We start from the raw sequence: 144,179 nt of genomic DNA, 5'->3' as shown, positions 1-144,179 counted from the left end.
TCATTCACCATTTGCATGAAATGTATCGTAGTTCAATTGAAACAGGCTCCCTCCCCCCTTCATTTCATGAGGCAATAATAATCCTGATACATAAAGATGGGAAAGATCCAGAATATTGCGACTCGTACAGGCCAATATCTCTGATTAATATTTGATGCCAAGATCTTTGCTAAGATCCTAGCGACATGGCTAGCCAAGGTGATTACCTCCATCATTCATCCAAACCAATCAGGATTCATGCCCGCAAAATCCACCTCAAGCGATCTCAGGCAGGTGTATACGCACCTGCAGACTCAGCATGAGAATGTTGTCTTTAGGATAATGGTCTCAAAAGCCTTTGATTCGGTGGAGTGGCAGTAACTCTGGGCGACTTTGAGACAATTTGGCTTTGGGCCCCATTTCATCAGCTGGGTTCAACTACTCTACCAAAGACCCACAGCACAGATTAAGATCAATGGGTCTCTCTCTCCCTCTTTTCCTCTGACGCGTGGAACCAGGCAGGGCTGCCCACTGTCGTCATTGCTCTTTGCCATTGCCATTGAGCCACTGGCATTATGCATTCGACAATCTCCCATCATACAAGGCTTCAGATTTGGAGGGTTGGAGGACAAACTTGCACTTTATGCCAACGATCTTCTGTTATTCTTGGCTGACTAACAAGACTTCTTGCTGGCCGCCTGTAACGGTCGGCACCCAACACCAGAACAAACACCAGGCACCCTGGTCTCGGCTCGTGCTTCACCAGTAGTGTGACCGCCTTTGGGCCTCCGGAGGAGCCCTCGGCTTACTTGGATGCCACCTGGACTTAAACAAGAGGTGCAAGAAGGTTCTGGATAGGCAAAGGGGCACGACTGTAGAGCAAAGTCTTTGGACAGAAGGTCGTAGTACAAGGCGTTAGGCAATAGAGTAGTCAGATCAGGCCGGGTCGAGGCAGGCAGAAAGTCAGCGTAAACAATTCAGGCTGGGTCTGGGCAGGCAGTGTTCAAAGCGAGGTCAGGCAGGCAAGGGTCAAACCGGGAGATCAATCAGAGGGATACGGCAGAAGAGGTAGTCGAAATTCAGGCAATGGATCAGGATACAGAGGTCAGAATCGTCAGGAACAGGCTGGGGTCACAACAGGTAGTCAGAATCAAATACAGAATCAGAATAGCAACAGCTAAAGGCACCAGGAACAACCTATAACAGGCAATGAAACGAGTAAGATGGCCATTAAATATTAGAATTTTCGCGCCGTTGCGCGCTGAGGTCATTGCGCCAGCGCGCATGCGCCAACAAAACAGCAGGAGTGCGCAGCGCGTGCCCCTAGTTACCGGTGCCTAGGAGGGAAGAAGAACGCGGCGGGAGTCCCCGCCGAGGGGGCGGCAGGCTTCCCTGCCGTCCCCCCACTAGACCACCAGGGTAAGTTCTTACACCGCTCTTGATGTACTCCAAAGATTTGGGACTTACTCGGGCCTCACTATAAATGAGGGGAAATCAGTCATAATGCCACTAGATCCAGTCCCTAATCAACCAACAACTATCCAAGCCTTAAATGGGTCACTAAATTTAAATATCTTGGAGTGCTCCTAACAGCTGACCTCACTACTTATATTGAAGATAACATTGAACCCACTATAGGCCAACTTCGGTCCACAACAACAATCTGGTCTAACTTACCACTCACACTCTGGGGTAGAGTGAATATCTTTAAAATGGTTTACTTGCCAAAATTCTTATACAAACTTCACAATTCCCCTGTGTGGATACCGAGGGCAGTGTTTCGCAAGGTAAACTCAATCTTTATCCCTTTCCTTTGGGCTAACAAAGTTCCCCGTCTATCGTGGAACCTGCTTACAGCTCCAATAGCAGATGAGGGTCTCGCACTTCCTCATCTGTACTACTACTTTCTGGCCAGCCAAATACACCACATTCATGGCTTACAGGAGACTATCTGACTAAACCCTGTTCCCTGCAACAATTACAACCCCCTACAAAGCTTGGACAACCCCCTGCAAAGCTCTGGGACACCCCCAGTCTATATTGTCCCCCTTTCTGCCTCTATGGAAAAACTCCCGCCTACAGCATCTCAAAGGACTCCAAGACTTTCACTACTGGCCTTTAATGGGAATTAAACTACTGGGTGGCCTTCTTGTAGATAATACCTTCCCCTCCTTCATAGAAGTGCGAGCTAAAGTTGGAGACCACCCTGTACAACTGTACCGTTATTTACAAATGAGGCACCCCTTTCAGGCTCAATTCGGCTCACTTAACTTAGAATATAAAACTCCCTCAATAGAACTTATTCTGCGTGATCCGCAAACCACAAAGCTAACATCTCGTCTGTACAAGGCCCTTCTTGACTCTATCCCCTCCCCGTATGCCAGAGCAAAGGCCAAATGGCAACATACTCTTCCAACACTTGCAGATGAAAATTGGGAAGAAGTCACGGATACAGCATACAGTGACCTAATTTCTATTAGGGACAACATGGTCCAATTTAAATTCACCCATCAGACCTACATCACTCCTCTGAAACTTCAAAAGATGGAAGGCAGTCCAGCAGCCAATTGCCCAAAATGTCAAACACCTAATGCTTCCTTTCTTCATTTGGCCTGGGAATGTCCCTCAATACAAAGCCATTGGAGGAATATAACTGAATATCTTGAAGATAATCTAGAATTTCCGAATGTATGCACTCCAGAGATGTGCCTTTTGGGGATGATAGAAGATCGATTCCCTATGAACAAAACTAGATCTTTAGCCCGGGTCTTGCTATTCTATACAAAAAAAACTGATAGTCATGCACTGGATGGGGGGCCCAATGGGTTAACCTGGTCAATACACTCTTGCCTGCAATTAGATTAACCTACGAAGGGAGGGGTTGCCCATCGAAATTTGAAAAGATACGGACCCCTTGGTTGGATATCCATGCAATTGAGGCCTCTAAATCATTAAGTTATTAATGCAATTAACCTGCTGATCATTATGCAAGGTGTTAGTACTGTGATGTTAACCTTAACTCTTGCAAGATAAGAAACTCTGAATGCTTGTAAGGCCTTATCTACTGTCATATAACATATCTCTGACCAGTATGCTGTATATCATCAAGGTATAATGTACACCTTTCTCCCTCTCTTTCTTCCTTCTTTTTCTTTTCCTACTGTCTTGTTATTGCAAAATAAAATAAAAAAAAAAACGTAAAAAAAAAAAAAAAAAGTGTGTGCTTACCTATAATCTACTCACTGTGCAGGTGCGTAACTATAGAGGAAGAAGACCTTGCGGCAGGGGGCCCAGAAGGTATAGGGGACCACTAGAGGCCCTAATTAATGAGCAATTTCAACAATATTGATAAAACAGGACAACATCGAGATATGCTGGGATCCTTTAATTAATTATCTGTGGCGCCCATCTAGGGATGTCACTGTCACTGTGATTTCCATTGCTGTCAATAGAAGGTGACTTGCAGTGCGTGACATGCATTTTGACTGCAGCTACAAGTATGAATGGTCAGTACTCAGTAAAGCTCTAAATAGAATATTACTGTATATAAATTCCATTCATAATTACTAGTAGAACAACAAAAAGTTACCAAGTCTTTTTTAAGAGCACATTCTTGTATATTTAAGAAGCAAGCACCACTTTCTTTGTTTTGTGAGTTCCCTTTCTAAAGTAGGATTAGGAAAGGTCACTCATCTTTTTTCTTATGTAATAGGCGTGCGGTAACCTTCAGCCATGTGATGTGCATGATGGCAGGAAAAAGAGGCCACTTCCTGTGTGTCCACTTAGCTTCTGATAAATAGAGATAAGAATTTGAATTTCTGAAACAATAGTGATGCCAGTAAACTCTGGTAGATATCTTTCATCAGTACAGTTCACAAGTATTTCATCAGCAAGGAACCACTGTTTTATTATAAAGGATATATATATATATCCTGCTAATAGTGGGGATTTTATTGTTCCATGTAAAGATAAAATATACACTGTTTGACTATAAATATTCATTAAAATATATTAGGGCTAATTTATCAATGATATACATTTGCAGAATTGCAAAAAAAGGAAGGAATCAAATGCCTTTGGGTAATGGGCAGGAATTGTGCACTGGCCCTTAGTTGATTTTATTCTTCTTATAATTCTTTTTTCTGAGGTTCTGTCATACTCCAGAGGCTGGCAGATATATTTATAGCTCTGTGTGAAACTAAAATGGAATGCAAACGTCTATATTTTGCTTTTTATTACAATATACTGTTTACTCTTGGGGAATTAAATCATTAAAACGATCAAGATACACGTCATAATATGGAGCAATATGCTGGTATGCGTTATGTCATGCGTAAAGCTCTGAATTACGGGAATGCCGTCTCCCATTGACTCAATTTTAAACAAAAAACAAATTTAAATTTTTAAAAATGTTTTCCTTTTTCTCGGTAAAAATAAAACAGTGCCTTGTACTTTATCCCAGCTAAGATATAATTAATCCTTATTGGAGGCAAAGCAATCCTATTTGGATTTATTTAATGTTATAATGATTTTCTAGTTGATTTTTAAAGTATGTTGATCCACATTAGAGAAAGACCCCTCATCTGGAAAACCACAGGTCCAGACCATTTTGGATAATATGTCCCATACCTATATAAATTAATATTTATATAGGTACTACAGAAGGCCCAGGTTTCCCACAGCCCGTGCAGTCATCATTTTTTTTGTTTTTGCTGTTATGGTTTAAAAATGAAGACTTTGGGTTTTGCTTCTAAGTAATCTTATCATTTTCTATCATTTTAAATGCATGAAAATACTGTTTTGAAATCTCAGTTTGCCTCAGAAAGGGATTTGAAAGTGTCTTCTAAACAGCCGACTGTCTTTACGTCAAAAAGTTGATTGATATTATTTCCTGTTGCTGTTGTGTATGACAGTGGCACTGTGTTTAAAATGACTGTCTTGCAGCACTGGGGTCCTACATTCGATTCTAGCCAGATTCAATATCTTACACATGACACAAGCCCTGTACATTTAACTCATAATGAACACAGGTATATATTACTGTATATAGTATAGCTGCTAACATCAGTCATATTTCCTATTTTTTCTGTTCACCATTTGCATTGGTCTTTGTTTCATTGAATAAAAGGGGCATTTTCATGATGCAGCCAAATAAAAATCACTTATAACGATGAGACAATTAATTTTATCCCAAATCTCCTCCTCTTTTGGGGAACATCATAACAAGCTGTGCCAGATTTTCTTGTGTTACACAACTGACTGCAACACGTTGAATTTTGTTGACGAGTGGATGTTATTTTCAGTCATATTCACAGCCTCTGTTGGTGGAAAAAGAACGCTCAGACAGGAAGAGTACTAAGCTGAGCTGGCTTTGTTTTCTTAATAACAACCACATAAATAAGTCTAACAAGACTAAATAGAGAAAAGTTGGTAGGCAAGGCCGGTCCCATTATGTAAATGTATATGTTGTTAATAACCAAAATATACCAGATACACTTAAATGTAAAAAAGCTGATCCACGCTCAAATTACCTTTTATATTTCACATGAAACTTGTTTACAACCTGGGTGCTGTGTGCAAAGCACAATTTTTGGATGAAAATTGGCATGTTTTTTACCTGTTGCAATTACACAATGAAAGCTATTGTGTGTGTTCTTGTGTTCAAAAAAATTGGGTGAAAGTTGCAGAAAACATCTTTACTATAAGGACTTTTGTCACTTCTAATATGTAGATTTAAAACTTTTGGGCAGATTTTCTTAAGGGTGAATTGTCGCCAGCCACCGCTTCGCACACATAGCACCACTTCGGCAGGGGCAAATTCGCAACCACTACGCTAATTCACTAATATACAAAGTTGTACCTGGGCAACGAATGCTGGTGGCATTTCACTAGTGTTATGGTCCTGTTCTCTAGCGAATTGGCAACTGTTAGTGAATTAGTTGATGTCCCTACAGGGTGGCAACGCTGGCGCAAAGTCGCTAGCGTTAGCCACTTCGCTCTTTAGTAAATCTGCCCCTTCACATTATGCCCTGAATTTTAGTGGTGTTAGAGGTTTTTGATACCACGACTAAACTCACTTTCTCTAAAACCACAAATGTCATAACATTTATTAAAAGATATGAATAAAGCAAGTAAGAACAGAAAATTATGATGAACGAATAATACAAATACCTCTAAACCCTAAATTTGAGGTTTTTGGCCAAATACTAGTGAAAAATAATCTGAAAACCTCTAAAAGTCCGAATTGATTTTAAAAAGTCCAATAGGATCAGCGAAGCTCGCATTGATGTCTATAGGATCTCGATAACTTTTACCTGGCAAAATTTTGTATTAGAGGTTTTTGTGGTTTTACACAAATTTTTATAGCTTTTAAAAATAAATTGTTAGAACAGAAACCAAATTTGATTGTTAGTAAATCAGCCCCTTAAGCTCCCCATAGACGCGACGATTCTTCTTGCCGAATGACCGATTTTAGGGAAGTCCGACCAATCCTTGAAATTATCGTGCGGTTAGTGGGATTTGAACGATGGTACATCTTACGATTTTTCGGCCGACATCTGTCAGGAAATTGAATCGAGCAGGTCAAAAAATCTTTGTCGGCCCCAGTGCAATCTATCTATGTTTGCAGGGCCATGATGAGGATCGGATCTTTTAAAAATCTCAACATCTATGGCCAGCTTTAGAGTGGCAGTAGTTCCAGGGTTCCCCAGTGTCAATAGCTGCAACTATGAGGAAGATCAAGGAGTGCTTTCAGGCCCCAGCAACTTCAACTAATTGCATTAATACATGCAATAATTGCATTCATATTAGCACAACTGCTCACATTCTGACATATCAATACATTTAGCTGCTTTGATAAATGTGTCACACAGCAATTTATTGACCATCAAGAACAGTCAGAAAAGTGTTAAGTAAACGGGATAGTATTCAGACTGCTGGGAACCCTGGCACGTGGGAAACTGACCCATAATTCCAAGACTGGTATCCATACTTAATAATAATAACCTTAATAAAGATACAGATTGGGTTCTCTACTTTAGATAGATCAATGAAACAGTGCATGAGTTACAACAGTGCAGCATGGGCATCAAATGTGAAATTTTAGCCCATTCCCCCATACAGAACAACTCAGGGCTGTTGGATTTCCTTGCATTAACTGCTCTCTTCAGGTCATTCATTGGATTAAGGTCAGGACTTTGACCTTGCTTCTCCTTAAACCATTCTTTGGTAGATTGACTTGTGTGTGTTTAGGGTTGTTAGGTTTCTTCATGACACACACCCTCAAGCAGAATTTGCTGCTACAATTCAGAATTCATAGTTCCATCTGTGATTGCAAGTTGTCATGGTGCAGAGGCAGAAAAGCAGGTCCAAACCTTAATACACGATACATCATGTTAACCAATACCATGTTTCACCGATGGGATAAGGTTCTAATGCTGGAATGCAGTGTTTGCCTTTCCCCAGATTTAAATAATTTAATTCAATTCAAAAAGTTCTATTTTGGTATTATCGGTCCACAGAACATTCTTTCAACAGCCTTGTGACTTATCCATGCATTTGATGAGTAAACTGTAGATGCGGAGCAATATTCATTTTGGATAGTAGTGGATTTCTCTTCGCAACCCTGCCATGCACACTATTGTTGTTTAGTGTTCTCCTAATGGTGGACTCATGAATATCAATGCCAATGCAATTAGTTCCTTAGACATTAGTCTGATGACTCCAGGAGTTGGAGTTGACCACTCATGGGGAGGGTAACATTGGTGTTGACTTACCCCCATATGTACATGATATTGCCTGACAGTAGACTGGTGGTGTCCAAACTCTTCAGAAATTGTTATAGCATAGTAATAGCATTTCACTGGACAACTCTGTGTCATATGTAATGGGATAGCCCCCCCATCCCAGTGCTCCCATCAGAAGGACCCTCCCCATAGCTTTAAAAGCCCAACCCCACCCCCCAATCCGGTGTCTTTTTTTTCTTCTGCTTCAGTTTATTTTTTGCTCCTGTTAGAAGCAGTTCTCTTTTTAACCTTGGGGAAGCATTAGGGCTTGCTGGAAAGCGTCCTAGGGACTTGGGATTTGGTCTTTGTGATCTTTTTCCCCCTAAGCACTTTACCTCATGTATGAAATCTTCTTCATCATCTGGATCAGGTAGGCACAGTATTACTGTGGCTTATTTCACTGGTTTGTCCTTGATCCACGTGCATTCCCGGCCTGATTATAACCTGTCCGGCGGCAAGTGCTATGTCCCCCCATCCGTGTGCCTACCTGGGCATGTCTAAAATGCGTCTAGCGGCATTGGGGTGTATGGCCCCTACACCCCTTATGATTTTTACATATGGGAGAGGGATGTGGCAGTTAGATAAGGTTAATCTGTTGGAATCCCAGGTTTGTCTTGGGGAGTGGGGTTAGCAGAATGTTTAGTTAGCGGCTTGATCCTCATGTCCTCCTTTTCCTTTTCCCCTATACTGTGGTATTATTTTCTTTTCTTTTTTTCTGGAGGAATTTCAGTTTCAGATCCAGCTGCCTCCCTCACAAGTCTTTCCCAAGGTTGAGGTAATAAAAAAAAATTAAAAAAAAAAAAAAAAAAAAAACAAACCCTGGGGCCTTTGTTCTGCTAGCAGTTACGAACTAGGCTTAGCTGGGAATGCCATCCTGATGCTGGAATCTCATCCTGATGCTGGAATCTAATCCTGATGCTGGAATCTCATCCTGATGCTGGAATCTCTTAACTCTTAAGAATGGATGGGCCAGATAGGCCATTGGGGGAACGGTGGCTGTTCTGTACGTTCTATGAGCAATTCTAATGTAATGCTGTGTTAATGCAATGCTTTGCATGTTCTATACTGATCTGTATGTTCTTAGAGCAGACAAGGTGGGTCTGCAGGTTCTGTAAACAGCAGCTGTAGGTAATTAGATAATTACTCTGGAGGTCAGTGTCAGGTTAAGTTAATGAGCAAGTAGATTCCCCTCCCACTCCTTCACTTAGCAGTCAGAGTGATTTTCAGAAGCATCAGGTAAGATTCTGTGTTATAACATTTACTTCTTTTATATTGCTTTCTCAGTCTAACTAGCGTAGTAGCTAAGGCAATGCTGTAAGGGGCAGGTGCGTGCGTGCGTGCCTCTTGACTCTTTGGGGCAAATTCACTAAGCGCCGAAGTGCCGAACGCTAGCGTTAATTCGCTAGCGTTTGGCATTTTCGTTACTTCGCAAATTCACTAACGAACGCTGGCGTACATTCGCTAGTGTTACTTCGCACCCTTACGCCTAGCGAATTTTCGCTGCGGACGTAACTACGCAAATTCACTAACATGCGCAGTGTACTGAACGCTACCTTTTACGCTAGACTTCCTTCGCCACCAGGCGAAGCGCAATAGAGTAGATAGGGATTGCTTCAAAAAAAGTCAACATTTTTTCTAAGTCCCAAAAAACGCTGGCGTGTTTTCTACATTATGGGTGATAGGTTGAAAAAGATCGAAAAAATTTTTGGGGCTCCCCTCCTTCCCCCTACATTTCCTGACTCATGGCAACTTACCTATACAGTGGGCACATGTGTAGGGCAAAATAAAATTTTAATTTGATGTTTTGAAGGTTTTCTAGCCATTTGTAGTGCTGATACGTATTCCTCCATTGAAATTTGAATTTGGCGCCGTATGCAAATTAGCCTTCGCTAGCGTAACTTCGCTTCACTTAGAGAATCAACGCTAGCGCAACTTCGCAATCTTACGCTACCCCTGTGCGCAACTTCGGATTTTAGTGAATTTGCGGAGCGCTGGCGAAACTACGCCTGGCGAAGTGTGGCGAAGTGTGGCGAAGCGCGGCGAATTTGCGCCTGGTGCAACTACGAATGTTAGTGAATAAGTTTGGCTCTCAAGAGAGTGCTCTCAGTCTGCATAATGGAAGAATGCACAGGTTTTACATTTCTTTGGTCCTGCTACTGTTTAATACTACAACCAAGCTGAATGTATATGTGGAAACATTTAAGTGGTTCCAGAGCTGGCTTTAATATAGTGAATAAAGTACCCCCTCTTGTAAAATATAAGGATATTATAAGTTACCGAGGAGTTTCATGACCATATAAAAACACGAGGCCGAAGGCCAGGTCATGGAACGCCGAGGTAACTTCTAATATCCTCATATTTTACAACTGGGGGTACTTTATTTATTATAATACACAAATTTTAGTGAGTCATGTGACAGAAATGACATCACTACTCACCGTTTATAACTGATGACATCACTACTCACCGTTTATAAGGATATAATTTACAGGTTATTCATGTCTTTTGTGTATTATATCCAAATATAAATGTACGTGTTCTACATTTCTTGGTCATGACACTGCTTAATATTACAATCAAACTGAATGTTGGAGGAAACATTTCAGTGGTTCTGGAACTGGCGTAATAACCAAATATATAAATGTACATGTTATACATTTCTTTGGTCATGCTACTGTTCAATATTACAACCAAACTGTATGTATTTGTGGAAACATTTCAGTGGTTCTGGAGCTGACTTTAATATTCAAATATAAATGGACATGTTATACACTTTTTGGTCCGGCCACTGCTTACTATTTCAACCAAACTGTATGTATATGTGGAAACATTTCAGTGGTTCTGGGGCTGGCTGTAATAACCAGATATGAATGTACAAGTTATACATTTCTGTGGCCCTGCTACTGTTCAATATTACAACCAAACTGTATGTATATGTGGAACCATTACAGTAGTTTTGGACCTGGCTTTAGTATCCAAATATAAATGGACATATTATACATTTCGTTGTTCCTGCCACTGTTTAATATTACAACCATTGTATATGCTTCCAGTGGCTTTGGGTCTGACTAAGACAATAACCAAATGTAAATGTACATGTTATACATTTCTCTGGTTTAGACACCAAATAATATAACAACCAAACTTAGGGAATGGGTTAAACGGCTCAGTGATTGGTGTGAGAAGGATTAAGGCACTTTCCGGAGGGTGCCTATACAGCCTCCAGGTTGGTATGTAAGCATGGTAACATAGGTCACTGTTCCAGTGGCCCCGTGTCATGTTTGTTTTATATAATATTTGAGTCAAATTATAAGCATGGATTACTCTTGCAAGCAATCCATTTCAGTATCATACACTTCATCAATGTAGGAACTAAGACTGGCTTAAATGCGGGATCCAAGGGAGGCCAATTCTGACTTGTACAAAGGCTATGTAGTATATAGGATTATATACCTGTGAAGCACAAAGATCAATATAGGTATGTGTATACACTGGTTTGAGAGTAGTGGCCAGTTCTGGTTAAATGCAAACTACTATATGGCACCTGTGCGCTAATGCAGCAGTCGAGCAGCATGTTATACAATTGCAGTATTATAACAGCTGACTTGCAGGCCACAACCATTGATGTATATGTGGTCCATAGTTCTTACATTCAGACCTGTTGAGTAGAATAAGTGGTCTATGACTGGACTTTATGCGTGCTTATTTTGAAAAGGAGTGATATACTGTTTCCAGCCTTCTGCAATAGGTGCTTGTATATGTGTGTGTGTGTATATAAGTGTGTATTTTTTATATATATATATATATATATATATATATATATATATTTTTTTTTTTTAAAAAAAAATCCCGGTGTGCATCCATTTATCCACATTCTTGTATGAAAGCACGTTTGGATAGCACCTGGGTTGGACTAACTTTTTCCTGAATGGTGTGCTGAGATCCAACTGGACATTATATATATATATATATATATATATATATATATATATATATATATATATATATATATATATATATATATATATATATATCCTCTATCTGTGTGTAGGTATATCTGTGTGTATATTTATGTATGCATATATATTAGATATGGATATGTATATGTGTGTGTGTGTGTGTGTGTGTATATATATATATATATATATATATATATAGAACAAGAAGGATCAGCACTCACTGTATTGATGTGAAGAAAAATTTGCTTTTATTTATTTACATCATAATCCGACGTTTCGGTCCCACCTGGGAAAGGTCCCCAGGTGGGACCGAAACGTCGGATTATGATGTAAATAAATAAAAGCAAATTTTTCTTCACATCAATACAGTGAGTGCTGATCCTTCTTGTTCTATATATCCTGTATTTGATCGTGCACCACGAGCCTGTTTAAAGATCGGAGTGCTGGTACTGCCGGACTACATATATATATATATATATATATATATATATATATATATATATATATATATATATATATAGAATCTGGATATTATTGTGAATGTATATATGGATATGGATTCTGCAAGGATTCCAATACTGCCACAGATTCTTGGCCAGATAACTTATTACTCCTTGGGAGCGGTAAAGGATCCGTATGTTCTGATGATAAACCAAGGTCTATTCACGTAACTGGTATGATATTCATCAGGATCTCTTACTTTGGCTATGGGGGTTAAACTCATTATCTGACCTCAGTCCAGAAGACAGTGGGCACAGCAGTCAGTGCAAATTGAGTTACTTTGTATGCACTGGGTTCTCTACGGTCTGTGTTTTAGAGCCTTGCTAGGAGATATACCATAGCACAGACCTATCCAGCTTGCCTCAAGCACAATAGAGGACCAATCAGCTCACTGAGGGTATACTCATGGTCCATATTATATTAATGGTTGCCATATAGAGCTGGCTGTAAAATTAGGTACACACCATCAATGTGGCTGTAAAAAACAAAAAACAAACCCCGGTTTTCATCCAGGTTATTATTCACAGGTCATTATTACAAATTATTCTTTTGGTCATGATAACCCTTATTGATGACAGGAGGCATGCAATCATGGCATGCAGGATTTTTTCTTTTTAAGAGTCTATGCTACTTTGTGACTTGCCTTTCAGACTGCCATAGACTGGCCTGGCTAGTTAGGGTTGGCATCCTATAGGTTACCATCAGGACAGGATGTTTACAAAAGTTGTCTAATTGAAATTATACTTTCTGTACCACGTCAGCAGTGTCTGCCTTTAGGAATGGCCCTGGTTATGGCATGTCTAACTATAGTCTTGGATATTCTAGTATAGGTGGTAGGGGTGTTCCATTCCAGAATAATTGGTGGATACATATCCCCATACCTAGATTAATTCTGATCTTGGATACTTAAGAATAGTCTCATTAGAAATTAATCTTTAGCAGTATTGTATTGGTTAATTATACTTCCTGGAATCAGTCAATTTCTTCCTATTTAATAGACTCATTGGAGCATGCCAAACAGATTTTGGTTCTAGGCCAAATTTATGGGATATTATAACTTCAATTATGTCCAGGTCACATCCTTGAAGGCTCAAGAGAACTGTATCCTGGCAAGGTTATGCATACCTGCATGTATTTCTGTTACAATGTCTACTCCATAGGGCATGCAAATCTTTAATATCCAGACTTGTTTGGCAGAGGATCATGAGCTAATGATAAGAACAATTTCAACCCGCACAGGAAGATTCCCTAGGCTGCTGTATGCTCCTAGATACCTCACATGGCAGGTAAGGTATGCCCGTAGTGGTGGCAGTCCGTCTCCACAAGTCACTCTATGGACCTTTCATTGATAGGGTACATGGGTTATGGTCCAGGACAAATACAGGTTTCTTATGTGCCCTGTAGACTTTAGTATCGAAGAGACAGGAACTGCACTAGTCGATGCTATTTGTCTGTAGTGTTCAACATATCTGTAGAATACTAGTGATGGAATGTTTCTTTCCCCTACTAAGTCATCTTTTGCAGGTACCATGCTTTTGAGCTGTTTGAGCTTCTGAGCACTCTTGTGTTTGGTACACGGTTGGCCCAGCTGTGCTGGTAAGTAGTGGGAGTGTGAATCTGGAGAAGTGTTACTTTGGGTTTCTATCCACTTCTTTTTCAACTTCTCTTTCAGTGGAGGTTGTTGTCTCCTTTCAGGTGGAAATGTCATGCTGGCTTCACACTCCGTATCATTACTTTGGTGTGGGTTCTGCCTCTAAAGAGTCCTGTTTCTTCTTTTTCTCTGGCAGTCCATTTCCTCTGAAGAAGGAGTTCACAGGTTTTCTACAAGGTGTTTCTCTGTTCAACTGTAGAGGTTTCGTACTTCTGAGTTTTATCTGGAACAGATTACACTTGGCTAGGTTTATGTTACTACTTACCATTATGTATGACATGGAGTTGTCCAGTGAAAAGGGAAAATTGTATCATACTTACCATAATGTCATAGTTCCCATCCGTTTTTTCGCTAGTTTTAGAAGCTTATTACGAGACACCGTATTAGGGGGTGGGGTTGGTCTTTTAAAGCTTTGGGGAGGGTCCTTCTGATGGGAGCACTGGGGCGGGGGCTATCTCATTACGTATGAAATGGAGTTGTCCATGAAAAGAAAATTACGGTAAGTATGACACAATTTTACCTTTTCCAGCCTAGTGAGCATCAATAACTGATTTACGTATATCCTTTTTATATGCCATGATTCACTTCCACAAACCTGAGTTGTTAAGATAAGACTTGGATAGAAAAGACCCAGACTTCTGTTCTATAAAAAGGCAGGCCCCCCACAGTCATGCTAGAATATCATACTGTTGACTGAAACACCTGACTCATTTCCCCTTCAAATTAATTGAGAATATCACATACTTTTTCCACATGCAAATATGTTGTTTTGAATTCTTTTCCTCGATAAATAAATGAAGAAGCATTATGTTTTTGATTCATTTGTTTAATTGGGTTCTCAATATTTAGTCTTAGGACTTGCATGAAGAACAGAAGATGTTTTAGGTTATATTTATCAGAAATACTCAAAAGGCTTCACAAGATTTCAAGCCCTACTTTAATTGGATTGAAAAGTAATGGTGTTTTTTAAACTACAATAATACCACACACAGACAACTAGTACTAGAATATCTTTGCAGAGCAGCACAGACTGCAGTTGGACCAGTTTTCTACATGAGTGGTAAACTTAGCATTGGACAAATTTGCATCAATGCGGGAAAATTAGGTTACCGCAAGGTACAAATTTGCCCTTTCTTAAAAAATTAACCAGGTATATGCAATTCCAGATTCTCCAGCAAGGATTTGGCACAAAACAATTTACTGGGCCAATTTGTGGGCTAAGGGTTATTTTATATATTTTCCTTTATATAGTAACTGAATACCATTGAGCAAGAAAATACCTCAGCAGCACTCCGATTATGGTGAAAAAATTGTTACTTTATTCGTGCCTCAAGCTAAGTGATGTTTCGAGCTTTTCCAGCTGACTGACTACCACTGAGCAGCACTTTTACAATCCCTGCCCAAGTGGAGCTGATAATAGAAGGTACTTACAGTCAAAGGCAGATTGATGCACAGGCTTCCCTAGGCTGTAACCTAGGGCCCAGGATGATTTAGGGCAGGCAAATAATTTTGTGCTGGCAGATCAATGCACATATGGATGCAAACATGTAAACTATACCCTGATATCTGAATAATACTACAGTATGTATTCTTAATGATCTATGAACTTGTACAAGGAAATATTTTACTTAACATTCTATTCTACCTCTCTCCAGGCAGGAACCAATGAATCCAGATTCTATACATTTGTTATTTTTTTTTTAATTATTTACAAACAGGAAGAATAGTACAGTCAGTTAACAAGGGTGTAAGGGAGGGAAAGCAATACAGACCATTAACTTCCTGAGCCGTGTCTTTATACTAGGTACAGGTATATCTTATCATTTTACATTAATTACAAATGTTGTATTAAATATGTTCAGCAGTAATAGGAAGATCATTGTTGTTTTTAGTGACATACACCAGGCTACCCCTTTCATGATATTGTGTCTCTTGTTATATTCCCCAGTTCCCATATATATTGTCCATGTAGCTACATATTGAATCTGCGTACCACATGCTGAGGATAATAATTCCTTCTTTCTCATGATGGTACCTATTTCCCCAATCCACTCTGTCACAGAGGGAAGTTGTGTTGATTCCAATGTCTGGAGATGACTGCCCTGGCCTCCTGTAGTGCAAATCTGGCAAACTCTTTTTTGGTGGCACTGATGGTGCTGGGTAGCACTGATAATAAGAGCACCTCTGTGTCTCCATGCAGTTCTATACCCAGGGCCTGTTTTAAATGTTCAAGTACCTTTTCCCAGAATGGTTTGATACTGGTACATGCCCACCAAATATGGGTTGGGTGCCTATTTCTTTAAGGCACCTCCAACCTGTATCTAAGGAAGTAGGATATATTCTTCTTAGTATAGTCTGCATATGTACCATCTCATGAGAATTTTAAAATTTTGTTTCTTGTGCTTTGGGTTTATTTATGTTGGTATGAATGGTTTTTGTCAGACTGCCTCGGGGAACATCTTTCCCAGTTCATTTTCCCAATTAAAAGCATATGAGGGTTTAGACTTTACCTGCGGTGATTTATGGTTCTGACCCCCAGTGAGAGTTGGGGGCCTGTGTGCTGTCACTGGGTCCATTTTTACTTTGCCTCTCGGACTTTTGGTACCAAAGGCATAGTTGGGCCTTTTTTGAACTGCTCTGATGGTGGCATGATCGAATTCAGGGGGAGCAGTAAATGTAAATATTTCATGCAGTCTCATGCATTTGCCTTTTAAAAAAGTTTAGCTTCAGAAGGCCTGGGTTGAACTGTGCGTTTCCTGTCACTGGCATCATCAGGCCCTCTGAGCACATAATAGGCTGGAACTCTGTGTTTATCTGGTCCCACTGTTTCAATGTTGTCTTTATTATCAGAAGATCTTTTTCTTGGGCAGGGTCGGTCGTTTTTGCTTAACCATGGCAGAGCAGACAGTGGGACTTTAATGAGATTTTGCTCTATGTGCACCCAGTCCTCATTGTTGTGTTGATACTGCCAGTCTAATATACAGTGAAATAGCTTGGGTATATGACTTAATGTCTGGCATCCTAAACCCCCCCCCCCTGTTTTAACGTCTCACCAGGACTAACCTGGAGATCCTGCTAATTTCCGGCCCCCAAAGAATTTTGTGAATAAAAACATTTAGGTACTTGGCATGGTATGCCATGTAAAACATATAGCAGTCTGGGGAGTATGTTTAAATATCTTGTGCGCTAATTCCCATTGCTCCGGTTCCAATGATGAAAATTTGAGCAAATAATAGGGAGGGGACGGTGGCAATGCATGTCAGGGGGCCTAGTGGTGCCCGCTATGTAAATCCAGCTTTGGATCTTTGTGTAAGATTCTGGTGTCCCATGCAAAGTCTGTATGCAAATCTCATAGAATTTTATATCTACATTTAGTAGAGATATTGGCCTGTAGCTTGTGCAGAACATTGGGTCTTTTCTGGGCTTATGGAGTACCGTAATATGGGCTTTGAGAAATGTAGGGGGTGCGTTTGTTTCTGGACCAATGTCATTAAATGATTGTAGCATGAATGGCTGGAGTACATGTTTTAGTTTTTTGTAAAATAAAGCGTTATAGCCATTTGGGGCAGGTATTTTCCCTACAGGGGTTGTTTTGATTGCCATTTCTTTTTCTTGTGTCGTGATTGGGAGATCTAGAGATTTTATTTCGTTAGTAGTGAAAGGCTTTTATGCAGGGTATGTGGGTTAGCCCCTGCCATGCTTTGAGAGCTCTGGTTAGCAGCTTTCCACTTTTATTTCCAAATTCGTAAAACTGTTTCCTGCATAGAGTAAGCAGTTGTTGTCTTAAGTTAAATATATCTCCCAATATGTTTTTGTCTAGGGACTGTTCATGTTGCTGTTCTAAATCTAAGGATTTTGGCCAGTAATCCACTAATTCTGAAGGCTTTATCTTTTTTTAATCTACGCTCCCCTTAGCACGCATTTAAGTGCTTCCCATTGGACCAGCAGAGATATGGTGTCTGTGGCATGTGCAGAGGGGTATTCCTTTATAGTATCTGTTAGTTCTTTGAGACATATTGGATCAGCTAGGAGTGATTCATTTAGTTTCCATGTCCAGTTTTGCCGGGTCAAGTTTGGTGTTTCTATTGTGAGGAAGATTAGGGCATGATCAGAAATGGCTATGTTTCCTATGGAAGAATTGTTGCTTGTTCAAGATGGTGGTGGCAGTACCGTAACTAGAGGGGGCGGGCCCTGGTGCGTGATGCCCCCGCCCCCCTCCGTACGGCCCGAATATCAGGGATTTTAGTGGCGCGCGGCACTGCCGGGGGGCCCTGAGGGGGTGCGGGCCCTGGCCCGCTCGCACCCTCTGCTCCCCCGGTAGTTCCGCCACTGGGTGGTGGGATATCAGCAAGTAGTCTATTCTGCTATAGGTGTCATGTACATTTGAATAGAATGTGTAGTCTTTGGTGGAGAAATGGTGGATAAGCCAATGATCAGTTGAGCTCAGTTTTTTATTTTTTTTAATTTTTTTTCAGGGTCTTGTGAAGGTGGTACGGTATTGCTGATTTACCAGTGGAATAGTCCACCAAAAACAATTGTGCCTTCCCCCATTTTGTGACTATGTCTTATACTTTTGTTATAAACAAGGTCTGTTGGAGATTTGGGCTATAAATATATTAGCTGGTGTTCGCAAATGGCCTTGTATATTCAGTTTTGCTAGGACATATCTGCCATGTGACTCTGTTTTGCTCTCCACAATCAAGAATGTAATTTTGCAACTCGTTAGCTATTGCAACACCTTTTGACTTCCCTTATCACTAAATAGGCAGGTGTTGTAGTATTTGCTCTTGATAACTGGTCTATGTGATGTTTTAACCCTTTAAGTGCCACAGAACGTAGAATCTACGTTCTGTGGATCAAAGGACCAAAGTGCCACAGATCGTAGATTCTACGTTCTGCAGCACTTCCGGGTTTGCGAGCGGAGGAGCGGCTGTTAGAGCCGCTCGCTCCGCTCCTTCACGATCCCCTGCCCCTAGACAACGAGCAGAGCAGGGGATCGTGTGGCCCCTGGGGCGCGATCGCCCAGGGGCCCCAAAGCAGCAGCAGGGACGCGTTTCCTATGCGTCCTGCTGCTGCCTGCGCTGCACTTCCGCCCAGCTCCGCCCCCACATGGCTGATGACCGTTGGAGCTGCAGATCTGCTGCGTGGAGCCCTCTCTCATCGATCTGAGGCATCTACCCCAGGTAAGTGTAACATTTGCACACACAAAAACACACAAACACACCAACACACACTTATTACAGTAATATACACTTACATTCACACTTACACACACTCACACATAGATTTTTGGGGATTGGGGGGGTCACACACACTCACAGCACCCATGTACACTTGCACACGCGCACACGCGCAAATAACATGCAATTTACCCGTTGTGCACACGAATATGTACATATATGGCTTTGTGGCTTTTTTTTTTTTTTTCTTATCGCATCGTCTCTTTTTGGGCTAAAAAAATGTTTTATTGCCGTTCCGAATAGCGTATTCGCTAACCGTACTGTGCAATAGCATTTGTATGTTATTTTGGTGGTTATATTGCAATTTTGGGTATTTTGGTGAATTTTTAGCCATTTTATTGAATTTTTAGCCATTTTATTGCATTTTCAGCTCTGCATTTGTGTTGTTCACTTGTTTCTGTCCGTATAATCGATTTGGCCCAGCTAAAATATTCAAACGGTAATTTTGGTGGCCGATTACACTAGTGTGAAAAAAAAGCATTGATTTTTGTGGTTTTATTAGTTTCTGGTGATTTATTTGCATTTCACACTGTTCTGTGTTATTTTGTTTTGCCTATGTAAATTTTATCTACTATATATCCATTTGTGGGTCTCTGTGCGCCACATAGTTTGGTATATCTATGCATATTGGGCATCAAAGTGTTCAGTAGACCCCTGTCGTTCATATTTAGGATGTTTTATGCTGATACGTTACGAAATGTGGGGCACATAATGGGGTAAAATTCAAGCTTTGTGACGATTTTCAGAAATTTGATAAAAACCGTTATGTTCAGCATTGCTTTGCAGTTTGGCAGTTTGCAGTAGAAACACTTATTTACCCATTTTGGATTCGTCAGAATGTGTACTTTCTGAAAATATATGGTTTTCTGGGGTCTCTGTACTGTTAGGGGGGTCTAATGTCGCATATTACACACACCAGGTGCTTATATTGCAGCAGCCAGCGCGTCAGCTGTGAAAATGTCTATACATATTGTCATTTGGGGGTCTCTGTGCGCCACATAGTTTGGTATATCTATGCATATTGGGCATCAAAGTGTTCAGTACACCCCATGCGCTCATATTTAGGATGTTTTATGCTGATAAGTTACGAAATGTGGGGCATATAATGGGGTAAAATTCAAGCTTTGTGACGATGTTCAGAAATTTGATAAAAACCGTTACGTTCAGCATTGCTTTGCAGTTTGACAGTTTGCAGTAGGAACACATATTTACCCATATTGGATTCGTCAAAATGTGTACTTTCTGAAAATATATGGTTTTCTGGGGTCTCTGTACTGTTAGGGGGGTCTAATGTCGCATATTACACACACCAGGTGCTTGTATTGCAGCAGCCAGCACGCATCAGCCGTGAAAATGTATACACTATTGTCATTTGGGGGTCTCTGTGCGCCACATAGTTTGGTATATCTATGCATATTGGGCATCAAAGTGTTTAGTAGACCCCTGGCGTTCATATTCAGGATGTTTTATGCTGATAAGTTACGAAATGTGGGGCATATAATGGGGTAAAATTCAAGCTTTGTGACGATTTTCAGAAATTTGATAAAAACCGTTACGTTCAGCATTGCTTTGCAGTTTGACAGTTTGCAGTAGGAACACATATTTACCCATATTGGATTCGTCAGAATGTGTACTTTCCGAAAATATATGGTTTTCTGGGGTCTCTGTACTGTTAGGGGGGTCTAATGTCGCATATTACACACACCAGGTGCTTATATTGCAGCAGCCAGCGCGCGTCAGCCGTGAAAATGTATACACTATTGTCATTTGGGGGTCTCTGTGCGCCACATAGTTTGGTATATCTATGCATATTGGGCATCAAAGTGTTTAGTAGACCCCTGGCGTTCATATTCAGGATGTTTTATGCTGATAAGTTACGAAATGTGGGGCATATAATGGGGTAAAATTCAAGCTTTGTGACGATTTTCAGAAATTTGATAAAAACCGTTATGTTCAGCATTGCTTTGCAGTTTGGCAGTTTGCAGTAGAAACACTTATTTACCCATATTGGATTCGTCAGAATGTGTACTTTGTGAAAATATATGGTTTTCTGGGGTCTCTGTACTGTTAGGTGGTCTAATGTCGCATAATACACACACACCGGGTGGTTATATTGCTGCAGCCAGCGTGTCAGCCGTGAAAATGTCTATACATATTGTCATTTGGGGGTCTCTGTGCGCCACATAGTTTGGTATATCTATGCATTTTGGGCATCAAAGTGTTCAGTAGACCCCTGGCGCTCATATTTAGGATGTTTTATGCTGATAAGTTACGAAATGTGGGGCATATAATGGGATAAAATTCAAGCTTTGTGACGATTTTCAGAAATTTGATAAAAACTGTTACGTTCAGCATTGCTTTGCAGTTTGACAGTTTGCAGTAGGAACACATATTTACCCATATTCGATTCGTCAGAATGTATACTTTCTGAAAATATATGGTTTTCTGGGGTCTCTGTACTGTTAGGGGGGTCTAATGTCGCATATTACACACACCGGGTGCTTATATTGCAGCAGCCAGCGTGCGTCAGCCGTGAAAATGTATATACACTATTGTCATTTGGGGGTCTCTGTGCACCACATAGTTTGGTATATCTATGCATATTGGGCATCAAAGTGTTTAGTAGACCCCTGGCGTTCATATTCAGGATGATTTATGCTGATAAGTTACGAAATGTGGGGCATATAATGGGGTAAAATTCAAGCTTTGTGACGATTTTCAGAAATTTGATAAAAACCGTTACGTTCAGCATTGCTTTGCAGTTTGACAGTTTGCAGTAGGAACACATATTTACCCATATTGGATTCGTCAGAATGTGTACTTTCCGAAAATATATGGTTTTCTGGGGTCTCTGTACTGTTAGGGGGGTCTAATGTCGCATATTACACACACCGGGTGCTTATATTGCAGCAGCCAGCGCGCGTCAGCCGTGAAAATGTATACACTATTGTCATTTGGGGGTCTCTGTGCGCCACATAGTTTGGTATATCTATGCATATTGGGCATCAAAGTGTTTAGTAGACCCCTGGCGTTCATATTCAGGATGTTTTAGGCTGATAAGTTACGAAATGTGGGGCATATAATGGGGTAAAATTCAAGCTTTGTGACGATTTTCAGAAATTTGATAAAAACCGTTATGTTCAGCATTGCTTTGCAGTTTGCCAGTTTGCAGTAGAAACGCTTATTTACCCATATTGGATTCGTCAGAATGTGTACTTTCTGAAAATATATGGTTTTCTGGGGTCTCTGTACTGTTAGGTGGTCTAATGTCGCATAATACACACACTGGGTGGTTATATTGCAGCAGCCAGCGCGTCAGCCGTGAAAATGTCTATACATATTGTCATTTGGGGGTCTCTGTGCCCCACATAGTTTGGTATATCTATGCACATTGGGCATCAAACTGTTTAGTAGACCCCTATGTTTATATTTAGGATGCTTTATGCTGGTAATGATACATGGACAATACGATGCTGGAAAGTTGAAGCTTTGAGGCAATTTTCAGAATATTTTACCAAAACCGCCAAATTTGGCAAAGCCTTGCGACTCAGTAGTTTGGGGCAGAAAGGCATGGGTACCCATTTTAGATTCTGTATAATGTGTACTTTCCAAAGATATATGGGTTTGGGGGGTAAACATATATTTCTGTGATTTTACCCCACAAAAATGCAGTCAATGTGTTGATTTTTCATTAGCTGAAGTTACGCACAGGACTATTTGTATGCGCTAACTTCATTTTGGGGCCTCTAACTGCCATATACTTTGGTAAACCTATGCACAGTGGGCACCAAACTGTTTGGAGGACCCCTGGCAATCATATTTAGGGTGTTTTTTTTTGGTGCGTAACGATACATGGGTGATATGGTGCTGAGAAGTTGAAGCTTTGAGGCAATTTTCAGATATTTCACCAAAACCGACAATTGTGGGAAAGCCTTGCGACTCAGTAGTTTGGAGCAGAAAGGCATGGGTACCCATTTTAGATTCTGTAGAATGTGTACTTTCCAAAAATATATGGGTTTGGGGGGTAAACATATATTTCTGTGTTTTTACCCCACAAAAATGCAGTCAATGTGTTGATTTTTCATTAGATGAAGTTACCCACAGGACTATTTGTATGCGCTAACTTCATTTTGAGGCCTCTAAATGCCAGATACTTTGGTAAACCTATGAACAATGGCCACCAAACTGTTTGGAGGAACCCTGGCAATCATATTTAGGGTGCTTTTTCTTGGTGCGTAACGATACATGGGTGATATGGGGCTGAGAAGTTGAAGCTTTGAGGCAATTTTCAGATATTTCACCAAAACCGACAATTGTGGGAAAGCCTTGCGACTCAGTAGTTTGGAGCAGAAAGGCATGGGTATCCATTTTAGATCCGGTAGAATGTGTACTTTCCAAAAATATATGGGTTTTGGGGGGTAAACATATATTTCTGTGTTTTTACCCCACAAAAATGCAGTCAATGTGTTGATTTTTCATTAGCTGAAGTTACCCACTGGACTTTTTGTATGCACTAACTTCATTTTGGGGCCTCTAACTGCCATATACTTTGGTAAACCTATGCACAGTAGGCACCAAACTGTTTGGAGGACCCCTGGCAATCATATTTAGGGTGTTTTTTTTTTGGTGCGTAACGATACATGGGTGATATGGTGCTGAGAAGTTGAAGCTTTGAGGCAATTTTCAGATATTTCACCAAAACCGACAATTGTGGGAAAGCCTTGCGACTCAGTAGTTTGGAGCAGAAAGGCATGGGTATCCATTTTAGATTCTGTAGAATGTGTACTTTCCAAAAATATATGGGTTTGGGGGGTAAACATATATTTCTGTGTTTTTACCCCACAAAAATGCAGTCAATGTGTTGATTTTTCATTAGATGAAGTTACCCACAGGACTATTTGTATGCGCTAACTTCATTTTGAGGCCTCTAACTGCCAGATACTTTGGTAAACCTATGAACAATGGCCACCAAACTGTTTAGAGGAACCCTGGCAATCATATTTAGGGTGTTTTTTCTTGATGCGTAACGATACATGGGTGATATGGTGGTGAGAAGTTGAAGCTTTGAGGCAATTTTCAGATATTTCACCAAAACCGACAATTGTGGGAAAGCCTTGCGACTCAGTAGTTTGGAGCAGAAAGGCATGGGTACCCATTTTAGATTCGGTAGAATGTGTACTTTCCAAAAATATATGGGTTTTGGGGGGTAAACATATATTTCTGTGTTTTTACCCCACAAAAATGCAGTCAATGTGTTGATTTTTCATTAGCTGAAGTTACCCACGGGACTGTTTGTATGCGCTAACTTCATTTTGGGGCCTCTAAATGCCAGATACTTTGGTAAACTTATGAACAATGGCCACCAAAATGTTCAGAGGAACCCTGGCAATCATATTTAGGGTGCTTTTTCTTAGTACGTAATGATACATGGGTGATATGGTGCTGGGAAGTTGAAGCTTTGAGGCAATTTTCAGATATTTCACCAAAACCGACAATTGTGGGAAAGCCTTGCGACTCAGTAGTTTGGAGCAGAAAGGCATGGGTACCCATTTTAGATTCTGTAGAATGTGTTCTTTCCAAAAATATATGGGTTTGGGGGGTAAACATATATTTCTGTGTTTTTACCCCACAAAAATGCAGTCAATGTGTTGATTTCTCATTAGATGAAGTTACCCACAGGACTATTTGTATGCGCTAACTTCATTTTGAGGCCTCTAACTGCCAGATACTTTGGTAAACCTATGAACAATGGCTACCAAACTGTTTGGAGGAACCCTGGCAATCATATTTAGGGTGTTTTTTCTTGGTGCGTAACGATACATGGGTGATATGGTGCTGAGAAGTTGAAGCTTTGAGGCAATTTTCAGATATTTCACCAAAACCGACAATTGTGGGAAGGCCTTGCGACTCAGTAGTTTGGAGCAGAAAGGCATGGGTACCCATTTTAGATTCGGTAGAATGTGTACTTTCCAAAAATATATGGTTTTTGGGGGGTAAACATATATTTCTGTGTTTTTACCCCACAAAAATGCAGTCAATGTGTTGATTTTTCATTAGCTGAAGTTACTCACGGGACTGTTTGTATGCGCTAACTTCATTTTGGGGCCTCTAAATGCCAGATACTTTGGTAAACTTATGAACAATCGCCACCAAAATGTTCAGAGGAACCCTGGCAATCATATTTAGGGTGCTTTTTCTTAGTACGTAATGATACATGGGTGATATGGTGCTGGGAAGTTGAAGCTTTGAGGCAATTTTCAGATATTTCACCAAAACTGACAATTTTGGGAAAGCCTTGTGACTCAGTAGTTTGGAGCAGAAAGGCATGGGTACCCATTTTAGATTCTGTAGAATGTGTTCTTTCCAAAAATATATGGGTTTGGGGGGTAAACATATATTTCTGTGTTTTTACCCCACAAAGAATGCAGTCAATGTTTTGATTTCTCAGTAGCTGAAGTAAAGTCCTGAACAATTTGGATGCGCTAACTTCATATTTGTGTCTCTAAATGCCAGATACTTTGGTAAACCTATGCATAATGGGTATCAAACTGTTCAGTGGACCCCTGGCAATCATATTTCAGGTGCTTTTTCTTGGTACGTAATATAGTTTGGGATATGCGGAGCAGCAAAATAAAACCTTTGAAATGATTTTTCAAAATTTTGAATTTTATTTTGAAAAACCGCTATGTTCAGACAAGCTTTTCTGTTTGGTAGTTGGGAGTAGAGAGACATAGTTACCCATTTTGTAATCGGCAGAATGTGTACTTTTCAAAAATGTATGGTTTTCTGGGGTAAACCTATGGTTTTAGGATTTTTTGCCTTGGAATCTAAAGCATGCCGTTTTCTGCCTTAGTGCTTTCAAAATTCAGTAATATACTGCCGGGAGTTTTTGCTGTACAGAAATCTTAAATCTCCCTAAAACTATACATATCTGGTATTGGCACGTTCGAGAGACATAAGGCTTTCCAAATACGTTGGATTTTCATCTGTAAAATGAAATATTTTTCTGGTATAAATTGATATACGATGAAAAATGGTAATTTTTCATTTTTTTTTGTTATTTAGCACTATAAATTTTTTTGCACAGGTGGAAATACATGAAAACTCAGGCAGATTTAGAAAGCTCAGTTTCTACCGAAAAAAACAATGTATAATTTTCCTAGGTAAACTATAGGTTTCCCCTCAGAAAATGCCCCTAAAGTGAGAGAGCACAAAATGCTTAAAAACGGCTGGCATTTCGCGTAACCAAAATGTGAAATTCTGCTGGCACTTAAAGGGTTAAAGTGTGTCTCTTAATAATAACAATAATAATAATAAAGCTATTTCAACCTTCTTGGCCTGTAGTTTATGCAATATTTGTGATCTCTTTTGAGAGCTATTTAACCCTTCACGTTGTATGAGCAAATATTTAGTGACATTGTTAGTTTGTGCAAGGGTTAATAAGCTTCACAATAAGGCTGTACCTATATATAGGTCTGTTGGGTATTCTTTGTGTAAGATGGGACTAGCATTGGGAAAAGGACAATAGAAACATATAGTAGTGGAATAGGTATAAACAATTTTAAATACTGTAAGTATAGAACTGGAGACTCAGCTAGTCCGAGGTACCTATAAGAATAGAGCTGCTGTACACTGCAGGAGCATGGTAGGGTCAGTGGGATTGGGCAATGGTGATCAGCCCCTTGAGTCATGCCCATCCCTTGATGTGTTGACTATTATGCTGGGTGGCTATTTGCTACCAGAGAAACATTTTATATATATATATATATATATATATATATATATATATATATATATATATATATATATATATATATATATATATATATATATATATATATATTTGTAAAAGTGAACCTATCAATGATTATAACATAACTCCAACACTAGTTATCCACCTTAAAGTTGAAAAAATACTAACTGACTTTAACAAGAAAAATTTTACCCATTGACCTTGAGCTATGATCATCATAATGTAGCAGGTTAGCATCAAAATATATTTCCATTGTCTTAGTGTATGTACCAAGTAATTCGCCGGTAATGTCAGAGACTCCCCCAGTTCGGAGTTCCTGTATTTCGGCCAAGTTCTTGTATACGGATCAGTTGATTGAACTGGAGTACCTGGAGCTGCATTATTTGTCTGATGTAATTGAGTTGTGGTGTGGTCTTCTCTTTGTCTTTTCTTGACCACTGGGGGAATGGGGGCAAGAGTTCTGATGAATACCAGCCCAGTATGTTGACCTTTCTAATGTTCAGGTTTTTTTTTAAGAACTTGGGAAGGTCTGCTGGGGCATCACTGTTTTCCCATCTTTAGTTGTGATCCTACCTATATGGGATATTTTAAATACGTTCTGTGAGTGGTTTTAAGATGCATCTTTGTTGAAGAGTTGCCTTGGAAAGGTCTGGGAAGGTTTGTAGTTTGGCCCCATCGAAAACCAACTCCTTAGATTTGTGGGCTGCTTTCATTATTGCCTCTTTAACCTTGTAGTAGTGAATTCTGCATGTGACGTCTCTGGGTCTGTTGTCATTTTGGCCCGAGGTTCCCTGTGTTTGCGATCTATTTCAATATGGAGGTCACAATTGTTGCCCAATATCATGTTGAATATGCCAGTCACCATGGGATCTAGATCTCTAGGACATGTTTCTTCAGGGAGACCCTTTATTGTTGTTCCTCTGGTTGCGGTTCTCTATATCAAGAACCCGGTTATGGGTGTCTCTGAGATGTGTGTCTTGGCCAATTACCACCATGTGTAGTGCAGCAACAGTGTCTAATGTGGTATCAATCATTTATTCCACGTTTGCCACACATTCTCCTAGCCCTGCCAGGAGTGCTGATATTTTGTTTAACGGTGGCCTCTAACTTTATAACCATTCTGTCCAGGTCCCTTTTATCTGGGATTGATAGAATGTGTTGCTTGATTTCCAGGTCTATAAGGACCTGACTGTGCTGGGAGTTGCCTGGATTGCCCCCTTTTGCAGGGTGTGATGCATTGGGGAATGCATGGGACTGTGGAAGTCTGTGTGGGATTGCATTTAGCAGCTTTAGCTTGATGTGCTAGCACCATTGAGAAGGTCCACTTACCTTGTGAGGTAGAGATCTCACTTTGGGTGGTATGTATCTTTGCTGAGCTTGTGCCACTGACCAGTCGTGCTCCTCCATCTCATTCGTGTCTCTGGGGCTAATGGCTCTCCTTGTTCACTCTTTGTCCATTACTCGCCACTTTGCCATGCCGGGGAGATCGCCGCTCTGTTTATCTCCAGTTCCAGGGTCTGTTGCATCGCAACTGCTGTCTTTTTTGGAGTTGCTGTTGTATGCGCTAAAGATGGCGGCTGCTCCTCTGGCTAGTTTCCATAACTGATTTCAGTTGCAATGCTGTAAAGTAAGCACTTGCTATATCTTTGGCTAAAGGCATACTAGTCTCTGGCTGTCTCTCTTTCGTTTTGAGCTTCCCTGTGTTATGTTTATGCAGCAACTCTGCTCAAGGAGCAGTTCAGACTGCTGGAGCTCTATCAGGCACGTACTCTCTGCCATAGCTAGGCCACGCCCCCATAAATATCCAAATTTAATATACAAACTGTGACTGTAAAGTAGGACCTTATCAACCAGATACTTGTATGGGACCAGTTGTCTAGAATACTCAGGACCTGGGGTGTTCTGGATAAGGGATCTTTCCATAATATGGATCTCAATACCGTAAGCCTACTAAAAAAATAATCTAAACATTAAATAAACCCAAGAGAATTGTTTTGCCTCTGATAAGGATTAATTATATCCGAGTTGGGATCAAGTACAAGATACTGTTTTATTATTACATAAAAAAAGAAATACAGGTATGAAATCTGTTATCCAAAATGCTTGACCTGGGGGTTTCCGGATAAGAGGTCTTTCCATAATTTGAATCTTCATGTCTTTCAAGTCTACTAAAAAATAATGTTAATAATAAATAAACCCAATAGGCTGAGTTTGCTTCCAATAAGGATTAATTATATCTTAGTTTGGATCAGGTACAAGGTACTATTTTATTACAGGAAAAAAAGTAAATCATTTTAAACATTTTGTATTATTTGATTATAGTGGAGTCTATGAGAGATAACCTTTCCATAATTCAGAGCTTTCTGGATAACGGGTTTCTGGATAACAGATCCTGTATCTGTTGTAATTCAAGGTCAAGACCAAATTTTGATTAAAGTGAAGTCTATGGCCTCTCCGTAATTCTGAACTTTATGGATAACAGGTTTCCTGATAACAGGTCCCATATCTGTTTTAATTCAAGGTCAAGATCTGCAGAAACATTAGAGTTAGAAATTAGTGACGACTTGCAAAGCATCGTACCATTCCAGTGTCAATATCACTACACCACTAATATTTTTAGAAAGGAACAGTTAGAACCAAAACAACCCAGTGTTTATCTTGAAGATAGAAATAACTATTGGTTACAACTATTCTGGAAAAAAATGTTTTTAGCAAACTGAATTACTGTTTACAATACTCCATATTAGACTCTAAAAACTGCTGCTGTTTTGTGTTGCATGAAGAGCAGTTTGTTTGAATGATCCCATGTCCAGCACGTACCATTTATTTTCGTTTCGGTATTCCATTTGATTTCCTACTACAAGACATGGTGAACTTGACAACAATTACGATTATAATGATGAAGGCCGTGCATTGGGTTAAAGAAATTTCTTTAATTCTATTGTGATGTAAAGCTTATTAACCGACAAAACACTGGCACTGGAGCATCTTACAAATAAACATAACAAGGTTGGTCTTAATAAGAAACTGTGGGATCATATGTATAGAACTGCTTTGGATAGAAAGACAGAACATGACAACTTCAGAAAGAATACCGATTGGCTCAATTCAAGGTTAAATCTTTTTCAATTTCAACAAATGTAATCAAATATATATACTTCCACTTATACGCACTCAGAGACCATAAAGGAGTTTATTCTATTTAACATTTTATAGGGATACCTAGTTTATGCAAGTTGACCATATTTTGATCAGTGACCAGTTTGATTCCTCAGCATGCAGAATTGCTTCATACGGGTTCAAGTAGCAGTTCACTAAACTATTGCATCTGTGGTCCATTAGCAGCATGTAAGATGGTCCAGATTGTTTCAAGCAGCACAGTTGCAGCTGTTTGCCACTTTGGCATTGTAATTGTATATATAGTTGTACATGACACCCCCACCCCCATGTAAAGTCAACTGATCCCCTTTTAAAAGGGGGTGGCATTTTTGGTACCCTTTCTTGCACAAAATATCTTGGCGGCAGATCTGTTATCCATTAATCATTGAGTTCGTTCTTGAATTTTTTTTCAAAAATAGAAGAAAAAAGCAATTGCGAATAAAACCATAATGCACAGGGGAAAATGACAGTAAAGGAGGATGTAAAAATCTTAGAATGCAACACCTCTGATGCCTAAACTGAAGCTACTCGTTTTTTTCCTCTGTTTTTTACACCCATCCAGTTGTGTAAATAGAGTATTAAATAGAAAATAATAACTTATATAAATACAATGGCCCTCCTCAAGGTGAAATGTACACACTAAGGGAGTTATTTACTAAACCTCTAATTTTTCTGTTCAAGCTTTTTTTGCCAAAAAAGCTAATTTTTCATGGAAAAAAACTCAGATGCTGCAAAAAGCCCAAACCCGTCGAGGTCCTGTTTAAGTCAATGGAAGAGACGCCTATCAAAATTTGAAGTTATCATGGTCTGTGCTGGGTTTAGCCCAAAAATCCTACTTTTCAAGGGTTTTCAGGCAAAAACTCGAAAAAATCAAGCGATTTGGGAAAAAAGCTTAAGAAATTCATACAATTCGAGTTTCCGCTTGATTTTATTGAGTTTTTTCACAATCCGATTAAAATTAGGTTTTTTTTTTATTAATAAATAAGCTATAATTGGGCATGGGAGTTTGGCTAAGCTTTTTTTACTAATATTATGAGATAAATTTTTAGTAAATAACCCCCAAAATAGTTGGCAAATGGCCAAGCAGCAGCATATTATTATGATGTATTTATAAAGCACACACATATTCCACAGCACTGTACAATAAATGGGTTTTAACACTGAGGGGCAGGTTTATCAAGGGTCGAAATTCGAGGGTTGATAAACCCTCGAATTTGACCCTCGAAGTAAAATCCTTCGAATTCGAATATCTAATTCAAAGGATTTAGTGCAAATGCTTTGATCGAATAAAAATTGTTCGATCGAAATGCTGGGGAAGGTCCCCATATGCTAACATTGCAGCTCGGTAGGTTTAAAGTGGCGAAGTATGAAGTAAAAGTACTTTTGAGAATTTAAGAATTTTACCCATTTGATGGTTGAAGTACCCAAAAAAATACTTTGAAATTCGAATATGTTTTTTCATTTGAATTCTTCACTCGAGCTTAGTAAATCTGCCCCTGAGTATACAGAGTGATATACAAAGCAACCGATAAGTGATACAAGAGTTGCAGAAGGCCGACAGTCTAAAAGAGAGTATTACAATTTTATTGATTGTGATAATTATGATTTTTAAAATTATTAGCCAAGTGAATTATTTATAAATAATTCAATCCAAATCCAAAATCTAAATAGCTAGAATATAATGAAGCCTTATTTAGACATATTTTGGGTTTGCTCAACACAACCCTAACACACTAAAGACCCTCATATTTAGCTTGCTTTAACTGCATCTTATAAGGCCTTAATCTAAAGATGGGTGATGTACTGGAGACCCTTGCAACAAAGCTTCAGGCAAAGTTGACCCTGGATTACTGCTCAGGGAAAAGCATAACTTCATGTGCATTGAGAGCAATTGGAATGCCTAAACACTTTGAATATACTTTGAGGTACAGCCAACTGCTCCAAACCTTCTGCTTGCAAGTTACTTCAGAAAAAGACAGTTGGTGACAGTTTTTTTACTAATAATGCAGTGTCTTTCCAGTTGTGCAACAAACTGCATGCCATTTTAAATGTTGGCTTAAATTAGCACCCACATTGCTAATTTACAGGCATCACACCCATCAGTTTATAGTGCTGCTCCAGCAGAATTCTGCTCTGAAATCCATTTTTCAAAAAGCAAACAGATTTTCTAATATTTAATTTTGAAATCTGACATGGGGCTAGATTTGTTGTGGTGCCCTCAGTCATGTGACTTGTGCTCTTATGAACTTCAGTTGCTCTTTGCTGCTGCACTGCAAGTTGATATCACCCATCCCTTCAGCCCCAGCAGCATATCCAGGGAACAATGGGAATGTAACCATATAGAAGAGGGGGATGGCGGATAGCACAGCTTTTCCAAATGGTATGCATCCAATTCCTAATACTGCTGGAGTTCTTCTTCCTTCTCCTATACTTGGATCGAATGTAACCATATAACAGCTCTCTGTCACAAGATAACATATAGTAGATGTGAGAATAGGACTCAATAGTAAAAATCCAAGTCCAACTGTAACTTATTAAGTTACATTGAGTAGGAGAAACAATAGCCTATTTGAAAGCAGTTTCAACATCAAGTGCTGGCTCTTTCTGAAAGCACATGGCCAGGCAAAATGACCTGAGATGGCTGCCTACACACTAATATTAAAACTAAAAATATATACACTTGTTGGTTCAGGAATTTTATATGGTAGAGTGAATTATTTGCAGTGTAAACAGTGTAATTTAGAACTAAAAACTACACCATAAAATCATGACAGAATCCCTTTAAATACTGCAATCATTACCCCAAGTTTTAGCCAGACTGCACTTCAGGTTGGGGACATAAAAGCACTACACTGAATTGCTATACAAGGGCAAACACACAGCTTGGGAACCACTTGTCTGTGGAAATAAACAAGGCAGGCTGAGAAAAAGAGCAAAAATGTTGGTACATTTGTTCTTATGAGTTCTTATCAGAATGATTTAATTTTCCCATGAAACAGAGTGAGGTCAAACACCCATGTTCATAACTTCTTGCTACATCTCTATTTCACAAGATCTTGAGAAAGGCCTGTTGTCTGGTCTGAAAGAAATACATAAACCACACAAAACCTTGATTTATTAAAGTAGGTGCTGACCTTAAATGAACTTTTAATATAATGCATAATGGTGCTTTATAAACTAATATATTAATAGAATTACAATAAATACTCGTCTATTCCTATCATATAATACAGTGGCTGAACTTTTAGCTGATCATGCCTTCAGCCCGGCTGCTAGAATCACTGACCCTAGCACCAGAGCTGCGGTAATTCAACAGAAACATAAGGAATAAAACAATAATCACAAATCAAATTGTTCTATGTGGATAGAGATATGGCTGAAGGATAGATTACAAATTGTGGTGGTAAATGGAACATTTTCTAATTGGACCAGTGTTGTTAGTGGAGTACAGCAGGCGTCTATACTAGGTCCTTTGCTTTTTTAACTTGTTTATTAATAACCTGGAGGTGGGCATTGAAAGTACTGTTTCTATTTTTGCAGATGATACTAAATTGTGCAGAACTATAAGTTCCATGCAGGAAGCTGCCACTTTGCAGGGTCATTTGACTAATTTAGAAAACTGTGCAGAAGACGAGGTTCAAGGTTGCTAAATGCAAGGTTATGCACTTTGGCAGAAATAACATAGGGTTTATAATGACCTATGTAGTGGGCAAAGCAGGCCCAGATTTGTTGCAAGGCCACAAAGGCCCGGGCCTAGGATGGCTCCCCAGCGCTCAGGTGCAGACGCATGTGCGTTCACACCGGAGGGGGTTAGGAGCGCGCGGCCTTGGGGCACCCACCCACTAAATCCGGCCCTGGTGCAAATCGATAAAATCTCATTCTGCTATTTTTTTGCACATTGTCTACTGTGTGGAGCATTGTGCAAATATCTGAAAACCTCTGCGTTTTGTTTCGGAGTTTCAGTAATAACGCTGTTCCCTGATTTGCCTGCTTTTGTAAGGGGAGGGGGTTTTTGTGTATTTTGGTAAACACATTGATAAACACATTTTCTACATAGAATCCTTCAAAGTATCCCAGAGCAAATACTATGTATAATATTACAAAGCACACAGTAGAATAAACGCAGTGCTAATTTTATATAAAATACTTCCCAGGACACATGACATGATAAATACAGCACCTGGAACATATGGTAGGATAAATACAGTGTCAATGTATGCATAATACCTACAGAACTCACTGTAGGATTAATCAAATTGCAGATTTTTAACATAACACCTTCCAGAATTCATGGCAGGATAAATGCAATGCCAACTCCATCTGTAATACCTCCCTTTTCTGTTTGTTGTAGGTGCAGGTCTGGGGCTTAGCTTCTCTATGCCTTCATTAAAAAGCCATCTGTCACTGCATGTTGCGATCCCTGTGAGCACATCATTCATGACATTGTATGCTCCAGAGCACCCAGATTTCTGTGCCTTATTTACAAAATGGTTGACATGTTTGCACCTGGATTGACATATGTGACATTAGTTTGCAGTGCAGGCAGTTATGAAGGAATGCTGGGTATGAGCAATGCTGTATAAAACACACAGTACTGGATGCCCTTTTTTTCCTTCTTTGTTTTAGTAAATGAGTCATCAAGTTGTTTACTAAGACAGTGCAGGTAAAACTGAATTAATTTCTGGCTCATTTCCATGTTTGAGGTGCTGGCAGTAATAGTCATCCAGTCATAAGATGCTGAAAACAGATTTGAGTCTCAAGGAGATATATTTAGTGGGTTTGGATGTTCATGTAGATCTCTTGAGTCGTGAACTATTTAGGCTACAATTTATTACACCATATTAAGTTGCAGATTAAGTATATTGCATTAGTTTGACAGGGTTACTAAGTAACATTAAACAGGAATGTGATATGCATCAGACACACTATAACATGCTAGCTGTAGTTTTGCAGTGGCTGGGTATGAGCTGCTATGGAACCCTTTCATCAGCACTAGCACCAGAGGGCATAGAGCACTATTTAGAGAACTATTATAGGCTAGCATTAATGCCACAAGGTGTGAAACCGAGGGCACTCCAGGAGAAGTCCGCAAATGTGAAAGTCATAAGACAAGCAGGAGTTTAGAGAACGAAACTCTGCACTCTGTTATGTAAATGGGACAGATGTCTAGGATGGCAGGTGACAAGTAATGGCCAGGTAGCAAGGTCAGAATATATTATAGGGATATTATTTACAATGTTAGCATCCAGACAGAAACAAAATTAAGGAATATATGCATTTGCAACTAGTATGATCATAAAAAACAATGCCAATTTTTTTTTTTTCCACCACATGATCCTGTAAGGACACAGCTGATGAATGCATCCTACAGTGTTACTATGCAGCGCGTGGCTATGACCATTTTATTAGAGGATCCTTTGTATGCAAATGAATGATTGACTACAAATTTACAAGATTAACACATAAACGGTTTTTTTTTCCAGTTAATAAATGACCAGTTCTAGTCTTCCACTACTAGCAAAGTCTACTGCAGATCCTGCCAGGCCACATTAGAGCTAGGAAGCTGTACACCAAAAAACAAAAGGAAACAAGTACAACACAATGTATATTACAGTATGTTTTGTTTATCCTTTTATGTTAACTATGTAATCCATATAAATCAAAAGCGCTCCACACATGGGCCAATTTCTGATGGAGTTACATGATCATTAGTATATTTGTGTGGTTCCCACTAACAATAATTGTGTCCAAAATTCCCATTCATTTTAACCAGCATTGTGCTGCCAGTGTGAATATAATAATAATGATAGTAAATAATAATCTGAAACACTCATCAGGGATCATAAATTAACTGTAATTTCTATGGATACCTACTTTGACTCAGTAATCCAACCAGGGTTGGACTCGTCTGCAAGAGTACCACCCATAAAAAAAAAAAAAAAAAAAAATATATATATATATATATATACACAGAGTTTAAGTGCCAGGTGGTGAAAGAGACCTCTGCCCCGTGGGTGGATAACATACAGGTACAAATTGCATTACATCAGTAGTGGCTAGGGTTGCCACCTTTTCCAGAAAAAAAATACCAGCCTTCCTATACATTTAGGGGCCGATTCATTAACTTCGAGTGAAGGATTCGAAGGTTAAAAGCTTCGAATTTCGAAGTTTTTTTGGGCTACTTCGACCATCGAATGGGCTACTTCGACCTTCGAAGTACTGTCTCTTTAAAAAAAAATTCGACCCCCTAGTTCGGCAGCTAAAAGCTACCGAAGTCAATGTTAGCCTATGGGGAAGGTCCCCATAGGCTTTCCTAAGTTTTTTTTATCGAAGGATATTCCTTCGATCGTTGGATTTAAATCCTTCGGATCGTTCGATTAGAAGGATTTAATCGTTCGATCGAAGGAATAATCCTTCGATCGTACTATCTGCGCTAAATCCTTCGACTTCGATATTCGAAGTCGAAGGATTTTAGTTCCTAGTCGAATATCAAGGGTTAATTAACCCTCGATATTCGACCCTTGATGAATCGGCCCCTTATCTTTTTTCCTCATTAATAACATTGAAATCAACCATCATTTTTACCGGCCAGGCCAGTAAAATACCAGCCATATGGCAACCCTAGTAGTGGCCATTCATTTCCCACAGATGACCAGCTAAATGTATGCTGCACTTTTTTCACCTATTGTGGAATGTGAGCATACAGGAAACTTTGATATGATTGCTTGTAAAGTGATATTGGAGACAGCCAGATACTTTTATTTTTTTTTTATCATTCTGGGGTTGTGTTTGTCTAATCTAGTGGCAACTGGTTGACAGGGAAGGATTGTTTGAATGAATATGTGCTTGCTTTTTTCTGAAGGCTACAGCATACATACCATTTTGTTGCTGCTGTTTTTCTTGTGGAAACAATGTAGAAATTAAACTTCCAGCATTGTAGATCATGTACTCTTAGGGGCAGATTTATCAATGGTCGAAATGAAAATTCAAATTTTTCAATTTGGAGTTGTTTGTAGCCTTCCTGAAAATCGAATTTGATTCGGGTTTGCGGGGCGATCCCATTCACTCGAGTTTAACATTTTTTTAAATTTTTTGCTGAATTTCGATTGATCGTTTTTAACTCCCATGAACTCAAAATTTGACCCTTGATAAATCTGCCCCTTATAGTCAGCCATAATTTATGATACCACTGTTGGAACATTTTTATTCTTTGGAATTATGTATGTATTCTATATGAGCCCAACTGAATGCGCTCATGTCAAAAGGGGGGGTTGTATTTTTTCCCGTTGCATTTGGTATTTGTTTCTCTAGTTTACTCAGCTGTGTCTCTACCTATAACAAGCTGGTGCCACCTGGAGACAACTCACTGAACATTTAAATTGACTGAATTCTCACTGACTTTCCCATGGAAATTGAACTAGAATTTTTACAGTGTGATCTTGGCATATAACTAAGCATGGACATAGTTTCAGTTTACAAGAACCAGAATCAAAACTTAGTAAAGAGGCAATGGTACATTATTTTTTAATTACTTTAATGCCCTTTAATGTCATTTTTTAATGTTTCTGTTCCTTTATACAGTCATCTCTCTCAGAGACTTTGGGAATAATTTTCAAAGATAACATAATCTCAACCTCAACACCGAGGAACCTGTCTTACAACAAGGGTCACAGTAGATAATGCTAAAATGTAGTATTGCTGTAAATAGTTTTTGTTTATGTTTTGTCTTACGGGTCATATCATTACATGTGCACTCTCTGGGTAATATGATGTCCTCTTTGTCAGAAGTTCCTCTCTTCTCTCCCCCAAACAATCAAAATGAAATAAACTAGAATAGGGCAGTTTACCTCCTCCACAACCTACAATGTCCTCCAGCAGACATCACAGCCCACAGCATTACGCATTATCCATAATAATGGCCCACATTAAAGGGGAACTCCGGTTTTCCAAACCAAAATTTGATAAAGAGGCCCACATAACACAGAAACCCCTAATATACACATCACAGTTACCTGTTTCTTCAAAAAGTATAAATAAATGCCATTTTCTATGCTGAAATCCAGCTGTTTAACAGTTCTTCTCTTCTGCATCATTTGAAATCCTGGCAGGGACTAAACACTGCTGTTACAAATTGTAACTTCTCCACAGCTTACAGACAGCATGCAGATACTACATAACCCACAATGCGTGTGCAGGGAGTTGCTGGGTTTGGAGGATGTAGGCTGAGGACAGCTGGCTGTTGATACATAATAACAGTAGTCAGCCAGCTCAGCAAAGTAGTGGGGAAGAGCAGGGGGCTAGGCTTAGAGAACTGTTCCAAACCATTAAAAATCATGAAAAGTCATGAAAAAAAATATTTTTTAATTTATGTGTATTACAAAGTTGCTTGAAATTATGTTTACTTTTCAAAAAGTTATGTTTGGTTGGAGTTTCCCTTTAAGTATTGGGCCAATGGTTAGACCCAACAGGCCGATATGTAATAGTGACGGCAAAAATACACCAACAAATTTATGCAATAGCAAGTATTTAAACTCTCAACCAGGATCAAACTCATTTTGAACATCAAATTCAGCGTAAAGGTCAACAAACTAACCAATAACACACCTCCAATTTACAATGCCTCCGTATACTACAAACCCTCGGTGATGCCTTGCATGTAGTCCATAAAATGGAAAGGGACTATACATATTTCTTACACTCACATAAGTGATATCTACACATTTTTAATGGACAAGAACACCCTAAAACAAATACAATATATAAAGATTGATGTCAGGACATGGTCCAATCATGCCACACTAACAGCTACTCCAAAATTCAATGAAAGCCAATGGGCCATAATAAAGAAATAGTTGCTAAATGTACAAAATCATAACAGACTACTTCCTAACAAATTATATCCACCACCATATGTTTTGTCCATGCGGCTGTAATTCGGCCCATATTCATAAGTGAAGAAGATACAGCCAAATGACATAGCAGACAGATAATGTATAAAATAATCAGAGCTCTACTTTATAAGGAAATCAAAACTAAATAAAATCCAACCATTCCGAGAACTGATCAAATTCAAGATTCAAAGTATAAACTACAAGCATATGAGCCTGAGAAATTCGAATGGCACCTCAAACGATTAGGACTAGTAAGATACATTAACAGCAACAAGGCCGACCAATAGGCAACTAGCAAGATTTCTCAAACATAGGCAAGCCACCTCTGCAATAATCTATATCCAAAATAAGGGAGAACATATTTTAGACACTACGGAATTAGAAGATGTCAATAGCAGACATTTTTACAGATTATTACTCAGATCTCTATAATATGAAACAAGACAAAATGACCCACCAGCCTTTACAAATTGTTGCATTCATACAAAGAGCAAACCTGCCTAAAAGATAAATGGAGTTGCAAAAAGTAATTAATGCAACCTCCCCAGGCCCAGGATCTGACTGACTCCCAATCCTATACTATTTCAATGCTTATCACCCAATATCACTGCTAAACTGTGACTAAAACTCTATGCCAAAACCATAGCCGACAGACTAATGGACATATTGGTATAGAGACTAAGCAGGGTTCTCAAAAGGCAGACAAAGCCCCTGCAGCACCAATATTGGTACTTTAGCACCAACCAAAAGCCCAGGTAATTAATATAGGCTTTATATCCAAGGAATTCCACATATGACCACTGCCTCTGCTGATTTTCAACATATCAATAGAGCCTTGAAAGAAGGACAGGAGTAGAACAAATCAATCTATTATATAATCTTAACATTCACACAACCTGGCATATCCCTGCCAAAAGTACTAAATCTTATTCAAGAATTCAGTGAGTTGTCTACAAATTGAACATGACCAAAACACAAATTCTACCAATAGAAATTCCAGGACCCATATTGCCCCATCAAAATGATGTCTGCACATGTGTTAGTAAGTGTGTGCATGTAATTCGGAACAGGAGGTGGAACAGACATGCTGGGGCCAACCACAACTAATGAATGAATGGCATCAAGGCACAAAATAAATGCTTCCACTTTTGTGGGCCTGCAACTGCCTCTAATATATATTTAGATGCTCACCTCAATATTTCCCACAATTTATCTCTTGCCGTATCGCCGGCATAGATATACCACTATAACAACGTATGTCTTGACATGGTTTTGCAGTGGCCTGCAACTAAGAGCATCCCCTAGAAGTTGCAACCGTTGAGTTCATAACACTGATTAAGGGGCACAGCTTGAAAACCCCTTGGGGCAAATGCTTATCTGCCATGCTAGCTACTGTACTCCTTAAAACTATAACAGGGTTATTGTAACAATTATCTTTGTATATGTTTGTGACCTTGGTGCAAGCTAAGAGGGCCTCAACACAAAAGAAGAGCAAGGAGCTAAAGAAGTAGGTAAATCATTGCATTATATTACATCTGTAGGCAGCAGGCCCAGACTGGCAATCTGCGGGTTCTGGCAAATGCCAGAGGGTCTGGTATAAGGTCCCATAGAAAGTCAGTATTAAGTGGGCTTCTTGGGCCTCTATGTGGGCTGATCCTCTGTGTACCTGAAATGCAGGGCCTATTTTAATTCTCAGTCCGGACCTGGTAGGCAGTCACCTTATCACTTTCCTGGCAGACACATGTGCAGTGGCACTATGTGTAATATTTACATGCTGGGCGATTTGCCTCATCATATGAATCTTATGTGTAATTATATGCACCCACACACATTGCTTTGCTTCATACTATTTTTCTTCCTATTCCCAGGAACACAGTATATGTATCTATAACATCTGCTGGGGAGGAGACAGATGACAATTTTGCACACCTAACATTTAAGAGAACAACAGCAATACTAAAGTAAACAAAGAAACTGTATACACTCACGAAACTTGGTTACAATGTATGGTGACTTAACAGCTCAGCGTCTCCTCCAGTCACGTGACCCGACGTGATATATCCAAGTAACAATAAAGATGAGGATGCGATGCTGTGTTGAAATGGTGTGCCAAAAGGCACCTCCAAAATTTTTATTTGTGCGGAATATGGCCCAGACGTTTCAGGAGCTACCTGCTCACTTACCCACTGAAGAAAGGAGCAGGTAGCTCCTGAAACGTCTGGGCCATATTCCACACAAATAAAAATTTTGGAGGTGCCTTTTGGCACACCATTTCAACACAGCATCGCATCCTCATCTTTATTGTTACAACAGCAATACTAGGCTATAAACAAATAAGTACTATATGTATGTATTTTTCAGCAAATAGTTTTGGTTATGTTTGTGTTTTTCACCCTCAGGGAATTTATTGCAACATATCCTTGTCAGTTTCTTCTCTTCGCTCTCCAGCCTAGATTGTGCTAGCAAATATCTCATACAAATCTTACCAAATAACTATCCCTGCAGGCAAAGCCTGCTCTGTAACAGGGCTGAATCTGTTAAAGGCCAAGGAAAGTCCACTGAACATATATTCTCTTTAATACCTTGAGCAGCGCTCTGTAATAACCTCCAAATGCAGGCATTGTCATGTAGCACTAACATGATTAGAAGAATACTCTTCTGAATCTCCCATAATCCTGTAAACCAAGATCGCAATTCTGTACATTTGATACTGTCAGGGGAGTGGAGAATGTGCAGAACAGCACCTCTATCTCTAGACCCTCCCCTGAATGCTTGCCTTGTCAAACACAGCAGCCAATAGCAACCTTTGTATCTGGCTGGCATAGCAATGTGACGATTTTCATTACAGAACTTCACCTAACTGCAAGCTGTATGTTAGTTTTCTCCTGCACAGATTGTTGATAGTTTTTTCTTTGCCTCCCTAATTGCCAATTACTCATTGCCACAACACTACAGCAACCAGTGGCGTAACTATAGAGAAAGCAGACCCCACAGTCGCAAGGGGGCCCTGGGAAAAGGGGGGCTGGTCTGCTACTCTGCTTCCTCTATAGCCAACAAGAACCACTCTCTTACCTGCGACAGGGAAGCAGAGTGCGTCGCCATGGGTGGATAGTGGGTGGAGTCTGTGCGGAGAGTCGGCGGATTTCATGCGGGAAGTGGGTGGGAGGATGGGGATCGAAGTGAGCTGGGCCCCTCTGAAGATGTTTTTGCAGGGGAGCCTGGTGCACTCTAGTTACTGACAGCAACAAGAGAAATAGGGGCAAATTCACTAAGAATCGTAGTTGCGCCAGGCACAAATTCGCCAGCGCTCCGCAAACTCACTTAAAATCCAAAATTGCGCACAGGGGTAGCGTAAGTTTGAGAAGTTGCGCTAGCGTTAATTCGCCAAGCGAAGTGAAGTTTCGCTAGCGATGGTTAATTTGCATATGGCGCCAAATTCAAATTTCAATGGAGGAATACGTATCAGCACTACAAATGCCTAGAAAACATTCAAAACATCAAATAAAAATTTTATTTTGCCCTACACGTGCCCACTGTATAGTTAAGTTGCCATGAGTTAGGAAATGTAGGGGGGAAGGAGGGGAGCCCCAAAAAATGTTTCGATCTTTTTCAGCCTATCACCCATAATATAGAAAACATGCCAGTGTTTTTTGGGACTTAGAAAAAATTTTCACTTTTTTTGAAGCAATCCCTATCTACTCTATTGCGCTTCGCCTGGTCTGAAGTGGCGGAGGATGTCTAGCGTAAAATGTGGCGTTCAGAACACTGCGCGCGTTAGTGAATTTGCATAGTTTCGTTCATTGTGCAAATTCGCCAGGCGTAAGGGTGCGAAGTTACACTAGCGAAATTACGCCAGCGTCCGTTCGTGAATTTGCGAAGTAACGAAAATGCCCGACACTAGCGAATTGACGCTAGCGTTCGGCGCTTAGTGAATTTGCCCCATAGTGTTATTGCAGGGTCAGGGGACAGATTTTGATGGTGCAAGCACAGATACTGCACATCCACCATTCTGAGCATGTAAGCAAAGACATTATTCAATGTGGGTTATACTTGCAAAGACAGTATTTATTCATCTGAAAAAAGGATTTAATGTACAGCATTTAACCCATATATGCTATTTTTGCATTAAGGCTCCCTCAGGGTCCTGCCTAGCTGTTTCTGTCATGTGGCCAGACATGCCCCTCCTTTTTACCTCCATAGTGTGTAATTGGCTATAGCAAATCTCCCAGAGCTGTAGCAAAAGTTAATACATGAAACAACAGCTGCAAATAAAAGATTATACCCTTTCCACTATGCCACACCTTGTTTGTGAAGAAGAAGGCCACATAACACCACCCAGGAAGGTAATCTGTGTCTGAGTGACCTCCCACTGTCATGATGACCACTTAAACGATAGCCTCCAGTGCTTCCTGAAGCTGATTGTTAAACAGGTTTAACCCTATGTCTGGCAGGTGGCAGGCCTACTCTTCTCATGCGGAGAATAACTAGCAATAAAAAAGTTTAAGGAGTTTTTTGTTTCAGAGTTACAAGGAGAGAATGATAATGTTAAGATCAACTGTAAATTGTTCTAAAATACCTTTTAAAAATTAAAGATTTTCAGTGACTAATTGCCTGTGGCTGCTGCTACTATGGTGGAGCCAATTCCGAAATGTGGAGGAGGTGTCGGGCCTCCTGTCTAGATGTTTGCTATAGGAACCCTTTGGATGCAGTTTTTAGCATGGAGGTTATTAAATTGCTGCACGTTTCCTCACTATTAGAGCCATCAAACAGAAAGCCAAAAAGGTAGAATACCAATACAGCATACTACTAAAAATTTGAAAGTAGGAACATGAAAATGAGCAGCCCATGGGGAGACCTTTATCAACTAAATATTTGTTTTGGATTTTGCAACCCAAGTATTCAAAATTATCATGGTGCAAAGGGAAAAAATGGAAATCTGAGTCCATATCTAAATTTGCAAAGTTTATTAAGATGCCCTCTGGGTTGGGTCTGGAATTTGTCAAAAAGGGGTTTGTATAATGGTCTAGCCATCCTCCTTAACAATATTTACCTAGAGAGTTTGGGTCTGGGTATAAGTTATCAGATTTGCAATATCTACACCTGGGAACATGCCTCAGAGACTGGGAATGCAAAACTGGATAGAAACTTGGCAGAATAATGTCCTAGCCACAGTGCTACTTCTGACTGCACCTTTGCTAACACTGAGCCACAAGGAAGCTTTCATTTTTTAAAATCACTGGCTGTTTCTCATTGTGTTCCTTGGCTGGATGTCCATTCCTATAGAATAAATATGCATGTCTGTATTTCATGTGTATCCTCTAGAGAAGTGTCAGTCCTTGTATCCTCTCTTTCTAGGCTTGTCCCCTTTAAATTGGTGGTTCACTTTCAAACAACTAGTTGTTTTCAGATAGTTCACCAGAAATAACGACTTTTTCCAATGACTTTCTATTTTCTATGTGTGACCATTTTTCAAATTTTGAAGTATAAAGTGTAATTTTTCACCTTCTGAAGCGGCTGTGGGGGGGGGGGTCATCGACCCTGTAAACTGTTCTAAATGGATACATTTAGTTGATACATTTCTTATCTTTGTCCCTGCTGAACAGAATCACTGAGTTTCATTACAGGCAGCTGTTAGAATTGATACAATCGTTGCTAATACTCCAGAGATGCTCCAGAGATGCCACTGAGAAATGTATCAACTTAATGTTGAGAAATTGTAACAGTTTGGAGTCTGCGCCTGAATTACTGGGCTACTTTAAACTTAGATTTTGGAAAAACAGTAAAAAAATATTGGAAAGTAATTGAAATACGTCTTTATTTCTGGGTGAAAATCAAAAAACAAATGAATTGTTTAGAAGGTGAAGAACCCCTTGAAACTTTGTAATCCTCTGGTGATGATGTATCCACTGTACCACAGATATACAAATATCAACATTCTTGTAGCAAAATTATAGGACCTTGTTGGCTACAAGCTTCTTTCTGAATGTTCTGTTGTATTCTGCCCAAGTGGTGCCTCCTTGGTTTGTGTGATACATAATTTCAACATATGTATCTATGCTGAGACAAAAGGTTTGCACTAGGAGGGCATTACTGTATGCTAGGAAGCCATCATTGAAGGACCTAAACATCTCAGATCCTTTTTAGTCCTTGTTTGCCCATTCCTTTTGCTGTAAATTGTCTCTGGTTAACATGTGTATATATCTACAAATTTGCCAACTTGCATCTGTTTTGAATTCCTCTTTTGGGATATTTGCACGAGTTCAAAAATAAGTTTCTCCTGCACCCAAAGGTTTTATGCCTTTCGGTTCATTTTAATGATAATAAGCCCTCGGTGTTGCTTGTGCTACATTTAGAATTCTTAGCTAACCCTTTGAAATCCATTTTATCCAGTCTGAATGTCTTGCCCCATTCTTGGAATCTGAATGACTAGATAAGACTGACTGGTCTTAACTAAAGAATTGTGTGCAACAGGGGTGACTAATATGATCCTGCAGACAGTCCTCTGGTTGGTAAGAGTGTTCTGATGTTGATTGGCATCATTGGTGACGTATGGTTGTTTGCTGTTGTAAGTATTCTTTGTGGTGTTCTGTTCTGCTTCCCTTTTTAATTACCTTTAGCTTCAGACCTAATTTCCCTGTGTGGCTCTTGTGTAAAAACAAACAAGCAATAAAACATATATTAGAAGTCTCAGCTCTGTGCAATTTTTAGAAATGGAGGGAAAAACCACAAAATCCTTTTAAGTAGGTAACACAGCATGATAACTTGCCTATGGATGCCCAGTTCTCTCTGTAAGGAGTAGAATATGGTGAAACTTACACATGTTGCGGAAGCTGAGCCTGGCATGCTTTTTATACTGTTTGTGGGGGGCCCTTTACTAGACTTGGAGGGCCCAAACTATGGATTTGTGTGAGAGAAACTGTGCCAATAGTAATTCTGGCTGATGGCCTGGGGAGTAAGAACTGCGTAAAACCTCCACACTGTTCATGGACAGATTTGGCTCAATGTACTGCCTGACCCTCTACAAACCCTACCTGTCTACTGACCATGTCTCTGGTGCTCTGTTGGTCCAATTTCCTTTTTTGAGTAAAAACAAATGTGATGTCAGAGAAGGGGAAAGTTAGAAAGTTAGTAACAATGACAGCAGTGCCCAGAAGATGATGGAGACAGGGACCTGAAGCATGAATAATCAGACTGTGAAAGCGTTTTGCTATAAACTAAATAGTAGGAGTGGGTGCTGCACAAAGAGTATAACATTGCAAAATACAAATCTTTGTTGCTATTTAAGGTTTTTTTGTTGTTGACTTTTATTGCATCCCCCCCATTGGCATATCATGGCAAGGCTTTCTCCCTGCTCCTTACTCGCGGTCAGGAGTTCCTGGCACTATCTTTAAAGCAGGGGTGCCCAAAAGGTATATCGTGATCTACCAGTAGACCTTTAGGGTAAGGGCACACCTGGCGTTTCGGGAAGATTTAGACACCAGGCAACTAAATCTCCCCAAATCGCCAGGTGTGCCCTTACCCTTAGCTGGTGATCAGTAGATCTCAATACACTGTCAACAAACAACTTGTTTAAATAACCTTACTGTTTCATGCTTTTCATTCAGATATTTATTTTGTTATGGTTACATAGAAATAGTTTTGTTAAATATAGCAATATAAATTCTCTCATACAATAATATATTATAAAATAATATTATATTAAAATATTTTAGTAATATTTTCCATGGAACAGAATGCTAACAATGCTTTTATGGATATAGATCATAATGGGACAACAACACTAAAAGTATTCCTCACATTAGTAAAGCATGGGCACTCCTTCTGTATGATTTTTATGATGTAGTTTTAATTTCTAAATTACACTGTTTACACTGCAAGTAATTAACTCTATAATATAAAGTTTCATTCCTGAACCAACACATATATTTTTTTTAGTTGTAATATTGGTAGGTAGGCAGCCATCTCAGGTCAATTTGCCTGGTCATGTGCTTTCAGAAAGAGCCAGCACTTTAGGATAGAACTGCTTTCTGGCAGGCTGTTGTTTCTCCAACTCAATGTAACTGAATGTGTCACAGTGGGACATGGATTTTACTAGAGTGCTGTTCTTATATCTACCAGGCAGCTGTTATCTTGTGTAAGGGAGCTGCTTTCTGGTTATCTGTCCATTGTTCTGTGAGGGGGGAGGGGGTGATGGGGTGATATCACTCCAACTTGCATTAAAGAGAGACTAGGGTTGTCACCTTTAAATAAATGGGCTGTGACGTCAAATAGGGTGGGGCGTGATGACAAACTGGGTGGAGCCACGGTACACGATTGGATGGGGCGGAGCCACAGCGTGTGAACCTGGCGAAAAGGCAAGTTTACCAGACTGGGGGCAGGCCATGGGCTTTTGTTAGGTGTATTACAAACTTACCGGCAGCTACATTGCCGGTAAATTTGTAATACCAACCCCGGCCTTGGTAGGTGTTTTACCGGCTAGGCCGGTAAAACACCGGCCGGGTGGCAACCCTAAGAGTGACTGAAGTTTATCAGAGCACAAGTCACATGACTGGGGGCAGCTGGGAAACTGACAATATGTCTAGCCCCGTCTTGAGAAACCAATTTCTGCTAGATCATCACTAATAACTGTGCATTTTGATTTTTTCCCCCTATGACAGTATCCTTTTAAAGGGGAACTATTTTCACGCTGTATCTGTTGGATGGATTGTGACTGTTGGCGGGTGGCTGCTTTCCTGCTTTAGCTGAGGACTTCCTTTGTGTCTCTGATGCAGGCTGCTGCAGTTAGGGCCTGTCCGTGTTCAGTCTCCATTGATTTGCAGAGCCTGTAGTAACAACAAAACAAAAGGTTAGATGTGATTCAAGCAGGCAACACAGCAGTTTATAACCCACTCCTATATTTGTCACTTCCCTAGCTAACACAAACCCTGCCTTCCTTTGTTCATGGCTTGTGGCCGGGGGTGGGTAGACTGCTGCCTAACCCCCCTCCCCCAGCAGTCATGCCCTCCCTCCCCTCCTTCAGCACGCCTGACTCCCTGCCCCTTTCCCACAGCAGCTCATTGCTATTTGCCTGTGCCTCATATCCCCCCCCCCCTTACAGGAACACTGGTGAGAATGCAGCATCCTCTGCAGTATCAGCCAGCAGCATTCACAGACAAGACTACAAGCCCCACAATCCCCTGCATGTGACCTGAGCACTGGCTGATATTAAGAAGCCCAGGGAGGGAGAAGGCAGCAGTGAGTACTCAGTGGCTGTCAGACTTATACTTTGGCTGGGTCTCTTTATTCTCATCAACTTGCTGACTGCACCGCCCTCCTTGCATTTCTAATCTCACTGCTTCATTTGTGCCTATTTATAATCTGGGGAGAGTGAAGAGAGAGCACTGGAAGACTTTTTTCTTCTTCAATGTTTAAACCTCCACCCTATATTTTCACGCACGTCGTCACTTTTGCTATTTAAAAACTGCACTCTTTTTTTTATTTTTTTTAAAAATTAGTATTTGTCGCAAAGCAGTCTTCATAAAATTGAGATTTCTTTTGTATTTTTACGAAGACATTTCCCCCCCATTTGCACGGTTCCCGATGCCGAGGAGATGGATAGAGATGGGAAGATGGTAGAGAGGAAGCAGCAGCAGGGGGGTGAGGATGGTGCAGGGGGGAAGAGCAGCCTGTCGGCCCAACAGCAGTGCGAGCTCATCCAGAACATGATCGACATCTCCCTGTCCAACCTGCGGGGGCTCCGCACACAGTGCGCCGCCTCCAACGACCTGACACAGCAGGAGATCCGGACCCTGGAGGTGGGTGACGCCAAGGGCTGGGGAGGGAAGGGATGACTCTCAGGCACACACACACTTGGTATGTTGGGCATGATGCAGAATATTTGCTAATTATTTGTTTGCATAGTCACACATTATCTAGCTTGAACGGAGGTTTCTTCTGCTTGTGACTGACAGAATGTTATTATACATTACTTTATGGGCCTCTATGGGCCAGCACAGGTGTATGCTCTGTATCCCTGTCTTGCCTTTGCTCCCCTTCCCACACTGCAGTCACAATACTATATTTCACTGTTTTATTTAACATTCCAAGTTGATCTATTATCCAGAATCCCATTATTCAGAAAGCTCAAAAATAAAGCATAGTGTCCTATTTAAACAATCAATTCTTCATTTTTTTTAAATGAATTAATAAGACCAAGTCCATGGAAACTAAGCATATACCCATATTGATTGCCAAATAATCCTATTTAGGTATTTAAATGTGTGGAGTAGCTTAAGGGGTGCTTCATCCATAAAAAAGAAGATATACAGCTATGGGACCTGTTATCCAGAATGCTCAGGACCTGGGGTTTCTGGATAACGGATCTTTCCATAATTTGGATCTTCATACCTTAAGTCTACTAGAAAATCATTTAAACATTAAATAAACCCAATAGGCTGGTTTTGCTTCCAATAAGGATTAATTATATCTTAGATTGGATCAAGTACACAGTACTGTTTTATTATTACAGAGAAAAATAATAATTTTGATTATAATGGAGTCTATGGGAGACGGCCTTTCCGTAATTCAGAGCTTTCTGGATAATGGGTTTCCAGATAATGGATCCCATACCTGTAGTTCTAATCAACTTTCCAACACACACAGATTACACATTTGTAGTGGTTTTAAAGTTATAAATATATTTGCAATTGAAAGTAGTGTCCCTTCTGTTCCCTTCTTCTGGTTCTTTAAACAATGTAACAAGTACATTCTAGATTTTCTTTTTAATCAGCTGTCTTATAAATTATTTCAGGGTCAGAGCCAGGAGGTAAAAGAATTTAGATGGAAAGAAATATTTTTTTAAAATAGCAATTACATTTTCAGATAATAAGCAAGTGAGCTGTTTTAAATGATGTATCCTTGAAAGTTTTTTTTTTTCCCATTTTGCAATAAAGGTATTTAATGATGTTGTTCTTTACATTATGGAAAGATCCCTTTAAATGTACATGACACTATTTCTGCTGAATCAAACTAAAATGACTATATTCCTAATCAGGCATATATATGGTGGATGCTGGGAATGGCAGTTCAATAACCGTGGTAGTGCAGGTTGTATATCCCTGTAAAGTAGTCCTTGAGCTTAGTTACTTTCATAGTACTGAATGGTTTTATTTATAACTGTGATTACTTAAGACAAGTGGCAGCAGCCCTTGATTATTGTCATTATCCTCATCATTATTATTGTTAGAGAGGCAATTAGTGTCTGAAAAGTACATTTTTCAGTCCAAAGGGGTCCTCCACCCAAAAACTGATTTTTGAAGAATGAAAGCGAATGTAAATCTAAGCAACATTCCAGTAAACATTAATTAAAAGGTTTTAAAGATATTTGTAAATGTAATTGCAGTTGAAAGCAATGTTTGTTTATCCCTTTCTGTGCTCGGAGTCTGACTCTAGAAGCAATACAACAGGAGTCGGTTATCTTAGGTGTTTGAAATCATTTAAAATGTTTAATTAATGCATATTAGAAGCTTGCTTAGAATTGCAAGTTTTCACTAGGAAAAATTGTGTTTGGGACCAGTTTAGAATCCTCTATGTCCATCTCCGTCCTTTGCAGGGCAATCATATTGTGTAGTTTATCACTGTAAAAAAAATCTACTTTGCTAAACCAGTGTTTTTTTAAACAATATAACCATTTGTATCTTTGTGTCTGTTTATGGTTACTTTTTTCATCATAATCTTTATAGGTATATCTGCAGTGTGTACAATATGGGAAAGATAAAAGGCGGTTGACTAACATTGATACAAATCAAGAGAAGGTCATAGGGCCCTGTTTCTGGAAGCTTGCAGCCTAGAGTCGATTTTGAACTATATGACCTTTAAAAAGAAAACCAAACTAGTAATCACACAAACTACTTTTCCCCCTTAGAATTATACAGCAGTGTTGTGGCTTTCTAGCACAGCTGGGGCTTTGCGTTTCATTCTGATCCAAATACTCTGCTGTAGTTTGTATGTTGAGTCTGTGTGGGTTTCCTCTGGCTATTCTAGTTTCATCCTACACTCCCAAAGGAGTTTGTTTCTGAAATTGACCCTAATTGTGTGAATGTAATAAGGACCTTAGATTGTAAGCTCCTTTGGGGGCAAAATCTGAGGCAAATGGAGGAAATGTCTGAAAGGTGTAACATTAATGCTGTGGAAAAGATGAGGATTCATAGTGCAAGATACACGTGATATGCATGTTGTGGGTCCTGTGAGTAGATGATGTAGTACTGTTAAGGGCTGTACTAATGCTTGGCATAACTACTGAATCTAGGAAGCTTTTTGACATACAACAACATACATTAGCAATATATACTACATGACTCATTTTCACAATGTGATCATGTACTATAACTAATAGGCAACATACAATTAAATTTCAGGTGCATATTGGTGCTACCCTAGGTACTGTAAGTTAACAAAAGGTTTTACTTTAAATACGCCTTGCACGCAGTCTTGAGTACAGGCTCTGTCTGTCAGTGTATATACAGGTTTAATTTTGTTGTAAAAACTGCTCACTGCTGTGTATTTGCACCCAAATCTGCCTGGTGTATGCAGTGACAAGCAGATGCCAGCCATGCCTTTCGGTACATACAGTATTTAGAAATGCTTATACTCATAACAGCTCAGTACTGTATATGTAGCTGAAGGCATATACATGCAAACAGGCAAAGTATGATGTTATTTACAGACTAATAAAACCTTTCGGTTGTGAAAAAAATCACAAAAACACAAGAAAGGAAAAATACTAGCTACCAAAGCTATTTGTATTCCATGTCAAAAATTATGAGAAAACTTGGGGCCACAAGCATTCAGTTAGAAGCTAGAAGTCTGCAATCAGTGCAGTAATTTGTGTCCCTGATTTTTCAGTTGATGTAACAATCTAATTTTTTCTATATTTCTATTATCTGCTAAACAAAGATGAACTCTGCAGCTCTCTTGAAACTTGAATGGCAGCCTTTAGGCAAATAGCAGTGGCATAACTATAGAGGAAGCAGACCCTGTGGTTGCAGGGGGGCCTGGACCACAGGGTCTGCTTCCTCTATAGTCAAGAAAATCCAACCTCCCCCTGCTCTCTTACCTACCCCAACACGAGCAGCTGGGGGATAGGGGATGCAATCGAACAGGCGGATGGGTGGAGGGAGGGCCAAGTAGGAGCTGCAGTATGCCAGACCCTTCTAAAGGTATTTTGCAGGGGGCCCGAAGTGGTGTTATTACGCCAATGGATAATGCAACACAAGAACAGCCCCAACACGGACAGCTGGCAGACAGCTCTCTTTTTAAAGGAATTGTTCAGTATAAAAATAAAAACTGGGTAAATAGGCTGTGCATTATTGATGTAGGGAAGCCCATCAGAGTGGCCCATATACTGCCCAACTAACTGCTGACTTTTCTGTCGGCAGTTTATATTCCGTGTATGGCCACCGTTAGACATTGATTGTGTAACCTCAGTATTTAGGAAAAATGGGGTTGTAGCCAGTACGTAATAAGTTTCTAGAATGGAGGAATCATTGATTCTGTTGTACTACTCATTCAGTCTTTGTGCTTACTGATACAGGTACCAAACAATTCTGTTGCTTTAATATGCGTGTGAGCAGAGCATATACTTTCGGCTTGTCTGGTGCTTTCAGACTGACATTTCACCATGGCCACAACATTCTCTTTTAGGATTGGGGAAGTTGATATTGAAATTTCTGTGTCTACTGAATCGGTTACACTCATTCCCACAGAACTTTGTACCTTAGTGGAAGGTGTTTTATATATGCCAATAATATTGTTTGTCATTGTAATGCTCCCCAAACTGATCTGAGATTATTATTATTATTATTATTATTAATAACATGTATCTTTTAGAGTTCCAACATATTCCACAGCACTGTATAATAAATGGGTTTATACAAGGAACACACAGAACTACATAGTGTCAAGCAACCAATACAAAAGGTGAAGAGGGCCCTGTCCATAAGAGCTTACAATCTAATCTTTGCCCCTTCCCTACCAATTATCATGAGATTTTCTACAGAAGCCAAATTTCCAATTTTGCAAAGTCCCCATTGTTGCCATCCATTCTGTTGATCAATTTGATTCCCTTTTTAGTTCATGTTTTATTTCTTTAAATAGTTTTTGTATTGCATAATATTCTGGAAGTGCTTTCCCACAGTGTTCCATTTGTTCACATAAACAACTTAATAGTTCAGCTAACTATTGGAAGAGGTTTAGAAACATGCTCCCATTTTTAAGGAGAAAAATCTGATCTCTTTAGTATCTCTCTGTAGTGGAATGCAAAAAGTTGTGATAACATCATTGTAGGATGGCCATCTGATGTAAATACTATCTACAAACTACTGTATAAAGTACACCATATGGTAGTGGTACTCATCATTTTTGGCAGAGCAAATTCTGACAAGGGGAGCTTCAAGGCAATTTAAAGCTCTTTGCCTTTGCACAACCTACTTTCTTTACCAAAAAAAGAGTTTATTATTGGAGAGCCCCCCACTACACCAGTTTTATTAAAAAATAAAGCAGATATCTGAACCGACCATTCATATCAAGACCAAATTAGGACAAAATTAAAATATGACCGCAGAATTCACTTCTAGAAGCCTATTTGTCAAAATTCAGATCTGTAGTTTTAGAGGTTTTTGTCAACCACAACTAAACTCACATTTTAAAAAAGCATGAATGTCTACTTTATTTATTTTTTACATAACATTGTTTATGATTTAGAGTAATTATTTAAATACATGATTTATAGCGATAAAAGATTTGATATGGGGAAACAAAAATAATACTAAAGTTAGCAAATTGCACCCCTCATCCATGCACCATGTAAGGTCTATCTGGAATACCACCTAACACAATGCAGCTAGCACATTGATACCAAGGCTTTTAAGAAGCCTGATTGGGCCGAAGAGGAGGGCCCAAAATATTGTTTTTGGTGTAGGATTTGCAAGGTTTTGCTGAAATTGACCTAATTTACAATCCATTCAATTGTATTGTATGGCAATAAAGCTTTGTAAGTCTATGAATCTTGCATAGAACCTCAGAGTAAGTGAGTAAGTTCAGGTGCAGTGAGTAGCTGAAATCGGCTGGCTAGATGATGATCAGCTTTTGTTGCTTCTTGTTTGGAGACTGTCATTTCTCATGCACACTTAGGAAAGATTTTTGCTGAATTAAGCAAAAAAGATAGAAGATACCAAGGACTTCTGTATACTGATTGTTCGCATATATAACTTGTTAAGGATGTTTTTTTATATGAACTATAGAAAACTATAAATCAGACGTCCCATGTATAATTTACCTAATTTGCATAATGTCTTTGAATAACATTTTTAGGAGGTTATGTAATAAAATGTGAAATTAGTTGCAATCATCTATAGCAGTCAGTCGGCATATTTTTGATTTAACTGGTTATAAGCAAACATCTTATCAGTTGCTATGGGTTACTGCATCTGGGCACTACTGTGTGCCTTTCATTACATGGGGGGGTTATTGCTTTAAGCAAAGGTTATTATTTTTGCACCATTTATTGGAATTATATATAGGAACAATATGAAAGAAACGGTTTAGAGGCAATTGTTGTATTACTCTTGTGCTTAAGCGGTACTCTGCATATTTAAACTCAGAATTTAAGAAACCATTATGTAGTAGCAGCAGCATTACAATTATTACATGTTACAGGTGGTTACAAGAGAGAAATGTACACTCTGCCTTTCATACTGCTTCTTTAGATGATGCATTACAATACGAGTCACTTCAGATGCCTGCTATCATTTTACTGCACCATTCAGTAGCGTAACTAGATATAACTGGGCCCCACAGGCAGGAGAGGTGAGGACCAGGGCCTTAGTGCTGATTTTAAGTTTACAAATGTCTACACCCCCAAATATCATAGCAAGTGTTTCAAATGCTACTCAACCAGAAGGCTGCATTTATGCTGTGCACACTACAGAGCATATCTTCAGACATTTACACAGTGCTTAAATATCCTGTCTGTCCTTTGCCTTATGTCATACAGGAGGATTAGTAGCTATTAATAGGGTTAATTATATATAAGGAAAGTAGCTGGTTATGCACCCAGAGGAAACCATGAAACATATACTGTATTGTAGCCTATTACAGGTAGCAGCTACTAATCTCCCTTTGTAATATACATCTTTGGGAACATTTTCATGACATTAAATAGAAAACCACATAATATAATCTTGGCTAACCGTATCACGCTGGCTGACTTGGTTGTCTGTCTGTTCCCACGATTGACTTAAATTGTATCCTCCTGGACCATGCCGGTGCATTTGTAGGTCAGCAGATCATCACTTGGAAATGCTCACTGCTGCCAATGACTCAGCCTTGCTGTTTGTCAGAAATTTCCTGCATATTGCTGGCTCATGATAGAATCTGTCAGACTCACAATGTGAGTGTATTGCTTGCTGTCAGAAAAAGGATATTGGGTTTAGAAACCCAAAACTAAAATCATTAGATACATAAACTATAAAAAAAAAATTGTGAAACAGGAGAAAAGTGCACTACAGTTTAGGGAATATTCCTTTTTAATGATTTTCACTTCTCAAAACAGTGTACACATGACAGAAAAAAATAATTGTTCCTGCTCAGTTGATACATTTAAAGCTGGCCATAGATGCAAAAATAAAGTCATACAAATCTTTTGTTTCGTATGATTTTCCAACATTTTTGTACCATGGTGATCAGTCGACCGGACAGCTTAGAAGATTCCTGTCGGCCAATGATAATTTCTTTGCATGTATTGCCTACCTAACAATATCCATGGGTGACTGTCACTACTATTTGTCGGATATAACTTTTGTACGATTTCTGTCTTGTCAATTCATGGCCAGACCGTCATATGATTTGTTATTTTACTACTCTACTGCTTTATTTAATCGGAATGGTTAGTGGTAAATTGGGAGATTGCAAAGCACAATCGTTCGCCTGACATAAGGATATATCTGCATGTCTATGCCCAGTTTAACTCTGTACACACATGCACATATGTGGACAATCCCTGTGTCCAAGTAACAGTAGCAGCACCCTAAAAGCAATATGCACATTTTTACATCAGAAAAATCACACAGGGATATTTGTTGGCAGTCCCTGTTTCCAAATTATAATAGTTCCTTGTTTTTTTTTCTGTAAATAAATTGTCGATAATAAGATGTACTTCAAATGCAGTTTGGATAATTTTGTGCTTTACAATTATATAATAAATGTACAATTACTTAATTTTTGCCACCAGCTCATCTCCACTAACTGCAACCGCCGCAAATAGCCAAGATATTTTTTTTACAAACACTGGTTAAAATGTAATGCTTTGTTTAAAGGGTCTCCCTATCTAAACAATATTTCAGTATTAATTAATGAAATTTTTTCAGTTTTTAAATTTATTTGTAAATGTTACTGTTAAAAGCAGTGTCTGTATGGCTATTTAAAGTCTCTGTACTAATGGCTCTGAGTCCTGAAACAATGTTTGGAACTGTCTTATTAACAGACCTGGAGAACTGTCTTCGTCTACATTGTTTTAAATCATACCCAGAGAACAGAAAGGAATAAACAGACCCTGCTATTATTTGCAATTATTATTATTATTTTTTTTAGAAATAACTTGAAAGTGTTTAATATTTAAAAAACTTAAAAATATAGACTGCCTGCATGCTGAAATAAATTGGATAAAGACTAGTATAAGTCATTTTGTGATTCAAAGAAAATGAACTTTCTTTCAATTTAACTAGGCAGGTTGGACAATGAAATTAGCTGGGGTCTGGTGAGTCCTTTTATTAAGCTGGGTGCAGGGTAGTTGGACAGGTTTCCCATGTTTTTATGTTATGCTTAGTAATCCTGCAATGGTTGCAGTTAAGAAAAGGAAACGGATAATTAAAGGGCCGTTTAGTTTGTGGTTAGGGTGGAATTTAAGGCTAAACCAGCCAAGCCACACATCTAACCTTAAAAGATGTTTTAATGTGTCTTCATTCAGAACCTGTGCGTCATGAGTCTGGAGGCCATGTACATTGTAAACGCTTCAAAAATCTCAGTGCTTTGGCCTGTTAACAAGTTTTTTTTTCCTCATAATTTTGGCAACTTCAACACTAACCTATTAAAATTGATGGTTAATGGAGTAATTGTTTAAAGCATACACTATGAAGAAGTTATATGCCAGGTCTTGCTTGTTTTTTATTAAATTTTTCACGTGTATTATGACTTGAGTGTTGTAATACTGCTTGTGCTTTTCACTAGAAATTGTTCTTATGTGTGTAATATGCAAAATGAATTGTTTTCTGCGGTTAGATGTTTGATGCAAGGTTCTGTAAGTGCTATACGCACGGGAGCACATATATAAAGATCCAAAGTTCAGTTGCCCAGTGCATAACTTTGTAAAAGGCACTGCAGGTGCTTCCAATGTCGCTGCTTTACTATACAAATTCCACTGGATTTTGTTTCCAGTTATTTATGTGAATAAATTGATAATACATGTTGATTGACTGAGGGTTGTTCACCTTTGAGTTAACTTTTAGTATGATGTAGAGCCAGGGGCGTTTTGGTAAGTAACGACGATGTTTGCAATGCCGGCCACCTGTCGCCCGTCACGCTTACCTTAATAGCCGACGGAGGGGTCCAGTACAGGCCGCATTGATAGCGCAGAGAGCGAAATTGCGCTCTCTGCACAAGAAAAGCCGAATTTTCCAAAAAACGGAAATTCAGCTCTTTAAGTTACCGGGAGCGGCTTTTTGCCGCCCCTGGTAACGTCTGCGGAGCTGCCGTCTGAGGCAAGGTGCTCAGTTATTTAGCGTTTTACTCAGCAGCTCCTCAGTTTAAAATTTCAGCAATCTGGTTGCTAAGGTCAAAATTTTCCTAGCAATCATGCGTTGATTTGAATAAGATACTGGACCATGAATAGGAGAGGATCTGAATAGAAAATAAGTAATACAAAGTAGCAATAAAAATTATTTTATAGCCTTAGAGCATTTGTTTTTAGATGGGACCCCCATTTCAAAGTTGGAAAAAGTCAGAAGAAGAAGGCAAATCATTAAAAACCGATAAATAAATAATGAAGACCATTTGAAAAGTTGCTTAGAATGAACCGTACAAAACGTTAAATAAAGGTGAACCATCCCTTTAAGTGTGCATGTGTGAAAGCATTAGAATCAATTCTCCTTGGAATCTGCAAAAAATGTGAGTTGTTTCCAATCACAACTAAACCAAAGATGTGCATGATGCCTCAATTCTTCATCATAAACAGTTGTCCTCTCCAATGTTTTTGGCCTGCAGAGCTGTGAAATAATTTGGGAGCTATGAAAAGTTTTGAAATTGCATGTAAGAAAGAAAAGCATTATGCAACTTTCCAGTATACAATACAATCATAAAAAGTTTCAGTGGTTATTTGTAAATGTAACAACTGAAAGCAGTGTCTGTCTGACCCTCTCTGCACTGCTGGTTCTGTCTTTTGAAACAATGTAAGAGAGGTAAACCTTGCATGCTTTTTCACAAGCTTGCACTTCTTTATGTGTTCCCATGAGGTGGTTTAAAATTACAACCAGGCTAAATTATATTTTGTGGTATTCCATTCACTTTTAAAGCTATTGTGTATTAGAATAAACGGAAAGTGAAAGTAGAGTTTTTGGTGTTTCTCTGATTTGTTTCACAAGGCAGCAACAAAGTATCACTCAGTTCAGCAAACAACTGGTACAAATGGCTCTAGGTTTCCCACTTTCTGCATGTACAGAGCTCCTGGCAGACTGCAGTTCTGTGCGATAAATGAGGCAAATTTTTTTGTTGAGTGGGTTGTTGATACCATGGAGAATTCGTGCTGTTGCTAAAAATGTTTGGAATATGAGCTTGAGTGGGTGGAGCAGAGACAATGCTACACAGAATAAAATGTATTGAGAATTACTGTGGTTAAAGGAGAAGGAAAGCTACGGATGCATTTTATTGCCAATCGATTAGCCACAATAGTGCAAGCTAGAATGCTATATTTATTCTGTAGAATGTTTTACCATACCTGAGTAAAAAGCTCTAGAAACTCTCTGTTTGTTTAGGGTAGGAGCTGCAGTATTAACATGGTGTGACATCACTTCCTGCCTGAGTCTCTCCCTGCTCTGGGCTCAGATTACAGTAGAGAAGGGAGGGGGGGGGGAAGAGGAGCAAACTGAGCATGCTCACGCCCAGGGCAATGAGGTTTAAGCTGAAGGCAGGAAGTCTGATACAGAAGCCCATGAGTACACAATAGAAGGAAAGAAATGTGGTGTTTCTTTTGACAGGGGACTCAGAGCAACATTACTTTGGGGGTTTACTGGTATATTTAGATGGACCTTTCTGATAAGGCTTACTTAGTTTTAACCTTTCCTTCTCCTTTAACTGTTTTTTTTTTTAATCACAAATCTACCTTCCTATTCAAACCTTTGATCACATTTTCTTCTTAAGAGAAATGGTTTAGTTTGCATTGTTTAAATGTAATTTATTATGCTTCATTTATTGCTGCCCTCTGCACAAGAACTGATTGTCAGTGTTTTTTGTGATTCCTGTCCTGTAGAACTACAATGCTGCAAAACAAATTGGTAGGGGCAAGACGTAGCATAAGTATCCAGGTATGGGTTTAATTCTGTACATGAACACACTCACCTTTGTCAGTGCCACAAGAGCCTGTAGACATCTTTATATGGGAGTGGGGTTCAATATTGGTGTTGAGATAGAGTCAAATGATTTAGGAGCCTATATTTAATGCTGTGTAAAACAACTAAAACTGGCCATTGACACAAAGATTAAGTTGTACGAAACAAAGCTTTGTACGATTTTAGAGCCGCGTCGGGGTTGTCCCGACATTCTTTTGTATCATGGCGATCGCCGTTTAGTCGATCGAACAGGTTAGAGGATTTCTGTCGGCTAACGATAATATCTCTGCATGTATTGCCTATCTGACCATATCCATGGGTGACTGTCACTACTATTGCCAGGACATAACTTTCAGTCGATTGCGGTCTGTCAATTCATGGCCAGAACATCATCTGATTTGTTCTTTTTATTACTTTTTTAAATCTGAATGTTTAGTTGTAGGTTGGGTGATTGTTCGTAACACATCAGTTAATAGTGCTGCTCCAGCAGAATTCAGCACTGAAATCCATTTCTCAAAAGAGCAAACAGATTTTTTTTATATTCAATTTTCTGACATGGGGCTAGATATTTTGTCAGTTTCCCAGCTGCCCCAGTCATGTGACTTGTGCCTACACTTTAGGATGGAATTACTTTCTTTCAGGCTGTTATTTCTCCTACTTAATGTAACTGAATCAGTCTAAGTGGGACTTGGCCTTTACTATTTAGTGCACTGTTAACTGATGTGTTTAGAAAAAAACATGTTTTCCCATGACTGCATCCATTTAAAGTGGACCTGTCACCCAGACACAAAAATCTGTATAATAAAAGTCCTTTTCAAATTAAACATGAAATCCAATTTCTATTTTTTATTAAAGCATTCATAGCTGCTGTAAGATCATTTAAAAATCTCCGCTGTCAATCAAATATTGTCTGCCCCTCCTCTATGCCAATGGCATAGAGGCGGGGCAGACAATTACTTTCACTTTCCATTCAGCACTTCCTAGAAATCACTGCTCTCCACACATTCCCCCATTCTCTTAACCATTTAATTGTGTATCCAGGGCATGGAAATGGACATTGGGTCCCCCATTCTGGTGCACAAACAAGATTCTGAGATGACACATGGCTTGCCTTAATAACAGTGTGCACAAAATGGCTGCTGCCTGCTTGCTATAATTTTGAAATCCCAGACTGAAGGAAACAAGATTCAAATAATTTATATAGTGTAATTAAAGTTCATTTTGCTTGACTAAAGTGGTAAAATAGGATTTTGAATAATTTCTTTGGGTGACGGGTCCCCTTTAAGGCCAGAAAACTGTGTAAAAAGCTGTGTAAAAATAGTGAATTTATCAAGGTGTGTGTTATATTTTACCTTGCCTGAATGCCAGATTTGACACTGTTATTTTATACCACTTCAGACTGTGTGATTCATTAAAGTCAATGGGAAAATTGCAAGTGAGTTCCAGCGATGTGAGATGAATAAATGCTGTATTTTCCCATAGCATTTTCAAGCATCGATTTACTTTTAAGACAGATTTTTATGCAGAGATATGTGATCGCCAATATGTATACACAGCTTCATAAATACACTGTTTTTTTTTACACAGCGATGTGTGGTGTATTTAGTCAGCATTTTTACACATAATTATAGGCCCCTTCAAGACAGCTCTGCATCAACAAAGGGAGCACAGAACAATTATGAATTGTGTTTTTTCATGATAGTTCCCCTTTAATGACTTATGTGCGATAAGATTCTTATGGGAATGAAACTGTCAGCAAGCACGTGTGTAATAGTATTTGAGCAAAGGTTCACCTGTCACCACTCTGTGTGCTACATATACACTGTTTCTCATCCAGTAACATTAGCAGCAGTGACAGATGACCATGAGCTATTTCACTGCCTCTGTTCTCCACAAACGTGTGGCCATTAGCCTAAAAATTGGTTGTTTGGCTATAAATTAATTTCAACTAATCATAGAAATGCCATTAATAAGGGCATAATGTAACAAGTGTGCTGTCTATGGGTTCTTGTGTCGTGGCATCCATTCCTTAGAACACTATTTTTTATCTACACAGAGAGGGTATGTCTTTGGTCAGAATACATGAGATATATATATATATATATATATATATATATATATATATATATATATATATATATATATATATATATATATATATATATATATATATATATACATATATACATATATACATATATACATATATACATATATACATACATACATACATACATACATACATATACAGTGTCTCCTTAAATGTTAAAATGACACTTTTTTCATCTAAACTTTTCTGGTAACTACCTAAACTAGACGTGTCTGTTGTTGTTGTTTTTTTTTTTAATGTAATTTCGCTGTATACCGGTAGTTAAAAAGACATTAACTAAAAAGTCTGATTGAACCTGTTGTTGCCGCTTCAGTCTGATCTAGTCTGTCTGTTGTTATCAGCCATGCCTTTAGCACACTGCTGTGATTATTCCTGGAAAACTTGTAGGAAAGTCCCTGCAATAAGGAACTGTAATAAAGAGCATTTGGTCTCTTATTTTCTACTTTGTATTATGGAAGCCTCCATTAAACAAGATGGACTAAGCGAGTCTTTGTTTACAGCACTCATAACAAGGAACTCTGCCTTAAAAAGACTTTGACCTGTACAGATTAGAAATAAATAGTCAAAGCAAAGAAATACTTTTCATTTTTGTGCTACTGTTCCTTTAATAGCATATCAGCCGTTCTAGCACTGTGACACGATTATCTCACAGAAGGGAGCAGTTTCTGGTTATGATATGAGATGTGACTTTGTACTGTCTGCATTTGAAGAAGGTCAGACTTTGAATCAGATATACACTTCTGGCAACCAAATTGTTGTGAGTTTGCTAATGATCCATATCTGGCGTTTGAATTTCACTGTGTTGGTCTCTTAGCAACATGGTTATATTTAAGCATCGTGTGAAGCAATAATGACCTGGGTCATTAATGTGTTACTTTTGACCTGAATTTGATGGTACCTCTTGAATAGCTTCTGTGTATGTTTTGTTAGTCAAACTCATTCTGCCGTAGCAGCAGCTGTTCAATAAGGAGCTGTCTCAGCTAGCAACTTGATCGCATACCTCTGTTAAAGGTGAACTGCCATTAAATATCCTGTTTTGCTATGTTAACTGTTCAGTTTTAAGAATTTTTTAAATAGAATATATTTAAACATTTTGTTCAATGACTAGGGCTTGTGCTTAACATTCTTAACATTCTTTCTGCCTGTTTTAATCAAGAAAAAATCTATGGGTTTTTGTGGTAAACCGGGATTTTAAAGCTGCTCTTTAGCGAGGTAGATGATTAGATTGCCAGTATAAAACCCCAACCTTGCCCCTTTGTTGTGACTTTTTAATGGCAGAAGCCATTATTATTATCTGTGCATCTGCCTCGCAAGGACCAAATATGGAGGAGTTTCAGTTTTCCTGTTTAGCTCAAGAAGTAATAAAAACCATAGGTTTTTTTTTCATGATAAGGCTGTTACAATTTATATATTAGTTGCTGACACTCCTGTGATGCAGCTGAGAATGGATTAACTAATATACTTGGTCTATACTGCTGCCGGTGTGCTGAAGTATAGACCAAGTATGCTAGCAGTAGACACATACTGGCATGTAGTGATGCGCCGCACTTGCATACTTTTTTAGGGCTGAAGGTGCAATAGACATACTGACTTGCCAGTACAGTGAACTAAAGAAGTATGTGAGAGCAGTGCATCACTATGTGCCAGTATGTGTCTATTGCTAACACCTTCAGAACACAGGCAGCAGTATACCAAGCGGCAGATCATTTCACTAATGTGCCCAAGTATTACGGCTACGCAATTCCTTGTTTAACTGAGATCCAATAAGTCCAAACAGACTCCGCTTTTCCACTTCCTAAACGCTGTGTACATGTCCATCTCCAGGAGTGAATGATCCTGATCACAAGCTAGCTACATCGGAATGGATGTCAGGCTGAATGGTCGGCCCTCACACATTTTCACCTCACCAAATCTGGCCCTTGTTGCAAAAAGTTTCCTGAACTAGACTTTAAAGGAATTGTTCAGTGTAAAAATAAAAACTGGGTAATTAGATAGGCTGTGCAAAATGAAAAATGTTTCTAATATAGTTAGTTAGCCAAAAATGTAATGTATAAAGGCTGGAGTGATTTGATGTAAAACATATCAGTCAGAACACTACTTCCTGCTTTTCAGCTCTCTAGGTTTACACTGACTGGTTACCCTGGTTACCAGGCATTAACCAATCAGAGACTTGAGGGGAGGGGGGGCACATGGGTCATACCTGTTGCTGTTGAATCTGAGCTGAATGCTGAGGATCAATTACAAACTCACTGAACAGAAATGGACCATGTGGCCCCCCTTCAAGTCACTGAATAACTCCGTTATAGAGCTGAAAAGCAGGAAGTTGGATTCTGGCTGTTTTATTAGACATCCAGTCACTCCAGCCTTTATATATTACATTTTTGGCTAACTAACTATATTAGAAACATTTTTTATTTTGCACAGCCTATCTATTTACACAGTTTTTATTTTCACACTGAACTATTCCTTTAATCCTTTAATCAACTTGCTTTTGCTACATTGTTTCAAAAGTCAATGCCAACAGTGTAGGGAAGGGTCAGACTGCTTTAAATTACAGTTACATTTATAAATATTGCAAATTAACGTATATTGGAAATCCTGTATAGAATTCCGCTTTATTTCTGCTTTGACTTCCCTTTTTAGTTCCTTGTTACAGCAAGCATTCATTTGTTCATGGATACTTCTTCCTGTGTGGAAAGTGGAACTAGTCCATAGTGACAGGATGTTGAAGAAAGTGCTGTCTGTAAGTGGCAGTATGACTGAACAAAACAAATTATCCTTCTAAATTCCATGGAATAAACCGTTGTAGTAAACATAAACGCACCAGTTTAGTGGGGGCCAGATGTGCTGCACTGAGCCTATAAATTAGGCGGATGATCATACTCTATATTTTAAGACATCGCAGGCACTCCTGAGATCATCACAAGTTGGTGTTATAAAAGCAAAAGTAGTTTATTGATATTTATACAGCATCAGTTTGGTCTTACATAGTTGCTCTGTATATTGCAACAGGCCTGGAATGGATTCTGGCTAATGCAGTAGGGGCTGCTGTAAGATGCCCATAAGCATTATTATTTGGCAGAAGAGGGGGCTTTGTGGTCTTCTGGGTACTTGAAATGCCAGGGCTGTTATTTAATCCCAATCTGGACCCACCTAGCACTTATTCTTAGGCTAACTAAATATATTTATAAAGCGGTTTATTTAGTATTATGTCAAAAAAGTATAAAAGTTGGTGTCAAAATGAATCACCAAATGTAAACTCTATATGCAAAGACCCAGTGTTTGCTATTTATGAAAGTTTGCCAGAATTACAATGTAATAGATGGCAATTTATGATTTGCCGAAGTCCATATTGATTTTATGGAAAGTGAGCTAGTAAAACTGCAGAATCAGTTTGGAAAATTTGTGTTCGGGCAGGACTACGCGGACGATTTTGGAGCGATCTGACACGCTGCACAAAAACACAGGCGTCAAATCGGATGCGACTGGAATAAGGTAAGTAAATGCGTTGTCGGATGGTGTCGGAGCGTTGATCCAACGCGACGATCTGATGCAGATGCAGCACGCGGCGTCTGGATCAGAGCAGCGACACCATCCGACAATGCCATTACTTATCTAATTTCTGTCACATCCGATTTGACGCCTGCGTTTTTGCTCAGCGCGTCGGATCGATCCAAAATCGTCCGTTTAGTCCTACCCTAAGACATAATGCATTTACACAATTTGACATGTCATGTGGGCATCTATGCAATTTTCAATCACAGCTTCACAGGTGCTTCTAATCTTAGCACATTAAATATGCAGTACAGTATGTTGCACAGCGATGTGCTATGTAATAAGTGGATCTTTATACAGCTTTAAAAAATATAGCCCTGGCAGCGTTTAAAATAATACATGCCATAGTTTCAGATGTTGTGACATATGCCTGTTAAAAATCTTCAATTAGATGCTTCACATCTCTATTGTTGTCACTACAAAGACAAGAGAAAGGGGCTCTGTTTCCTGGCAATAAATTAGCAATTTGCTTAGGTTCTGCTCTACGACTTTTGTGGAAAGCTTACTCTTTAAAAATTCGAAATTACATATTCAAACATTCTGAGAGCTATATTATGTTTCAATGTGTGGGTGAAATTGCATTGACAAATCCTGACATGTTTAGCAATTTCATTTAAATGGCTTATCACTTGAAATGCATTTATCTCATTCTCTGAAGCTAGAAATCCTTCAATGTAAGGTTCCTTGGGGAGAAGCATTGGCTTTTTTTTGCATGCATTAAATGGATTTCAGAATCCTACATGACTCATTTGTTTGTGTTCACAATAATGTAAGTATAAAAGAGCATACAGCATACATGGCAGGACCATAGCAGGTGCTTGGTGAAATCATACTCGTGTTCTGAATACATGATTGTGAGTCCGCTAATGTAGGTGAAACGTAACCTGCAAAGTAGTCTGTAGTCTGAGACTTTTTTTCAAGTGGAAATTGCATGCTGTGGTTTATGTCTAGTTTCCTTATATGTACAAAAATGTTTGTTTCCTGCAGCCTTGTCTGATAATGCTAATCAGATTCCTGCAACATCTCACAGCATATGCTTACACTTGCCTTCTACATTTGATTTAACACACAGGGCATTTAACACTTGCATTCTTGGCTCCCCTTTTGAACCTAAATTATTGTATCAGAAAGTCTTAATGAGATAAAGCGTACATTATAAAACTTAAAGATTGGGTCAGGGACCTGTAAGCCTTCAACTTATTAGTGTCCCTTACCAGTATGAGACCACAGGGGTCATTTAGTTTTGGGAAGGCAGCATGTAGAGTGCAAAAAACAACTGCGATCAGCCATATTTTTACACTTTGCCTGCTGCTTTCCTCCAGTCCTGAATTTGCCCAAGCGAATAGTAAATGAATTTTAAATTTATAAAAATGATTTGCTTTTTCTCTGTGTAATAATAAACCAGCATTGTACTTTATCCCATCTGAGATGTAATTAATCCTTATTAGAGGCAAAACAATCCTATTGGTTTTTTTTTTTTTTTTTTATAAATTCTTTATTTTTCACTTTATAAAGGAAAAAAAAGGGGGGTACAGAAAAAAGAAAAGGGAAACGGGGGGTGAGCAACATTATTACAGAATAGAAGTATATGCATCCTGGTAAGTAGAAAGCTGATAACAGGTTATTTCCATGCTAGAAGAACTATTCTGCATTCTTCATATCATTAAACATCATTACTGTTAAGTATAGCTAGGGGGTGTGCTACTCATGTATAAATCTTTATTGTTTATAGTTTGGCAAAATTCAGCATATCTATCTTCACATTCTGCATAAACCCCTTTAATGACTTCTCCATTCTACATTATGTTATTACTGAGACATAGGGATCAGTCATTGTGGTGGCGCAAATATTCCAGAAAGAACATAAAGAGAGGGGAGCAAAAATAAATCAAAAAGAGAAAGAGGAACTTCAACAGGATCAGAGTGATGCGTCTGTCGTGCAGCCCAATTGCTAGAATATTCTATTTGCCCGATTTTAAAGCAGGATATCGGGTATTGGTACATGTAACGTAACTTTCCAAGTATGGCATCTGAGGATAATTAGAACATTGGGGGTGTGTGTGTGAAATGCATGGTAGGAGGGAGGAGCGCCAGGAGCACCTGTATGTATATTGTCTCTGAACCCATCTCTTCACTAGGTGGTTTGTTTTTTAGGAACTTTATGGTGTTGAGGAGACTAAGACCTTGTACTCCGGGGTTTCTGTATATAACAGCCAGTGGCACCACTTTTGTCTGCATCGTTTCTCCTTCTCCAGTGTCTTTTAGTCTTTCAAATATATACAGTTCTTGTACTTTCTGCGCCCATTCTTTAATTGTGGGAATTCTCTCTGATCTCCAATATTTGGGTATTAACGCTTTCACTACATTGATCATCGTTGAGCTCAATCAATTAACTCTTTAACCATTGATAAATACACTTCTAAAAAAATTAGGAATGAACAGAAAGTGGGTGAGTTTTTCCGTGGTAAACACTAAACTAACATTTTGATAAATCTGCCCCTAAATGTTCAAATTATTTTCTGTTGGCTACAGATAAGAACTTTGACCAGGGCATTGCAGGGAATTTATCTTTTTATTTTTGAGCAACTCTGGTGTTGCGTTCGTCTTGTCTTTTTAAATTCACCTTTGGATATGTTGACTGTTCTCACCAGACTTCTCCATACCTTTAGACTACTAAAAATAATTTATTTAAATAAACACACAGGACTGTTTTGCCTACAATATGGATTAATTATATCTTGGTTGGGATCAAATACAAGGCATTGTTTTATTGTAATTCGAAGCTTTCTGGATGACAGGTTTCCGGATAACGGCTCCCATACCTGTACTGCTTGATCTGTTCATAGACTAGTTTAGATTAAAATGACCTTTTGCAATTTGTAAAATAACTGAACATTTTGAACAAATGCATATTGGAAAGTTGCTTAGAATTACATTTTCTTTCACATGAGTTTAGTCTTCAGCAAGTGAAATGCATGCTCAATTGGGTTCAGATCATGCGACTGACTTGGCCATTCAAGAATATTCCACTTCTTTGCTTTCATAAAATCCTGGGTTGCCGTAGCTGTATGTTTTGGGTCATTATGAATTGCCTCCCAATCAATTTGAGTGCATTTAGCTGGATTTGAGCAGACCGTATATCTCGGAACACCTCAATTAATTTGGCCGCTTCTGTCCTGTGTCACATCATAGATACACTAGTGTCCCAGTGCCACTGGCAGCCATGCATGCCCAAGCCATCACACTGCCTCTGCCATGTTTTGCAGATGATGAGGTATGCTTTGGATCATGAGCTGTTCCACACCTTCTCAATACTTTTTTCTTGCCATCATTCTGGTAGAGGTTAATCTTGGGTTTCATCTGTCCAAAGAATGTTTTTCCATTTAGCAAAGTCCAATCTAGCCTTTATTGATGCTTATGAGTGGCTTGCACCTTGCAGTGCACCTTCTGTACTTACTTTCATGCAGTCTTCTCTTTATGGTCAACTTGGACATCGGTACACCTACCTCCTGGAGAGTGTTGTTCACTTGTTTGGCTGTTGTGAAGGGGTTTCTCTTCACCATGGAAATGATTCTGTGATCATCCACCACTGTTGTCTTCCAGGGATGTCCAGGTCTATTTGTGTTGCTGAGTTCATCAGTGCTTTTTCTTTCTCAGGATGTACCAAACTGTAGATTTTGCCACTCCTAATATTGTAGCAATTTTATCTACTTAATTGATAATGACATAACACAGGAATTGCCCACACCTGCCCATGAAATAGCCTTTGAGTCAATTGTCCAATTACTTTTGAGCTCCTGAAATGAAGTGATTGTGTTAAAAAATGCTTTAGTTCCTCACATTTTTATGCAATCTTTTTGTTCAACCCACTGAAATAAAGCTGAAAGTCTGCAGTTCAACTGCATCTGAGTTGTTTCTTTTAAAATTCATTGTGGTAATGTAAAGAACCAAAATTAGAAAAAAGTTGTCTCTGTCAAAGATTTATGGGCCTAACTGTAAATGTGTGATGTCTGACATTTGGCTATTTACCTGATAAGGGAATGCAGGAATTGTAGTTTACTACCAATTGGAGGGTTAGAAATTGTTCCAACCTCATTTAATCCTGTCTTAACTGGGAAAATAAAAAAGTTTTTATTAACCTCCTGCTCCCTTTTTTGTATTAAAGCCATTAAGCTATAGAAACTTCAGGCACATGCCATTATACATGTTCAACTAAGCTGTTTTCCTGGATGCTTTGATCAGGAAGCTATGGCAAGTAGACTTATCTTTTGAGTTGCTAATATGTAAGAAAGTTGAACATGGTAACACCCAAACAAAACAAGATGCAATGTGATCTGCCTGCATACCAGAGCTTTCAATCTTTTGCCTGTGGCTCTGAAACCGGGATTTGACAGCTGGGCGGTAACACTGTGTTAGTTTACTGGTTCACTGTCATTTTATGAGACCTGCAACACATTTCCTTTTTATTGGCCGTATCAGAGCTTTTCAATTCAGAAAGCAAATTTTTATTATTGTGCTTTATTGTATATAGTGCCAAGATATTCTGCTGTGCTTTACAGTATTTGTACAAAATTTATATTAGTCCCATTCTCTCCCCTAAACCTTCCACTACTGAAACTTTGTAAGTTTTGTCAATAAGATCGACCTTTCCTCCTTCATGAAAGATTCACCTGAATACCAAACTGAATGTGAACCCTAATTTACATACGTAAATTAGTGCCAGGACAGATGAAATACAACTGTGCACATGGCGCATGGTTAAAAAAAATTTACTTCCTAGTTAGTGTGACTAAAAGTAACGTGGTTTTAAGGATTCTTATTCGGTTCAGCCAGGCACTTGGATTCAGCCGAAATCATGCTGAAAAAGGTCAAACCCTGCATCCCTAATTTCTATAGCATTTCTATGACTGGTTACACCCAAAGTGACATTAAAATCACCTCCTTGGCTAGCAGGCTATGCCCTAAACTGGTGTTTTCTTATGGAACTCAGAAAATTATATAGCCCTGCAATAGCAAAGTTAGCCCCTTCCGAGAAACTATTGAAAACAATAAAGATAATTATGCTTCCATTTTTAATATATCCATTAGTCGCAAATAGGGGGGGGGGAATAGGTGGCTTACCTCCCCAAGTAGTTTTTCCAGTATTAACCTATTTTGTCTCTCATCTGTATTAGTCAAGTACTAGATTAATGTAGAGGCAAAATGTATCCTCTAATATTGAGATACATTGGCAGTGTACATTTTTATTCAGCCCATAGTAGCTTTTCCATATCTGTTGCTCTGAGAAGTGTTTTTGTTCTCTGCCTGACAAATGAATGTGTAGATGGCATAACTGCAAGCCATATGACTGAAAGTGACAGTGCTCTCTTGCCCATGGATAATTGCCTAGTCAGGCCGTTTCATTTTACTGATGAACCATGAACTTTTCATTATGTTAAATATACAAAAACAGTGGGGCTCTATGTTTGGAAACCTTTAAACATCTGGAGATCTGTATATAACCTTCAAATGATTATATACATTGTTTCATAGGAAAATACTGTATATTCTGCTCTTAAATTATTTCTTTCTGTGGTCTAGTTGACTTTTGATGTTGACACCTGCATTGTATGTGGGATAGGGCATCAGCCTGTCAAAAAAAAAAAAATGCAGGAGCAAAGTATTTGTGCTGTACCCTTATGTTTTTCAGCTGGGTGTGGAATAGGGGTTACCACATTTTCTGGAAAAAAATACTGGCCTTCATACATACACACACACACACACACACACACACACACACACACACACACACACACACACACACACACACACACACACACACACACACACACACACACACACACACACACACACACACACACACACACACACACACACACACACACACACACACACACACACACACACACACACACACACACACACACACACACACACACACACACACACACAGTATAGAAGGCTTTGGCACACACTTCAGGAGTTAGAGACCTGGGTGCAATCCAGAAATAGCATATCCACGACAAAAAAGCTGAAGCACACCAGGATTTTCTTCAAGAAATATAAAAGTATTTATTCCAAAAAAAAAAAAGGGGGGCGTCACTGGGAGGTGGGAGTGAGCTGGGTGAGTCTTTAAATTGTCTTCACTTTGGTGTAATTTCTATCTTGATAAAGGCTCCACTCGAGGGCCGAAACGTTGATGGAATAAATACTTTTATATTTCTTGAAGAAAATCCTGGTGTGCTTCAGCTTTTTTGTCGTAAATATATATATATATATATATATATATATATATATATATATATATATATATATATATATATATATATATATATATATATATATATATATATACTGGCCTTCATACATACACACATATATATATATATATATATATATATATATATATATATATATATACTGGCCTTCATACATACACACATATATATATATATATATATATATATATATATATATATATATATATATATATAATTCCACATATAACGGCACTCACCATATAAAGTATCACGGCTGGGTGCTAACCGTAATTCACATAAGCCCAAATTTGAAAGCACTCACAGCAGATTTCATCAGTGTATAAAAAGGTTTATTCACCGCTCACATCTACGCGTTTCAACCCTCAATGGGTCGTCATCAGGATCCTGATGACGACCCATTGAGGGTTGAAACGCGTAGATGTGAGTGGTGAATAAACCTTTTTATACACTGATGAAATCTGCTGTGAGTGCTTTCAAATTTGGGCTTTTATATATATATATATATATATATATATATATATATATATATATATATATATATATATATAACATAACACCATTACTTTTACCAGCCAGGACGGTAACCCAGGTGGCAACCCTAGTGTGGAAGCAAATAATATGTCAGGGAAATGGGGCCTCATTGGCCTACTGTTTTACTATCTACCATAGAATATGATGATATGAAGAAACATTCCTACATCTCTTTTGCCTACATGGCATTACAGGTATGTGTATAAGTGGGACATGAATAATATCTGTTTAGAATATTGTATTACATTGGTTGAATGTGTGTGAAAAATGACTCCACTGCTAGACATTTCCAAGCAGATAGAGAAAATAAATAGTCCTCTCAAGGGAAGCTTGGCCTTTGGCCAAATATCCAGACTCTTAACTGTCACTATGGCAACCTGAGTTGTTGATGCAGTGTGATTTAGCCATCTTGGCGGATGGCATAGTTTGTCATTACTGTGTTGTATCTTCAGCTTTCTCGTTTCAAGTCCCCCTAAAATGCAGCTTTTAAATATTCACCGGATTCCGATGATTTACAGGTGCCTGCCACTAATCACTTTTAACCTTTAATAGCTTACGATTCCTAGCAAATCTGGTAACTGCAAATGCTTATAAAGTGGGTTATTGCTTTTAGTAATTATTATATTTGAAATTTCCGTCTTTAGAAGCTGAATGGTATCTGAACGACAGATTCCATTATAGCAATTACTACATTTTGTTAGTTCTTTTTAATGTGTCCTAGTGGGTTGTTTGCAGAATGTTTTTGCTGATCGCTGTTCTGTTGTTTAAGTTATTAAATTGTATTCATGTAACTTTGCATTCAGACTTGAGTGGGGATATTAATATTATACTAGGGCTCACATGTAATTAGGAAATGGAAGGTGGTGTGATCCGTCACTTTTCTCATACTTGCCTGTTGTTCAGCCTGGGGACCAATCAATTACAGGTGTGGGATCCGTTATGCAGAAACCAGTTTCCCAGAAAGCTCCAAATTATGGAAAGGCCGTCTCCCAAACACTCTGTTGAATCCAAATAATAACATTTTTTAAAAATGATTTTTCCTTTTTTCTCTGTGATAATATAACAGAACCTTGAACTTGATCCAAACTAAAATATAATTAATCCTTATTGGACGCACAACCAGCCTATGGGGTTTATTTAATATTTAGATGCTTTTCTAGTTGACTTAAGGTATGAAGATCCAAATTAAAGGGATTGTTCATCTTTGAGTTAACATTTAGTATGATGTCGGGAGCGATATTCTGAGACAATTTGCAATTGGTTTTAATTTTTTATTATTTGTGTTTTTTGAGTTATTTTTATTCAGCAGCTCTCCAGTTTGCAGTGTCAGCAGCCTGGTTGCTAGGGTCCAAATTACCCTAGCAACCATGCATTGATTTGCGTGAAAATATGGAATATTAATAGAGGGTTGGAACTGAAAGATGAGTAATAAAAAGTAGTTTTGAAAGCTAGAAAGTGTCGGGAGAAGAAGGCAAATAATTCATTAACTATAAAAAATAAATAATGAAGCAAAACCTCAGGTCCAAAGCATTCAGGATAACAAGTCTCATATTTGTATATGAGTGCATTTTGACCATCCATGCGTGTACACAGTGTCGGACTGGGTTGTCCCACCAGGGCTGCCACCACAGGGCCCCACACCCCAGTTTGGAATGCCTCAAACCAACATCAGCCCCCCCACCCCGCATGCGTATGAGCTTTACCTTTTGCTTTGTACTTGCGACTGGGGGCAGGGAAGGTGGGACGCATTATGTTCCTGCCAGCCTGCGGGTAGCAATAAGCGTACCTGGGCCAACCGTTTTTTATCACTATATACTTTTATCCTGCTGGCACAGATTAACCCTGCATGGGCAAATCTCAAACATTCAAACCATTCAGGCCTCTGTGAATTGAAAGTAGTGCTACAAATGCTAAGTTCTGCACAAAATGTTTCATGTGCAATGTATTTGAGCTGTATCTGAGCCAAATTGTACTCATCTTGGGCTGAAAAATCCTGTTTCACAGGCAGTGGTTAAGAGCTACAACCCATTCACACATATAGAACCATTCCTTCTGGCCTTCTATATGTGTTAATATGAGACAATGGGTGGTGTGAATTTCTGTGCAAACAGTCCCTCCTCCCCAGGCCCCCTTCACGGCCCTTCTCATGCACAAACATTTTAAATGTACCAGAGAGGCTAGGGAGGGGGAACTACAATGGCTCAGACCCATGTTGCCCGGGCCCCCCCCCCATGATTGCGGGGTCTGCTGTGTAGATAGTTACGCCACTGACTGTAGTTTAATAGGTTCCAGTCACTGTCACACCTTTTCCCCTAAAAAGCCTACCCAATGACCAGTTAATTAGCCATTTGGTATATATATATATATATATATATATATATATATATATATATATATATATATATATATATATGTAAAGAAACATCCGATATAACAGTGTGTTACACGATATCTTTAATATTTTGCGTTTGGGTTCGACCCTTGGTTCTGAGGACTTGTTTTTCTTGTTTTGACAGCCAGATATACTCCCTGTTAATAGTATATTTATTTCGAGAAACAGCAGGCTAGTTGGTAGAAATAAATAAGGTGATAAATCCAATTAAAGGCAGGTTAAGTTTTGGTAAATGGGGATGGGTTAAAGTGACACTGACACAGTCAGCAAAGCATCCTTCAGTCCCATGATACTTACCTGAGTGAAAGAAGGCAATTTTCCATGATTAAGCTAAATTGACTCAATTAATATATTTTACTTACAATGTTTGCTATTGTAAGGCAGTGGCGTGTCAGTATCTATTTAAGCCACACTTTCTCCTATTTACTTCAAAGCAAAATATGTATTCATTATTGTCTCAATATTTATTTGAGTTGTATCCTTAAAAGCATCGCCCAGTGCTTTTCATACCTGTGTCCCTGATCATGGGAAGGGATGCCACTTGATACAGTAGGTAGGACACTGGTTGAATAAATCTTATTTTATGCTGTGCAAATGCAGTTATTTAGATCAAGGGTCTCCAACTGCGGGGCTGCAGACTTACCTGAACTGGGCCACCGAGTCAAAATTTGACGTGCGCAGTTGACGCCCCCCCCCCCCCCCCCGCTGTCCTTGAAAAAAGAGGACTTTACACCGGTCCCTGGGGCAAAAAAGGTTGGGGGCCGCACACATTATACAAACTTTTATTTCTTTCAGTTTATCCTTTACTGGTTACTGTTAATTGTATGTATCTAGTAAATGATGTAACTGTTGCATCAAATGTTTGCTTGCATGTGGCCTTCATAAAAATATACAGCATAAATGACTTGTATCACTTTATTTACATTAGTGAAAACCACCTCAGGCAGTACTGGTGATTAAACATAAAAAGTGCTGTGTACAACATTACTTATTGTCTAGATTCTCTAGCCAAACACATACACACGCACACATATGTACACGTGCTGTGTGAGGCAACATTTTAAGTTTATTTTTTAATATAATTCCCAGCAACCCTCGGCTACCCAATGATTTTGCAGTTTATAACAATTGGAGGACTGCAGTCTATACAATAACCTTTTTTATACTGTATGCAATAACTTAAGGGGCAATCCACCTTCAAAAATCATCTCTATTTCACGCTGAACACCAGAAACATTTTTTTTTTTTTTATAAAATATCAATTTGAACAGCAAAATGTCTTTTTCTCCTTCTTTAGTTTCCCAGGAGCTGTTCATTAAGCCAGATCATTGACTTTCACCATTGGATACCTTATTTGATACATTGGTCAGCAGCTTTTATGCACTACAGAGTATGCTCCCTGAGTCAGTATCAGAGCAACCGGTATAGCTGATACATTTGTTTATTGGCTAAATAATATATGTAGAAAATGCGTAGAAAAAAACGTTTTATCAAATGGTAAATAAAAATGTTACCACTGTGGCTAACTTTGTACAACTCTTTGAAAACGGATACATTAACTGCTCCGTTCTAAAAATGCTAATCATTTTTTTGATGCTGTTTACAAATCTATCAAATGATGTAATTTTCTGTTTTTAAAGACCTAGGCCTGCCGTGAAGAAAAGAGGCAGAAAAATAAAATGAATTAATTTTATTTATTTTTTTCATTTCAGTATATAGCAGCTTTAATAACTCAATATTTGATGTATACTATTTGAGAATTAAGCATTCAAGCATTTTTGGGGGAGTTAACTTTCACATAACATTCAGTTCTCAGGAATTCTATTTTTTGGTGGAGGGACTTGCAAGCTATATACATTATGAGCATAGCTGCACCACTACTGATATCATCTGTAAGTAAAAATGAGAGACCTTTATTTCCAAGGAAGAGAGCAACAATGCCAGTTGCCAATCATCTTAATGTCATTCTGCCAAATAATCTGGCATGTGACTTTTTCCATATTTAATATTCTTTATTTACAACTATAATCTGTACTGCCCTAAATGTTGGGTATGGTCAAATGGCATTCTTGTTGCCTAGCCTCGTTACAGCAGATACATCTTATAGATCGTGTGTGAAAATTTCTAGTCACAATTGCACCAAGATTAAAGGCCAGTTAATGAGCAGCTAGCTCAAAGAGAGTAGCATTTTATTTGAAGATTCTTGAAACATAAACTAAAGAAAATGTATTACCCTATGGCATATTGCTTAAACCAAGAGAACATTTTCCTTTCTTGCCTGCCAGAAACAATTCTAGGGCCCATGTCGGACAAAGCATTGGCTGTTCTACCTGCCTACTTTTGTATTTTACAGGCTGATCTCTGCTTCATGTACCCTCATTCAGGTGGAACTGTGCTTGTCAAAGCAGCTATATGGAGTTGCAGAAGAGCGTGGATCCACTTAAAGGAACAGTAACATCAAAAAATTTGTGTTTTAAAGTAATACAAATATAATGCATTGTTGCCCTGCACTGGTAAAACTACTGTTTGCTTCAGAAACTCTACTATTGTTTATATAAATAAAACTGTGTTGTGTAGCAATGGCTCAGAAAAGGCTCAGATTACACAACATATAAACTCTGTATAATATAATGGTGTTATCTGTTATCCACTATGTAACCTCTGCCATATAGCCTTTTTCAATTTCCACCATAGCTACACAACAGCTTGTTTATATGAACTATAGTAGTGTTTCTGAAGTAAGCAGATCAGTTTTACCAGTGCAGGGCAATCGTACATGATATTTTCATTACTTTAAAACACTTTTATTTTTTGGTATCACTGTTCCTATAACTCCGCCTGCCTACAAACTGCAAACAGTCCCGATTTTGACAGCTCAGCCTGCAGTCCGGATTGTTACTGAAGCTTCCCGACTTTCTCTTTTATCTCCTGTACTTACAGCCAGAAAAAGATACAATGTTTCTAAAACTTAATTGGCTTTTGGCAGAGAGCCCATAATATGTGGCAGGTGCACTTTAGATACATTTGTCACAATGTAAGATAAGTAAAGAAATAATTGTTACAATTTAAGATAAGCAGGTCTCTTGGGGAAACGGTGACTTGCAGCTTAAAGGGCAATTCACCTTCATTAGCAAAACTGTAATAACACATCAAAAACCACAGAAATGTGTACAGACGTATAACCTGCCAAATTTTGTAAAATTAACATAGTAATTAGGGGTGAGCACTACACGCAGCAAATCTTTTTGTCCCTCTATCTCCAAAATGTTGGGAGGTATGCTGGCGTATAAAAGCCAAACTTCTGCTTTTTATATGTATGTGAACTTAGGCTGGGGACCAGCAGGTCAGCACACCTACAGAGCAGGTTATGGCACTGAAATTTGAAAGCATGCATTTTTGTTCCAAATGTTGCTCTGTCTGTGATAACAAGCAGATCCCATGCCTGTCAGGGCTCTCACATACAAGGTGCAGAAGGCAATGGATCAGCTTTTCTCTGCTAGCATATATAGGTATGCCACTGCAAAGCACCAGACATTATATATTATTATTATATATTGTTTACTTTAAAAATGGTAAATAATATACAGAGCTCATTATATATTATGAGCTCTGTATATTATTTACCATTTTTAAAGTAAACAAATGTACCACCACTCTTCTTGGGGGCATATTTTAAAGGTAGGTCAATCTGGGTGTCATCAATATAAAGATGTGTTGATATCCAAACCGTTGAACCATTTTACCTGCAGGTATGATATGGAATGTAAAGAGTAGTGGACTTGAAATAAAAGAGAGAGCAAATTGAATAATATTAAAGCTACATGTAAGTAGTGTCGCAAATAACAATAGATTACATGATATCTAGGAGAAGTGGGTAATTAACTGTGAGAATATCTAATGAGAAGACACGCACTCCAGTAGCAGCTTTCTTCAACTCCGGATAATACAGCTTACTAGTGCAGTTTTTGGGGCATAAAGCTTTCATTGTAATTCAAAAATTGTAAAATAAATGTATTCATTTATTTCACTGGAATTAAATCTATTTTCCAGAATGATTGCAATGTATTGTCCGGAATGGCTGGCACATGAAAATTAAAGAATTGTTATACAAGGACACTATGGGGCAGATTTATCAAGGGTCGAATAGTAAATTCTAATTCTAATTTTTTTTTTTTTTTTTAAGTGCTCACAAAACATGTGTGTATATAGGTGTATATATAGTTAGATATAACTCCTGTAAGAATAATGTGTGACAGATAATACAGTACACAGTGTTTAAACTTTAGCTAAGTAACAAGGCTATAATGGGCAGTCCTGATAATGGTAGCATCTGCTTGCATTGTAGAGTGCTTAGAACAAGATGCCTATGTAATGTTTGCCATACACGTGCAAATAAAGCTGCCCATATTGGTCATTTAGACCAATTTTACAGCTTATCTGCCCGTGTATGGGGGCTTCCGACAGGTCTTCCCAATCGATATCTGGCCACGATATCGATCGGGAAGGTTTGATTTTTACCCGACCGACCCGTCGGAGCCCCTTGGCGTATCGTAATTCGATCGTTCGGCCATACGGGCGAACGTTCGAATTACCCCCGATATAGCCATGCCGTTAGTGGCATATCGGGGAAAGATCCGCTTGTTTGGCGATGTCGCAAAACGAGTGGATCTTTGAGTCTATGGCCATCTTAAGTCTTAAGAAGCTTAAAGGCAGTGTCATTTGTGTGACTGTAGCTTATCCCCAGTGTAAAGCTAATCATATTATAGTTTGTGCTAGTTCTACTGGACTATACAGAGACAGGCTTGTATGTCAGACATCACTGCTGAAGTACTCGCCATTAATGGACCGGGGAATATCAGTGGCAGATTATATGCCTGTTCATAATAGGAAAACACTTATCTTTTGGGGAAAGTACCAATTTTAGGGAGGACTCTTGCCTCCAATTTTCATGCCAGGATAAAAACAGTTTTTCTCTAGTATTTGTAAGAAAATGTAAGCACTATGTAAAATGTTTGACTTTTCAAGTTACTCAACTGATTGAACACATATTTTGTCATAGGTTAAATTTGTTTGTGAGAACTTGGTGCTGGTAAAAAAAATTCTTTAATAAATAGCAGGGGGAAAAATTCACTAAAACTGCCACTAGATACGATGACGTGGTCACGTGTGTCTGACTATGTAGAAGAGTCATTTTTATTCGTCATTTTTATTCGATTGGAACCCAAACTTGGGTCCCCATGTTGTTTATAGCAGCATTTTAATTTGGAATAATCAAGAGTAATTGAAAGGAGACAGGTAAAAATGTCTCGTCTTTATTGTGGGTTCCAATGTGAAATTCCAGATTTCATTGGGACCTCTTACAGAAAAAGTAAGAATCCCTGATATAGGATGGAAAAGATTGCTGCTAGGTTCCAGTGAAGGTTTGTAGCATTCATCTAGTACAGCAGTTATGGATTAGTCTTAGAGCCATATTTGTTGCATATCAGCGTGACATAGTTGTATAGTACTACTTAAAGTGCAACCACAGAAAACAATCAAAATTTTGTTTGCTTTTCCTATGTGGGAGCAGCCAATGACGTGAGTTCCAACTTGGAAATTTACTTGTAAACTCTGTAGTTTTTATTGCCCCAAAAACATAAACTAGTTTATTCATACATGGGATAGGTTGAAAGTGAAGCTGTTTGTGTGCAGCCTGTTGCACCGGAGGCATGTCTGCTTACATAGTTACATAGTTAAATCGGGTTGAAAAAAGACATTCAACATAATCTTAGAGTGGTGTTGGCAGAGCTCACCCAATTTCGTATCCCCTGATGGTCGCTGCTACAGCGAAATCTCAGTCTCTTTTCTACCGGCTTATGCAATGCATTAATTACCTTGCTTCTGAGTGCTGATCCAAAGTAGGGGAGATGTATGTAATATAACTTGGGAAGTGCAGAGACACAGTCCCGAAACGCATTAGTTTGCACCCCACTGCTGTAATCTGATTATGTGTGCTTAAATAAAGAAGCTGATTATGATATTACATACGTCTCCCCTACTTTGGATCAGTGCTCAGAAGCGAGGTAATTGATGCATTGAAAAAAGACATTAAGTTCAACCACTCCAGATAAAACCCAGCATCCATACACACACCCCTCCATACTTTCACATAAATTATAGATACCCATATCTATGTTAAACAATAGAGTTTAGTATCACAATAGCTTTTTATATTATGTCTATCCAAGAAATCATCCAAGCCATTCTTAAAAGCATTAACAGAATCCGCCATCACATCATCCGGCAGTGCATTCCACAATCTCACTGACCTCACTGTAAAGAGGTTGCTTCAAATGAATGCTTGCCCTCTCTTTGGCTGCTTTGTGCTGCACCTAACTGGATCAAGCTGCATTAGATAGCATCAGGTGACTATCCTGTGTGGCCCTAACCTAATGGAAACAAATCACCATTTGTATGTGAAATAAACATTGTTTTGCATTGTTATAATACAAGCTGTCATGGTTGTTATTGTTTAATAAAAACAAATCCCTGTCTGTATATGAAAACATTTTTGTATTGTTTTTAGAACAAGCTCTAAAGTTTTTTTTAAAGGTTTACTAAACATCTAATACAACTTTTTTTTTTTAATTTGTTCACTTTCTTAGGCCCCTTATTTTCAAGTTCTGGGTCAGCCTGTGCATAAAAGACAGGCAGGTAGGGGGTGTAATGTGGGAAATTGGCAAGTAAGGGTGCTGGTACAGGTCAGGTGTTGACTTTTTTTTATAAACTTCAGACCCTCCTGTGGATATTTAGGTGTAAGAATTTTAAACATGAGTTCTCAGCCTAGCGTTGAAGGTTGTCAAAGGATATTGAGACAATTATAGAATTTGAAAAATTATTTGTATGTCTTCTGTTTCCCCCAAAAAAGGAACATTTTTGGAGCTGCTTGAGCTACCTGAAATTTCAAACTTGGGTGACTAAGCGCACTTAGGAAGTCAGATGCCCATTTGCATAGAGAAATGCAGGTAGCAACCTTTAAGCTGGCCATAGACACAAAGATTTGATTGTATGAATCTCTGTTTTGTGTGATTTTCAGGTTGTTTGTGGAGTGTCCCGGCATTTTTCGTGTCGATCGTTTAGACTATCGGACAGGTTAGAAAATTACTGTTGCCTACCGATAATATTTCTGCATGTATTGCCGATCTGACGATATCAGTGGGAGACTGTCATCAGCTTTTGTTGGACATAACTTTCATACGATTGCTACCAGGGGCAGAACATTGTCTTATCTGTTCTTTTACAACTTTATTTGATCTCAATGGTTAGTGGCAGGTTGGGAGATGGCACTGAATGATTGTTCGTCGGATATGAAGGTAAATCTGCACTTCTATGGCTAGCTTTAATCTTAAAGTTCTAGTCAGTCCTTGAAGTGTAGGCAACCATAATGTGTTTTGAAGTAATGTGTGATTCCCAGCACCTTGTTGTGGATAACACACATTATTTTTGAAATATTTGAGGTCCTTTAAATTTGAGGCCTTTAAATTACTTGCCTTGTTCTGTTTTTATTTCTTGAAATAAAAACAGTACAAGGTAAGTAATTTAAAGATCCCACAGTGAAGAGACGGGTAATGAAAGATTAGCGGAGCTCACCCTTGCTGTAGCGTGTCGGCCGCAGCTCCCGCGATAGTCCGGCTCCAAGCCGGAAATCTGCAAACAGTCTCTGTGTATCAGCGATCAGCTCTGGCCCAATCTCTCCTCAGGAACCGCTTTACAATATATATAAGTGTTAACAGGCAGTGGGTTAGTGGTACAAACGAACGCGTTTCGTGCCCTTCCAATTGGCACTTCATCAGGAAGGTCACTTGAGTACCAGTGACATGCACAATGTTTAAATCGCTTGATTTTGGGGTTCATATGCATCCCTCCTCTTTGTTCTGCTCCTCTCCAAGTTTTTTGTTATCAGAGAACCTCTTATAACTGGCTTATTTTCAGGTCCAATGATTTTCTATTGTCATTTATTATAGTATTAAACAATACCATGTTAAGTTTACTTTACATATAAATATTTACTGCATGTTATCCTAATAACACTGCATGTGTCCGCAGGGGGCCAATACTACTTGGCTTGGCTCTGCTGATAACACAGAATCATTAGTCTTTATTGATACAGGTATGGGACCCGGGGTTTTCCGGAACAATGGATCTTTGCATATTTGGATCTTTATACCTTAAGTCTCCTAGAAAACCATGTAAACATTAATTTAACCCAATCAGCTGGTTTTGCTTCCAGTAAGGATTAATTGTATCTTAGTTTGGATCAAGTATAAGATACTGTTTTATTATTACAGAGAAAAAGGAATTTTAAAATTTTAGATTATTTGGATAAAATGGAGGCTAAGAGAGATGGCCTTTCTGTAATTCAGAGCTTTCTGTATAATGGGTTTCCGGATAACAGATCCCATACCTGTACATTCAGAATGTATAAATATATACATGGTATTTTATCTGAGTAAGTACAGAGTATCAGTAGCTAAAAAATATTTAGCATAGAGCAGGAGAAAGATAATAAAGATGAAGGAAGAGGAAAAGAGGTGGTAGGCTCACATTGTTATTAGTAAGTCATCTCTCCTATCTCTGATCTGCTTTTAAAGGTACAGTAAATGGCCACTGCGTGCAATCCATTGCTTTTAAGTCTTGGAGCAGCTGCAACTGGAAAAGCTAGCATCTGACTAGTAGATGTTTGGCTATTCTGTCTGGTATCAGGTACCATCTGAACAGCACTGACTCCAGCACTACAACATTTAAAGAGCTTTTTTCTCTATATAAACTGCACTTAAACGAGTAGCCGCATTGACAGAAGCAGTTCTTGACATCATTAGAGTCTTGGTTTTATTCCAGCAAGAGTATAGATTGTATAATTTGAGTTTCTGTAAATGTCTCAGATGGGAGAAGTGTTAATTATTCTTCAAAGTAACTAGAGGATATATACCATTTGGATATAGAATTTACACTTTTTTTTATTGACCATGTCAACTGATTTTCAGTTGGTACCCGGAGGAAATTAAGGATTACCAAAGAAGGGGCCTGCTGGCATGTGAGGAAAAGCTTATTTTCAAAGTGCAAAATTTGTTTTACCCACAATGCAGCATTTTTCTCCAGAATGTGCAGCGTATATAATGTCAGATTTTTTTGGTGATTGCATCCATGCATTCAGTTGCACCTCATTCACAAGAGCAGGCTGAGTACAGGTATAGGATCCATTTTCCAGAAAGTGCTGATTTAAGGAAAAAATGTCTGCCATAGACACTCCATTTTTATAAAATTCATATTTTTAAAAAATTTCCTTTACCTAGAAAAACCTTAAGCTGGCCATAGACGCAAAGATCCGATCGTACGAATCGTGGATTCGTACGATTTTCGGACCATGTGTGGAGAGTCCCGACATTTTTCGTCCGTCGGAGATCGGTCGTTTGGTCGATCGGACAGGTTAGAAAATTTCTGTCGCCTGCCGATAATATCTCTGCGTGTATTGCCGATCGTACGATTTTCAGAGGGAGACTGTCACTAGTGTTGTCAGACATAAGTATCGTACGATTGCTGTCAGGGGCAGAACATTGGGTGATCTGTTCTTATTTGATCGGAATGGTAAAGACTTTGATCTGAATGGTTAGTGGAGGGTCGGGAGATGGGAAAGTCCGATCGTACGTTGATTCGTACGATCGGATCTTTGCGTCTATGGCCAGCTTTAGTCCCAAGGATTCTGGACAATAGATCCCATACCTGTAGCACATTGGTGCTTGCATTAAGTTGGAAGGACGATGTGAGCAAGAATTTCTGGGAATTGTGTTAATACGAGGTTAATTTTGCATCTATTTTAGAGCTTTGCATTTGTTCATAAATGTACCATGCTGTCTGTTCTTCTTTGTCTGGGTAAGCTGTTTTTATGAAATTGTCTCTTTTGGGTTCAGCCTTGTGAAAGAAGTACATTAGAAGCACTTGTTTCCCTTTTAAATTTGTTAGAACACACTCTGTGTGGAACTTTTGTGTGACAGCATGATAGAAAGGGAAATTCTATGCAATGAAAACAATACATGTTTTCCTCTGCTGAATATTTTCCAGTCTATATATGGGCTGAAGGCAAGTGCTATAAGTGCCATTTTCATTGTCTCAGAGCTGCATCTTCCAAGCTGTGCTGAAAAATAAAATTTGGGATAATGCTCTCACACATTTTCCATGAATTTAATTGATTAACTGTATTTTTACTAGGAGCAAGGTAGCCATGACAGGTTATGTGTCCCTTAGAGCTTCTCTTACTCTCATTCTTACTCTTACTCACTAGTTACTCTCATTCTTACTCTAAAAAAACTCTCACAAACTAGTGGGTCTAAATCTCTGTGAAATATGTTTGTGCTACATAAGTAAAGGACAGTGATAAAGCGTAATCTATAATGAATGAAAAAACTGCATATCCAGTATAAATAATAATTATTGTAACAGAGAATTAGAATACAGTGTTATAATATATAGTGTTTCTGAGGCAAGCTGAAGACTGTAAAGCATTATTACCTGGTTCCCGCCAGACCTTGTCTATTACTTTTGTTAGTGCTATATGTTGCAAACCTGTATCATAGATCCACAAAAAATATAGGGCTGATTTAGCACTGCAACCACAGTTGTGATCAAGCAAAAAGCAATGAAAGACTTGAGCAAAATGACACCGTTCATTAAAGGAACATGCATCCACTCCTAAGCACTTCCACTGCCTCCATCCTGCCTCCAGTTATAAATCATGTGCAATTGTGCCTACGGACACTGGGGAACCCTTGAGCTACTGTTGCCTCGAAGGTGGCGGTAGCTTCAGGGTTCCCTTAACAGTCAGCCTCAACAGGCACAGCATACTTGTGACTAAAGATAAAATAGCAAGCTGTTGGATATGTAACTGAGTAGTCAGACCATGTTGAACTTGTCATTTACTAAGGAGCTATAATGAAAAAAACTGTGAAGCTTTTAAGCCACAACTAATTAAGTGTGAGAAGCTCCTTATCCTAAGGTTGAATGACAGCTAGAAATAATATTTGGCTATATTTAGAACATTACCCCAAAATGTAGTATTTGACAAGCTGCTAGAAAGCACCTAAGTGCCAGTGATCCATCAAAATGATGTTCTAAAAAAACAAGTGCAGTTTGGCCATTGACATATAAGCAAAAGTATTGCTGGATGACTGCCACATATCTCCCAGTTGCATTGATTCTAAATATGATTAGCAAAAGAAAAAAATGACATCAGGCATTTTAATGCTGTTGCAGCAAGACTTCTTCTAAGAAAAGTGGAAAAAACAAACCACAGACACATTGTCGCAGATGGCATTACCCTTAAAGACATACATTTGTACAAAAATATTCACCTTTAAAGGAAGCTGTCATAATTTTAGGTGGTCCAACATGAGCAAGACAGCTGACTATTCTTTTTAACATGCTTATGAATATGTTAATAAGCACTGTGAACTAATTAGTTATTGTATAACTGTTACAGGCAAAGCTGATTAACTACATAAGCAAGCAGCTACAATGCAAGCTTCATGTGCCTCGTGTTGAGAGAACAGAAATACTGAACAGCTATCCAAGAGTCAGCGACTGGTTACACACGATCAGTGTGAGAAATGAAGTTGTTCTGGTAAGTGTTTTTTTTTACCCTGCGAGAGACCTGGTGAGCGTTTGTAAAATGTATAATGGAATAATGGTAATCTTTCACCTTAAAGTAGAAGGAAAGGTACCAAAGCAGTTTATTGTTAATAGATTAGCAACAATAGTGCAAGCTATAACACTAGTTATTCTGTGGAATTCTTTACCATACCTGAGTAAACGGCTCTAGACACTCTCTCTGTTTGTTTAGGATAGCAGCTGCCATATTCACTTGGTGTGACATCACTTCCTGCCTGACTTTCCCTGCTCAGTCACAGCTCTGGGCTCAGATTACAGCAGAGAGGTGAGGAGGGAGGGGGAGAGGAGCAAACTGAGCATGCTCAAGCCCTGCCCTGGAGGTTTATGCTGAAAACAGGAAGTCTGATATAGAAGCCCATGTGTACACAATAGAAGGAAAGAAATGCTGTCTTTCTTTTGACAGAGGGCTCAGAGCAGCATTACTTTGAGCGTTTACTGGTGTATTTATATAGACCTTTCTGATAAAGCTTACTTAATTTTAACCTTTCCTTCTCCTTTAAACTGAGGCCCTCCAGCCCTGAGGCCAGCGTGATTTCACTGTAGCTGGAGCCTGGAGGGTTAGGAATTGATAGAGTATTATCGCTGATGATTGTTTTTGCATGTATGTGTATTCTGGAAAATGCTGGAAAACTATGGTTTTATACATAGTAATGTATGTCCTCTCTTAAGTTAAGACTGGAGTGTGTTTGATTTCTTCATGCAAATAATTATGCAGCATTCCTTCATACACAAAATAGTATCGCTTTTTATACTTTATATGAAGTTATTGGTGCTGTACAAGTTTAAATATGCTGACCAATATCTATGTACCATTTGTCGATTTGAAGATTTTTCTGCAGATGCATCATGTTAGTCAGTGCAAGGGAAGAGGATATAGCCCTCATATAGTGTCGGTCCATTTGGCCCTAAGGCCAAGATATCTATTGAATACCATACAGGATTGACCTGTGTATGACCACAGTCAAACTTTTAAATGCCTTCTTATGCAACCTACAGCTAGTCATTTAGCAAGACCCGGGAGATGAAGTGCAAGAGCACTAAGGGATGCGCAACCTGGCAATAGTGTGCTCTGAACCCAGCAGGGCCAGATTTCCCCCAAGGGCACATGGAGGCCAGCCCCACCGGCGCTCCCTTCTCTCCTGCAGAGTCTCGCGCATGCACATCCTTTCCATACTGGGGAATTAATCGCCTAGCGCAGATTACCCCAAGGTCGGACTGGGGGCCTGGGGCAGTTGTTTTCAGGGGCCCCCCTGAACCCTCTGCTGCTTCTTAAAGGGCACCTATCACAGCCAAAATCAAACACATATTAACAATCTGACCAGTACAAGCTAAACACGTTTAATCAAACTACATATATAGTTACTGAGGGAGGCCATATTGAGACTCTAACAGAGACTCTAATGTGCAAATTTCAGGAGCATGCTCAGATTGTAACACTGCTTTGAGTATTCTACCCAGAATGCCTTGTTTTAGTAAACTCCTCCACTAGAAGTATCCACTAGAAGTGCTGCCACCTGCTAACTTCCAGCAGGTGGCAGCACTACTGTACAGCAGCTAACACACAGGTTTGGCTGATTTGAAAATAGCTTAGAAGGGTTGATAAGCAAACAAGGAATTTGAACTGAGCATGTGCGAGATTTCAGAGCTACAGTTGGCTGGGAAGATATAGGTAGGAGGAGCCAGTGAAATCCAAGATGCCTGCCTCAGCTAGAACTGCAGTGGAGATAGGGGAGATCTTGCAGAAGGTATAGTGAGCTGATTATTTATATTATACAAACAATTCTAACTGTTTTAAAAATCGAATTTCTTGAACTTTCACATAGTGTATTTACTTAGTAAATGATTTTGGTCATGATTGGTGCCCTTTAACTTGCATGTTTAAATGGCAAAACATAGTTGACAGATTGGGGTTTGGAGGGGGGGATGGTACATGTACCATCCCCTCCTGTCCCTCTTGAATGCATTTCTGCCCAATGCAGACAGGGATGTATTAATTGGGGCAAAACGACTTACTGTTGGTGTCTTTTTAAGTATTGCTTACAGATTTTGTAAGACTCATTTTCCCCATTTCTGCTGCAGATCGTGAGAATTCATTAGCACTTTCAGACTGATTAACACCCTCTCCTCCCCCATACAAGCTTTGCTTACCACTGTTGCTAGTTGGATGCTGCACGCTGGTTGTCGATTGTTCCTTGCAATCTGTTTTCCAAAGCAGAGACTTTTGTGGTGCATTATTTAATTATTATTTTTCTTCTGTTAATGTTTTGCTTAGGGTGTGGACTGAATTTAAACATCCATATTTCTTTTACATCTTAAAATGTGAAGTTGGGATTGTATTCCATTTTTTATTTTGTTTCATAGTTTCTGGGTATCTGAATTCTAAATTGTTTCTTTACTGAAAAGACTTGTTACTAGCCTAGTCTGACTGTAGATTGGCCTTGATTTTGCTGTTTGTGATTGTACTATTTGCCATATGCTCTTTTCTATTAGAGAGGAAAACCCAGGTATGGACTGAGATTCAATATACTGTAGGCCCTGGAATTTTAAGTACCAAGAGGCCCAAACAGCCCCCACACGCCTAATAAATATTGCAGGCCTGGTAGGGTCTCACAGCAGCCCTTCTGGCATTTCCCAGAATCTAAAGATTGTCAGGCTAGGCCCTGGTAAACCAGTTATCCTCCCAATCAATGCATGATATAAATTAGAGAGGCCTTCATATAGAGTCAATACATAGACCACAAACTGTAAAATCCCATCTGGCTAGAACCACTACAAACTTCTATGTGATTCCATCCTTGACCTGGGGGACAAACAATCACATCAGCCCAGTTTGGCCCACACTTTGGATGCCCAAATCAGGCAAATAACTCTCATCTTGCAAACACTGCTAAAAAAGAGCAGATTTTATTGAAAACACATCAACAGATAACACCATTGTGTTCTACAGAGCTTATCTATCTGCTGTGTAACCTGAGCCTTTTCTCCTTTGAATGACTGGCCCCATTGCTACACAGCAGCTTATTTATTTATATAAACAATAGTAGTGTTTCTGAAGCAAACACGCCAGTTTTACCAGTGCAGGGCAACAGTATATGATATTTTCATTACTTTAAAATACTTTCATTTTTTTAACCTAATGGCTGCCTGCTTAACCTGACCATACACTGGAAGATCCATTCACAAGGTTAACTGGGTTACCAATAAGTTGGGTCTTTCTATGCAGTCCAAATCTGATGGGATTGTCCTGCCTTCCCTGGTTAATTTTTTACATAACCTAGATTAGATATTTGTCAGGGAGGCCAAAGTTTTGGTCCAAATACAGGCAAATAAACTGTGGAGTTGCTGAGTCTGCAACCAGTGTGGCCAGGTTAGAGTAAATATGCAGTAGTACATTTGCTGTGTTTTTTTTAGCTGCAGGACAATTTTGCCTGCTTTTAGTACTTTCTGCTGGTTTTTTCTTTGTAATCAATTACGGAAAAATATGACCAGCATGCTAAAAAAAAAACAGGTGTAAAAATAGGTGTTAACTAAGGGCTGAGTATTTTATTACAAGCTGATTTACTTGACATTTGATTTTATTTGCTGGCCAATTATGTCGTCATAGTGGAATGCCCCAAAGCTAACACTATCGCAAATAGAGTCCTACTCCCAATATTAAAGTATGTGCTGATTCGCCTGATCATGAGAAGATCCTATATTTATACACTGACTGACATTAGTCATTGTTGGACACTAAGCCCTGCACATTCAGTTAATGTCTGCAAACCTCCTGTCTCCTGCAGTCACTGAAATGAGCTGGACTTAAAAATCCGTGGAAAGGATTAGTTTGATCAGAAAGCATAGAGTGCTGCATCAAGCAAAAGCAACAAGTCCATATATCATGGATCCCAAGTATACAATCATATTGAAAAATATTAGAGGATTATTTTGCATGGAGCCTGCACATTCAAAGGTGTGTTGGAAAATGTATATTGCTTTTATTATATCAAGGTGTTGCCACCATTCATTCTATGAAGGTCCTTGCAATAGAGGTTGGTCTGCATATGTTAATAATATTGGTCACTCTAAAAATGGTTATTTCTTTTTATGTTTTACTGTGGACTGTTTATAAAAAAAAAACCCAAAAAAATGGTTTTGTTTTGAAGAAAAAAGTACCCACCGATACATGGTTAGTTCCTTAAATCTCTCTGGCATGTAGTACATGGTTTATGTTGATACAGGGCTGGAATTAGGGGTAGGCACAAGAAGCATCTGCTTAGGGTTCACCGATGGCTGGGATGCTGGGACTATAGACACATAGTGTCTGCCTTCTGTAACTCCAGCCTTGTTCATCATAAGCAGGTGAGCGGGTGGTAAATTTGTTGCTTGTGTTTCCGAGCCAGGGGAATGCTGTAGTGGGGGTTAGGTAATAAGCAAGGGTAGGGGGTAGGTGGCACACAGAACAGTTTCCTTTTTTAGTTGTATTTTCAGAGTGAAAATCCTGTGTCAAACAAGCACATCTAGTGCACTTTCTGCTTTACTGTTGTGAAGTGTAAGATACTAAGTCTGGTAAAGTTTGTGGTCATCCTGTGAAATTACAGTATATTGCTATCTAATATAAAACCCTATTTATCAAGTGTAAATGTTCACTTTTACCCACTGATAAATAGTCTTTTAAAAATCCCATAGAAATGAATGTAGAGTGGCATTTTGGTAAAGTCCCTAGCACAATTGCCCCAACTTGGTCTATGCTCTGCAACGTTGGGTCTCCTGGAAATCATAGGTCCCAGACAACCACCACTGGTAATTTGCCACTGATCAGGCCAATATGCCATTCCTGCATAAAATATGAGAAACTGAGTAAACAATAGATAAGGATTTGTAAAGAGAAGAGATTAGGAGAATGAAGACGGTGCATTAAAGAGGAAGCAGTTAGAGAGTGGGCCTGTGGTCTAAGGGCACACATGCAGATTCGGGGAGATTAGTCGCCCGGCGATAAAACTCCTCTTCGGGGCGACTAATCTCCCCGAACTGCCTCCCCTGCCTTCCCGCCGGCTAAAATGTAAATCGCCATTAGGATGGCACTCGGAAGCGATTCGTTTTCCAAAGTCGCCTGAAGTTGCCTAACGAGGAAACTTCGGGCAACTTCGGAGTAGGAGGCATGCAGGGGAGGCAGTTTGGGGAGAAGAAGGCGCCCAATTTGTCGCCGGGCGACTAATCTGCCTCCCCTGCCTGCCTCCTACTCGGGAGCGATTCGTTTTCCGAAGTTTCCTGACCCTAAGGTGTTCTGGTGGGCTCCTGGCACCCCGGTCCAACACTGGCTTCTGTCTGCTTATATGCAGAGTTGCCAACAGTACTCCGTGATAATTTTACAAAGCTCTCTTCTTCAGGAGATTGATAGGAGTTTGAGAATGATATTGCTGTTAACTGCAAACCACTTTAAATATCCAAATGACGTCGATTTCACTGCCAAACCATAAAGCACTCCTGCACCCCTATGCTTATGTCTTAGTATGCAATAGTATGTTTACTGCAGTTTTACTGTGGCATATTTTTATGGCAACATAAAGCCACGCTTTACAGAACATAAGTATAAACACATAGATCATAAATATATAGGTATGGAATCTGTTATCCAGAAACCCATTATCCAGAAAGCTGCAAATTACTGGAAGGCCGTCGCCCATAAACCCATGAAATAATAAAATGGAAAGTTAAATGTTAAAGGCATTCTTTCATAATTTTTATGGTGTAGTTTACACTGCCAGTAATTCACTCTACCATATATTTCATTCCTAATCCAGCAAGTATATTTTTTCAGTTGTAATATTGGTGTGTAGGCAGCCATCTCAGGTCATTTTGCCTGGTCGTGTGCTTTCAGAAAGAGCCAGCGCTTCAAGGTGGAACTGCAGGCAGGCTATTGTTTCTCCTACTCTATGTACAGTAACTGAATAGGGTCACAGAGGGACATGGATTTTTACTGTTGAGTGCTGTTCCTATATGTGTCAGTGGAGCTGTTATCTGGTTACCTTCCCATTGTTCAGCTGATGTGCTGCTGGGGGGGGGGGAGTGGGTGACATCACTCCAACTTGCAGTGTAGCAGTAAAGAGTAACTGAAGTAAATCAGAGCACAAGTCACGTGACTGGGGGCACCTGATAAACTGTAAATAGTCCCATGTCAGATTTCAAAATTAAATTTAAAAAAAAAATATGTTTGCTCTTTTGAAAAACAGATTTCAGTGCAGACGTCTGCTGGAGTAGCACTATTAACTGAGGCATTCTGAAAAAAACATATTTTTCCCATGATAATATCCCTTTAATATTCAGTCCATTTGGTTGTAAACTGTTCTTTAAAAATTAGTTTTTATTTTTTATTCCCCCCGATGTTCATCTGAAATCTAGTTTTTAGACACAATCTGTCAGCGAGATGCAAAACCCAGATGATAGATATTTTGCCAGTGCCTATCAATTAGATAGTCTCATTCTGTCTCCCAGTCACCAGCTGCAGCAGATAACGTCTGCTCAGTGGAAAGACTCCGTGCCAGAGGGGTCTGCAGCACATTGCGAGTGCTTGTGGCAGTGTAGGCGTTCAGATGGATTCATGAGCACAGGCAGCACTCTCTGCATTTGGATGAAGAGCTGGAGGCAGTACAAGAGTATTCCTGACGCCTGTGCTTGTGCTAACTCGTCAGCCTGTTCAAAACACACACATTTCTCAGATGTCACTGCTGAGACCAGCTTCATGAGCTGTGCATCTTGTGCGTGTGGATCTGAGTGTAATGTTGCTGGAGTATCCGCTTTGCTTCTTCTGGAAAGGTAATTTTTTTCTTCATTCCTGTTTGTGGCTACAGTAAACAGCATTCTGGTTTCTTATTTACTACCCACCAGCAGCTTTTATGTTGTATGAGGCTTGAGCTGAAATGCGAATTTGGGAATCTTTCCAATCTTTTTATTATTATTCTGACGACAACATTCTACAGCAGTCATGTGCTGTACTATTATATTCGTGCAAATTCACACTTTGGCTCCCCAAGTGCCCTGCCTCGTTTAACAGCTCTGATAGTGCTTTAAGCACCGCACAAACATGACTGGAGCACCCATAGTTTTCATACCCTGTTCCTGGTTGAAGCATACTGTAAAGCAAGCTTGCCGTAGTATGTAGTTGAATATTTGTATGGGTGTGCCTAAGATTATGTGGTTTCCATGCCTTTCGTACGCTTTACAGAAAAGGCATGGGATTAGTTAAGCCATGATTTCACAAGGACGAAAGAGTTATGATCTCAATGTGGGGTGGGGTTAGTTTATGCTATCTAACAGGAATGTCCAACCTGCTGCCCTCCAGCTGCTGTTAAATACAACCCTCAGCAACCACTGACCACCGAAGTCTGTCTCTGGATTGGCAAAGACTACTGTTCTACAGGATGGACATCACTATCAAATAAGTCATGATTCTTCTGATTAAAGGTTAAAATCTAATTTTTTTCCAGTTCCAAAACAGAGAGCAGTACATAGCAATTTCGAACAATTATTGTCAATCTCTATTTTGAGTTATCTTGCTACTTTAAAAAATAGTCTGTTTTATCTTGTGTGTCCATGCACCGATATTTGGGCTCTTTGTTTTGTTACAACGGAAATAAAAGTGGGGCATGCTGTCTGCATGGGGTTGCTAAGAGAAGCTGCAAAAACCCTGTGTGATCAGATGACAAAAAACAGTGATGTTGATTTTATGTATATCTTTTAGACAATTTATTGGAAAGATTTGCATTGCAGTGTTGATGGGTCTCTAGACATGTTGGCACACTGCTTGGTTCTGCACATCCCTGACACATAAATAACAGATTGGGTGTGGATCAGGCTTTTCATATGCTCTCATTATATAATTGGTTAGACGCGTGTGCTGATCCTTGGCATTGTTGTTTAAATTGCAAATAATTTGTGTTACATCACACACACACATTCAACACGCGGCACAAGACTTGGTGAATTTGCTGCACATCGCTCCAACGCTAACATATTCTGAGCAAGTCTGAAATGGTATGTTCTCTGCTATTAAACCCTGCACTTGTGTTGTGTATTCAATGCAAAAAGGGTCATGTGGTTAAATGCCTGGCATTTCTACAGCATGGAAAGGTTTGCTCTTTGACATCCACACATCTTTTCTCCAGTTCAGTAATTCTACCAACCCACAACAGTGAGGTTCCTTATGCAGTTGTTAATCTGCTTTTCTTAAAGAGTGACAGATGAGCCAGTTGCTCAGTGTGCTTATTGTCTGCACATTTATACAGAGGGGTGAGAGCTGTTGCTGCTTCGCTTTTTCAAAATTATTCTGTTTAAAAGAGAACTGTACTGTATTTGTTCAGGTCTCTCTCTTAGAGAATGGCAGTAAGTTACCAGAGGGTTGGCCTGTGAGCCAGTGCGGAAAAGTTAGTTAAGTTAAACCTGTGGCCACAATGGATGGATGAGCCTTTCTTCAAAATATGTACAATCTAGTCCTTTTAAAGGACAAGTAAAATCATATTCTCTGGAGGTAGTACAAACTTGTTAAGCACCCCAATAGCACAATCATTTTCCCAGGGATTCCTTGTGATGCCCTGAGCCAATGGTTTGTTCTGTTTTAAATGTTACTATCTCCCATATTCACACTCTATAATGAATTGAAATGGAGATAATGAGCTCTGTATAAACAAACCCATTGGTCTTGTTGTGGCTGTCTATCTTACATATAAGCAGGAGTTCTTTATGCAAGAAGTAATCTGCTCAGTGGTAAACAAATGAACCATCTATTTCACCTGCCGCAATTACTAACAAGAACCAGGAAGCCGATAAAGATATCACAAGTTACCTGACAGCTGACGACCCCACTTGTAAAAAAAACAGACAGCGCAAAAAATGAGGTAAAGCTCTCCAATTCTTTACAGCCTGTGGGAGCTTTGCATTGACCACTCCACAGATAGATGTCAGCTTGCACGGCTCAGCTTTGATACAAGCAGAAAAATTCTGGGGAAGAAGCCAAGGAGTCTGTATAAAAAGAAACACAGCAGCATAGGGCATTGTTTAATGTACCAACACAATTCCTATATATAGTAGTGAAGTGTCAGCATCACTTCATGGATATTAATTCAGTTGACAGCATAAGCAAAACATTACTGGTTTTAGTGGTAGAATTATTAACATAATTCATGACGTTGACTGTTTATATGCACACAGGGGTGACCTGTAACTGTCAATTTTTCTCCCTCTTCTTTTATTGCTGCAATATATCAACTTCTGTATTTTTAAGGGGCTTACAGAGAGTGAAAATCCCATCCCAATTGTTCAGCTGGTCCCCCCCCCCCATCTGCATTGGCGCCTGGTTTCTCTGAAAAGATGTCTTTAGTATATACAAGATATTATGTAACATCAAAAGTTGCTGCGTTGTTTTCGGCAAATAAGGATTTCCCTTTGCAGTCCTACCTTCCTTGGCCCCAAATTCTCGCAGTACAAAACTCTTTAAGGTGCTCAAAGGACAATAGCTTCTATGAGTTTCCTATAAACTAGGGATGCACTGAATCCACAATTTTAGATTCGGCCGAACCCCCGAATCCTTCGTGAATGATTCAGCCGAATCCTAATTTGCATATGCAAATTACTGGTGGGAAGAGGAAAATAAATTTGACTTCCTTGTTTTGTGACAAAAATTCACGCGATTTCCCTCCCGACCCCTAATTTTCTTTCCGATTCGAATTCGCTTTGGCCTGGCAGAAGGATTTGGCCGAATCCTTTTGAAAAAGCCCGAATCCTGACCGAATCCCAAAGCGAATACTGGATTTGGTGCGTCCCTACTATAAACAGAACATTAATACATGTTCTCTATTGGAAGTATTTATAAGAATGCCAGATCTCCCCACTGATAGTAGGGCTGCAAAAAGACACAAAGCCAAAGTCACGGGAGATTTGTTTATTTTATGGCTTCATTTGCTGTTTCCTAGATGTTTTATGCTCTGATTTGCATGTCAGTATTTTCCCTATATCTGCAGTATGCTTTCTGATTTCCGAGGCCTTGTACTTGCTGACTATATGGTTATAGTCTATCTTTTTAACTATTGAGGGCTGTTTTGTAGTACAGGGTTAGGATCTATTATCCAGAATGCTTGGGAATTGGGGTTTACTGGATAACGGATATTTCTGTATTTTGGATCTTCATACCTTAAATCTACTATAAAATCACGTTAGCATTAAATAAACCAAATAGTCTGGTTTAAAATCTACTATAAAATCACGTTAGCATTAAATAAACCAAATAGTCTGGTTTTGCTTCCAAGAAGGATCAATTATATCTTAGTTGGGATCAAATATATAGTACTGTTTTATTATTACTGAGAAAAAGGAAATAATTTTAAAAAATAAAGAGTCTATGGGAGATGGCCTTTCTGTAATTTGTAGCTTTCTGGATAACGGGTTTCTGGATAGCAGGTTTCCGGGTAACGGATCTGATACCTGTATTAGTTTGTTTTTTTCATAGGTTTTTTTTTTTATGTTATTGTTCCAAATATCAGAAAACATTCCATCAGTCTGTGCATGGATCATGGGTATTTTAGTATTTTACTTTGACACTAAACCTGTTTCAGCCTTCCTAATGTGATTACTTCAGCTGTTGCCAAGTCTGACCATCATAGCCAGTACCCAAATAGAAAAGGATCAAAGAACATAATACCTATAATATTTCTGTGGCTTAGGTTTCATGGGCATCTGGGAGGAGTTACACATTTGGTTGCTTGTACTGTAATATTAATATCTTTAAAAAGGAAGGGGCCAAACTGGAATCTCACAATGGTCCACAGTTTATATATGTAAGGGAAATTTTCATGCTCATCCATCAAGTATTTTCAGTGCTTCTGCTAGGTATTTCAGGAGCTAGATATTGCTGCAGTACACCTTGCATTGACTCCGCATCTTGACTTCCATCTACACTTTTACTAATGTATGTTTACCGCAATTTACCGGGCACACAAAGTGACAGTTTCAGAATGATCCGACTGTCGGTTACTCCACTTTTGGTTCCACAGAAGAACCCTTCCACCATTTTGAGTATACAGCAATTTTCAGATTCTTAACAAATCCCTACTGCACCCATTGTGAACAGATACTGTTGGGGGAGGGATGAGGGGAACTATTAAACTGCCTGATCATAATAGTACAGATAGAAGGAGACCAATCTTCTTGTTTCTAAAAAGAAGTGGGCAGTTCACATTTAGTTATCTTTCAGTATGTTATAGAATGCCTTATTCTTAGCAACTTTCAGTATTTTATTTTTTAAATGGGGGTCACTGACCCAGCAGCCAAAAAACTATTGCTATGTGAAGCTATAATGTTGTTACTTTTTACTTTTTATTATTCGGAAACAATTTGCAAAAATTTTTTTCCCATTATTTAGCTTTTTAGGGCCTTATTTACCCTAGAAACCATGCTGTAGTTTGAACAAGAGACAGGATCATTTATAAAGGATAAGTAATAAACCCTAACTAATATTGTAGCCTCACAGAGCAGTATTGTTTGGCTGACAGAGTATTGAAGAGGCAGAAGAGTGAGGCAAATTATTTGAAAACTATTAAAAAAAATAAAAAATAAAGTGCAAACTTGCTAGGATCAGGGTATTAAATAACATACTATACAATTTTGTATACACTAAATCCAGCATTCATATTTGTATTCAGGCAAATTCCTGCTCTTTCTGCAGAAGACATTGGCCTCTTTAGCATTCAGCTGAACTTAATCCAAACTCTTAGGGTAAGGGCACACCTGGCGATTCGGGGTGATTCCTTGGGGCGACTTATCTCCCCGAACGGCTTCCCCCTGTCGGATCGCACAGAAAATGCTTGTGTAGTCCTACCCTTATTCACAGCAACCCAGCATTTTTTTTAAACTGTAGAATTGGTTATTTAAATTATGCTCTGTTTACCCTTATAGTCAAATATTTTTATAGTCCGCGTGCTGCGTCTGCATCCGACAGTTGTGATCGCGTCGGATCAACGCTGTGACACCATGCGACAATTTTATCTCTTACCTTGTTGCATGCGTTTTGCCGCATCGCGTCGGTTCGCAACAAAATAGTTTGTGGAGTCCTACCCTAAGGGTCCCCACATACCTTATACCAGTATTTTCAGTTATGTCTGCAAGTAGAAAAGAGACTATGGAACAGACCTTGAGGAAGATATTGTTATCTGTATCGGATCTATCGCGTGTACACATGAATGCTTTGATACAATCGAAAGCCTAAATCTCTTTATGATGTTCAGCTGAACTTTGAAACAAATAAGGATCCCTTGTTCTAACGAGAGATTTGAGGCCTGAGGTTTAGAGAAAGCCTTTGTTTTCCTCTCGGCTTAGCTGCTTTGGTCGCGTGTCATAGGGACTAGTAGAAGGTTCACAAAGCCTGTCGGAGCTCTGTGGACCCAAGGTCATAAGGGCTGTTGCAATGTAATCTCCTTTGTTATTTAGACCTGCACAACGACCCACTATAATTACCGGTAAGTTTTCCACAAACTGCATGAAAGTAATTGATTAGAACAGTGGAAGTGTCTTCTATAACTTGGTTCGCCCTTTGCCTAAAGCTTTAAAAAAAAAAAAAAAAAACACTTCATCATCACAAGGTTTTGTTAGCCCAAAACTAATGTGTTCAATGGTTATAGAGTTATATGTAAATTGAATTGATACAATAGTTGCTAATATCAAAAATAGATTGAAAAAAGTCTTCATTATGGTGAATCTGCAAACACCTGAACCGAAAATAGGGTTTGGAAGATGAACTTTAAGTGAAAAAATTAAGACAAAGAATAGGGACACATTCCTAAAAGCATGAGTGTACTTTTGCCCTTCATCTTCATACAGAAAATACACGATCAAAATAAAGAATTTTTTTTAATGATTTTATAAGGGGGTTTGTAAGGTAATTTGAATGTGTGCTATTTTTACTGCTGCATGGGTCTGTGACTAAATTGTGGGTCCGGTTGATAACATTTGATTTACTGCTTTCAAAAGCAATAACATTCGCAAATAGCATTAAAAACACAAACAATTAGAGGAAAAGGTTTCATCACTGGGGTGGGAGCTTATTTGCTGGGCCCATTAATGCTTATAATAATTGCCTGAAACCCCAGGTGGCTCTCTTTCAAAAATGTACCATCTGGGTTAACATTCTAGTGATCGCAGCACCGCCATCTTTGTGTCTATCCCCAGGATCCCTTGCAGCTGATGTGGGCTGTGCACATTTTCTGTAGAGTAACAGTGGAATGTAGAATAAAAAACTGAACATTTCCTCTACCGTGCATGTTCATAGCCCAGGGCCACAGAAAATAATACAGGATAGAATAGAATATAGCAGAGTTCCGTAAAATACTACCCTAGGCCAGAACGTTTTTTAAAGGAAAAGTGCCGACCAGGGGTCTGAGGTGAATCGAATCACAGAGGGATGCCTAACAAACTAGCATCTTCAAGTCATTTACCATCACATTTCCCTTTATGAATTAATTAATGAATTATTAAAAATATGAATTATTAATGAATGTTATATTGGAAAGTTGATTAGATGTTTTTGGGCGGAGGAACCGTTTAAACCTCTCCTCTAATAAAACAAAAGCTTGTGGGGATCTATGTATGGGTGCAGGGAACTCATTTTTTTTATTCAAGTGTAAAGGCTTCACAAAAATAAAATTGGCCTACATACAGGACTGAATCAAAACTTTGAGTTGCATAGTTATAGTCGACAAAATACATTATTTGTGAATGCATAGTTGTTGCGTTTTATCAATGTTTTACATTCAGTTTGGCTTAACACAGCTGAATCTAAATCTTGCAAATATTTCTGGAATGTATCCATATTCCAAATCCTGGATTATATACATCTCTTGTTCTATGTATGTTATGTAAACTAGGTAACCCAGCCGATATTGCACTCCTAGAATTGGATTAATCCTTGTCTCTTTGGAATGCTGTCTTGCAATCCTCTAACAGTCACTGGTATCCTTCACTTCTGTATGGCTCCAGTTTCCTGAATGCCACTAGCAGCTATTGCACCTTAAGCAATCACATACATACATATAGATTACATACAAAACTATATAACTGATACACGAGGACCATGCTGAAGAGCAATCTAAATTACCTTACCATGGATATCTTTTTAATGCCAGTATTTTTTAAACGTTATTATTTTTAGAGCTGGTGCTGCTGTTCTAGCACCACATCCTGAATTCTATTCGTGATGCTATCATTTGTGTAACTTGCCACTCTATGATTTAGAAGCAATGTGTGTTTTTTTTTAAAACTGTAGGAGATTTCAGCATCCGAGATCATGCTGCAGTGTTCCATCTGCACTCTGTGTTTCACTACTCTCAAGTTTCTGCCGACTCCTTTACTTCTTTAAAGCAAGTTGATTTTGAGAGGCTTCAGCCTGGCTCTTTGGTGTACTACTCACTGCCTGTAACAGCAACAGTCAAAACACCCTGTGTGACAATAGCCTTAATACTTAAAGGGATCCTGTCATCAGAAAACATGTTTTTTTCAAAATGAATTAGTTAATAGTGCTGCTCCAGCAGAATTCTGCACTGAAATCCATTTCTCAAAAGAGCAAACAGATTTTTTTATATTCGATTCTGACCTGGAGCTAGACATTTTGTCAATTTCCCAGCTGCCCCTGATCATGTGACTTCTGCCTGCACTTTAGGAGAGAAATGCTTTCTGGCATGCTGTTATTTTTCCTTCTCAATGTAACTGAATGTGTCTCAGTGGGACATGGGTTTTTACTATTGAGTGTTGTTCTTAGATCTACCAGGCAGCTGTTATCTTGTGTTTGGGAGCTGTTATCTGGTTACCTTCCCATTGTTCTTTTGTTTGGCTGCTGGGGGGGAAAAGGGAGGGGGGTGATATCACTCCAGCTTTCAGTACAGCAGTAAAGAGTGATTGAAGTTTATCAGAGCACAAGTCACATGACTTGAGGCAGCTGGGAAATTGACAATATGTCTAGCCCCATGTCAGATTTCAAAATTGAATATAAATAAATCCGTTTGCTCTTTTGAGGAATGGATTTCAGTGCAGAATTCTGCTGGAACAGCACTATTAACTGATTCATTTTGAAAAAAACGTTTTTTCCCATGACAGTATCCCTTTAATAACACTTTTTTTTTTTTTAAATATATTTTTATTAACACTTTTTTGTATACTCATACTAGAAAGATTAGCACCTGGTTAGTAACCCATAGAGCCAATCAAATATTTGCTTTTATTGTTTGACTTGCAGCTGACTGAACAAAGCTTATCATTGGGTGGTTGCCATGGGTTTCTGCCCAGGTGCAAATTTTCCCAGTTTTGGGTAAGCGAGCCCCACTGTTGGATAAGTGAGCCCCACTGTGTTCAAAAGTATGTGTTTGTTTAGTATACTGATACAGAACAATGTACAGCAAGTATGTAGCATCAGCTCATAAGCACATGCCCTTATTACTGTAACAGGCAAATTAATGATACACTTATAGCTGACTGTGCATAGCTGCAATTTTGTCCACTTTAATCCCCCTGCGGATATCTGTGCCAAAATGCATATTTTAGCCTATCCGTGACAATATTTACTCTGCTTAGCTCCACATAGGCCGATGTTGTAGGAGCTATGCCATGGGGTTGATCACATGAAAGCGAATCCACTTTCCTTTGCATATAAACAAAATGCAGGTGGAGGAAAGCAGACAATCCGCTATGTGTGCCCTTGCCCTTATATCTCAGTTGACTGGTCTAAATGGGAAGTTCTGAATTATTCAGGGCTGCCACCAGAAGCCTTCTTTATGGACCCTGTACCATAAGGGCATGCCTAAATACAATCAAACAGCAGGGATTTGTGTGTAACTAATAATGCCTTGATATAAGGATAGGCAACATTTATCTCTAAATATGTACCCCAAAGGCAAAGCTGGGGTGCAAAATTTTGCCTATTCCTTCCCCAATAATAAACAGAAGATAAACCTTACTTAAAAATGGCAAATGACAGAGTTGAAGTGGCTTGTGCCATAAAAATTCTTTTACTTTTGTTTCTAGAAAATATCTGAAAAATTAACACTAGATGCCTTATTGGAAATGAATGAATTAAAAGTGAAAGAAACCATGAAGAAATGTGGTGCCAACACAGAAGAGTGCTCCAGACTTAATGGAGCTCTATCCTGCTTAAAGAAATTAGCACGTTCAGGTAAGAATTTCTCTCTTAAACTACATCATTACAACAATAATTGAAAGGGACGACCAAAAGAGATCAAATTCTGTAGAAAAAATTGTGGCAGACAGTTATAGGACATACAAACCATTAGCCTGCAAGCCTCTCGCAACATTGTGGAGTAACACAAATCAAAGACTTTGGGTGCTGTGAATGAGCCTATAGATTGACTATTGGCTAAGTAAGATTATAAAATGATATGATATCTGATTGTGGCTTATTCAGCTATCCATCAAGCAGGCTAGAAGATCACATCAGCTAAGGATCACATCTTGCCACCCCTACGATTTGCAATAGACTACTGACAGCGACATAGTATTGAATGATTTTCTTCTGGATTTAAAAAAATGTTCCTTATTTTGCACATGCAAACTGTTATCATACTGATTTACTGTTTTTTTCAGGGGGGGACATGAAAGATACAATATGGAATCCTCCAGAGATACGCAAAGAGAGCTCTTCCCAACTTCCATCTGATATTTCCTCTCCTGTTGGATCAGCATGGACTCTTAACTCTCAGCTTCTGAAGACCAACAGCCACCAGCCTCGTTCTGTTTCGGTTTCTGCCATCCCTTTCTCAGACTCCTCTATCACAAGCCAAGGACCTTATATTTATGCAGAGAACTTGCAGGACCCCTTCTCCTCCTCAACACCTGTCAGTAGGTTAACACTTAGGACTCCCCATGGAATTACAATTACCCCTCCTACAACCCCACAGTTAAAGAGGCACATAAAGTTAAAGCCTCCTCGGACACCACCCCCTCCAGGCCGCAAGGTGTTTCAGCAGTTACTTCCCAACTTTTCAACTCTCAAAAGAAGCAAGTCTCATGAATCTCAGCTTGGCAACAGAATAGATGAAGTTCCTTCTCTTAAGTAAGTTTTTTACTCCACTATATTTCTTTTGAATTTTGCAGAGGTTTAATATAGATGATTGCTTAATTATCTAAGTGTTGCAGTGATCTGGTATCAAAATGACTTTCTCGGCCAACACTGTGCAGAGGTATCATGTTCTTTATGTCCTGTATTGGTTAGTATTTGTATGTAATCTGTACGTTGCATACACCATTCGATTGTACAGAGTTGTGGAATATGTGTGCATTTATTTATAAACTCTTGTTTAATAATACCCTCCATTTGACTTTGGTTACAGTGTGCTTAATGTCTTGGAATGGACAGATCTTAAATATAAAGTCAATGAATTTGGGATGATTTTACTTGTTAGTATTCATTGTTTACCCATGACCATCATTCAGAGAACGACAGACTGGGATATTAATCTGTATGTTGTGTTAGTTGATCACTGAAAAAATAGATGAGAGAAGAGGTTAAGCAATCAAATAATGCAATCTTTCGTGGTGGACATTTCTGTTTGACTTTTAGGGGTATATTTATCAAAAGAGTGAAGTTAGAGATGGCTGCAGTCTGTTAGTTAAATTATGCCACTCTTCATTTATTTATATGGGATTTTGAAAGACATATTTATCAAAGGGTAAATTTTCACTTTCACCCATTGATAAATACTATAGAAATGAATGGAGAGTGGCGGAATTTCACTCTAGGGAACTGTAGCCATCTCAAACTTCACTCTTTGATAATATACTCCTTGGAAGTGCTTTGGAAGTGCTACATTTACCACCGCTCTTACCCCTTTAGTAAATACTATTTCACATAACAATAGTTTAGAACTATGCATTAGGAACAGTAACATAAAAAAATGAAAGTGTTTGAAAGTAATACAAATATAATGCAGTGTTGCCCTGCACTGGTAAAACTGCTGTGTTTGCTTCAGAAACACTACTAATGTTTATATAAATAAACTTCTGTGTAGCAATGGGGGCAGCCATTCAAAGGAGAAAAGGCTCAAGTTAGCAGATAGCAGAGAAGCTCTATAGAACATAATGGTATTATGTTATCCTCTATTTAACCTGTGCCATGTAGCCTTTTTTTCATTTCCACCATTGCTACTCAGCAGCTTGTTGAGTTTTCTGAAGCAAACACATCAGGGCAACACTACATGATATTTTCATTACTTTAAAACACTTTCATTTTTTGGTGTTACTGTTTTTGCTGTTCCTGAAGTCATGAATAAATATAAGCACTGCAAAATGCTCTTTGGACTCCTTTACATTACCGTTCAAGGAGCAAAATGCACAGAAACAGGGGCAAATTTAAATGTTGCACTTTATCTACAGATGGCATGCACAGAATTCAGTGCAAACAGTTAAACCTGTTAATGTATGTAGCACCAGGGAAGTTCCAAAGGAAGGAGTTAAGTGCATTACCAGTGTGCTTTGTTCATTGTACCTGTCATTTGCACAGACAGTTCTCTGTGTATGAGCCCTAAGAGATGGAATTTTGTACTCATTAGAACCGTAATTCTGTCAGTATGAATGCATTCCAAAAAGGATATGGCTTATGCAGGATCACTGTTGCATAGTGCAGCAAATTGGTACTGAATGGGTTATAATTACTCCCATATAAAATGTATTCATCCAAATTGCATTTTTTATTGTCAAATCACTGTATATTTAGGGACAGATTTACATATGGTCGAATATCGAGGGTTAAATAACCCTCGATATTCGACTGCCGAATGTAAATCATTCGACTTAGTATATTGAAGTCGAAGGATTTACCGCAAATAGTTCGATCAAACAATTAAATCCTTTGAATCGTTCGATTCAAAGGATTTTAATACATTGATCGAACGATTTTTCTTCGACCAAAAAATTGTTAGAAAGCCTATGGATACCTTCCCCATAGGCTAACATTGCACCTCGGTAGGTTTTAGGTGGCGAAGTAGAGGGTCGAAGTTTTTTTTAAAGAGACATTACTTCGATTATCGAATGGTCGAATATTCGAACAATTTTTAGTTCGATTCGTAGTCGAAGGTCGAAGTAGCCAAAAAAATCATTTGAAATTCAAAGTTTTTTTTTATTCTATTCCTTCACTCGAGCTAAGTAAATGGGCCCCTTAATTTGTGACAATTAAAATCATTTTAATCCACCAGCTGAGGAGTTATGTTGGTCTATAGAAAATACGAATACCCAAACTGTGGCCATGCAGTTGTTCAGTATCTTCTTTCCAAGTTTAGGCCATTGGTATTGTTGAGAGACATATATAGTTATAAACAGAGTAGCCCTGAATGAAGGATTCTCCTGCTGCAGCCATATAGCCAGGAGATAACTGTGTTTCAATACAACAAAGGCAGCCAAATATGTTTTTTTAAATCTTGCATTAGTTTTGTATTCTGTGTTTAACATAAATACATACACTGTGCTATTTCCATGAACACACACCTAAAGTTCCACGGTAATTATAAGAGTACAGGAAATAAAGCTTGAGTGAATATCACCAGCCTATTTAGGTATAAAGAACGGGAACTGGTAGCCGTGTGGTTTAGTTTTCTGAGAGTTGACACATGGGGATTTCCAGGAGTTTCAGTGATTAGTCACAAGTTTCATTCAAATTGCACTGTTGCAGAATGTTGCAGAAATGTAAAATCTGACAGCCTCATTGAAAGTAAATGGAACAATGTATCTCCTGCTGACATGGGACTTTTTTCTATGAAAAACATTGGCAATATTTTGTTTTTTTTTTCTAAAATAAGCTAGCATTGAAGGAAAAGACTTGCCCAAGTGGACATTTTGGAATTTGGATAAATATGCCACTAGTGTTTTAGCTGGACACAGCTGAACACACAGCTCCTTAAATATTGTGTATGACTTCACAAATTTCAAGACTAACTAAAGAAATTCAGAATAATATATATTTTCACGGTTGGGTAAAAGTAACTGTACCCAGGCAAGGTACAGGAGGTATATGTGATACTTACATATATTTATTTTTTTATACACACACATATATATTATACATTTTACATGTTTCAACCATGTGTTCTGCTGAGTACAGAGTGTGTACTGCACTGTTTCTTTAGGGAATGAGTATTTTCATTATGTTATATAAAGAGAGAGAATGCGTTTCGAAAACACATTTATGCTTCACATGTCAGAGTACTTTAGATATATGGATATATTTAGATATCACAATTTTCCTCCAGACAGAAAGTGCGACTGTATTTACCAAACCCCTATATCCTCTGCATGCAGGCTTCTCTCAAATACCCTTACCTGTAAATGTCTGAAAAGCCCACACTTTGGGTCCTTCTTCACTGTCCGTTGCTGGACAGTGCTTGAAATCTGCCCAGATCCCCCAATCCAGCAACTAGGTCATTTTGTTTTACATTTGTACTGACATAATACTAAATGGAGTTTTGTGACATGTATAAGCACTTGAGCTGCAGGCTTCTGCCTTTTATGTGGTCTCCACACTTCTTAGTGTCTATTGATTTTATAATGTATGTGTGATTATGTAGACATGTGGGAAATGCAACAAAATTACATTGTATAAATAAGTAAAACAATTTGCATTTTGCAATGTGATACAGAGTGCTATTGCACTGTAAATTGTAGTTTTTAACTACAAATGTAATCTTGATGCAAATATCACTTTTTCGCATGCACTGTGCACTGGTGCAAACTATGAAACTCAAAATCTTTCCTCCACTGCAGAATGCGATCACTTAAAAGTTTCTGAGTTTGTAAAAGTTATAATAAATTCATGAAAAGGAAAAATAGTTTGCACAAAGGAATACATTTTTGCTTTGGAAAGATTTTTTCCATTAACAAATTTTATTAAATTTCTAAGAGGTGCATTCATTATGTTGTCCTTCTGGATGTACTGTTGCATAACCTTTTGTCCTAAATGGACATATCTTCACAACCCTCTATCTGGAAAATATTATTGACATGTAAATCACTGTTAAACATGGTGAGAATCAAATATGTTTGAGAATTGTAGAGATTTCAATACATTTAAAGGAGAAGGAAAGGCGAAATCACTGGGGATGCCAGTAATTAAACACACCCCAGTGAAATATGGCTAACTGAAAAATATCACCTCTGTGAGGCTACAGTTTAAGTGTTGTTACTTTGTATTACTTGTCTTTATATTTGTCCCTTTTCTATTCGTATTCCAGTCTCTCATTCGAATTACTACCTGACTGCTGAGGTAATGAATTGATCTGAATGAGAACATTACTAGAAAGGACTTGAATAGAGAAATGAGTAATCAAAAGTAGCAATATCAATACATTTGTAGCCTTACAGAGCATTTGTTTTTTAGGTGGGGCCAGTGACCCCTATTTGAAAGCTGGAAAGAGTAAAAGAGGAAGGCAAATAATGAAAAACTATATATATATATATATATATATATAACATACTAAGGGTCAGGGCACATGCTCAGATTGGATGGCACTCTTCATTTTCCAAAATCGCCCGAAGTTGCCTCACAAAGGAAACTTCGGGCGACTTCAGAAAACGAAGCGCTCAGAGTGCCATCCCACTGGCGATTTACATTCTAGCCGGCGGTAGGCAGTTTGGGGAGATTAGTCGCACTGAAGAAGAGGAGATTTGCCGCCGGGGGGATTTGCCCCCCCCCCCCGAATTTGAGCGTGTGCCCTGACCCTAAAAGTTAACTTAAAGGTGGACCACCCCTTTAATACTTTTTACTGTCTGATTCACAAACCTGCCAATATATATAACAGAATAAGTTACTTATGCTGTTCTTCCAGGAGTGTTCAGAGCAGCAAATAAACTCAAACCTCTAATCTCACTCTAATTGGACCAGTTCTATCTAGTTATATCCTAACTTATATATTATGATCTATGATTAATTTTGTCATTTTTGTGATGGAAATTGCTGTTTAACGTTTACAAGATCAGTATTCTTAGGAAGAAAAAACAAATTGTAACCAGTTAAGTTCCTGAAACTCACACTTGCTTCCTGTGCATGCTGAACATGTCCATGATGTAACTCCTTTTATGTATGCATACTGTATGTTGTCCAGCAAGGCAACTGACAATACCGCAGAAAGGAAACCTATTAATAAAGCAGTGATACCCAGTATTCTGCTGCACAGCCTCAATTGTAAGAGACACACCAGGAAGCTTTTATCTGCTGCCTGCACAGACTGTTCATAAATATCTGCGTTTGCAAAAAGGAAGATAGTTCAGATTGCCACATTCTATGGAAATTCATAGAAAAAAAAGAATTCAGTGATTTTGTGGGAACCTTCAGTGCTGTGTAGACATATTACAAATGTTTTACAAAAAAAACTGTTAAAAGAGCTTGGTTCTTGCATGACTCCAGTGTATAAATACATAAAGTTAGAGATTTGTTATTTTTTAAAATGACATTAGGCAACATTTCCTTTGTAGTTTGGTCATACTCCTCCCTCTGGGGATTATAATGTCACATTTATTGTATTTTGTTCAATTTCATCAGGAAACACTATCAAAACCAAAACATATTTTTCTGTAGCATCCAGGACTTTTTTTTTTGCCTACTATATGTTCTTAGCCCATGAATTGCAGTTCATCTGTCTCCTACCTTCCTGAACACTGGGATAATTGTTTTTTTTCTTTGTTTTTGCAGGTTCGGTAAGATGCTGATTTGGGCTTTTGTGAAGCACAAGTTTGTATTCAAGAGAAAAGATGCAATGGCTACATTTTGCAAAGCTGGCTAAACTTGTTAAAACTTTCCCTAGTATTGTGAAAAGAAATGCTTAGTATATCGATGGTGGGAAGACTCTTTTGCCAGGCCACTGTTTTCCAAAGACAATGGGGGTGATTTGTCAACACTGGGCAAATGTGCAACCAATCAAATTGTAGCATAGCTTTAAAAAGTCAATCACTGATTAGTGGCTATAGGTAACTGCCCATGGGCAAATTAGTCCCAATGTATTCTAATTTTGTATGAGATTACTGGGTAACGTGCAATCCGAACAACCCATGAGCCATGACATTATGATTTATACAAAATTTAGTGATCATTAGGAAATATAATGAATGGTAAAGAGAGCTCTGTTATGTATTTAGCTTAATGTCTGTTATATACAGAAGCCATGAATAAACTATAAAATATATAGGTTAATCTTGATAATGCACTGAAACCCCAAATATTTTCATATAAATATGGAAACGTTTTCTGTTTTTTTTTTTTTTTTTTTTTGTAAATTAGTTGCTCTGCTGCAATTTTTCTATACTCCTCACAGCCCTGAAATGATCGAAACTATCTAATTTTGCTTTTTTAAAACTTTTTGTTGGGAACATAATGAAATGGGCTTGTTAATTGGTGCTGTCCCAACAGGTGAATAAAATTGTATTTGTTTTCCCGTTACCCTAGATATCCCTCAAGGGTCCCCACAGATGGTAAGGCGAGATATTGGGCTCTCCGTTACACACAGGTAAGTTAAAACATGATTTTTTTTTTCTTTCCGCCAATATATTTCAGAAACGAATGTGCACGTTAGTGATGTGCGAGCTGCCCCGATACCTGCAGGACCCGCAGGTTGGGTGGGTTCGGACCGATCTTGTACCCCCCTTTTCGGGTAGCGGGCGGGTGTGGGTTGAGCTCTTCTGACTGCTCTTCCTGACTGCTCTTCCTGCCTGCCAAATGCCAGCTTCCGGGTTGAACCTTTATAGACACGTGCCTGCTCGCTCTGCCCCTTTTGTGACGTCATCAGTGGGGCGGGCCAGCGTGGGTCTATAAAAGGAACCCAGAAGTCGGGCTTGGGCAGGAGCGGGTGGAGGGGTGGCAGGCAGGTGTAGGTCGGGAAAACCCCGACCCGAGCATCACTAGTGCACATATACTAAATACCAGCCAACTTAAGGTGGCCATACACTGAGAGATCGCCAAACGAGCGGATCTCTCCCCGATATGCCCACCTAGGGCCCAACGATCGGATCCTAATGAATAGTAATGGGCGGTCGGATTGCGGGACCGCATCAACGAATAGATGCGGGCGCGATCCGACGGGATTTTTCGTCCCATCCGATCGAGATCTGGCCGACTTTCGGCCAGATCTCGATCAGTGAAGCCCGTCGGGCCATCATTTGGCCCTAGGGGTAACCATGGCATAAATGGGCAGATGAGCTGCCAAATCAGTCTAAAGGACATGAATCTGACGCTTAAATCTGCTTGTGTATGGCCACCTTTACAATGGCCTTTGGCTGCCAGTAGGTCCTGAGAGTTGTAGCAGAACAACAACTGAAGGGCCTCTGCTATCCCACAGCACTCTGGACAATCACCCATATTTGATTGTATCTAAAGATGATATCTGCCAGCAGTGCCATTGAATATGGCAGGTTATGTTTAGGTATGTGCCCGTCCATTTTCACAGCATCCACATCCATTTTCACAATGTAGATTTGGGTTAGATGTGAGCTTGCTCTCATATAACTTAAGTACCACATTACAGTATTGGTCCCTCTAGTAGAACATACAGACCTGCTACTTCCAATATTGTACTATATAAAAGTTCAGACATAGGGGCTGCAATGTAGTGTACCCCTGCTCAAGCATTACTATCTAGAAGTCACTGTGTATAGGTACTGTATATACAGGCTCACTGGGGAGCTTACTGTTAATGGTGGGCCCTTGATGATTGTCAGGCTGCACAGAGATGAGAGCAGCTCAGTCCTTGAGGGAGGTAAAATGGTAAATTTCCCCCCCAAAAATCCACTCTGTTGTGTAGAAATACAACTGAAAATAAGCAGAAATAAACAGATGTTCTTGTATGTTAACCTTTTTCAGATTCGCTACAAAATCCTGGCTTTCTCAGGTGTGTCACGTCTGTCAGAAGAGTATGATGTTTGGGGTCAAATGCAAACATTGCAAGTGAGTGCAAAATGGATATGATGAATATCCTTATATAAATCAATCTGTTATAGGTGTGTTTCACTAGGTAAGTAAACGGGCCTTCACTGCAGAAATGTTTTGGTCCAATGAAAACACATTAAAAAAGTCTCTAGCATAGGCTCCATCACTGTACTAGTTTTTAAAAGACACAAAATAAAAGATTTTAGTGTGCACTCAAAAAGTAAAGCTCACCAGTCTTACAGTGGGGTCTGGGTGCACTAGATGTTAATACAGACCGGGCAGTTGTTCTTTAGGGGCTTGGGATCCCTTTAGAAGACACCATACTTTAATTCTTTATTTTCTATTCTATTTTTAATGAAAAACTATTTCCATCTTGCTTTTTTACCTAGCTTTTATGAAAGTGGTGCATGCTCTGCTTACTGTTGTAGTCTTGTCTTGGACAGCAATATGGCTAGGATTGCTCCTGGTCAAGTAGGGTGAGATTTTCTGTCCTAGATATTATTTGGCTTGTTATTAGCCAAGGCACGTCCTGACCAAATGATAGATATTAAAGAGGGACTTGAAAAAAATCCTTTTTTAATAACAGCAAGCTGTTTTTGGGCCCTTGATTAGCTGATATTAAGAGAATCAGAGGTCAAGTTAGGAGAAAGACTGAGGAAGTACAAAACTGTGTATATAACTGATGATTCTCACTTTTGGATTGTCTGGAGATAGAGGTTTTGATAAACACTGGAGGCAGTGTAGTGATGCATGTTCTACAGCTTTGCCTAATGCAGTCATTGTGTAATAAGGAATATCTGAGCACTTGCTTTTTCCAGCATATGACACATGATGGCCTTTACTTGCAACAGTAAGTAATCTGCTATTGCCATCAGCAGACAGGGAAGTACCTTTACCTGAGATGACATTGCAACACATTCTTTCCCCTTTATAGAGTGATTCACTCACAGACCTGTTATGACATCACATGTAGACATCCTGTAGATAGATATGCAGACATCATAGTTACTGCAACTTTACTTCTCAGTAACTTGTTCACCCAGAGAGTGAGCAGCAAAGACTGTTCCATTAAATGTAGGGTTTCTTTTTCTCTTTCTTATAGTATTACATATGCAGGAAAAATACACAGCACTGTACATTTCTTGAGATCTCACTATAGACATGTGTTCAGTTATGATTACCTGTATTATTATTATTATTATTATTATTATTATAAATCCAGCACGACAATAATAATAATATTGCTTTACTTACTTCCATTGTTTATTCCAGTTCAAACATTGTTTTTAATCACTTGTTTGTTTTATTTTTAAGGTTAAAATGTCACAATAAATGCACAAAAGATGCTCCTTCATGTAGAATATCATTCCTTCCAAGTAAGTTATAAATGACAAATATCCTTCTATATCTGTATTTTGCATTTAGGCTGAGAACACAAAATAACTTTTCACCACCAGCTGTACTGTAACTGCAAGCACAGGGTGCCTTCAAACCCTTATTATATATACTTGTGAGGAACCTCCCTGTGTGCCTTGAGCCGTAAAGGAATAGTTCAGTGTGAAAATAAAAACTGTGTAAATAGATAGGCTGTGCAAAATAAAAAACATTTCTAATATAGTTAGTAATGTATAAAGGCTGGAGTGAACAGATTTCTAATAAAACAGCCAGAATCCAACTTCCTGCTTTTCAGCTCTATAACTCTGAGTTAGTCAGTGACTTGAAGGGGGGCCACATGGTACATTTCTGTTCAGTGAGTTTGTAATTGATTCTCAGCATTCAGCTCAGATTCAAAAGCAACAGATATGACCCATGTTGCCCCCCCTCAAGTCTCTGATTGGTTACTGCCTGGTAGCCAGGGTAACCAGTCAGTGTAAACCAAGAGAGCTGAAAAGCAGGAAGTAGTGATCTGACTGACATGTTATACCTCAAATCACTCCAGCCTTTATACATTACATTTTTGGCTAACTATATTAGAAACATTTTTTATTTTGCACAGCCTATCTTTTACCCGGTTTTTATTTTTACACTAAACAATTCCTTTAAAGGAGTACTAAAGCTTAACAAAGAAGTAGGGTATAAATACTGCACATTTGTTCTGTACCAGCCCAAGGCATCCAGAGCTCTTTTGAAGATTTGTGCCTCCAAATATGCCCCTAGTACAACATTACTGTACATCTTTTTCTCTGCTGATTCACTGCACATACTCAGTGCTGCTGTCAGTTGCCTGATCTTAGGGACTGACTCACAATATACTGTATATATAAAATAAAAATCATAATACAAGGCAGATTAATCATTAATTTAGATTCTCTTGACACGGCAACTCAGAAAAGTGATTCTGAATCTCAGAATTCAATAATCAGCCCTATTATGATTTATTTTATTTTTTTGCGTGATGATTTTCAACAATCCCTAGGCTTAGCGTCTCAACAGATACCCATAGAATACCAAGCATGTGCAGTGTCACTGACACCCCAAACAAGATCCAAGATGGTGAGATTCTATGTACCAATCTGAACATTACTATTATATAGATGCTGGACCTTTAGGCTGGTGCAGTAAATTCAATATATAAAATAAAACATTTCCTGCCATATTGGTTTTTTAGGGTTTTCTCCTTTAAACTGTATATGAATTGTATATATAAATTGTATTAAACTTGTCTTGTCTTTGCTTGCAGTAGCCAAAATACGGAGGACAGAGTCAGTTCCTTCTGACATAAATAATCAGGTAGACAGACCAGCAGAGCCTCATTTCGGAACTCTTCCCAAAGCACTAACTAAGAAGGTAGGACTTGTTCTACATTATAACTATCTATGTTTACAGATTAACGAATATATCATGGAAGGTGCACTCCAGGCCAAAAACACTGCCATGTTGCTAAAGTATGGGAATAGTAGTCCAGTCCTGTTGAAGTAGCACTCACAGGGACCTATTCGTGAAGCAATTCAAACATTTATTAATGTTTCATTCTCTTCTGGGAACTGTGTCACAACAATCAAAAATATGTATGCATACAGGGCTACAGATGCACCTCACTTTCACAGTTGCTCTTTGTAAGCCCCTTGTAAATAATGTGTAGGATGTCCATAGGCCTTTCACCCTACAGTGCATAGTTCACAATCAGGTGGAACATTGTGTGCCACATTCTGGAGATGCAATGATTTGTTTCTGATGGCAGCAGGCACAAAAGCAAATTGGGTAGCAAATTGCTTTGTGTGCAAAATAAAGATATCCTATAGTGCTGGGTATAGAGGTGCTGGTGTTGTTCGAACAGGGTTAGTTGCATTCTACACCTCGTACTGCCTCCTGACATTTGTTAATGGGCTTTGTAATGGGTTAATGTGTAGATAAAGCTGTTGCCAGGGATGCTTTTTCTCTCCAATTATTTATTTTTCTTTTTTAAAGGAACATCCTCCAGCAATAAACCACCTTGATTCAAGCAGCAACCCATCTTCTACTACTTCTTCCACACCTTCTTCTCCGGCGCCCTTCCAGTCTTCAAACCCTTCCAGTGCTATAACCCCCCCGAACCCTTCCCCAATGGGCTTGAGGGACAGTCGATTTAATTTCCCAGGTAATAATTTACATGTTTCTGTAAATACAACTATTTATTTGTTTTTAAACTTGTTTCAAAAAGAGCAGTGCATTACATAAAGACAGTAGATTTATGAATCCATTCACCCCTTTTCCGTGACATAAAAATGTGGAATATGTAGATTTCAGATTTTGGCTCTAATGCTAAAGTTAAAGTATATATTTTTATCATTGTGCTTGGGTTTAATGATTTCCAAACATTACCCTGATTTTGTGATTTTCTCTGAACATGTGGTTTAATACCGGCAGATCCTAGTAATAACTAAAGCAGGACTCTTCTTAGGGCTTTTAATACAGCAACACTATCTTTATCTGTTTGGCTCTTGTGTAATGCACTTCCCTTCCTCTTTGCATGCTGCATGCCTAATTATTGCATTGCACAGCTTAACGTCTAAATCCACACGGCTTTAGTCAAAGACGGTGTTCGTTCCAAGAATTCCTAAGCTTAGACTTCCAAGCTCTCCTGTTTCTGAAGTAGGACAAACACATGGCTGTCATTTTACCTTTAATTAATTTTTTTAAAAAGAAAACTGTACAGTAGAGCTAATATAAAATAAAAAATCTATATCCAGTTAACCAGCAGCAATTATCTTCAGCGCATTTGTTTGCTGATCACCTACATGTACCTTTCTGGAGTTCTATGAATAAAGCAGAAGAGCACAGTTTAGGGAAATCCATGTGAGTGTATTTAAGCTATAAAGTTGGGACCTTATATGTTCTGTGTTATTTTTTTAAAAAAAATCTGGTCTGGCTCAGCAGCATATGTAGGTTTAGAAATTCTAAACAGTTAGATTCAATAATTTGACTTGTGTTGTAGACAGTGTACTGTTTCTGCCTATTGTACATCTTCCAAGGATGTGTAAAGCTAAGAAGCTAAGACTCGCAGTTACTTTATATATCTATCTATATAGCTTAATCTTTCTCCAAAACTTGCTTGCGTGTATTATTAGAATAAGAGATGTCTAATTGGAGGCCTCAGGGTAAGCTTATTAGATCATTTCAAAATCATGGACACTTCAGGCATATATGTAACCTGCTAAACTGCAGCTCTTCTAGCCGGACTTTGTAGAAGAGACCCCTTTTTTCAATAATTCCGCCTGGGGATTTTAATAGCCCATTTCTTGCACAACTGCTTCATACAGTTTCTTTTTAGCATTATTATTCAGATATTATTTGGCCCATAAATATTAAAATGCTACATGAAAATATTTGGTTCAGTGTGAACCGGCAGTGGAGAACTTGATGCCTGCTGTGGAGAACTAGACCTAGAATTGTAGGTTATAGATAAGGCCCCAAACAGCATGCCGAAGAGAAAATAGAACAGTGGAGTCAGTTAGTCCAGCAGCTGTCGGATGGCTGTGCACATCCCTGCCTCCCTGTCACAAACAGCTCTTATGGGACTTGCTTGCACAATTTTTTTTTATCAAACTCTAGAAACTTCTCAGCAAAGGAAATTAAAGGCATAAATTGTGTTTCATGGATTGCTCTCCCTTTTTGGATGAGGTCATTGCATTGCGAAAATTCCTCTATAGTCCAGTAATGGTATCTTTTGTTAGCGTGTGGTAAGCAGGCAGATTCCACTGGAGCAGAGTAACAGGAAACATTTAACCGGTGCTTTCCCAGTAAAACAACTTTACAGCAGCACTAAAACAGGATTTTTTTCTATCATTTACTCCTTGTGTTTTATTTCAAATATACCCCATGAATGTATGCCACAAGTAGAGTAAAAAGTATTACCTTTTTAGTGAATCACTGCAGCACAGTCACTGTATTAGCTTTTGCATTACCAGTGAATCCTGGGCATGTACAATTCAGATTCATACATTGCAGCAGGGATGTCCGTTTCTTGCCAATATATGTGACTCGCCAATGCTAGCTACGTATTTACAGCCAGGGGTGATACTAAAGTATTTAGCACTGCAGTGGTTAATTCAAAGCTGTGCACCTACTATATATCAACTTCCACCAATAAAAAGCTATTGTGATAGGTGTTGCCACATATTTCTTGTGCAAAGTATTCTCTAAATAGAAATAGGCATCCACAGAGCCTTCCTGGATTAATAAAAGATTGTTCATGCATGGTACATGCAACCATAGCTTCTGAAAGGTCATCAAAATCCTGTTCAAATGCAGCTGTAAAGTACTTGGCTTTTGTGAGGTGGCAAACATTGTTTCCCATAGAATAGCTACAAAGGCACACCTTTTCAACGAGTAGCATTACAGACCCAGCATGTGATGTCATTCCAATCATGTTAGTGAAAAAGCAGTCACATATTCAATGAAAATGGGAGGCTTGGCTGGAGGAGAGCTGGCGGCTACACTGGTTAGAAGCAGTAGTTCAGAAAGAGACAAAGTGATATTCTTTCAATTATGATTACATTTACAAATAATTTTAATGTATATTGGAAAGTTGATTAGATATATATATATTATATATATATTTTTTCATTTCATTATATGAAGAAAATAGGGGTGAAGTTCCCCTTTAATGTATAGATTGATAATAAATATCTGTGGGGTCCTTCTCTGAACAGGTATTACACTCCATGAAGTGTCTACACCCACAGGCACATCTTCAACCTGGGTGCAGACGCACATAAGTTTCAGTTCAAAAATGCATTCTCTAATTTTCAAAAATCTTCAGGGTGTCTGCACCCAGGCTGGTGCAGTCTGGAGGTGCAGAACTATCGCAGAGTGGTCCGGCTGTTTCTTGGCCTGCATCTATCTGCTGGCCAAGAAACTGCCTGGTCTGACTGTAGCCTTAAGGTGGCCATATACGGGCCGATAAAAGCTGCTGACAGCTGCCCCTTATTTGGGGCCCCCCGACGGGCTTCACCGATCGAGATCTGGCCGAAAGTCGGCCGCATCTATTCGTTGATGCGGTCCTGCGATCCGACCGCCCATTACTATTCATTAGGATCTGATCGTTGGGCTCTAGGGCCCACGATCGGATCAGCCCGATATTGCCAACCTCAAGGTGGGCATATCGGGGAGAGATCCGCTGGTTTGGCGACCTCTCTCCGTGTATGGCCACCGTTTACTTATTCCAGTAAAGCTGACCATTTGCAGTGGGATGAAATAACATGAGTCTTTGATCTTGCTGCAGCAGGCGTTGCCAGTAGCCACATGGCGTAGCTTAGAATAAGACCCAGAATAACAAGATAAGGATGTTTGTTCTTCATCTAGTAATATGTAAATGTTGGAAAGGCCAGATTTGTGGGAGGCCACAAAAGGCTCATGTCTAGGGCGGTAGGATTTTAGGGGTGGTTTGCCACCCAGCTGCATCTGCATTGGTTTCAGAAATGGGGTAAAATGGCTACAGCATTTATTCACATTTTAATAAAATAAATAGGACCGTGCCAGCATCACCCCAAGGCAAAATTCAAAGCCAGAATTCCTAAGAGTATATCCATACATTATCATATATCCACTGTTTTGATCCAGAGGAAGGCAAAAAAAAACCTAGCCTGAAGCCAGTGCCAGTGAAAAATGCCTTTCTGACCCCAATGGCGAATATGCAAAAAAAAGGGTGGGTAGGTGAGACGTTACTATCTCCTCAGAAGATAAGGAAGTGAACTGCTGCTTTCCTTGACATCACATGCCTGTCTTTCTCTGCCCCCAGCCCAGCTTTCCCCTGCCTTAACTCACCGAATAGCAGCTACATCTGATTCTGCCAATCTTTAAACCTAAACCAGTATAATTTGGCTGTTGGTCATTCGGATCCCTTGTCTTGCAGCCTCTATGTTTATAGCTCCAGGGCTTTCTTGTTCTCTGCTATTCTACAGATAACTCATATTTAACATGTTCTGTAGAACGGAGGCCATTCAGTTCAGTAGGGCAGTAGTAATAACACCAGGGCAACCTATATTTTCAGAACTTCTTGTCAGAAGACTTCTCACACTATCTACCTTTTAACCTAATCTTACTTAGACTAGGTTCATGCCAATAACCCCTGATTTCCCTGTAGGAAAACATATGCAGTTCATTGTAGATTATTTGAGGTTTAAGAAAAAAATAAGATTTTCCTGCCTGCTATTGTTATTAGCCACCATTGTCCTGTGCTAGCTAGCTATGACTTACACTTTAGAATACTTGTGAATCAGTGGATTTTATTGATCTATACAGTAGAGAAAATGCTGATAAGGCTTCAAGCCAAAGCCTACTAAACTATGGCATTTACAATTCCCCAAAAAATGTGTTGTTTGGTCAGGCTTCACTTTCTAATAACCCTCATCTAGACCTACTTCTATTTATATTTATTTTCCTGTCACAAGAAGCCACAGATGTTTTTCTCAGACCAACAGTGCAGAGACGGGCACCTTTATGCAGCAGCTGCTAGTGATCTGATTTGCTGTTGTCTCCATTCACCTGGGAGCTTTTCCCAGCAGACTAAACAGGAGAACACCGTTATTGACTTGAGCTGTGTTTAGCCAGCATGTGGCCTGAACTTTCACTGAACGAATTCGGGGCAGACTCAAGCAGGTGTCCTGGTGCTCTCTAACTGGTTGTTTTTCTTTCTGCCTGGGTGGTTGCTGTCCTCTTTTATTAAAAGCTGCCTACTACATTCAGCATAGACAACAGTTTATCTTCCCAGGTGAGTTCTCTGCTTTAATACTCCTAACCGTCATTTTTCTGCCAACCTTCTGGCTTTCTGTCATGACCTGATTCGCCCTCCGTTAGGGGTGTTTGTAGGCCCTTTGCTATACTAAATGTAGGGGAAAAGATCCTTTTAAACAAGATTTCAGTATACCTTTAATATGTATAAAGTACTGAAGTGAATAGATTTTGTAATGGTTCTATGTTTTAGGAAGTCATCTATTTGCTAATGTCTTGTTCCTTGTAAGTCCAGCTGCATTTTTACTGAAGCCTATATCCGGAATCGTTGCATACAAAGGAGATATGCCTACGAATAGTCATGCTGCAGGAAATTCTTAGATTCAAGTACATATCATTTGTATCTTATGTCTTTAAAGGGTCTTTATAGTCCTATTTTCAACAGGAGCTCAATGAATAGGGCTTGTGCTGAATGTACTTGGTGACTATTGTTTTAAATTAGAAATATCTATGGTTTTTATTATTTATTATAGAAAAGAAACACACTTTAATTTTCTAACTTCCTGGTTCTTCTGTTTTGCGGAGAAGTATGTAGTAAAAATTGATTACCATTCCACAGACAAGCCCTCCGTGTAATCTCAAATCTTAATAAACAGTGCATCTTAGGGAAGGAAAGAATTTGTTTATATAGAGCTCATTATTTGCATTTGAGCAAATTACACTGTTTACAAGGACAAAAGGAGCAAGTGCATGGAAAAACAAAATAAACTCAATTATGCTTTTAATACATAAATATCGTGAATTTTGGTAAGATAAAGAACTGGCATTATACATTTACACTTTTGGTATATGTATACATTTTACATTTTTTTGAGCAAAGGTGTGCATAAGTGTACCGCCTCTTTAAAAGCTGAAATTCTCTCTCTTAAGATATGTGTTTGGTATTTAATGTTACTAATGCAGTCAAGTGGAATGCATAATAATCCACATAGATGTATACGCAAATATAAAAATGTTTTTAATATTGCACTAAGGATGTGTTTTGAGTATACATTTTAGGGCTAATGCAGTGCCAGTCAGAGCAGAAGAGTGGGGATCAGCCTATATTTATACACAGGTCAATAAATAGCTATGTCTGGAATTAGCCTTATCCCTAGCATTGTTTGCAGCCTTCTCAGTGAGATAGATAGATAGATAGATAGATAGATAGATAGATAGATAGATAGATAGCAGGCCTTAAGCTAATATCCTTATAATAGCTTGATAATATCCCAAGACAGCGAGTGACCAATCACTTATTATGCAGCGAGGTGCAAAGCAAAGCTGCCATTCTCAGTATATACTCCTAGCTAGAGAGTCCACAGTGCCACAGTGTTTTATAGGCCTTAGTTTTTCTTTAGGAAATAAGAATTATTTTTACTTGTATGTTGAGCTTGCATGCAATTGTCCAAAGGAGCATCAAATATACAATATATAAGGAGTGTTTTGTATTTCTGTGTTGCAGTAAACTGAGCTAACCACTGGATGGTGCTAACTACACAAACTGGGATGTTGGCCTTGCATTTCCACTAGGGGCAAGTTTTACACAGTTGTGTATTGCAGGTCCTTATACTTAAAAGACATCTCCACCCAAAAAACTGTTCTTTGCATAATAAGAGCAAATCTAATTGAAAGCAAGTTTCGAATATATATGAATTAAGAGATTTAAAAGTTATTTGTAAATGTAAGTGCAACTGGAAGATGTATTTTGTATGTTCATTTCTTTTATCTGTTTCCGAGTCTTGAGTCAATGTAGCAGAAGTCTGTTCTCTCTTAGGTCTGTTAATGGACTCAGGACCAGTAGGAAAGAAAATACAGCCAGCCAGATACTGCTTCCAGTTTTATTTACACCATTGAATATGGTGAAAATATATATTGGGAAGTTGCTTACAGCGACATTTGCTTTCATATGCAAAAAACTGTTTTTCCTGATGGAGATCCCTTTCAATTTGAGGCTAGAGAAAGTCCTATTGTTAGATTCAATTAATATTCAATATTCAATTAATTTAATATATGTAATAATAATTAATATAATAAATGTAATCATTAGTATATTAATTAATATATTATATATTATGTATTATGTATTGATAATAAGTATTTTTTTGCATTTATTATAGAAATATCTGTCCCTACCGAAGCAACGCATGTTTCTGAGACTTCAGAGAACTCCAGGTAATTCAGTTCAGATAACCATCAGTTATTTATATGCAGTAAATGGATACAGTGGAGCTGTTTTAACATTAGATCTGAAGCAATCTGCTTGATTTCCTGGTTTATTCTGCAAACCGATTCGGAGCCTTTATTATGGTACATTTCCCAAGTACCTGTAGATACAGCTGAACTGCAGGAATTATATGCGGACATAATAATAAGAATAATTTAAAAATGGTAGTGTTTTGAAGCATCTGTACCAATAATGTGTGACCAGTCCATTGATGGGCAGCGTCCCTTTGTTGAACTGTTGAATATGCATCTGATACACCCAGCAGAAATCATTTGCTTCCTACAGACATAGAAAATTGTTCTGCTTTGGCATTCTACCCTTTGCAGCTGCAACAGTTTCAGTTGTTTTAACTGCATATCTGTGTTGTGACCATGTTCTGTATTTATTATTCCCAGTGCTGAGGCTGAAATGGAAACTGATGTGGCAGAAGAGCAAGAAGCTGAGGTAAACTGGCACGTGATGCGGTGGTGGGAAAACTGTGGCAAATTGTAAAAATGTTCCTTTTCCATAATAAATGTTATTATAGGGTGCAAAGTCAATCTGTCCTGCACTACAAGTGAACTTAAAGATGTTAGGAGCCAATGGAGCAGCATTTGAAATTATATAAATACTGTAGATAGAAGGCATATTGCTTCAGTAGGTTTCATGCAAGCATAAAAAATAGTTTGTTGGAAAATCTCAAGGGGCAATACTAGGCTTCATGTTGCCAGCACACAGGAGACTACTCATAATGATTAGGTATCACACGTCCCCTGGCACAATTCCAGTGTTGCCAGCTTTCCAGCCTGCAAGAAGCACATCTCTGGAGATTGAGGGTGTTTTTATCCCTCCCAGATACATTCACTGGGAGTACACAGGCAATGATTCACTAGGAGTACACAGGCACAATGATTCAAAAATGCTATTCCATGTATGTGTGTGACTACAATGTATATGAGGATCATTATGTATATGATGCCAATTGCCATGCACATGAATTTTCATTAAACCCCTTTACACACTGTAATGAGAGAATTTGAGAAAAACCCCTCCCCCCCAAGCAATGGCAGCTGTAGTATAAGATGATTTATAAGCCATATTTAGAAATAATGGATAGATACAGAGATGTATGGTTTTAAGACTATTATTACTTAAACTTGGAATTCAAACCTATTCCATCATTTCAAATGCAGTTGAATATGGACATACTTATTCTATATTTTCCTACAGGTGGAAGAGCAGGATGCTAATAAATCTGAGCCAGAATATGACGATGATGAGCTTGATGAGCTTCCCAACTCCAGATACACAAGTGGAACTTTCAGGGGAATGATCATCCGCAAGGCGAGCCAGACCAGCGTGTACCTGCAAGAGTGGGACATTCCCTTTGAGCAGATAGAACTTGGAGAGCTCATTGGTCAAGGGAGATGGGGAAAGGTGTTTAGAGGGAAGTGGCATGGTGAGGTAGCCATACGTTTATTGGAGATAGATGGCAATAATCAAGATCACTTAAAGCTGTTCAAAAAGGAGGTGATGAACTACAGACAAACACGGCATGAGAATGTGGTTTTGTTTATGGGAGCATGCATGCATCCTCCTCACTTGGCCATCATTACCAGGTCAGTGTTGTTTCCTTTCTGGTTGTTAGCCATATATTTATGTTAATTGTATGTAAAAATCTGTTTTGCATAAAATATTAATTTCATCAAAAACTGCATTAAAAAAGATAAATTCCCAATGTAGGGTTAACACAATTATTTTAATTGTTTTACATGAGAGCTCTTATGACCCCTGGAGACACCTGAACAGTTACACAATTAAGCAGAATGTTGAGTCTAAAGCTGGCCATAGAAGTGCAGATATAGCCTTCATATCAGTTCGGTGCCATCTTCTGACCTGCCACTAACCATTCAGATCACATAAAGTAGTAAAAGTAGCAAAGGGAACAAATCAGACGATATCCTGAACATGACAGCAATCGTAACAAAGTTATGTCTGACAAATTCTAGTGACATCCTCCCTTTAATATCATCAGATCGACAATACCTGCAGAGATATTATCATTACCCAACAAAAATCTTTTAACCTGTTCAATCGACCAGACGACCGATCTCCATGGTAAGAAAAAAATGTTGGGACTCTCCACACGGTCCGAAAATCTTAGAAACCGAGGATTTGTACGATTATATCTGCACGTCTATGGCCAGCTTAACTGATAGCAGACTCTCTTCAGCAGATCAATTTGATTTATACTGCATATGTTAAACACTGGCTGTAATCCGCTTTTTAATATACCATGCAGACTTGGGGCACCTGTACGTGGCTGTAAAAGTCCCAACTCAGTAGGTTTGTGGCCATGTGAATGGCACCTTTATTCACATGTATCATGCCAAGGTGCATGTTTGGGTCAGGCAGTTATAACTCTCCCTGCCATGTATCTGAACGTTAATTACCTGACCACCATGTGGGTCCAGTTGATTCCCATTCAAGTGAATGGAGGGCAATTCATTGCATTTATGACGTCTGCTTGTTAAATAGTATTAAGACTCTTCTAGTGGATGTGAAGTTTTTTTGTTCACACACCATTTAGAGGTCCATCGATTGGTCCACCAGAAAATACTGGTGTATCAGTCATTCAACCATAGTTCTAAGAATATCTCAGAAGCAAATGAGTTTTCATCTCAAATATCACCCTAACTGAACTTCAAGATGGTTTTTAGGTTTATCCAGAAAAGCAAATAGGCATTCTCCACTTATCTTGCTCTGACTGGTTTGGTAGGATGTAAAATTGTACATACATCTGGCTCATGTATTCAAATGTTTAAATTTGTTTTCAGTTTTTGCAAAGGGAGGACACTTAATTCATTTGTAAGAGACCCCAAAACATCCTTGGATATCAACAAAACGAGACAGATCGCTCAAGAAATTATCAAGGTATAAAAACAAATCTGGCAAAATGTATGTTTCGTCCTCTGTTCCTATTCTCTGCTTTTTACTTTTCATCAGTTTTCATTTCCAAAACTAACTAGCCTGCTCAACCCAATTGCCTTCTGATCATAACCCCTAGTAAACCCACATACCCTACACATGTATTTAAAAATAATATATTCAGGGAATAGTTACAATAAATTGAGCTTGTAATTACGTTGTACTTGAGTAATTATTTTGAAAAATTACAGATACTATGACAATTTTTTCTGTAAACAGCTATGTTATGGGTCCCAGACGTTTTACAAGGAATGGCATTACTTGACAGTTCTGCATACTGTTATACAGGCATGGGCCCTTTTATGCAGAATGCTCAGGTCCTGGGGTTTTCCGGATAAGGGGTATTTCAGTCATTTGGATCTCCATACCTTCAGTCTACTTAAAAAAAAAAAATCGAAAATGAAATAGACCCAATAGGATTGTTTTGCTTCCAATAAGGATTCATTTTATCTTAGTTGGGATCAAGTACAAGGTAAGAGAAAAAGGAATTAAAAAAAAAAAAGTCTATGGGAGATGGCCTTCTAGATACAGGTATGGGACCTATTATCCAGAATGCTCAGGACCTGGTGCTTTCCAGATAATTGATCTATCTGTAATTTGGAACTTCATACCATAAAATGATACGGACACTAAAAATTTTCGCTTTTTCGATAATAGTTTAACTTATATAATTAATTGTTACTTGAAGTTCCTAAACCTGACTGTTTTGCCAACCTGACTGTCCCTTCTTAACCTGTCAGTTATAGTTTCTAATGCTAATGGACTGTTGCTGCACAAATATGGCAGCCCCCTCATAGAGAAACATTGGGTAAGAAAGGTAATGTAAAAGCATCAGGCAAAGACTTTTATAACAAAATTATAAATAACATTCAAAGACAATGTTATGATAAATATAAAAAAAAGGTATTTTTCTGGTGTCGATATTTTTGTCCACTAGAAAATCATGTAAACATTAAATTAACTAAATAGGCTGCTTTTGCTTCTAAAAAGGATTAATTATATCTTAGTTTGGATCAAGTACAAGCTTTTTTATTATTACAAAGATAATGGAAATAATTTTTAAAAATTTGGATTATTTGCATAAAATGTAGACTGCCATTCCTTAATTTGGATCTTTCTGGATAATGGGTTTCCAGATAACGGATCTCATACCTGTACCGGGTTTCCAGATAACTGATCCCATACCCATATATTCATTCTTAATTCTTGGAAATAGTACGTATTTTTTGTTTGTTTTGTCTTTTCCATAAAAACCACCTAGCAAATGTCATCTTTACTTCAGAAAAGTCAGTTTATTTTAGTGCAACAATTCTATATAATATTTAATACATATTATAGTATTAGTTAGGTGGAGGATGAGGGTGAAGACAAACTAGCAGATCAGCTTTTGAGACGTCACAGACGCCATATGTATTTACTGAGATTCGTATTCACTAGTGCTGATCATTTATGATTCCTCGTTTACTGCTTGGTAAAACATTACCAAGGCTTTTAGATTTAACAAATTATTTTCCATGCTGAAACAATTTCTACCAATGTGGAAAATAAGTGTCCAAGTCTTTTCTCCCCACAGCCATCAGGGAGTAAAGCACTGTCCACTATTACCCCATAGGAAATGAACATTGACACCTTTGATAAATTCATTAAGACTTTAACGGCCTACCCCTTTGGCACCAAGCTACTTCATAGGCGTTAAAAGCTTTTATCCCCCCCCCCTTTTTAATTAATAGATGTAAAACTTGGTGCATGCATACATACATTATAATTTTCATTTTTGACTGATACTTTTCTGTGTAATAAGACAGTACCTTGTACATGATGTTAAAAGCTAAATTTGTGGCAAAACAACATTACTGGGATTTTTAATGTTTAAGCGTATTTTAAATGTAATTTAACAGGGAACTTTACCATCACTAGGGATGCACTGAATCCTGAATTGAGTGTCTTTTTCGGCAGCATTCAGATTCAGACAAATCCAAGTGCCTGGCCAAACCTAATCCAAATCATTATGATCATGTCACTTTAGACCATGTGACCAGTGATGGGTGAATCTGACTTGTTTCACTTTGCAAAAAACTTGCCAAAATGCATTAAAGTCTATTTTTCTGTTGCACGATGTGGCATGGGGAAACTCACAGAAAATACCAAACATTTTCACTCATCACTACACGTGAATAAAGGAATTGCCAATTTGTTTCTCAGCTTGATTCTGATGAATCTGAAAACAAGTGGATACGGTGCACCTCTAACCTGCACAAATCATGTTGTTTCATATAGCACAGAAAAAGAATGATACAATAAATTGATTTTTAAAAAGAAAATCTTAAAACTTTGAAAATAAAAGAAAGAAAGAGCGATGCACAAAAAGTCATGACTTTTTTGATTTGCCCAAATACATTTCTGTAGATGTTACCAGTGGACTCTGTATATTATTTTTCAGGTATTTTACAATATGGTGCCATTTCTGACTGTGGCCATGGAATTAAAGGTGTAAAGGTTAACTGGGAGGAATCTACTGTATATGTTAAGCTTGTAATTGTCTCATGTAAACTAGTGGGAGTAGAGCTATAAAGTTTATTATGCCATAAACCTTTTGTTTTAGCTTGATATACCTACTGCTTGGGTTTTGTTGTCACAATAATAAGAGCAAAGTGCACTTTGGTAATGACAGTTGGTTTATGTTGGGTAAAAGTCGAGCTATGTTTTACATTGGATTAATAATTAACTACCATGTCACTCCAAGTAGAATTCATCTAGCATGTCTTATCTGGTACCAAAAGAAATACTTTCTTAATGCAATATTCATTTCACTATGATAATATTAGCAATTAGTAAATTGGTATAATTAGTATTGAACTTCATCTTAATAATGCTTAAAGGGATACTGTCATGGGATAACATGTTTTTTTCAAAACGCATCAGTAACGCATGCACTAAAATCAGTTTATCAAAAGAGCAAACAGATTTTTTTTATATTTAAGTTTGAAATCTTATATGGGGCTAGACATGTTGTCAGTTTCCAGCTGCCCCAGTCATGTGACTTGTGCTCTGATAAATTTCAGTCACTCTTTGCTGCTGTACAGCAAGTTGGAGTGATATCACCCCCCTCCCTTTCCCCCCCAGCAGCAGAATAGGAATTTAACCAGATAACCGCTCCCTGGTAGATCTAAGAACAGCTCTCGATAGTAATATCCATGTCCCACTGCAACACATTCAGTTACATCGAGTAAGAGAAACAGCAGAAAGCAGTTCTATCGTAAAGTGCTGGCTCTTTCTGAAAGCACATGACCAGGCAAAATGACCTGAAATGGCTGCCTACACACCAATATTACAAATAAAAAAAAAATACACTTGCTGGTTCAGAAATAAATTTTTTTATTGTAGCGTGAACTATTTGCAGTGTAAACAATGTAATTTAGAAATAAAAATAATACCATAAAAATCATGAGAGAATCCCTTCAAGAATAGAATAATTTGGATTAACGCTTTGGATTGGAAATTCTAGGGCATCAGCATGACTATCTACACAGTAGATCTATGCCATTTAATGTGTTGTCTGTAAACACACTGTATTGTATGATCAAAGTTTCCCTGCTGGATAGGGGTTAACCAAAAAAATAGACTCTAGTGGTGTATCATTATGTAGTGTCACTCCTGAAGGTGAAAACCTTGCCTCAGGCAACAGCGAGCGGCCAGTTACAGGGGGCAGCAAAAAGCTGCCTCTTGTAACTTTATGTGCTCATTGCACTAGCGATCCACCCCCCTGACCCGCACCTACTTTGATGTTTTTAAGCGTGCACCAGGAAAGGGGGGGCTGCAGCCGCCAGGATCGCCAATGTCAGTATGTGACAATCAAAGACAAACTGGGGCCTATTTTTCAAGATGGGACCTAGACAGTAGTAACCCATAGCAACCAACTAGCGATCCGCTTTTTCCAGCCAGCTGTAGGTAGAACCATTGAACAAAAAATATATTTGGTTGCCATGGTTTATTTCCCACTAGTTGTAACTACAAGAAGGTATGCAACAGAGTTTACCAGTAAGGACTGTGGCACTTTGTGTGCTTATGTTTAAAACCAAATTCAGTGGTATAGAAGGACCATGTACATTTTGTCTCATGTATTTATCAATTCAATAAAAAACAATTCAGCCAGCACTCACAGGAACTCAAATCTCCCATTTAGTAGTTAGGTGCACGTCATTTGGTGTCCACTCCAACCGACTCTGAAAATACACACACACTGTCCTGATCATTAAGCCTAAGAAAAGCAAAATAAAGGCTTTTTAAACAGATATTCCTGTTGGTGCTGTCTGCTAAAGTGTGTGTGGTTTATCAATTCAATGTCTACACCAGACAGTACACCATGAGTGAGAAGGCAATACTTGCAGAAGACTGACTATTATGTGATGAAATTGGTGGATTAATGTCAGTGTAGTCATTCTTCATCAGGCTTATTTTGTAAAGTAAAACTCAGAAAGTAACATACTACTAATTTATATAGTGAATAAAGTACCCACTCTTGTAAAATATAAGGATATTATAAGTTACCGAGGAGTGAGTGTTTTATACAGTCATGGAACTCTTAGGTAACTTCTAATACCCTCATATTTTACAACTGGGGGTACATTATTTATTGTAATACACAAATTTCAGTGAGTCATGTGACAGAAATGACATCAGAACTCTCCGTTTATAAGGATATAATTTACAAGATATTCAAAGCTTTTGTGTATTATTTATATATATATGTTTGTACTTGAGATGTTTGAAACAATTTTTTTAATATAGCATTCCATTGTGCCTGTGTTCCAGGGAATGGGCTATTTGCACGCCAAAGGCATTGTCCATAAAGATTTGAAATCCAAGAACGTTTTCTATGAAAATGGGAAGGTTGTCATCACTGACTTTGGGCTGTTTGGCATTTCAGGGGTGGTTCAGGAAGGAAGGTGAGTATTTAGCCACAGTAAGAAAACCTTCACACTGTCATTTTCAGGATCATGATCACATTTTAAGGGTCATGCTTTCTTTTTACCTTCCCACAATTCTAGACGTGAAAATGAACTGAAGTTGAGCCACGACTGGCTATGTTATTTGGCGCCAGAAATAGTGCGAGAGATGACTCCTGGCAAAGGTGAAGACACACTTCCCTTCTCCAAAGCTGCTGACATTTATGCTTTCGGGTGAGGCTGCGCCCCCTCTTTCATATCTGACTGCTCATTCTTCCTCTTGTGTAATGCTGGGATTTGGTCACCATGGAAAGTCCAAATCCTTTCCATACTAGAAATCATACTGTAAAGCATTAGAGTGACTTCAGTATTTATCCAACATGTTATACTGTAAAGCATTTAGAATGACTTCAGTATCTATCCTTTATCTGTTCAAAAGAAACACATTTCAAAATGAACATAATAGGATACTGAACAGATTCCAGAAAGCCTGTCTTCATGTAATTATAGTACAGGTATGGGACCTTTTATCCAGATGCTCGTGACCTGGGGTTTTCCATATAATGGATCTTTCCTTAATTTGGATCTTTATACCTAAAGTCTTCTAGGAAATCATGTAAATATTAAATAAACCATATAGGCTGGTTTTGCCTCCAAAAAGGATTCATTTTATCTTAGTTGGAATCGAGTACAAGGTACTGTTTTATTATTACATAGAAAAATTACATTATTCTTAAACATTTGGATTATATGGATAAAATGGAGTCTATAGGAGACGGTTTTCCATAATTCGGAATTTTTCGTATAATGGGTTTCCGGATAATGGATCCCATACCTGTACCACTTATTACACAACACTAGCTCATTTCATTCTTTCAAATCACCAGGTAGTAACATTTCAGTATCTTCAAAATCAATTATCTTGCATTTGCTTCTGTGCTAACATTAGTTCCTTCTATCTTTATCTTCCCAACCTACAATTAGACTGTAATAAAGTGCTGAAAAATAGTAAAGATAGCTTGTCTGTTGTAGTTAAAGGGGTTGTTAATCTGCCAAACACTTTTTTTCAGTTCACTTGTTTTCAGATTGTTTTCCAGAATTGATGTTTAAAATGTAATGCTCCGGTCTCTAATGAGTTTCTGGCAGCTCCATAATCCGGGTGCAAATTTTGAACTGTTACAGCTTGCTACATTGGTTGATACTTTTCTCAGCAGCATTTCTGGAGTATTGGCAACTATTATATCAATTCTAACAGCTGCCTGCAATGAAACTCAAGGAGTCTGCTCAGCAGGACCAAAGATGACAAATGCATCAACTAAATGTATCAATTTAGAACAGTTTGCAGGGTCGGTGACCCCCCCAAACAGAGCATCTTCAGAAAGACATAAGAAGGTGAAAAATGAAGCTTTAAACTTCTACAATATTAGAAAAATGGTAACAAACAGAAAATAGCAATTAAAAAAAGTCTATTTCTGGTGATCTGAAAACAACTGAACTTAAAAAAGTGTTGGAGGGTGAACAACCCCTTTTAATAGTACCCTATTCTCTACTATTGTCAGCTGTCTGAGTGACACAAAACAGAGTCTGTACTATGCGATAAGTGAGCTACAGGTGAGACTCCGCATCACAAAGTTTATGACAAACTCACAACATAGTTCAGTTAAAGCAAGACATAACTTCCTATGTACAGTACTTTCTACTCTATCAGATGCTGCAGTCCCATAGGAATCTGTAAAAATAACATATTGACCTTTATATATTACTTTAACTCCCTTCCTCATCTGCATTAGGTTGCCTTTATAGGGGACAAAAAATGGGGGTGTCTCTTTATGCAGACATGCTCATTATCAGTGATTGTCTCCATCATTAGAAACATTTACCACCTCTATCATACTACAAACTCTTATTCTTGTAAATATGTAATAACTTGTAATCTGCCTACTGTTATCCATATTTCCTGCATTACATATGTAAAGTGATATGAACTCATTTACATAATATCTTGCTCAATAGTGCAACTTCCCTGTCCTCCCCATGCACAGTTTATTATTTTATGTCAATGTCAGTGTGATGTTTTATTCTATAAGGGTCATATTCCAGGTATTAAGAATTTGGGGGTTCCATGCTAACACTGCACATGTAGACTCTACATCCAAAAGTGAGATTTCCTGACCCAGGATGTTGGACCATAAAGGAAACTTTTATTTTACAAAACAAATACTTTGTGCTTTGTAGTAGGTCAGTAGGTTACATAGTGTTGTCCACTTCTGCAACTTATTGGGGGTTTTGTTTCAGCACCATTTGGTATGAACTTCAGGCTAGAGACTGGCCGTTGAAGAGACAAGCAGTTGAGGCCCTTATCTGGCAGATTGGAAGTGGTGAAGGCATGAAGCAAGTCTTATCTTCAACAAGTCTAGGGAAAGAAGTTACTGTAAGTATTTCAGTTAATGTTGTTTTTTTTTGTTCTCGTTTAAAGAGAGAAAAAAATATTCTACGTTATCTATTCAACTTTATGAGAACCTTTATTAATGCATTGTAGGAAATCTTGGCTGCGTGTTGGGCTTTTGATATCGATGAAAGGCCAAGTTTTACACTCCTTATGGACATGTTGGAGAAGCTGCCAAAACTGAACCGAAGGTTGTCTCATCCAGGTCACTTCTGGAAATCTGCAGAGTGAGTAATTTGATTTTAGCCTGGGCAGTGTTCATTAGCTTGATCCCTCAGCCAGCATCACCTTTTTGCTCTAATACATCTTGTCTAAGTGCCTTTGTGAGAAAATCAACGCTACTGTCATTTTCACATGATTCACAGAGGCCGCAAAGAGGGGGATTTGGGGCATCTCAAAGTGCGTTTTTGTCAATGAAATAAGCATCTGTGGCACAATGCCCAAAATCATTCTGTTCACCATAAATATTACAGTCTGTTCTGGGAAATGTTTGTATACTAAGCAGTCTAGAAAAAGTGACTGAAAAGTCTAGGGGAAGCTCTTTACCTACCATGATTTATCAGCAAAAACAGGACCAAAATTCATGAATTCGTCCTCCATTTCCCCGTATTAACATTGTGGTTCACCTTTATATTAACTTTTAGTATATTATAGAATCACTAATTCTAACAACTGTTCAATTGGTATTTATTTTTTGTTTATCGTTTTTATATTTTATGCCTTCTTCTTTTGACTCTTTCCAGCTTTCCAATTGGGGGTCAAAGAAACAAATGCTCTGTAAGGCTGCAAATGTATTGTTATTATTAGTTTTTATTACTCTTCTTTCTGTTCTGGCACTCACCAATTCATATTACAGTTGTTTTGGTAAATTGGACCCTAGAAACCAGATTGTAGAAATTGCAGGCTGGAGAGCTACTGAATAATAAGCCAAATAACCCAAAAACCACAAATAATAATAAAATGAAAATCAATTGCAAATTGTCTTGGAATATAACTCTCTGCATCATACTAAAAGTTAATTTAAAGGTGAACAACCCCTTTAAACGAAAAGCTCACCTAGTAATTAATGGTGTTAGTGCATGCATGAAAGGACATGATTTTCTTTACATAATATTGAATACAGCTAGATGTATTTTATTTTCAGTGATGAACCAGATAGCTATGTGCAACTAACTAAACTTATTTTTGCTTTTTTCCTTCTTGGTTAAATTGTGATGCTCACCTCATCGTGCCATCTTTTTCCATTCTCTATCAACGTACTGTGGGGGCCTGTCCATACTCCGTGGATATAATGGCACTATTGCACATTACTGTTTCTGCTCTGGGTACCTGGAATTAATGCATGTTTTCATTTTGCATGTTTGCTTCTGCAGACAGTGGCATCGCTTTTATATCAAGGGCCACTTCTATCAGCATGGAGCTCAAATGCACTGTCCTGTGGCTAACAAATAGTTTGCTACACCTTTCTCATAACATTGCCTTCCCTTGCACGTTTGTTGGAAAAACAGAACTTGACTGTAACGGATTCAGAAACTTTCAGCCATTTCATCAGATAATATACAGACTAAGGGGCCTATTTATTATGCTTTGTAAAATAAAAATTTGCAGAAAAACCCTGTGTAAAAAGCTGTGTAAAATAAATGGCTATTTTACCAGTGCGGGTTTTATTTTACGCCATTGAATTTGCCGCCATTAATTTTACACTGCTTCAGAACTTTGTGTGTAAGCTCCAGTGGAAGTTGCAAAAAGAAAAAACGCGTAAAAAATGGTGCCATTTTTACGGGGTTTTTTTTACACAGTGATACCTGGCGAATTATTCCACAGTTTTTTACACCACATCATAAACCTGCCCCTAAATGTAACATTATGCATTTTTTAGATCAAGTATGCGACTATTATAAAGATAGCCAGCAGAGCAGAGAGACATAAATATGTTTTCACTACAGAACAGCTTCTTACCCATGTTCAACAAGTCAGCAGTTTTAATTACTGCCTGTTAACACTTTGGTTACAGTAGAGGACAAATCACACTTATTCCCCTATACCTGTACTGGTTTAACCCTTCCCACATTTTTACTGCATGAATCTGATCACAAGTACTATTGCAAGTGACAGAGGGTGTTGAATGGATGCAAGCTGCCTAAATACCACAGGAAGGAACCAGTATGTTTATTACCTGTAGGGATGCACCAAATCCAGGATTCAGTTCGGGATTCGGCCGAATCCTTCTGCCCAGCCGAACCGAATCCTAATTTGCAAATTAGGGGCAGGGAGGGAAATCGCGTGACTTTTTGTCACAAAACAAGGAAGTAAAAACATTTTCCCCTTTCCACCCCTAATGTGCATATGCAAATTAGGATTCGGGTTCAGTATTCTGCCAAATCTCTCGCAGTGGATTCGGGGGTTCGGCCGAATCCAAAATAGTGGATTCATTGCATTCCTAATTACCTGTGCCCTGTTATGGCAACAATTTGCTCTCAAGGATCTAGGCAGGCCAGATCTTATGCCTTTTATATATAGCAAAACCATTTTGCCACTTCTCTCTTAACTAATACTGATAACTTTCTTCTCTAAGGATTGTCGATTAACTGCTGTTTACTTTTGATCAACTGTTTTCTTTCTGTTTTTTTCTCATAGGTTATAGCTGCTGGCACACTAACTGGGCATTGCCTTGCATGTTTCCATAATATCTTCTGCTAATCTTCAGCTTCGTGGACAGTGGCCTTCCATCCACAAAACCAATAACAGAACTCCTTTTTTAACCCCCTTGGATGTTCTTCTGCTTTGATTTTCTCCTGCCTGCTCTTTTCTTGGTGTGGGCTATTTGCTTGAATAACAAATTCTGACTGCAAAGGGAAAAATACTTGGCACTAACCATACGACTCGGCAGCATATTTGCTCTCTCAAGCACTTTTTTGACAAAAATAACATTCTCTGAAGTAGGGATACAAGCATTAGGATTTTATGCTGAGTGTTTTATGTGTGTGTCTGTAGAAGTAGTGTCATAACATTTTAATTTATCTGTGTTTAAGATTGTCCAGCAAATGTATACACACAACCATTTTTAAACAAACTTTTTTTTTAATGAATGTGTAGCATATTCAGATTGTTCAGGCCAATATTTTGAGACAGATTACTTTTAGTACTTCAGGGGGCTGAAGCCTTTTCCATATCCAGCAATAACAACGAGTAAATGGTATTTATAATTAGCATCCACTGTGGCCATGTATGTAATTTACTATACTGGTATGTTATATTATATTCTAAATAACTTTTATCCTTAAAATTACCATTTCCCAAAGCATCCTATGAACAGTTTTTCTCTGTAATGTTAAGCGAGTACTTGATGGTAACTAAGCTAGCTTAGATCCATACTGGTTGCAGAGCAGTCCCACTGGGGTTTTTAATGTTTAAATATTTTAAGTAGCTTAAATGCAATGAATGACCCCATAATACAACCTGTACCTATGTATTATAATGCATGAATCACTTGCTTCTAAAGAAAACTTCCCAAAGGCTTTAAACTATGCAGGAGTTTCTCATTTAACTAATGAGTTTGATACTTCAGATTAAATCAAAGCGATTCTATTGGGAGAGATGAAAAGGTAAATGCAGATAATTCTGTGTGTATTTATACATATACAAATATAATTTATACATACACGTGCATTTTACAGGCATAATGGCTTTACAGCATAATGCCAGGGAAGCCGTTGAAATTGTATTCAAGATACATTTAATTTAATAATGTACAATATTATGTGTAATGTGCAAGCTGGCCTTGACTCCTCCCCCCTTCATTTCGCTTATAAAATGCCTTTTTGCAGCTATAGTTTTCGTTTGCGCCCCTAAATTCATGAAAAGTTCATTAGGACCTGTATTTTACATATCAATTTGTAGATGTTTTATTGCTGTAAATTGTATTTGTAATTTTTAAATATGGAATAGTAAACATTTATACAGAAAACGGTTCATCGTGCTGCTCAGTTATTTGTTGGACAATCTTACATCCCGTTCGATCGATGATAATGATGAATACATTTTGTAAAGTAGATTTAGATATAACTTGAATTGAATTGATTTTTCTAACTTGGAAATATTTGTTTTGTCCTCCTTTTTTCAGCATTAACGGTAGCAAAATGATCTCCCGTTATTAAAGGCTTGGCCTGGAAATCTTGGAGCAGGGTAGCCTACAATGGAATATGTCAATTGTAAAGTCCCCTAACAGTGCAGCAAATCTCTGATTCGTTCTGCAGCCATAAGGCAGGCACAGTAAACCTTCTGGCTATTGGATTTCTTTCCCACTGTCACTGCATTTCCATTAACCCATTCTGCACTGAGCAAGAGCACTGCAGTGCCATTGCTACCTTTTCCAGTGCTGAATGGCTTAAGCCTTAATTGTTACCTTCTGCTCATGTTGTTTACATATGATTTTAGGCTTGTGAAATTGTATTGTGTCGATGAAATGAAAATAAATGTGACTGACTTTTTATCTTCTGTATAAGCTATGAGAATATGAGAAGTGACATGAAAAAGACTTTGTTCATAAACCTTTGGTGGGCATCCATAATGCTCCAGCAGTAAGCCGCCTAAGGATGCTGCAAAATCTTTGACACTCTAGTAAAGTGCTAGAAGTTCATGATCATACATTCATTCTGACCCACAATACCCTTAAATTCATAATTATTTAGATATGAGTTAAAGATTCCAATAAATATTTATTACAGAGGTTATAGCTTAGTAACTGACTTGCGATACCCAATCTCTTAAAAATGTTTTGACAGACCCATTGTCAGCAACTGAATTAACTATATTACATATATCATTTTCTGTATGTAAGATGTAGATCTCTGTACTGCTGAAGTGAATCTTTCACAGGTTTTCATTACTTCTTCAACTGTTCTTCCCATGATAATTCATGTAATATCTAGATAAGTATGTTTTTTATTGCCCCTAATACCCTCATCAGAGGTTGTTTATGTGTATTTCACCACAAACCAGAAAAGAAATACCTTTGTTTGGCTGGGGGTTCTCCTGTTTTATGTCACACGTACAGTCATTAGTTTTTGTCAGAGTTTAACTTTACTTTAATGCAGGGATCACGAGTAGCAAGATCTTTGTTGAGATGCTACAGTTCGGTTGACTCTCCTAACTCTGCTTATTAATATACCTTTTAGATTTTCCATAAACACAAGTATATAGAAATGTGGTAAAACACTGAAGGAGAGAGCATTTTTAAGCATCTTTTAAATAATTCTGTAAAACAAACTCAATATGCCTTGAAACAAAAGCTCGTTTTTGTTTCAGAGATTTACACTTATTTTCTATTTATTAAAACTTTTACAAATAAGGGCATAGCCTGAGTGTGAGTAAAACATTTTCTGTGTTTGCACAGGAGGAATAGCCTCAATTTTAGTTCCTGCTCATGTTTTATAAATAACTGCAATTGAATGAAAATATAAGTGATCTGCAAATGTTGTGTAGGTCTCAAACTTTACATCACTGGGTTTGATTCTTCTGGGTGTCCCTTGGGAATGTGGGCAACTCACATCAACTTTCTGCCACCAGCAATAAAACTTAGAAGCTCTACAGCATCTCCATCTAAAGCACAAGGTGGTACAAATATTGTAGAACTACTGTATGTAGAAATTAATAACCTGTGTATAAATGCAGTTTTGCTGAGTTTTTTTTTGGAATCTGATACCTGCCACAATAATTTCATGAAAATTCACAGTTTTTATTCAACGTTTTGTCACTTTAATACATATTGACCTTTAGCAAAAAGCTAACGTTGCTGGCAGGTCTCCCCATAAGTTTCTAAGGCTGGTAGTACCGGGGGGATCTTTTCTGCTGGTTGCAAAGCCTGAAATTCCTTTGCATTGAATGGGAATTATTGACTCCATTAAAACTGGTGCTTTTTAGCTAGCCAAAATCAGGATTTTTGGGGCTCAACATTTCCAGTACTGATGCTATGAGGCATCTCTCACATTTTTTTGCCAGCATTTAAAAAGCCCTCATTGTGCCATGGGGTCCATATGCTGTGAGTGTTCCATGGTCCTCTTTAACACAGAGAACATAGAAAATAGTATATGTAAATAATTTTTCCCACCCAAAGACACGAGTAAAGCACTGGCCAGTGTATTGGATCTAAACACAAAAAAACGATGCAAACCTTTCTTATACATTTATAAATGGGAACACTTTCACCAGAACTGGGTTTTGATGGCCTCTATATTTGGTTTGTATATATTTTTGGAGAACAGGCATTTTAAAATGTGAGGCTTAAAAACGATCTATTCTATCTATATAATAAATACCTTGTTGGCCGATTAAAATGATGACTTTCTTTTGTACGTACAAATGAATTTCAGATTCCTGTCTTCCCGCAGATTAGTATGGCATCCTGTGCTTGCCTTTTTGCTTTCAGACTGCACAGATAAGCAAGTAACCCTGCAAATAAGGCCAAATAGGAACTGTGGTTTGGCGACATTTAACTAACTATAGATTTTACAACAGATTTTAAAAATATATTTGGCTTTCTTTCTAAGTAAAACATTAGCCCCATGTCTGAGTAAGGTTAACATGCATTTAAATATTTTTGGAAGGTAGGATTAGTATGGTAAATAAAAAAATAAATTACATCTGTCCATGTGTTTTCCAAGCAAAAGTTCACTTGAAGAATATGTTTTCATTTTGCATGAGACCCAATATGGAAAATCATTCATGTCTGAGGAGATTGGTAGCTTCCTGTTCAGACTTTTTGTTACAGCATAATATCCCAAACAACAAATCTGTGCAGCAGTGCAAAACTCCTTGACTTCATTGTTTTCACTAACCAGCCCATGCTTACTGAAACAATTTAACTAAAGCCAGCAGCCCCTACTATAGAGCCCCTGACACATGGGACATCTATCTGACCGCAGAAAAGCACCTAAACCCTCCACTCATGCCTCTCTGTTAACTGAATCGGAAATACCACCTGCATCAGCACCCCATGTGCCATCAGTCTATGAGTATAAAAACTCATTTTAGTTAAACAAACTGCTAAAAGCCTTTTCCAGAATCCATTTTCAATGGTTCAAACAGTGTATTTTCTGGGTCTTTCTTTTCAACTCAAGTGGCTCAATAGTATTTTCCATGAGAGATGGAACATCACAGACGGTATAGTGAGACTCCCATATAACCTTTGATTTCACTGCCAAGATACTGTAATTCTTACAGTATCATTGGGACTGAACAGCCAGTATATCAAGGCCTTTACTCCCAACTAAAACACCTTAGAGCCTAGTTATATGTGAATGCAAGTTTTACTATAAGTATGCTATCGCTTTCATATTTTATATCTGAGCCGTAATAAATTTTATTCAGTGATACATATATGAACACATAAAAGTTAGCGTGTGTTTTTGTTTTAACATGGTATCACCCATGTCACTACCCACCAGCGGTGGCTCTTGCATTCAAGAATAAAGAGGCCTAAACAGTCTCTTTTGGCTGTCTAGAGGAAAATTGCCTGTGGTCCTTACTGCTCACTCAGTGATTTGGCCTTTTATAGCTACAGTATACCATTGTCATGTCCCATTTCAATATGAGAACATGCAGTGGATATGGAGAGAAGAATAGATAGCAGAAGACACTAGGAGAACAAAGTAATGAGAGAAGGGAGGACAAATATTTTGAAGGGCCTTCTGCTTGAGGTTTTGTGGAGGGCACCTCAGCCCAACACTGCCCACACGCTTGACCGGTTTAATTGTTTTTAAAGCGTATGTGTCATTGGAATGAGATCACTAAATATGATGTTAGAGTGATTATTATAAACAGAGAAAACCAGGGTGTATAGCCATCAACAGCTCAGATTATGGCAAGGCTCTAGTTGTTTGACCCCATTTGAGGTGCAGCATTTGGTTGGGGCCCCCCAACAAACTTTACATAACATCAATCATAGTGCCAACATGCTAAGAATATCTATATATCATGCATATACTGAAAATCCCATCCTAACTGAGCTTCTGCTTGGGCTTCCAAAGCACCGTGCATAGGGAGCAGATATTCTCTCCAAATCATACCCTATATTGCCTGCAGGGTGTGTTCCCAGTTACTGCTTGGTGATTCAAATATAATCTGTACTCACATATTAGCTTTGTGTCTGATCTCAATTAAACAATTTGGGGATTGAAGAGGATCAGAGCAATGGCAAAATGGTTAATATTAGAAACAATGTGTACAAACATATAAAGGATTATGAAAATATGGCATTCCTATATGGCCTTCTGCTTTGTCACAGCTGCACCTTCCATCAAACTAAAGGTTAACCATCATTTACAGTTAGTGCTCTTTTATAGATGTGAGGAGTTCCCTTTATCAGTAAGGATTTCCTTTGTTCTGTATATAAATCTTTTTACCTATGTGACACTCCCTCAGTAGGGCTGTTAAATTCTTGGGTGAAGGTGTAGCAAAGATCTGCTTTAGATAAGAAGTGTTTCAGGTGCAATAAAAGATTTATTATGGGCAGATTATTATAATGCATAGAATTATGTACCATAACTGTGTGTCTAAACATATTGGATAAAATCTTTTTTTCACAACCCCTGACTGGGCTTATTTATCAACACTGGGCAAATTTGCCCATGGGCAGTTACCCATAACCACCAATCGGTGAAGAGCTTCTTAAAGCTAGCTTCAAGTAGATCAATGAATGCAGATAGATTGGTTGCCATGGGTTACTGCCCATGGGCAAATTTGCCCAGTGTTGATAAATGACCTCCTACATAGACACAATAGTTCTCTGATGTATACATCATAGTTTTTATTCCCATAATCAACATTTCAGTGGAATTTGCAACACCTCGCCTGCAAACACGAGTTCCTATGCAAGATAATAATCACTACTAGATCTTACAAAGTAAGTGTATGATTTTAGAATTTAGTCTGCTGTTTCACACGGTTGGAAGTCTATGAAGACTAGGGGCCATAATCTCTTGGAATGTCACATCTGCAGTTGGACAGCCTGCTTACACCATGTGTCCTAAGTTATTTTTCCCTAAGTGTATTTATATTTTCATTTAGTGTGGTTGACAACAGATGCAAACCCAAGGGATACGATTTTCAACACACACTCTTACTGACTTCCATTAATCATTACACAATTCATTAACAATATAGGTCATCTGAAACAAATTTCACTTCCTCGATTTGTCACTGTTTATGACCGGATTGATTTTCAGGCAGTAACACAAATCATGTGAATTCCAAACAAGCCACACCGATTAGAATGTTCCTGTAAAATGGCCTTTTGTCTAAATGGATTTTAATACAGTCAAATATATTTTCAACAACTCCACAAAATGTCCAGTAGTATAATAACAAGGCTACAAGGGTAGCTAATTCATTCACTGGACATACACTGATAGAGTAAGCATTCAGCTTTGGGGTGGAGGCCCAAGCATATACATGGAGGTGTGACTTGCAGCATTTGGATAGGACTGTTGGAATGATCATGTGCTCTACCTGGGTGCTTTTTTTCTTTTTTTTTTCTTTAACTGTTACACTTTCTGACTTGATGGGAATAGGAAATACATTAGTAAGATTAAACTGCAGGCACTGACAAGTGCATAAAATATTGCCTAGTCCTGTGAAAACATACAAACTGCTTTAAGTTTGGTTTGATGCACTGGTGTGTTTCTATTTTTTGTTAAGCAGATTTTCCCCACACCTTTTTTAAAAGACCACTGATTTAAATGTGACTATTGCTTTTAGTAATCTTTTCTTATCATGTTATAGTAAGGGAGTGAATCACAACTGTAAAACGTGTGTCCTTTTTAGACGTGTAGAAATGTTTATTTTGGCTGTACAATACCGCTCTATTGGCCAAAACATCAGTGCTAGATGTAAATGGAGTCTGTACTATGGTGTACTGGACGCGTATCTTTTTGAATGTGTTGTAAAATTTTGTACAGTAAAATTTTTTATATTTTCTATCAAATGAGTTTGTCTTCCAGAATTGCTATTAATTTAAGGAAACTGTTAGTATTAACAAAGGTTCTGTATTAGTTATGCAAGCAGCAGAAGTGCACTCCTATGCTAATGAAATTTTGGGTATATAGGATTCTGTAACGTCAATAAATTCTCTCTTGAGAAAACAAACCTCTTCGATTTCTCTGTTTTTTGTTCATCAATCGTTCAGTTACTAAAGGGAGATCACAGTGGTGATCAGAAAGTGTATAATCTCCTTCTGTAAATAACATTTCTTCAAATACAGTTAGGGGGTTATTTATCAAAATCCCCCCAAAAAAACTAGAATCCATAATTTACCCTTATTTATCATTAAAAAAACACGATAAAAATAAGATTGTAGAAAAACTGTAACTTTTTCGGATTGTCGCATGAAAACCGAAACTTTTTCAGATTGTCGCATGAAAAATCTGAATTTTTCGGATTTGACGCCTGAAAAGTCAGAATTTTTCATGAAATCAGTGGAAAAGCCCGAAATATTAAAATTATCATATGAAACTCAGCGCACACCATGATATCTTCAAATTGCAAATAGGACCTCTGCAGGACTTCGACAAGATGGAGTACTTTCGGATTCTGACTCTCTGCATCCTCAGGGTATAATAAATCTTGAAAAATGTGAGTTTTTTTTACACAAAAAATTCAGATTTTAGTGTAAAAAAAAACTTTTTTTTAGCATAGGGACTTTAATACCCCCCTAAATATTATATTTGTATGTACTCTACACTGTTCAAGGCCTCGGTGACTTCTTTGCATGACTTATAATCTGATCTTTGAACATGAGAAATGACAACCGTCTCACTACATATAAAATGGTACACATAACTGGTATAAAGTTTAACTACAGGTAACTGCAAATAATGTAGAGTGGAAATGTAGCTGTAAAACTCTGCAAATAAATGTCAAAGCCAAACAGAATGACAGTCCAACAATGCGCAACCCACTCTGAAATGTGTAAAAATGCTAACTTAAAGGTAAGAACTTTTTGAATGATGGTGATTTGCAGATGATAGTGCTTAGTGATGTTTATTGTGTCACATGACCAATTTAAATGTATTTTCAAAAATAATGTACCCACTGTTGTAAAATATGAGGATATTGGAAGTCACATCCTCGTACCATGACCTGTATATAGTCATGAGAATTTTTGGTGAAAAACATGGGGCTTAACTGAAAAAACAAGGGTTATAGACTAAAAACAGGATAACTGCAGATTTCATTTTTATAAAGGGGTATGGTTTTATTATTACAGAAAAAATAAGTTATTTAAAAATAGCGTTTAAAAGGTCTATATAATTCAGAGCTTTCTGGATGTCAGGTTTCCAGATGAGCAATCCCATACCTGTATAATCATTTCTAAACTTCAGTATTTAAATAACATGCATTAACTTCCCCTCTCTGATTTGATGCCTGGATCCTTTGATCCACGTTCAGTAAATAGGGATCTGCGCAGGTCCATGCCAATTATCAGGAGCTACATTTGTGGATCTTACACTTATGCAGTCTTCTCATCTGTATCACTCTTCCATTTTAATACTAGTTTGAATTTGATAGCAAAAAAAAAGGAAAAGGTATATGCAGACACATTATACCTAACTTGACAATTAATGTATAGTTAGTAAGGCACAACAATGGCTTTTCCTTTTAAGGAGATTGAAGAAAGCAAATCTTTCTAAGAGGGTACTGAAGCCATTTTACAGGGGAGTTGTATTGACAAACTCCATAATGGTGTGGTATGGAAATTGTAGTGGTGCAAAGGATTGTGAGAACAGCAGGCAAGATTATTGGTGAAACCTCACCATTGATTCAAGATTTTTTTGATAAACGATGTGCCAGTAAGGGAATTAATATAGTAACAGAGCCATCTCATCCTTTTTACAAATTCTTTCATCCCCTGCCATCTGGCAAAAGGTATCGTAGTATTTGCAGGCAGTGTTTTGTATTCTTCTTCCTCTTTCTTTTCACACTTCCTATTATTTTTCATACTTTTGTTACCTTTTTAGCTTACCATTTTATTTAAAGGAACAGTAACATCAAAAAAAGTGGGCCGCCTTGATGAAGAGCTGAAGTGCCCGGTGTGCGGCTCCTTCTACAGGGAGCCCATTATCTTCCCCTGCTCCCATAGCCTTATGCCTATCCTGTTTGCCCAGAACATCCTTGTGCAGACCCCAGACTCAGAGTCCCTGCAGAGCCAGCGCTCCCTCCCACCTCTGCAGTTCATTGCAGAGCAGCGGAATGTTCTGATCAAAGCAGGAGCAGTGCAGGTTGTAGGAGTCTTAGGCCAGGCTGTAGCCAGGGAAGGGGTTCCTGTAGAAGGGGCTACTGTACAAGCCGGGCACGGA

The 144,179-nt window shown here is 38.5% G+C and overlaps 1 protein-coding gene across 5 annotated transcripts; it reads left to right on the top strand.

Annotated features, from left to right (window-relative positions):
• The first annotated feature begins 47,967 nt into the window (after positions 1-47,967).
• ksr1.L (kinase suppressor of ras 1 L homeolog) lies at positions 47,968-141,969 on the top strand. 5 transcript variants are annotated; one of them, XM_018247002.2, is made up of 20 exons: positions 47,969-48,711; positions 85,932-86,072; positions 102,158-102,305; positions 102,734-103,202; positions 108,825-108,829; positions 109,575-109,635; positions 110,985-111,068; positions 112,365-112,426; positions 113,731-113,837; positions 114,459-114,627; positions 119,200-119,241; positions 121,361-121,415; positions 121,863-121,911; positions 122,677-123,065; positions 124,284-124,380; positions 129,247-129,380; positions 129,483-129,614; positions 131,676-131,811; positions 131,920-132,053; positions 133,200-134,102. In XM_018247002.2, exons 1-20 carry the CDS (start codon positions 48,508-48,510, stop codon positions 133,276-133,278), a joined length of 2,697 nt encoding a protein of 898 aa, XP_018102491.1. In that variant the 5' UTR covers positions 47,969-48,507; the 3' UTR covers positions 133,279-134,102. The 5 variants fall into 5 exon arrangements, 4 of the variants coding, with proteins under 4 accessions (XP_018102491.1, XP_018102494.1, XP_018102495.1 ...); XM_018247005.2 differs by lacking the exon at positions 133,200-134,102 and adding an exon at positions 135,950-141,969 and having other exon boundaries at positions 47,971-48,711; XM_018247006.2 differs by lacking the exon at positions 133,200-134,102 and adding an exon at positions 134,464-141,969 and having other exon boundaries at positions 47,972-48,711.
• The last annotated feature ends 2,210 nt before the right edge of the window (positions 141,970-144,179 follow it).

The sequence above is a fragment of the Xenopus laevis genome, chromosome 2L (assembly GCF_017654675.1).
Source record: "Xenopus laevis strain J_2021 chromosome 2L, Xenopus_laevis_v10.1, whole genome shotgun sequence".
NCBI classification, from domain to species: Eukaryota; Metazoa; Chordata; class Amphibia; order Anura; family Pipidae; genus Xenopus; species Xenopus laevis.
The sequence above is the reverse complement of the archived record's forward strand: the minus strand, read 5'-3'. Positions and strand labels throughout refer to the sequence as shown.

Bases quoted from the DNA above. Each gene is read 5' to 3' on its own strand.
- ksr1.L (XM_018247002.2), top strand. From the start codon at position 48,508: ATGGATAGAGATGGGAAGATGGTAGAGAGGAAGCAGCAGCAGGGGGGT. The intron at 123,066-124,283 runs GTCAGTGTTGTT...ATTTGTTTTCAG, and splicing joins CACTTGGCCATCATTACCAG to TTTTTGCAAAGGGAGGACAC. The intron at 129,381-129,482 runs GTGAGTATTTAG...CCACAATTCTAG, and splicing joins GGGGTGGTTCAGGAAGGAAG to ACGTGAAAATGAACTGAAGT.